Raw genomic sequence first — 144,179 nt, forward strand, 5'->3', positions numbered from 1 at the left:
AGCAGCAAACTGGAAAGAGGAAGTGTTAACATGAGGAACATCTAGTGAGATATGATGAGCAGCAAACTGGAAGGAGGAAGTGTTAACATGAGGAACATCTAGTGAGATATGATGAGCAGCAAACTGGAAGGAGGAAGTGTTAACATGAGGAAGATCTAGTGAGATATGGTGAGCAGCAAACTGGAAGGAGGAAGTATTAACATGAGGAACATCTAGTGAGATATGGTGAGCAGCAAACTGGAAGGAGGAAGTGTTAACATGAGGAAGATCTAGTGAGATATGATGAGCAGCAAAGTGTTAACATGAGGAACATCTAGTGAGATATGGTGAGCAGCAAACTGGAAGGAGGAAGTGTGCTCTTATTGCTCGATCTCTCAGTGCAGCCTTTGACACTGTTGTCGACCATTCCATTCTTCTGAGTCGGCTTGAGAATCATGTTGGCATTCAGGGTCACGCACTTGCTTGGTTTAAATCTTATTTAACTGATAGAACACACTGCATGGTCTATAATGATTTAACATCTGAGACCCTCACAGTGCAATGCGGTGTCCCACAAGGCTCTATTCTGCGCCCTTTGCTATTTTCCATTTATATCATCTCGAGGCTTGCTATTAAAAAGTGGATGTCGCAAAACGCTCTACTCCTTAAAGCAGATAAAACTGAGATGTTAGTTGGCCCCCCCAAACCACAGGGCCTGTTTGAGGACATCTCCCTCAACTTTGATACTTGTCATGTATCTCAGAGCTCCACCAAAACCTTGGAGTCATTTTCTATTCATCCCTCTCATTTAATGCACATATTAGAAATGTCACCAAAATTGCCTTCTTCCATCTTCGTAATATCGCAAAAGATTTGCCCTATTTTAACTCTGGCTGATGCTGAAACCCTAATTCATGCATTTGTCTCATCACGTCTAGACTACTGTAACAGGCTTTTTTCAGGCCTACCTAATTCAAGCATAAAAAATCTTCAACTTGTGCAAAATGCGGCTGCACGGATACTAACTAAAACTAGAAAATGTTATCATATCACACCAGTCTTGTCCGCCCTACACTGGCTTCCTATTCAAACCCGATCTGACTTTAAAGTGCTACTCCTCACTTACAACATTTTAAATGGGCTCCCACCGCTCTATCTATCCGATCTCATCTCTCGATACTCGCCCGCTCGTGCTCTGCGCTCACAAAATGCGGGGCTTCTATCGATTCCTAGGGTTAAAAAAAATCTGCTGGCCACAGAGCCTGTTGTCTACCGCGCTACCTACCTGTGGAATAAATTACCCGCGTTGTCAGGGGCCCCTGCTCCTCGCTTAAGACCCATCTTTTCTCTCTCCCTCAACCTACCCTGATCTCACCTGGTCAGGGACTGACCCTTAGTTGAATCTGTCTAGTTTAGTTATATGTCTGTTATCTGCTCCCATGTCTGCTTTTGTGCAGAATCTTTTAACCCCTGTCCCTGTCTCTCTGAGTGTATATATCGATATAGACATTCCAATGACCTTCTACCTCATACTGGACATGAGCACCACCGCCTTCTTCCCCAGAGCCATCACCACCCTGAACTCTAACATGCACTAATAATTCACCTTTCCCCCTCCTCCCACACTGTGCAACATCCTGATGTGCGATATCCACAGTGCAATACCCGCCCACTACCGTCTGACACTGTGATTGTTACAATCTAATCTTCTGTCTGACCTGCAGCGTCAAACCATACCTGCTCTGCCTCAACCTATTCTGAGTGGTTCTCCTGCCCCCCCCCCCCCCCCCCCCCCCCCCGGGGCATATGGCCCTGAGCCACGTCTTGTAGCTCATCCTGTATACAAACGCTTGCAGTTCTTAGTTCCATTTACTACTTCATTTCACAATTATCTTATATACTTTGATTCTATTGTCATCATGTATGCAATATGCTTATAATAATAATAATAATAATAATATTACGGCTAGGTGGTGCAGTGGGCAAGACGCTCACCACCAATGCAGGAGACGCTGGGTTCGAGCCCAGCTCTCCGCATTGCTATCAGCTTGGCTGGTCGTTCATACTAACACAATTGGCAGTGTTAGGGGGTGGGAAGCTGATGGGTGGGGATGGGACGTTGTGGACAGCGACTGCTACAGGTCGGTTTGTGCGCCTGCGCAGCAGAATCAGGAAGCGACGGGGGCGGCGTGCCCTCCAAACGCAGACCCCCGACGCTGAGAGATCGCGCTGTGCAGGTGAAAAGATGCGACTGCTGCTTCCTCGAGTACCGGAGGGGACACGTGATGCAAGGCTTCGTCCACATTGCAGCCGGCTTGTGGGAGGCATGGCCTAACAGCGTTCGCGACAAGGGAGGGTAGAATTGGATGATACGAAATTGGGATGGGAGAAAAATTTAAAATGGGAGAAAAAGTAGATAAAAAAAAGTTATAATTATAATAATAATAAATTCAATTTGTACCGCACTTTACATTTGTGAAAATCTCAAAGTGCTACAGGAGATAAAGATAAAAAGTTAAATGAATAAAAACAATTAAAATGAATAGAACAACCAATGAAATGGAAGAACATAAAAATAAAATAAAATAAAATAATAATAATAATAATAATAATAATAATAATTATAATAATAATAATAATAATAATAATAATAATAATAATAATAATGAATAGAAGTAAAATGAAAAGTAAAAGAATAATTCAGGCAAATGCCTTGTTAAAAATAAATGTTTTTAGGCCCCTTTTAAAAATCTCGACGGACTGTGGTGCTCTCAGATGGTCGGGAGGTCATTCCACAGCCGAGGAGCAGCTGAGCAGAAGGCCCGGTCGCCCATGGTGCAGAGGTGTGTCCTGTGTATGGGTTGGAGTGTGTTTGAGTGTCCAGAGCGGAGGGAGCGGGTGGAGGTCGGGGGAGCGATAAGCTCTTTTAGATAGGAGGGGGCGTTGCTGTGGATGCACTGATGGGTGAGGAGGGAGACCTTGTATTCAACCCTGGAGGAGACAGGGAGCCAGTGTAGGGAATGGAGTATGGGTGTGATGTGATCATATTTCCGCACTCTCATCAGGATCCTAGCAGCACAGTTCTGGATGTGTTGGAGCTTCTGGATGCTCTTGCTAGGGATCCCGATGAGCAGTGCGTTGCAGTAGTCAAGCCTTGAGGAGACGAAGGCATGAACTAGCTTTTCCGCATTTGGCAGGGTGAGTGTGGGACGGAGTCTTGCTATGTTTCTAAGGTGGAAGAATGAGGTTTTGCACAGGTGCTTAATGTGGGAGTCAAATGTCAGGTGGGGGTCCATTTTTATGCCCAGGTTCGTTATTACAGGTGAGAGGGGGAGGTTCTGGCTGGAAAAGGTGATGCTGGTTATTGGGGATGATTTGGTTTGGTGTGGGGTGCCGATTAAAATGGCTTCTGTTTTGGCGCTGTTTAGTTGTAGGAAATTGTGACTCATCCACGCCTTTATATCCTCAAGGCAGGTGGTCAGTGTGGATGAAGGTGATGATGGTGGCGACGGTAGGGGGGCAGAGGGAAGTGGGGCAGTCCTGAGGTAGAGTTGGGTGTCATCAGCGTAGCAGTGGAAGGATATCCCATGACGGCTGATGACACGACCAAGGGGGGAGCATATATAGAGTGAAGAGGGTGGGGCCGAGGACGGAACCTTGGGGGACGCCGCAGGTGACTGGCTCTGTCCGGGAATTTGCACCCCCCCCCCCCCCCCCCCCCAAGGAGACGCGCTCAGTTCTGTCTGTGAGGTAGGAGTTGAACCACTGTAGTGCAGAGTCGGAGAGTCCTATGGAGGAGTGAAGACGGTCCAAGAGGATGGTGTGGTCGACCGTGTCGAAGGCTGCTGACAAGTCCAGGAGGATGAGGAGGCAGGGGGAACCACCGTCAGCAGCCATCAGAAGGTCATTAGTGACCCTGACAAGCGCTGTTTCCGTGCTGTGGGCTGAGTGGAACCCTGACTGAAATTTCTCATATAAGTTATTGTGTTTATACATGCTTATTACATGTATTTATTGCTCCAATTCCGCCCACTACAAACATGGGAACTCTCTAACCCCTGTCCCCATCTCCCTATCTCTTGTCTCGTAGTGTTGGCCAAGGTGGTGGATGTCTCTGGGTGATGGCCAAGATTGCAGTGACTGTTCTGACCCCACATTGGTTATGTGCACGATCATGGATCAGCTTCATAGTCTTCTGTCCGACCCACGTCTAAACCATGCCTGTTCTAGTTCATTGCTGGGTTAAGTACTTCTATTCTATTCACATAAATGCTTACTACGTGTATCTATTGCTATATCCGCCCACCACACACGCAAACAGTCTAATGCCTGTCCCTGTGAGTAGATGTCTCGTGGTGATGACCAAGGTGGTGGATGCCCCAGTAGTCCAAATGGATCAGAACGGAATACATTCTCATGTGCAACCGGAATATGATTGATATTTTGAGCTCTGAGCCTCGACATTTTAGCCTTCATCCTATTTTCCACTAGCACTCGTCTACCTATGCTTTCTCTTTTGTTCCCCCCTTGAACGGCCCTTCTAAGGTTTCTCTCCTTCACACTGCCTGCAGTGCTTTTTTCCTATTGCTAGGTTTTTTGGTGAGTTTTTCCTTACCTTCGCTGGGGTCTGTCTGGGAGTGTTGTTGTGGATTTCATAATGTTTTTTTTTTGTTTTTGATTTATTGTGATGTTTCTTCTGGACCTGTTTAAGTCCAGCCCATGGGGACATTAACATGTTTGCAGGCTTTACAAATAAATTTGATTAAGTGTTAACATGAGGAACATCTAGTGAGATATGACCCATCTCAACTCCCCTGTCCCTTAATGCTGAAAGCGCCCTTTTAGAAAGTATTTAATGTATGTGTGATGTGTATACAGTATATATATATAATAAAATCTTAGGTGCAGGAGTGCCCTTTTGTTGTTTGAGTCCCAAAAACATTCTCTCCTGAGAATTAAAAAATGTAGCGTCGCTAAATTTGTTGCAAACCCATCTTTGACTCAGAACACAGACACAACAACAAAAACACAAATGGCAAGTTTTTATTTAGACATCATTTTTTTTATTGGAAATATTTACTGACAAATGTTAAATAATGCTCCTTGCCACTCCTAGACAGGTGTGGAGGATTAACTGTACAGTCAGATTTCACAGTATTTCTTACAGTATTTACAACCTCCCATCTCCGCCGGCCTTCCCACGGCGCCCCCTTCAGGAACGGACGACAACAACATGACACAGCGTTCACGTCTGCTCATTGGCAGCGCGCGTACGCTTTCAAAGACGGGTCCGCCCCTAACGACGGGCCCCCCGCCCCCCCTTAATGAGGTTTGGACATTTTCTCCCCTAGTTTCAAATCAAAGCATGTACAAAAAAGTAAATAGAGGCGTAGAAAGAGGGAAGGAAGAAAGTTTATATGTTCAGTGTTTCAAGTTAAGTCCGTTTAGTACATTCACACCAAAACAATTAATTAATCAAATGAACTGCAATGCAAACATTATGAATCACGTTGGTGCTTTTATAGAGTAGAAAACAAAAAGAAATATGCCAGAGAAATGCAACGCATAACCCTAACCCTAACATTATGAATAATTTTGGTGCTTTATAGAGTAGAAAACAATAAGAAATACGCCAGAGAAATGCAACGCCAGATTCACTCAATAAATACCCCGTTCAAAGCAAAGAAAAATAATGAAACAAAACAAAACACTAAACAAGAGATTGAAACTTCCACAGCCAGCATAGGATGTTCACAGGGCCTATCTGGAATAATAATGATCAAATAAAAATGTCACACTAGTGCACGCTCAAGTCAAGTTACATTTTGTTTTTGTTAAAAACTTTTTTCCAGAACTTCGTCGAATGTCTCATGCAATTCTTTCTTCAGCGACCTTCAGTTCCAAGGGCGTCAAACAAAATGCTTACTTTGCATACTAATTAAAGCAATGTGCTTTTATATATTGACCCATTCTAAATTTAGCTCTCGCCTTCTGTCAGGGCCCCATCAGAATTTGGCTAGGAGTAGAATCCAATCTGGAACAAACCCGCATTTCTGACAGGATGCTTTTAGTGGATATTTATTTTCCTGCCTCCAAATCTGAAATTTAGGGTGAATTCCAATCTAGTAATTTACCTCAAATTAATCTCAAACCCGCCCTGTTTTCTTCATCCTCCAATCTATTGCACCCCTCAGATTACGATTGGAGGATCAAGAAAATAGGGCGGGGCCTGAGATAGGTCAATACAACCTCTACTGTAGGTAGTGCCTTGTTGGATACTCCCGGAGTACAAGGTTCTGGACGTCCAGCGCAAAGGACAGCTTTTAGGATTGTGCTTCAAGAAGCGAGCCAATTCATTTGGTCTTTACCTGCAAATCTAATATCACAGGTTATTACATCACCAGCTAGTAGCAGGCAGATCCAATATCACAGGTTATTACATCACCAGCTAGTAGCAGGCAGATCCAATATCACAGGTTATTACATCACCAGCTAGTAGCAGGCAGATCCAATATCACAGGTTATTACATCACCAGCTAGTAGCAGGCAGATCCAATATCACAGGTTATTACATCACCAGCTAGTAGCAGGCAGATCCAATATCACAGGTTATTACATCACCAGCTAGTAGCAGGCAGATCCAATATCACAGGTTATTACATCACCAGCTGCCGAGATGAAGTGTCTCAAGTGCCCGATCTTGCTTAAAATGTCATTAAAGTACTAATCGACCACAGGAAACATTTACATATTGTACGTTATGTTATAACCATAAGTAATATATTGACATATTTATGAAAATGTACAATGTGTACAAATAAGTACATATATTACACATTCAAAACATTTACCTGGGGCGCTCGGATGTGAGGCAAGTGCCTTTACCTCAAAACTACAGAGACACACTTTTCTGATAGCCTCACCCAAACCCTTAACCACACTGTTACCTTAATCTAACTGTAACCTTAATCCAAACCCTAACCTTAACTTTATATCTTAACCATAACCGTTAAACAACAAATCATCATCATAGTATTACTGTCTTTGTATCAGGGTGGGTGTCTTAGTCTAGTGGTGAGAGCTGTGTTTGTATCAGGGTGGGTGTCTTAGTCTAGTGGTGAGAGCTGTGTTAGTATCAGGGTGGGTGTCTTAGTCTAGTGGTGAGAGCTGTGTTTGTATCAGGGTGGGTGTCTTAGTCTAGTGGTGAGAGCTGTGTTTGTATCAGGGTGGGTGTCTTAGTCTAGTGGTGAGAGCCGTGTTTGTATCAGGGTGGAGGTCTTAGTCTAGTGGTGAGAGCCGTGTTTGTATCAGGGTGGGTGTCTTAGTCTAGTGGTGAGAGCTGTGTTTGTATCAGGGTGGGTGTCTTAGTCTAGTGGTGAGAGCTGTGTTTGTATCAGGGTGGGTGGGTGTCTTAGTCTAGTGGTGAGAGCGCTCATCCCCGCCCACAATCATTGTTGGTTCGACTCCCAATCACTGTTTGTTTTGGACTTTTGCAGATACGAAATGTAAATATATTACTTATACAAGACGTAAATATACTACTTATGGCTATAACATAACATGCCATATTTTTTTCTTCCTGTGGTCGATTAGTACTATTTATTCATAGTACTATTTATGTCTTCTGATGAGACCGTGTTGCAAGACAACTTGGGTGGTGGCTACTTTGCACACAACCAAAACTAGGAGTGCTTTGTTGCATTCACCAATCATTGCAGGGGTTCCCAACCTAATCCTAACCTAACCCCCCCGCCCCCCCCCCCCGGAAAATACATGTGACCCCAACATTTATATAATCTAACATTTCTGTCTCTACTAATATCTGAAATGTAACTGAGTGCAAAAAAAACAATATAGGCATATAGGCAAGCTGAATGGATTTCACAGTGGCTTCTGTGCAAAAGATTGTTGACGGTTGTTTATCTATTAAAGGTTTTTGTCTAAATGGCAACCAAATATTAGTCGTTTTAGTTTGTTTAGGATATATCAAAAGGGACCCCCCCCCCCCCCAGCAAGACGGGTTAATGACATGAGATGTCAGGAGGGGAAAGCCACCACTCGGGTCGACAGGAACGTTTGTGGGAAGTGCAGCTAAGGGGCCCTGGAATAAGGATTGTGTTCACGTTATATACATCTATAACGTATATAATTATTATTATGAACATCTATAATAAATTAAAGTTCTTCATTGCACCCATTTGGCCTTTCTGTTCACATTCAGTAGCTCTGATCATCGCTGCAAATAACAAGTTCCTGGGGATGTAGACCAACATGTACAAAATACAGTCTGGCTGAACTGGACCTTAAGCCAACTGTCTCCAGGTCCTCTTTCCGGGTCTACAACACCGCCCGCCTCTGGCCGTCCTGCTATGCTGAATGATTGATGGGTCACTCCTGGTGAATTATTTAGCCTAGTTAGTAACAGGAGACCAACAACACACAGAGGACAGAGGGGTCAGAGCTCAGTGCTGCCCTCTGCTGGGTCTCCAAGGGGATAACTACACTGTCACAATAATTATAAGGTGAGGGGGGAAAAAAACAAGAAAAACATTATTCCATTGCTGGAGCCTAGTCTGTGCACACAGCCCCTACGATATGAAGACTTGTAACTCAAGAGTGGTTAATGAAGTAAGTACAATGCCAGGCCTAGCTGATCAATTATTCTGCCAAGCCTGTGCTTGTTGCATTGATCAGAGGCCCATCTGGCTGAGTCAGGGGCCAGAGTTCTGGGAAAAAGTGGCCTGTAACAATAGGCAGCCGGTAATGATCACAGAACAAAAGCACAACCTTGAGGAACTGATCCCAGACCTCCTCGGACCAGAGGTACAGTGTGATTATGTAAAAGGTCTCAGTCTTGGTTGAGGGTTTAGGGGGTGGGGGAGACATTAGGTGGAGGAACAGGCGCTGATGAAACCACAGTCTGAGGGAGGGGAGGAGGAGATGAGGAGGAGGGGATGAGGGGAGGAGGAGGTAGAGGAGGAGGGAAGGTGGAGATGAAAGGAGGTGGAGGAGGAGGAGGGGGTGAAGGAGGAGAAGAGGAGGTGGAGGGGATGTGGAGAGGAGGGGAGGTGGAGGAGGGGAGGTGGTGAAGGAGGAGAGGAGGAGGAGGGGAGGAGGTGAAGGAGGAGAGGAGGAGGAGGGGAGGTGGTGGAGGAGGAGATGAGGAGGAGGAGGGGGGGGGGGGCAGAGGTTGTGATTTTCCAACTGCGAGGAACGGAAAGTTTAACAGAGCGATTCGATGGAACCATAAAAGCCAAGAGGGTGGAAAACGGCTTAAAAGGAGATGACAGAGGCACACAGACACACAGAGAGAGACACACACACAGAGACACACACAGAGACACACACAAAGAGACACACACACAAAGAGACACACACACAGACATTTGTAGTCATCTAGGTTTGATCTCCTTTCCTCAATATCACCCGTTATTATCACCACCACAACACTTAGAAGCAGCCCTGGCTGTGAAGGCTCTTCACCGAGCCACTCTGAAGAGCTGGAGCCCAGGTTTCAACTTGACAACATAAACATTCCAAAATGGACAAAAGTTCACTTAATAGACACAGGTCCAAGCTGTTCCCTAGCAACAGTTACAGTAAAACAGTCTATAGTTGTTAAGAGCCATAAACATTGTACTCTCTGAATGGCAACAGTACACAGGAGTCAGCAAAAAAAAAGCTCCCGTTTTGATTTTCAAAATCAGGGATGCACCGATATCACTTTTTAACCACCGGTTAGGAGTCCTTTTGCTTCCAGTATCTGCCAATAGAGTGTATAAGACAGTATAGACTTAGACCATTCGTTTGGGGTCACTGGACAAAAATGATTGAAATATTAATATTCAGATGGATCCATTCTCCCTTCAGACATATCTAACCATCTTAAAATCAATTTATTTAAATTTATAAAATGTTATTAATCAAGTGGTTTTTCAAGACCGATACCCTATCTTAACTTGGTATCAGCTACGTTATTCAAACCCTATCTTAACCCCCGTTATTCAATACCCTATCTTAACCCCCGTTATTCAATACCCTATCTTAACCTGGTATCAGCTACGTTATTCAAACCACATCTTAACCCCCGTTATTCAAACCACATCTTAACCCCCGTTATTCAAACCACATCTTAACCCCCGTTATTCAAACCACATCTTAACCCCCGTTATTCAAACCCTATCTTAACCCCCGTTATTCAATACCCTATCTTAACTTGGTATCAGCCCCGTTATTCAATACCCTATCTTAACCCCCATTATTCAATACCCTATCTTAACCCCCATTATTCAATACCCTATCTTAACCTGGTATCAGCCCCGTTATTCAATACCCTATCTTAACCTGGTATCAGCCCAATATCCACTGCCAGTATCAGTGCATCCCGTTTCCAATGCCAGTCTTGAGGAGGCTGTGGGGCCAGTATTGGAACCATGTCATAGGAGAGGCTCCAGCCACTATTGGCTCAACTACCAGGGCCTAGCCTCAGGCTGCAGTCACTACAGCCAGTCACGACTAACTCTAACCCACGCTGCAGTCACTACAGCCAGTCACGACTAACTCTAACCCACGCTGCAGTCACTACAGCCAGTCACGACTAACTCTAACCCACGCTGCAGTCACTACAGCCAGTCACGACTAACTCTAACCCACGCTGCAGTCACTACAGCCAGACTAGTGGTTCAGCTGCCCACAAAGGGAATGCATTACGCTGGGTCAATCGATTTGTCACAAAATAAATACAGATGAATCAACACACACACACACACATTCATATGTGCACTCACAAACACAGCACTCATGGCAGTTTTGGAAATCCTGATGAGCTAGCGTTGTGAGATGGAGGAGTATTAAGAGGAACGAAACAGTAACTAACCCTAATGAAACAGTAACACGCTTGTTGTAAAAAAGGGGACTGGGTTTGGAAAACATGTAGAGGTCCATCCAAACTCTGCCCCCCGAAAGTATTCAGTATCCCCATCCCGTAGGAAGCCCCACTGTAGAACCCCTAAAAGTATTCCCACCCGCTGCCCCCCCCCCCCCCAAGCCCTTCAACTGAAAGTGTATCTGGTCCTGTGGTCATTAGCTAATGGAGCTCTCCTCTCCTCTCACTCTGGGATCTGCAGGGCCATCAGGGCAGGCTTGGTCTTGAAGTACTGGTTGAAACGTAGCACAGCGTACCTATGGGGAGAACAAGAGGGACAAGAGAGAAAACTTGTTGTAATAACAATAATAATACAACGGATTTATATAGCGCTTTTCCGAATGCTCAAAGACCCTTTACAAAACAAACAATACATGGGGGACCCTGATGTAAACGAGACGATAGTCTTTCTCTGGTCTGCATCCCCTTAACAATTGTGTGTATTGAGCCGTACTGTATTGTACCCATTCTGCAATCTGTTAATACAATTTTCAATCAATACAATAGCATTTTTAGTAAGGTACAGTCTCTCTACAGTTTTAGTAGAGAGAAAATAAAAAAGGTGAGAGCGGAAGGAGTTCATGGGTTGAAAGCCAGGGTAAAAAGGTGGGTTTTGAGGGCTTTTTTGAATGATGAAAGAGTGTCTGCATGACGGATATGGTTGGGAAGGGCGTTCCAGAGGGTGGGGGCAGCTGCAGCGAAGGCCCTGTCGCCCCCCCCAGGTCAGGAGTTTAGTCCTGATGGGTTGGAGGAGGTTAGCATCTACGGACCTGAGGCGGCCGGTAGGCGTGTGGTGGAGAAGGAGGTCAGAGAGGTAGGAGGGGGCCAGGTTGTTGAGGGTAGGTGTGGTGGAGGAGGAGGTCAGAGAGGGAGGAGGGGGCCAGGTTGTTGAGGGTAGGTGTGGTGGAGGAGGAGGTCAGAGAGGGAGGAGGGGGCCAGGTTGTTGAGGGCTTTGAAGGTGATGATGAGTAGAATTTTTTTTTACCGAATCCTGTACATGATGGGGAGCCAGTGGAGATCGTGGAGGATGGGGGTGGTGTGGTGTCATTGGAGAATGTCATTGGTGATTTTTTTTTTTTATAATTTTTTTGCATTTTTACAGATTTTCTTGGTCACGCAGGACCGACAGAGGAGAGGGCGAACGGGAGGAGAGGTGGGGAGGACATGCGACAAATAACGTCGGGTGCTGGGATCAAACCCGCGTAGGTGCGCGAGGCACTATGGTATGCGCCACGAGGGCGCCCCTTTGGTGACCTTTAATAGAGAGGTTTCTGTACCGTGTTTGGTGCAAAAGCCGGATTCGGAAGGGTTCGTAAAGGTTATTGGATTCAAGGTGGGATGTTAACTGAGTGGCAACCGCTTTAAAAAAAAAAAAATGCCAGAAAGGGGAGGTTGGAGAGATGGGGCGGAAGTTGTTGAGGGTGTCAGGGTGGTAGCGAGCAAAACAATAGAGCAGACAGGCTACACATCTATAAGAAAACCTTTTATATTATACTGTGGAGAACTAACGGCTGCAGAACTCAAGAACTATTAGGAATGTCTGACTCTTAACCACCAAAACATACACAGTCTCTAACGTATGACGTATATCATGCCAGTTAGGGTACCTTGTGTATACCGTTTTACTCACTCTTACTCATAGTATATATTCGTATATGTGTGTGGATGAGCCAGATGAATTGTGTGCTGAATAATGAGAGCGTCCAGCTGTTCAGTTTTACACACAGAGCGACAGGGAGAGTAGCTCAGTCCTCCCTCCCCGGGTCTGTTTCCTCTCTACAGTATGTGTGGCCCGGGGGGGGGGGGGCTAGGACGCCTCTTTTGCCTTTCATGTGCGGCGGGGGGGGGGTCACTTAGTGTTATGGGAACTCATATTGAAAGGGGGGGGCGATATATGTGGGGGTTTTGGGCCTTGAGTTTCAGTCTTTCATCATAGCGTGTTGGAACACCGACAGAGACGGGGCCAACCCATGACTTATGTAATACTACTGCACAGAACCCAGATATGTCTATACTACTATACTTATACTACTATCCATCATGCTAATTATGTCTACATACTACTATATCTATACTAATACCTATAATGCTAATATGTCTATACTACTACCTATCATGCTAGTATGTCTATACTACTATGCACTCAGAGCGTAACACTCAAGTTTGTTACTATTTGACAAAAAATCGTACTGACCCTTAGCTGCCAGGGATGTATAGATGTGGATGTATTTGGATAAAAGCACTAACATTAACCCTAATGACTAAATGTGAATGTAATGTAAATGCACGCGCACACACACACAGAGATGCACGTGTAAACACACAAACTCCCTCACTTACCCGAGGAAGTCAAAGTCGATGGAGGAGTACTTGGCCTGGATTAGCGCCCAGAAGCCCCAGAAAAAATGAGAAGCCTTGAGACACAAATGAAAGATAACAGAGTTAGACTAAATAGAACAAGGACATAGTGTGTGTGAGTGAGATAGTGTTGCAACTTGCCAGTGATGTTTCCCATGACTAATAAAACTCATGACAACACTGGTATTACCGGCGCCACCAGAATTTAAATTAGCTCAATATTTGAATGCTACTTTGAACTTTAACACTATGTGCTACATTGATCCACTGTGCGTGTTGTTGACATTAGGTTATCTTGAGTGTAATACCTTCCGTCACTTTTCTATCTGTTCATTGACAGATAGAGCTTTTTTGCACTTGCGCAGCAATTTAAATTCTCACGTGTTCCATACAAGCTCTCGCCAGACGCACCAAGCTCCCGGTAGCCCCGCAAAAAACGACTTGAATACAATAACATTTATTATATTTAATATTATTAAGAATGTGACAAACACAGTCAAGTTTAACATCGAAAAACTTCAGGCAGATCAGACCTTGCCTGCCAGTTAATGCTGAAAGGATGTTTCTGCATTCAATGATTTTCTCACACATCGAGTACTGTTTTATCAACTGGTCTCTATCATATGTCACTACTCTTACACCAATAGAATTACTCTACAAAAAAGCCATACAAGTATTTGATAGGAAACAAATTTAATTTCATCACTGTAATGTTTTGGAAAAATATAACATGCTAAGTTTAGAGAATTTCCAAGTTTTCAAATATACTTGTTTCATGTATAAGGTTCTGCATGGACTTGCCCCTCCCCCATTGAATGAGTTCATCCAACAGAAAGCAGACACTGGCATTACCACCAGGGCCATCAGTAGAGGGGACTGTAAGGTGCCTTTTCTGTATACTACCTTTGCAAAAACTGTGTTCTCTGTAAAAGGTGGTAACTACTGGAATAGCCTACCAGTTGTGATTAGAGGGTATCCGTGTTCAAGACCCATCTTAAACGGCATCTTAAGGCAAACCAGAACTGTGATCATTTTTAATCTGATTTAGTTTATGTAAGTTGTTTCTTGCTTTTATTATTGATTGTCACAATGCTTTTACCTTATACAGAAAAAAGCATTTCAGAAAAAGTATTCTGTATTTTACTATGACAACTATTAAAGAAACTTGAAACTTAAGCAGGCAAATTATTTGAAAGATTTTTGCTGTCTCCTGCTTAGGGACTACTGGTGTAAATGAGCATTTCTGCTACAATCCGGCATGTTTACATTTTGTATTTTTTGTGCTTGATGTTCATTAACATGTGCTGTCCCTAGGGCTGACCTTCGAATTTTTTTTGGCAATCGAAGCTTCGGGGCCGAGCTTCGATTTTAATTCGAAGCTTCGAATTAAAATTATAATTTTTCTTTTTTTAAATTTTTTTTTTTTTTTATCTTATGTTGTGGGACTTGTACAGCACTTTGGTAAACTTTGTTGTTTTTAAATGTACTCTATAAATAAAGTGGATTGGATTAATGAATTAAGTAGCCCCTTTCGTGACTGTGACACAGCCAACACGGCTGTGTGATTTAATTCAAGGTGGATCGCTGTTGTCGTTTGAACAACTTCAGATTTCATGGGAACTACCAATCCCCCAAATCAAGAATGTTTAAGATGAATGAAGTAAGATTTTGATTATTTGAAATATGGCCTGTGTAGACTAAACTATGCACAGAATTATGTCAGTCTACAAGGTCCGGCAATGTAGACCTTGTAGACTCCACTACAGACCAATTATCAGTGAATGTTCATGCATTTTTAAGAAGGGCTACTTCCACAAAAAAACAAAGAACTCACCAAAACATCTCAGTAGCACCGTATCTAAATGTTCTATTTCATATATGGAGATTCATATTTATTTATGTATTGCATGCATTTCTACATTTTATTTCCTATTTTGTTTATTCATCCCAGTATCTTTCTTTCTTATGTGTGGAATTCTACAAGGCATTTACATTCACATTTACATTTAGTCATTTAGCTGACGCTTTTATCCAAAGCGACTTATAAGTTCTGTACGACCGGTCATCAGGAAGGATACAACTCTATCAGCTGAGTAACAATATTCATCAAAGTGTTGCGTGTTACAGTGTAGGTTAGTTTATTAGGACAAGTGCATGACAGTAAGGTTAGTTAGGGTTAGATTTATTTTATTTTATTTCAGATAATGGTTGAAGAAGTGCGTCTTTAGTCGACAGCGAAAGATTGGACGGGATTCGGCTGTCCTAACTGGGGTGGGTAGTTCATTCCACCATTGTGGGGCAAGGACTGAGAATAGGCGTGTAGGTGGTGTATATGTGTTTGAGGATGATATCCTTCAAACAGGCAATAGTGATGATATAATTTGGGCAGTGCTGAGCTGGGTTACTTTCCTCCAGTGTATTTGTCCCCCGGCCCCACCCAATGGCCCAATTAATTTTTTTTTCTTTTTTTTTAAACTTCGATTTTTTTTTAATGTTCGAAGCTTGTGCCATCGAACGAAGCTTCGAAGTATTTAAGACAGCCCTAGCTGTCCCTATCAAATAAATGATCAATCACAATCAATAATACATATTAAAAATCTATATCTTCCTTTTTAATAAAATAGGCTCAGGAATCAGGGTCGTTAAATATTTTACAATATTTTTGCTAATGAAGTGAAACATTTATCATCATCAACTATCCAGTTAAATTTTTTTTTGATCCACTTTTTCTCCCATTTTCTATATTTTTCTCCCATCCCAATTTCGTATCATCCAATTCAACCCTCCCCTGTCACGAACGCTGTTTCTTGCCTCCCACAAGCCGGCTGCAATGTGGACTAAGTCATACATAGCACAAGTCCCCTCCGGTACTTGAGGTAACAGCAGTCGCATCTTTTCACCTGCGCAGCTCGATCTCTCAGTGGCGAGGAGTAACGCGTGGGAGGCTCACGCTGCCCCCGACACTCCCTGATTCTACTGCGCAGGCGCACCAACCGACCTGTAGGAGTCGCTGTCCACAATGCCCGATCCCCACCCATCAGTTTCCCACCCCCTAATATGGCCAATGTGTATTAGTACGGACGACCAGCTAAACTGAAGGCAAATGTGGAGCGCTGGGCTCGAACAGGCGAGCCCAGCGTCTCCAGATTTTGTGGCGAGCGCCTTGCCCACTACGCCACGTAGCCGCCCTAACTATCCAGTTAATTTTTATAGTGTAACGCTACTTCAAATCATTGAACGTACAGAGAGAGGGGAAGAGAGACGGGCTCATCCCCGAACGAGATTCATTGGGCACTAGTAAGATTATACGTTGCGCATGTTATGACTTTGAACGTCTGCCATTTCCACCGCAAACAACAATACGATGCGTCGCTCATGAATATGCAAATTGACTAAATGTCATCGTCGATTACGTCTACATGGTCGTGACAGCCCTAACTCTGAGTAACAGTGGTATCACTACTACCACGGCGAGCCTAGTGTGTGTGTGTGTGTGAGAGCATGTTTATGTTTATTAGGATCCCCATTAGTCATCATCAACGTGTTGACTATTCTTCCTGGGGTCCTCACAGATATACACATACAAATATGAAACATTCAGTGTAAATCAGTCATATATATATCACATACATAATCAATAGAAAATAAAACAAAAGGTCATAGGTGAATCCATTTCACGATACCTTTAAAAAAAAACACACACACACAAAGTAAACACAAGAAGTTTGGATAACATGGCTGCAGCTACACTCATGCATGACATATATTGATTTCCTTCCGGATTATGGCTCCTTTAAGTTTCTTTTTGAAACGGTCCTTGTTTTCCGTCCGTAATGATATGTAACGGGATCCTATTCCAATATGTTACGGCTCTATACATTGCAGTTTTCTTTAGAGCGTTGGTTCTAGGCAGAGGTAGGGTAAAGAGACTACTTGAAGCATGTCTGGTATTATGGTCATGTATCGCGCCAAGTATCGATATTTAATTATTCATAATTTTTTTTTTTTTTTTTTTGTATAAGGAAGTTGCATTGTTCATTTCAATACCTGTAATAGTACAGTAGTTCACACACACACACGTGCATTCAGTTAAGTTGGAATATGACTGTAATACAAACAGTTCAGTTTGTCAGGTACATGCAACACAGATTACAGTGTTTTTTTTATTTTTTATTTATCCTTTATTTATCCAGGAATGTCCCATTGAGATACAAGATCTCTTCTTCCAGGGAGTCCTGACCTGCTTGAGAAAATACCATGTTCTGCAATAAAAATGATTGAAGTGAGATGAACAGACTGAACTTTATTTTATTAGATAAAACATGTTGACAAAGTTTTACTTTGCAGTTGAAAAAAGGTAATAAATAAAATGTGATCAACATTTTTCTTTTGCAATACTCAGCGCATCGCGATATATTTAGTATCGCGATACTACCATATCGTGACGCAAGTATCGCGATAGTATCGTATGGTGGTCTCTGCTGCGATTCCCACCCCTATTCCTCACCAGGGAGAACTTGTTGACCTGGACGTAGAGCGTCTCCAGCTCGCGCTCGCTGACCTCCTCCGTGTTCTTGGTGAGCAGCTTGTAGGCCGGCAGGTAAACCCGGAGCCACTCCATCTGCATCTCGCGGCTCGGGTACAGGCCGTAGTCCAGCTCGCTCATCCCTGCAGCGACACACACGGCATGAGAGGCGGCTCTGTGTCCACGTAAAGCAACCCTGGTAGCCCACCATCTGATTTTGTTTCACCTTTATTTCCCCCAGGCAAGTCATTTTAAGAGAAAATTCTTATTTACAATGGCAGCCTGGCTAGCGACAAGAGCCACTTGAGGGAAGGGGAGTGTGGGCTAGAAGATAAAAACATGTTAAAAGCATAAAATATATCAATAATAACTACGCTAAACATTCAGCACAGGAAAACACAATCTTCTAAGATCGACCATCGATTCACAAATACCGTAATTCCTCTAATAGTGACCCGGGCTTGTATTTGCTTAAACTGTAGCGGGTACCAGGCTTGTATTAGGAGGAGGCCTGTATAAGAGAGAGGCCTATATTTCTAATTTTCAAACAGATCATAATGAATAAATCAACATTTTGTGTCAGTTTGAACCCAGTAAAATGTACTGGGTTCATTTATTGAAACCAAGTACTGGTCATTTCAACGTTTTCAAAGTGAAATCAAGTAACTTTACCGTAGCAGCTCAGTATGCAGCTCAGTATATTAGTAACCCGGCTTGTATTAGGAGGCCGGCTTATAATTGCTTAGCTCAAGAGCGCACCCGGCCATTAATAGAGACCCGGCTTGTAATTGAATACCGGTCACTATTAGAGGAATTACGGTATATCTACTGTAGTATCTAATCTATCAAATACCATATCTAGTATCTAATCTATCAAATAACACACCTAGTAGGGGTGTAACGGTACACAAAAACCACGGTTGTGTACGTACCTCGGTTCATTTCGGTACAGTGGGGGGAAAGTTTGCAAGAATGTGGCTTTCCATGTTCCACTCGGGGGTGACGCAGTAGTGTGCAGTTACTGTTAAGTAGGGCTGTCAACCAATATTCTATATTCAAATGAATAATCGGAAAAATATATATATATAAAAAAATAAGTTCAATTGTAAAATTTATATTAGATTGTAAAAAAAATATATAAAAAAACAGCCCCCGGCTGTCTTCCTCTCAACTTCTCTGAATGCGCTGCATGGCAGATTGGAGACCCACGGGCCACGACGTCACTTTCATTGAGCTGAAGAACGTGCCAGTAGTAACAACAGCTACAACCACAACAACCATGGCATGATGGCAGATCATTCAGAACCCAACTCGGTCGTAAAGACAGTGATTTGCACTCTGAGCGATCTAAAAGCCCCGGTTGTTAATACTAATATTTTGATCAACTTGTGGAACCTCGAGACAAAGTTGTAAACTACAGCTGCAGGGTTCCCACGCTTGCCTTGAAAACATTTTCCATGCTACCTCCTGATTTTCCAGGTACCATATTAAGTGATGATCTATAGGCCCCTGAAGCTTTCCGCCCCCATCCGCGCCCCCCTCCCCTCACACACACAACCCCCTAGGACACCTGACTACTTACTTGATTTAAAAGATGTGCCAGTCAAGCCTATATTGTAAATGCTTAGAGATTATGTCTTATTGATAATATCAATGCATGAAATAATGCAACAAGCTGTAGATCAGTGGTCCCCAAACTACGGCCCGCGGGCCTGATCCGGCCTGCCTCCACATTTGGCCCCGCCCCCTAGAGCCCCGGCGCTTTAAAAAAATGAATAAAAATAAAGATTTTTTTTGTTTAAGATGGCAGCATCCCCATTGTCGGTGCTGAATGTTGGTTAGTGTTTGATATTTCTTTTTGGTTTTTAGTACTTTTAAACATCCATTTTTAGTAAGTAGTAGTTTTCATTTGATCCTATACATTTTTCATTCACCGATTTGTGGACTTTTTTTTAGTGTCCTGAAAAGCGCCTTATAAAAAAAAATGCATTATTATTATTATTATTATTATTATTATTATTATTATTATTATTATTATTATTATTATTATTATTATTATTATTATTATCATCCAGGAGGGAAAGACACTTTGGATAGTAGGGACTGCATCTCTGCCTGTCCTGGCCAGGAAACACTTTGCAACTGTGATCTCCTCTGGCAGTAGTCATGGATATTGTAATGTGTGGCGAGGGGTTGCAGCAATTCCACTGAGAGAAACTGGTCTGAGGCTGGATAACATGTATGCCTGTATGCCTCTCATACGTTGTTCTCCAACTCATGAGAACCTGCTCTCAAGCTCTTGCAGCATTCTGTCGAATATTCTGTCGAGGACTGGATAGAACAGTCTCTGTCTCAGCTGATCTCCTGAGCTGAGGTCTGAGCTTGTGCCACAAGATGACTCAACTACATACTCGTCCATCCTTTTCTGCTTCCCCCTTTGGCTGGTAGTATGTTCCTCAATCCAAAGGCCATTACATAGGGCCTTTGTCCTGTCATACATGTCCACTGCCATCTCTGAGGTGCGATAACCTTTGAGTGTGTCCTGCACTGTGCTTTTAAATAGTACAGAGCTAGAGCTCTCCTCCGTCATCCTCTACTCTCTTATCCTCCTCTTCTTCGCCCCTCTTCTCTTCCTCCTCCCTCTTTCCTTCTGTGCCTTCCTGGTCCCTCCCCCTCTCCACTCCTCTTCCTCCTCTCTACAGTCTGAAGATCTGAATGGTCATGATCAATGATTTTTCAAAAATGTCTCACCCCAAATGTTCCTATTATTAGTATCATTTATTTAACGAAAAAAATGAAAAATCACAAAATAGTTAAAAGTAGAACAAGACTAGACTGGTCATGTCAACTAGTATAGAAGTAATGTCACAGCCTAATGTGAAAATGTATTGGTAGTTAGCTATCAATGCAAGCTAGCCAACACTAGCTAGTTAGTTAGCAAGCTGAATGTTGGCTAGCAAGATTGTACTGCATGTGTAATGAATCCAAATTCAAAACAAACTCCCCTAAATGTGGTGAATAACACGGTTTTAGGAAAAGTCAATGAGTGAAATAGTACATATGGGGATCAAACATAGTTCTAGTATTTTAAAAGCAAGGTAAAAATTACCTCAACAATTCTAGTGTAAGCTGCTAGCTAGCAAGATTGCACTGCTTACTAACTAACGTTGATACACCCAGATTTACCACACAGTTAAAACACAGCTACTTGCATAAGAAGTTTCACTGTAGATGTCAAGGCTCCTGTGTTGGCTGGGAAATGCATGTATTTGACCGTTCTATTGAGATCGCGAGTAACGGTTCTCGGTTATTATTCCAGAAGTCCACCAATCCGAAACTATACTTTTAAAGTCCATATCACCAGGTTGCCTGCATCAATTCCAACATCCAATATACCAGATATGATGCCAAGAGCATGCTCTAAAAGCTGTTCACATGTAAAGGGTTTTTATAAACTCATCTTAATTATGTGCTCAATAGTTTCATTTGATTACTATTTTACACATCATCCAATAACATTTTCCAGGACAACTGTTTCAATTTCCATGTAAGTGTTCACTTTTGCTCAGTTTCCATGACTTTTCCATACTGGAAAATGAAAAAAAATTATTCCATGTTTTCCAGGTACCGTGGGAACCCTGAGCTGGCCTTGGGGATGGGTTGGGTACCGTTCACATTTGATACCTTTTTTCTGTACTTTAGTCTCAAAATCTACCTACCTCAGTTGTAAAAAAAATATCCAAACTTCAAATGATTTATTATCATTATTATTTATTTAGAACAATTTGTTAATATATATATAACACACATATCCTTAAATAAAAAATAATGTTTTACAAAATAACAAGTATAAAACAATTAAACAAACCACTCCAGTAGCAGCAATGAACTATTCTGCTGAACTAAAAAGGTACACGTCATCTATATATTTAAATAAATATACCTGAAGATGTCGATGCCTCAGTGTCGTTGTCTGCATCTAGCTTTGTAAAGTTGTGACCGTTTTTGGCTTACCATCGCCCCGACTGCTTTGTTGTTGTTGAATCAAGTCAAATCCTAGGTAAGAGTGTATTGTGCATGTGAACGTTGACGTGAACGTGCGGCACACTTCATAGGTTTCGTGGTAAACTAATGAATTAGAACTTTGAATTAAGTTCCACACACAAAAAAAAAGTTCTGCACGTGTGTTCCGTTAGTGCAGGGGTGCCCAACCTTTTTTGAACCAAGATCTACTTTTTAATTTGCCACCTAGCCAAGAGCTAACAGCCCAAATTTGACCTACTCTCGGCTAGTATTAGTAGTAATAGTAGATTAATAATACCCATTCAATATGCACATGACAGAAAATATTATATGGCATATAATATTTTCTGTCATGTGCATATTGAATGGGTGGGTATATAATATAATATGATATTTTATACATCATTGTAACGGTGTAGTGTAGGAATTACAAGAATGACAAGAATGTTAATGAAATGAATGAATATTATCAAACAGAATTGTTTCTGTATACACATTTATAAACGATCAAGGCATATTTAGCCATTTTTTATGCTTTCACATTCGCTTTTCAAGAATAAACAAAAACAAGACTTAATGGGAAGGGTGTGCTTGTACATTTGAACATAGTTCCATGATACGTGGCTGCGTTGTGCTGAGAAAGAGGCGCAGATCCGCTTCTACTCTCAGGTGAGATCTGTATTTATTTTGTATTAATGTCAGAGCCGAGAATCCCGCTTCACAGAGGTATGTTGACGCAAACGGGACAAGCTTTCTCAGCGCAGCATTACACAGCACTGGGTAGTCGTTCCGGACTGATATCCAGAACTTTGCGAGGGCCTGTCCAGTGAACTTGACTTTCAGTAGCTCGTCACACGAAAGATCGATCAACGCCACCTGCTCAGACAGAGGGAGGCCTGTTGCGAGAGTCATGTGCAATGAACGGATCTTGGATCCAGTTGTTCAAATTGTCCGTGCTCTTTCTTTCGTTGAAATAATTCCGAAATTGATCAATGAGCCCTTCTGTGTGGCTACAGATGATGGACTTCAAATCATTAAATACGGGCTCTGCTTACGTTTTCAGCACAGTTTTCTCTGCTCTAAAACCGTAGTTGCGAGTGACTGTCCAGGTTAAATTAATCAAATCAGCTTTATATGCTTGGCCCAGATGATATACCTGCGCAGGGCTGTCTGTCACGCACGCTCGCGCTGCACGTCGCGGCACTCTGCGCTCCTCTGACTCACAAAAGACCAGATGTGGCCTCAGTGATTAACCCTGCGCAGGATGTATGATGTGTGTTGAAATACTGTGCCTCCATTGATGCAGGGGCGAGACGTGGCAAATACACACAGCAGGGGCGAGACGTGGCAGATACACACAGCAGGGGCGAGACGTGGCAGATACACACAGCAGGGGCGAGACGTGGCAAATACACACAGCAGGGGCGAGACGTGGCAGATACACACAGCAGGGGCGAGACGTGGCAAATACACACAGCAGGGGCGAGACGTGGCAGATACACACAGCAGGGGCGAGACGTGGCAGATACACACAGCAGGGGCGAGACGTGGCAGATACACACAGCAGGGGCGAGACGTGGCAGATACACACAGCGGCCAGCAGGGGCGAGACGTGGCAAATACACACAGCGGCCAGGTGGGCGAGACGTGGCAGATACACACAGCGGCCAGGTGGGCGAGACGTGGCAAATACACACAGCGGCCAGGTGGGCGAGACGTGGCAAATACACACAGCGGCCAGGTGGGCGAGACGTGGCAAATACACACAGCGGCCAGGTGGGCGAGACGTGGCAGATACACACAGCGGCCAGGTGGGCGAGACGTGGCAAATACACACAGCGGCCAGGTGGGCGAGACGTGGCAAATACACACAGCGGCCAGGTGGGGGAGACGTGGCAGATACACACAGCGGCCAGGTGGGCGAGACGTGGCAGATACACACAGCGGCCAGGTGGGGGAGACGTGGCAGATACACACAGCGGCCAGGTGGGCGAGACGTGGCAGATACACACAGCGGCCAGGTGGAAAACTCCATCCGAGTTGGGCTCGCAGATTTTCGCTTGATCTTTTTTCTTTTCTTTTTTTTGCCAATGCGCCTACCTAAATAATTAGGGATGCACCGATATGAAAATTTGCCACCGATACCGATTGTTCAACTAACACAATCGGCCGATACCGATACCGATTCCGATATTTGTGGCAACAATTTTTTTTTTAAATATCTTTTAAATATTTTTTAAATATTTTTTTTTGTAATATTTTTTTTATGAAACTACTGTATATTTGTGTTACAAATTGTGCTCACCGATATGAACATAGGCCTCTTTACTTACTTAAAAAAAGGAAACATCAAGAAATAGCACTATCTCTCTCCCAGTATGTTCTGCAGGGCTGCACCTAGATACTAGTTCTATTGTCTATTGTCTCAACCAATGAAATTTTGATTGACAGTCGATTCTGCCAATTACGTCACACACCGCTTACACCCGCCTCTGCTGTTACCACCAATCGGCAAGCGGTATACATTTTTTACTTCGGCTTTTGTCCGCCATTGATTTTGAGTTGACGAGAGCTTTTCAACAACAACAACAATGGCGGCGCGGCTGACGTTTAGCTTTTAGCTCCGCAGGATGACTTAAATGAGGCATAATGATTTTACTGCAACTAATGTTATAATAAAACAAAGCCTTTCTATACATGTGTCTGATTGAAAACGTTATTAACAGATTGCAGAATGGGTAAAACTCAGGGCTCTGTGAGCAACGGAAGGAACTGAGCTAGTATGAACGCTTGCTACGTTCGGGTAAATAATATGCTGATGTTATTGAACGTGTAACACTAACTATATAACGTTAATGCCACAAAACGAATGCCTTGTTAAAGTTAAAGTAACTTTGATGCAGTAGCTTGTGTGTGTGTGTGTGTGTGTGTGTGTGTGTGTGTGGGGGGGGGACTGGGGACGGCGTTGTGCAGGTTGCGAGTGAACTTTTTTTTGTCTTGACGCTACACAAATTGATGGATATTTATCGGCTACTGCCATCGGCACATTCGAGCTTATCAGCCGATAGGCCGATTGCAGTCAACAAGGCAAATACCGATACCCGACCGATACATCGGTGCACCCCTATAAATAATCTCATGGTCTACTTGAAACCAGCGCGCAATCTACCGGTCAATCGAGGTCGACTGGTTGGGCACCACTGCGATAGTGGTTAAAGTAACGTTGCATTCGTTCTGTACACAACGCGTACTAAATCGAAGGTCCATTTCGGTACGAATATGTGTACCGTTACACCCCTAATATCTAGTATCCAATCTATCAAATACCATATCTAATATCTAATCTATCAAATACCATATCTAGTATCTAATATATCAAATTGCCTAGATAAATCGAGAATCGATTTTTTAAATCGAATCATGACCCCAAGAATCAAAATCAAATGGTGAGAGTCTCACCCCTACATACCTGCAAATTCATTGAAGTGGTTTCCAATGTCAAAGGCCTGGTAGTTGTAGCTGGAGTACTCGTAGTCTATGAAACGGACATGACCTGGAGGTAACGAGAGGAGAAGGACAAGATATCAGACATGTGGAACAGGTTAGGGTTAGAGGTCCAATGTCAAAGGCCGGGTAGTTGTAGCTGGAGTACTCGTAGTGGTTTTGTTATGATGCCCCTGTAGCTCATGGAATGAACTCCAACAGTCCTTAGACAGGCCTGTACATTGCGACATATATGTCGCACGTGCGACACTGACGTCAGTCTGTGCGATGAATGAATTGACTTCAGTAGCACTGGTGCGATGGCCCGTGGAGCAAGCAAAAAAAAATAAAGTGTGACGGTAAATTGAATGGACCACAGCGCCACGCTATCCACTTGGTACTTGTAGTCTCGTGCGATTAAAAACAATGTCCCGTCTCGCGTAGAGTCCATAATCAAACACCAAATCCCATAATCCCTAGCGAACAATATCCCCGCGACTAAGTTGCGAGCTCAATGTACACTGACTGGGTGACTTCGACAAGATGAAGCGCTTTTTTAAGGTATTAAATCCAACAAAAGAAGTACAAGATCAAAACCCCAAACGAGCCCGAGAGGGACCACCGTTAATAGAAACGAGACAAAAGGAGAAGATTAACAAGATGTACAGATATAACGCAGAGTGGGAAAATGATTTTCCGTGGATATTTTTTAATGAGGAAGCACAGCTATTATTATTCTGTCACTGGTGCCGGGAGACTCCGGAAAAGATCCGATCAGAGAATCCCTTGACTCGCGGGTAACAATATCCTAAAAAGGGATAACATTAATAAACACAATACGTCCCATCGACACATTCTTGCCCGGGATGCCTTCAACGCTAAACAAACTCCTGAGCGCGGGCCGGTGTTCTGCAAAATCCTACTCCCGCACCCTCTTGCACTCGCTGAGTAAACAGACGACCAGAGCGGATGATGCTGATCTCCGTGAGGTAAAGTTTAAGATGAATGTGGCATATTGCATCGCCAAGGAAGAAATGCTGTTCACTAAATTTAAGCCGCTAATTTTACTCTGTAAAAAGAACTCCATCGTATGGCTACTTAAATTCCCCTCCGGGATCAATAAAGTATTAATTATCTATCAATCAATCTATCTATCTATCTAATAACGAGACAATATGCAAATAAGGTAATAATAATAATAATTCATTTTATTTATAAAGCCCTTTTCATTCATGCAGAGTTCCTTGTACTTAGTTCTGATTAATGCAATAGTGTGTGTGTGTGTGTGTGTGTGTGTGTGTGTGTGTGTGTGTGTGTGGATCTGAAAAAGTGGCCAGCAGACATGATGCTGGAACTGTGACACGTGTGCAGTGCACACACACACACACACACGCACGCACACACACACACACGAATAATAATAATAATAATAATAATAATAATAATAATAATAATAATAATAATAATAATAATAATAATAATAATACATTTATTTATTTGGTTCCACAAATATGTACAGGTGTTTGTATGCATTATATCTATTTGTTATGTTGGTTTCTAGGTGTTTCTAGGTTGGTTTCTAGCTTTCCCTGTAATCTGAGTCCACACCAGCGCTGCCTGGTCTCGGACTGCTTCATATCGGTTATATGGTTATGTCCTTGTTCTTTTTGTTTTACATTATGGGCAAATAAAGAAAGAATTTGTCTAAAAGCATTTCTTGTTAAAGTTTGGATTTTGTGTGCCCTGTATGCAAGATTCATGTCCCTTGCCAGTCACATACCTATTTAAGTAATGAACTGCACTACTTGTGGTTGTTTTTAGAGATTTTAGAGACGTTTTATACTCGTGCTACAAGATTTTGGCCTGTGCTACAAAACTATCAACCTCTGTAGCACCAGTGCTATGTGCAAAAAAAGTTAACGTACAGCCCTGCCTTAGAGCTAGAGATTCTCCCCTCTGTTGCAGAGTTTAAAACCTTGATCTCCAACCTTTGTCGATCAAGTTGTACATGTTTTAATTGATTTGTTATCCTTGCTCTTTGCCTCATGTTGTTGTCTTATTGTTAAATGATATGATGTGTGAATGTATGACTTATCTTTTTTTGCTTATTGTACACTTGACGTGACTGTAAATGAGGGAAACCTCAGTTGCCTCTCGAGTATAAATAAAGGTTTGAAAATAAATTAAACATGCAATAGTCAACAGGACAGAGGTAGACCGGGTACCTGGTGACATTTCTGTGCAGTTTTGTTTAGCTTAATTATTTGTGAAAATTGAAAAGGCCCATCGCTACTTTGAATCTCAAGTTGCACATTATGCTAATTCTCCATATTCTACAGTAGATAGCATGAATGTATTTTTCGTTGCGGAAACAAACCGTCGGGTTCAAAAGAACAAAATGAGACATTTGCAGAGAATACGAAGCTCTGCATTGGCTTGCACCGGCTCGCTAACCGGACTAGTGGGATGCTCCGCACCAGCTCCCATGTGTGGTCATCTAGTGGTTCAGAGGTCCAGTTAGGGTACCGTGTGGTCATCTAGTGGTTCAGAGGTCCAGTTAGAGTACCGTGTGGTCATCTAGTGGTTCAGAGGTCCAGTTAGAGTACCGTGTGGTCATCTAGTGGTTCAGAGGTCCAGTTAGAGTACCGTGTGGTCATCTAGTGGTTCAGAGGTCCAGTTAGAGTACCGTGTGGTCATCTAGTGGGTCAGTGGTCCAGTTAGGGCACCTTGTGGTCATCTAGTGGGTCAGTGGTCCAGTTAGGGCACCTTGTGGTGATGTGTGGTCATCTAGTGGGTCAGTGGTCCAGTTAGGGCACCTTGTGGTGATGTGTGGTCATCTAGTGGGTCAGTGGTCCAGTTAGGGTACCTTGTGGCCATGTGTGGTCATCTAGTGGGTCAGTGGTCCAGTTAGGGTACCTTGTGGCCATGTGTGGTCATCTAGTGGGTCAGTGGTCCAGTTAGGGCACCTTGTGGTGATGTGTGGTCATCTAGTGGGTCAGTGGTCCAGTTAGGGTACCTTGTGGCCATGTGTGGTCATCTAGTGGGTCAGTGGTCCAGTTAGGGCACCTTGTGGTGATGTGTGGTCATCTAGTGGGTCAGTGGTCCAGTTAGGATACCTTGTGGTGATGTGTGGTCATCTAGTGGGTCAGTGGTCCAGTTAGGGTACCTTGTGGTGATGTGTGGTCATCTAGTGGGTCAGTGGTCCAGTTAGGGTACCTTGTGGTGATGTGTGGTCATCTAGTGGGTCAGTGGTCCAGTTAGGGTACCTTGTGGCCATGTGTGGTCATCTAGTGGGTCAGTGGTCCAGTTAGGGCACCTTGTGGTGATGTGTGGTCATCTAGTGGGTCAGTGGTCCAGTTAGGGCACCTTGTGGTGATGTGTGGTCATCTAGTGGGTCAGTGGTCCAGTTAGGGCACCTTGTGGCCATGTGTGGTCATCTAGTGGGTCAGTGGTCCAGTTAGGGCACCTTGTGGTGATGTGTGGTCATCTAGTGGGTCAGTGGTCCAGTTAGGGCACCTTGTGGCCATGTGTGGTCATCTAGTGGGTCAGTGGTCCAGTTAGGGCACCTTGTGGTGATGTGTGGTCATCTAGTGGGTCAGTGGTCCAGTTAGGGTACCTTGTGGCCATGTGTGGTCATCTAGTGGGTCAGTGGTCCAGTTAGGGCACCTTGTGGTGATGTGTGGTCATCTAGTGGGTCAGTGGTCCAGTTAGGGTACCTTGTGGCCATGTGTGGTCATCTAGTGGTTCAGAGGTCCAGTTAGGGTACCGTGTGGTCATCTAGTGGTTCAGAGGTCCAGTTAGGGTACCGTGTGGTCATCTAGTGGTTCAGAGGTCCAGTTAGAGTACCGTGTGGTCATCTAGTGGTTCAGAGGTCCAGTTAGAGTACCGTGTGGTCATCTAGTGGTTCAGAGGTCCAGTTAGAGTACCGTGTGGTCATCTAGTGGTTCAGAGGTCCAGTTAGAGTACCGTGTGGTCATCTAGTGGGTCAGTGGTCCAGTTAGGGCACCTTGTGGTCATCTAGTGGGTCAGTGGTCCAGTTAGGGCACCTTGTGGTGATGTGTGGTCATCTAGTGGGTCAGTGGTCCAGTTAGGGCACCTTGTGGTGATGTGTGGTCATCTAGTGGGTCAGTGGTCCAGTTAGGGTACCTTGTGGCCATGTGTGGTCATCTAGTGGGTCAGTGGTCCAGTTAGGGTACCTTGTGGCCATGTGTGGTCATCTAGTGGGTCAGTGGTCCAGTTAGGGTACCTTGTGGCCATGTGTGGTCATCTAGTGGGTCAGTGGTCCAGTTAGGGCACCTTGTGGTGATGTGTGGTCATCTAGTGGGTCAGTGGTCCAGTTAGGGTACCTTGTGGCCATGTGTGGTCATCTAGTGGGTCAGTGGTCCAGTTAGGGCACCTTGTGGTGATGTGTGGTCATCTAGTGGGTCAGTGGTCCAGTTAGGGTACCTTGTGGTGATGTGTGGTCATCTAGTGGGTCAGTGGTCCAGTTAGGGCACCTTGTGGTGATGTGTGGTCATCTAGTGGGTCAGTGGTCCAGTTAGGGTACCTTGTGGTGATGTGTGGTCATCTAGTGGGTCAGTGGTCCAGTTAGGGTACCTTGTGGTGATGTGTGGTCATCTAGTGGGTCAGTGGTCCAGTTAGGGTACCTTGTGGCCATGTGTGGTCATCTAGTGGGTCAGTGGTCCAGTTAGGGCACCTTGTGGTGATGTGTGGTCATCTAGTGGGTCAGTGGTCCAGTTAGGGTACCTTGTGGCCATGTGTGGTCATCTAGTGGGTCAGTGGTCCAGTTAGGGCACCTTGTGGTGATGTGTGGTCATCTAGTGGGTCAGTGGTCCAGTTAGGGTACCTTGTGGCCATGTGTGGTCATCTAGTGGGTCAGTGGTCCAGTTAGGGTACCTTGTGGTGATGTGTGGTCATCTAGTGGGTCAGTAGTCCAGTTAGGGTACCTTGTGGTGATGTGTGGTCATCTAGTGGGTCAGTGGTCCAGTTAGGGTACCTTGTGGTGATGTGTGGTCATCTAGTGGGTCAGTGGTCCAGTTAGGGTACCTTGTGGTGATGTGTGGTCATCTAGTGGGTCAGTGGTCCAGTTAGGGTACCTTGTGGTGATGTGTGGTCATCTAGTGGGTCAGTGGTCCAGTTAGGGTACCTTGTGGTGATGTGTGGTCATCTAGTGGGTCAGTGGTCCAGTTAGGGTACCTTGTGGCCATGTGTGGTCATCTAGTGGGTCAGTGGTCCAGTTAGGGTACCTTGTGGTGATGTGTGGTCATCTAGTGGGTCAGTGGTCCAGTTAGGGTACCTTGTGGTCAACCCACGCAAACAAGGGGAGAACACTCCACACAAAAAGGCCCCCTGCTGGTAGTTGAACCTATTGTCCTATTAATGTCCCTCTCTGCATCTCATCCAAATAGCATTGTTACACACATGAATCATCAACAGGTGATTTTCATTCAAGCTGCACAATAGATTATGTAGTTGTCAGACCACTTCAAACGCATCAGATCCTTCACTATGATTGACGTCATCACTGTCCCAGCATTCTGGCTCAGAGTCCTTTTCATTTATATTATAGAGATCATCCTCCACACGTTCCAATGCTTGTTGAACATTATAGCTCTATAGCCATTTTATTATAAAACCAGGGATAAAGCGTCTCTCTCTATCCCCCGTCATGCGCAAAGGAGCACGTGTCAGTCTGACGGACCAATCTGCGGAGCGTACTGGGGTAAAGAGGAACGATAGGAATTTTCCCATTGGTTCTCCCAGCCCACGTGACCATTTCTAGCATTTCCATTGGCTATAGGCTAAAAGCTCAGTGACAGATGTAGAAATAGATTGATAGATACAGCGGATTTGATGCAGATGCATTTGGAAGAGAAAACAACCATACTTCCGCACACTGCCAGCCGGCTTGTGGGCAACGGAGAGATACACTCTGAGCTCATCTGAACCGATTCAGATACAATTTAAAGCAAGTCTTTATCACAAACGGTTCCAAAGATATTTTATGTTTTTGCAAAATATGTCTAGTAGGGGTGTAACGGTACACAAAAACCACGGTTCGGTACGTACCTCTGGTTTGAAGTCACGGTTGGGTACAGGTTTTCGGTACAGTGGGGGAAAGTTTGGCTTTCCATGTTCCACTCAGGGGTGATGTAGTGTGCAGTAACTAATTCTACTTGTAGGGCTGTCAACGAATATTCTATATTGAAATGAATAATTAGGCCTGCCGCGATAAGCAATAAATCGATTAATTGCCGCGATAATTAAAATGAATGCAATGATTTTGACGGGCGCGATTAATTGCTATTTGCGCGTTTGTTTTAATGAGGCGGACCCAGTGCCCCTTGTCAGTCACTGTCCGTGTTGGGAGGCGGGCCGCTGGCTTTACTACAGAGCACAGCACAGGAGCTCCGTGGGGCTAACGTTACCCCTCATTGTGTCTATTCTACTAGCATTAACGTTACTCATACAAACAGAGTAAACACAGTTTTCAATCAATCAATCAATAACAACATTAACGAGACCCTCGTTGTGTCTATTCTGCTAACGCTAACGTTACCTCTCATTGTGTCTATTCTACAAGCGTTAACGTTAGCTAGGCTGTCTATGCTAACGTTAACGAGCATTAGGCTAACAAGCTGTAACGTTACCAGTCGCGTCTATTTGCTAACGTTAGCATTAGGTAATAACCGGTTTAAAATGGATGGTGATTACCTCACGTTGTGTCTATTCTACTAGCATTAACGTTACTCATACAAACAATCAATAGCGAGTTATATTGATCACGCTATGTACGATAGCCATGCTAAAACGCTAGCACAACATTAGCACCTAACCTAACAACAAGCCTTAACAAGTCAGCGATCTTTTTGCGAGACTAAACTCTCCGCTCGGTGGCAAATTGTGTTGATGTCGGTTTTGTTTAATCAATAAATGAGGCAGAATACACAGTGACTGTATCCTTTGTTTATTGCACTTGTGCCTGCTGCAAACATAATGATTATGAAATCCTAGAGACGCGTCTCTATTCAGTGGTCTGCAGTGTTTCACGTGACTTTTCTGGTACCCAAAAAGTACCTGATAATCACAACAATACTTCCGGTCCGGTCGGTGGGCTTCAAAATAAAAGTCTTAAACACCGGAAAAGACGGAGCGGTGGGCTTCAAAATAAAAGTTTTGGGAAATAAATTTCTCCAAAAAAAAGAATTCTCTAACCGGTCGCAATAATATCGCTTATCGCGATATTTTCGGGGGCAATTAATCGCCCAGCAAAATGTGTTATCGTGGCAGGCCTATGAATAATCGACTTGTAAAAAAATATATATATATTATATTAGATTGTGAAATAAACAGCCCCCGGTGGGCGGTCGTTAGTGGTTAGAACATACCGTTGTATTCGTTCGGTACACAGCCGTACTGAACCCAAGGTCCAGCACTGAAACGGTTCGGTACGGAGACGTGTACCTTTACACCCCTAATGTCTAGTGTTGTGTGGGGGGGCACGACACTCAGCTTTAGAGGGTTAAGGTTTTCAAGACCCCACGGGACCCTGCTTGTTAACTCAAAGGCTGGAGCCTCGCCCGGCCCAGACGCCCACCTTCTTTGCCGTTGCGGATGATGTTCTTGCAGAGCAGGTCGTTGTGGCAGAGCACCACGGGGGAGCCCAGCGTGGAGAGGTGCTCCTTCATCCACGCCATCTCCTGCTCCAGGACCGCCCGGCTGGGGACCTCCTGCTGGATCCTGGAGGGAGGGAGGGAGGGAGGGGAGGGAGGGAGGGAGGGAGGGAGGGAGGGAGGGAGGGAGGGAGGGAGGGAGGGAGGGATAGAAATAAATACTTTAATCATCCCGAGGGAAATTTGGCACTACAAATCGCTCACAGTAAACATTTAGGTAGACAAAACAAATCACGAATAAGAATAACAAAAAAATGCCTAAGAATAAGGAATAAAATAAGCCTAAGAATAACAGAATAATAATAAACTACAGTCCGGGATTCACATTTCACATTCCCTCTGTTATGTATGTACAATCTAATGTAAAATAAGAGAGAGATCATCCGTGAGTCTGAAAGGAGCAGCTGTCAGTGTGCCAAGCAGCCTGTCAGAAAGCAGAGGCCCTCTGCAGATATAAAATAAAATATACAGTAAAAAAATACAGAGATCTACATTAAGTGTACAGTAAGTGTAATTTGACAATGTTGTTTTAAATGTAAGAGTCCAGGAAGATGGTTCTGTCACTCTGTGCTCAATGAGGCACAGAGATGCATTGTAAAGTCTGATGGCTGTCGGAATGAAGGACTTCCTGTGCCGTTCAGTGCTGCATTTATTATTATTATTAGTCTAGCACTGAAAATGCTCCTCCTGTCAGCCAAGTCTGTGTATCGTGGGTGGGAGGGGTTTATTGTCCACGATGGCCTGGAGCTTAGCAAGGCTAAGGAGAGGGAGTGTGAGAAGGAGGGGATGACTCGTGTGGGAGGAGTGGGGTTGGTTCTGCTCTCGGCTGTGAAGGTGTGGTACTACAGAGTAGGGCCGGGGCGATTCATTGAGTTTCAATATTTTTTTTTCTCACTTTTTTTCTCCCCGTTTTCTATTTTCTCCCATCCCAATTTCGTATTTCCAATTCTCCCCTCCCCTGTCTTGAACGTTGCTAGACTATGCCTCCCACTGGTCGGCTGTAGTGAGGATAGAAGCCTTGCATCATGTGTCCCCTCCGGTATACGAGGAGGCAGCCTGTCGCATCTTTTCACCGCAGCAGCTCGAACTCTGTGGCGAGGAGGCTCACGCTGCCCCCGATACTTCCTGTTTCCGCTGCACCGGCGTCACCCAACCGACCTGTAGGAGCCGCTGTCCACAACGTCCAATCCCCACCCACCGGCTTCCCCACCCTCTAACACTGCCAATTGTGTTAGTATGACGACCGGTCAAGCCGGTAGCAACGCAGAGCGCTGGGCTCGATACCAGCATTTCCCGCGTTAGTGGCGAGCGCCTTGCCCACTGCGCCACTCAGCCGCCCTATTGAGTTTCAATTTCAATTAAAAATGTTGGGTTCCCACGATCATGAAGACAAGATCATTGCATGCCGTGTTGCTCTCAGTTGGTCTTCACAGTGCTGTGATTCGCCCCCCAAACAGCAGCTTCAACTCGTGTTGAGAGGGAGGAGGGAGCCCAAAATGTAAATAATTGACCACAGGAAAAAAGGTACATAATTTACATTATGTTATAGCCATAAGTAATATATTTACGTGTTGGATAAGTAATATATTTACATTTCGTATGGGCAAAAGTCCAAAACAAATGCTGTGACCGGGAGTCGAAACAACAATGATTGTGGTTGCGGGTGAGTGTAGAGCCATATGGAATCCGCGATCACGGAATTGAGCAATAAAAATGGAATCAACTATTAAATTTTTTTTTCCTTTTTTTTTTTTTTTATGTTGTGGGACTTGTACAGCACTTTGTTCAACATTGTCAGTGCTGTAAAGTTTAAACCTTTTTAAATCTTAGACAAACAAAACATTTCATATGGCTCTAGGTGAGTGCTCTCACCACTAGAGTAAGTACTCACCCACCCTGATACAAACACAGCTCTCACCACTAGACTAAGACAACCACCCTGATACAAACACAGCTCTCACCACTAGACTAAGACACCCACCCTGATACAAACACAGCTCTCACCACTAGACTAAGACACCCACCCTGATACAAACACAGCTCTCACCACTAGACTAAGACACCCACCCTGATACAAACACAGCTCTCACCACTAGACTAAGACACCCACCCTGATACAAACACAGCTCTCACCACTAGACTAAGACCTCCACCCTGATACAAACACAGCTCTCACCACTAGACTAAGACCTCCACCCTGATACAAACACAGCTCTCACCACTAGACTAAGACACCCACCCTGATACAAACACAGCTCTCACCACTAGACTAAGACACCCACCCTGATACAAACACAGCTCTCACCACTAGACTAAGACACCCACCCTGATACAAACACAGCTCTCACCACTAGACTAAGACCTCCACCCTGATACAAACACAGCTCTCACCACTACTAGACTAAGACACCCACCCTGATACAAACACAGCTCTCACCACTAGACTAAGACACCCACCCTGATACAAACACAGCTCTCACCACTAGACTAAGACCTCCACCCTGATACAAACACAGCTCTCACCACTAGACTAAGACACCCACCCTGATACAAACACAGCTCTCACCACTAGACTAAGACAACCACCCTGATACAAACACAGCTCTCACCACTAGACTAAGACACCCACCCTGATACAAACACAGCTCTCACCACTAGACTAAGACACCCACCCTGATACAAACACAGCTCTCAGTCATCACTAGACTTACGGCACGGGCACACTGCTGACGAATGAACACGGACGGACGGGCGGCTGCCTCTTCACTTCCGCTCCCATGTTAACGGACGATAGTAGGCACACTGGCCGCAAGCGGGAGCGCGCCTCGCAAGCGGCTCCCGAGCGGCTCCCGAGCGGCAAGCTATTTTCGCTTCAATCCTATTCGAGGCGGCGTGGGAGGCGTGCGCCACGCGTATTGTCGCTGTCCCAATGTAAATGTGCCTTCCTCGGTGCGCTTCCGCGCGCTCAAGTCGTAGGTCCAGTGTGCCTGACCAGGCGCGCAATCTCACGAGGGAGCCGCGCGTGAAATTCATTCGTTAGCAGTGTGCCCGTGCCGTAAGACACCCACCCTGATACAAACACAGCTCTCACCACTAGACTAAGACACCCACCCTGATACAAACACAGCTCTCACCACTAGACTAAGACACCCACCCTGATACAAACACAGCTCTCACCACTAGACTAAGACAAAGACCTCCACCCTGATACAAACACAGCTCTCACCACTAGACTAAGACACCCACCCTGATACAAACACAGCTCTCACCACTAGACTAAGACACCCACCCTGATACAAACACAGCTCTCACCACTAGACTAAGACAAAGACCTCCACCCTGATACAAACACAGCTCTCACCACTAGACTAAGACACCCACCCTGATACAAACACAGCTCTCACCACTAGACTAAGACACCCACCCTGATACAAACACAGCTCTCACCACTAGACTAAGACACCCACCCTGATACAAACACAGCTCTCACCACTAGACTAATACACCCACCCTGATACAAACGCAGCTCTCACCACTAGACTAAGACCTCCACCCTGATACAAACACAGCTCTCACCACTAGACTAATACACCCACTCTGATACAAACACAGCTCTCACCACTAGACTAAGACACCCACCCTGATACTAACACAGCTCTCACCACTAGACTAAGACACCCACCCTGATACTAACACAGCTCTCACCACTAGACAAAGACCTCCACCCTGATACAAACACAGCTCTCACCACTAGACTAATACACCCACTCTGATACTAACACAGCTCTCACCACTAGACTAAGACACCCACTCTGATACAAACACAGCTCTCACCACTAGACTAAGACACCCACCCTGATACAAACACAGCTCTCACTAAGACACCCACCCACCCTGATGCAAACACAGCTCTCACCACTAGACTAAGACACCCACCCACCCACTCTGATACAAATACAGCTCTCACCACTAGACTAAGACACCCACCCACCCACTCTGATACAAACACAGCTCTCACCACTAGACTAAGACAACCACCCACCCTGATACAAACACAGCTCTCACCACTAGACTAAGACACCCACCCTGATACAAACGCACCTCTCACCACTAGACTAAGACAATTAGTCGTAATTATACTTATCCTTATACTGACCTGTGTGTGTGAACGTTGCAGAACGTTTCAATGCTGGTCTGGAAGCATTGAAATAGTCTCCGAGAGTTGGGGGGGGGGGGTTGTATCACCCAGTCTTGCTACAGTCAGCTATTTCAGATCATACACTCGTGACCAAGATTATGTCTCCCTCTGTTGTCACAACTATTCTCTGTAAATATGGAGTTGGACTTGATATGGGGGCGACAGTGGCTCGGGAGGTAGAGCAGTCGTCTGGTAATCCGGAGGTTCCCGGTTCGATTCCCGCTCTTCCTGGGTAGCGTGTCGAAGTGTCCTTGAGCAAGACACTTAACCCCGTTTGCTCCCGATGAGCAGGTCGGCACCTTGCATGGTTGCCTCCGCCGTCGGTGTGTGAACGGGTAAAATGTGAGGAACAAATTGTGACGCGCTTTGGATAAAAGCTGCTATATAAATGCAGCCATTTGCCATTATGATATAGTGAAGGGACCAGCTTTGAATTCTTTTTTTATATTTGTTATTTGTTATTGGGCAAAGGAAACAGCCTTTGGCTTGTTTTGGCATCAGCAGAAGGTAGAATAGGCAGCGCTCCAATGAAAGGAGGAAGATATGAGGTGCGAGGAGAAATTGACATACAAACGCATGCTCCGTAAGTAGGGAAACACAGATATCGGGGGTGGGGGGAACAAATCGATACAGCAATATATATTGATATTTTATGTGCCGATATTATATAAATGGTAAATGGTGCATTTATATATCTCTTTTTTATCCAATTTTGTTCCTCACATTCACTCACACATTCACAGACCGATGGCGGAGGCAACCATGCAAGGTGCCAACCTGCTCATTCGGGGCAATTAGGGGTTAAGTGTCTTGCTCAAGGACACACTGCCTGGGGGGAGCGGGAATCGAACTGGGAACCTTCCGATTACCAGACGACCGTTCTACCTCCTGAGCCACTGTCGTACACAATATATCAATACAGTGACACCAAAGTATCAATATAATGTGGCGGCTGTCACTTGTACGTTGATCGAGACATCCGTGCAATACAACAACCTCCCCACCTTTGTTTCCCGTCTCAAAACACATCTGTTATATTCTGCATATTCACCTTCATTTTAAGTTTATTATAACTTCTCCCCTATGTGTAACTCTGTAATATAATATTGTGTTTTTACTGTGTGTAATTGTATTTGTTTTTAACCCTGTGCGGCGACCTTGGGTGCTCAGAAAGGCGCCTTTAAATAAAATGCATTATTATTATTATTATTATTACCGTCTCATCCTTCTTGCACTCCCACAATTTTTACATTTACATTTAGTCATTTAGCTCAGACGCTTTTATCCAAAGCGACTTACAAGTTCTGTACGACAAGACAGCAAGAAGGGTACAACTCTATCAGCTGAGTAACAATGTGCATCAAAGTGTTGAGTGCTACAGTGTAGGTTAGTTTATTAGGACAAGTGCACGACAGTAAGGTTAGTTATAAAACATTTATAAAAAATTTAAAAAATAAAAACAGGCCTAAGCCCACCTTGAACAGATTCCATACCACCGTGGGGTCTCTGGTGATTCCTCTAACAGATTCCATACCAGGCTAGTACATGGAGTCAGGAACATTTCCCTAATCCTAAAACTTGATACCACCAAGAAACATTGTGTAACATGAGAAATCAAAAGCAAAGAGACTAGATTTTCAGCATTTTAGACAGAAAATGGATTATATATCTCAATATTTTTTGTCCAGTGACCCCAAACTAATGGTCTATGTCTGTACTGTTCAGTAAAGCGAATGCATCAGTATTCAGTGTAACATACGTCACTTTAGCACTCAGCTTCAGTATTCAGTGTAACAGACGTCACTTTAGCACTCAGCTTCAGTATTCAGTGTAACATGCGTCACTTTAGCACTCAGCTTCAGTATTCAGTGTAACATGCGTCACTTTATCACTCAGCTTCAGTATTCAGTGTAACAGACGTCACTTTAGCACTCAGCTTCAGTATTCAGTGTAACATGCGTCACTTTAGCACTCAGCTTCAGTATTCAGTGTAACATGAGTCACTTTAGCACTCAGCTTCAGTATTCAGTGTAACAGACGTCACTTTAGCACTCAGCTTCAGTATTCAGTGTAACAGACGTCACTTTAGCACTCAGCTTCAGTATTCAGTGTAACAGACGTCACTTTAGCACTCAGCTTCAGTATTCAGTGTAACAGACGTCACTTTAGCACTCAGCTTCAGTATTCAGTGTAACAGACGTCACTTTAGCACTCAGCTTCAGTATTCAGTGTAACATGCGTCACTTTAGCACTCAGCTTCAGTATTCAGTGTAACATGCGTCACTTTAGCACTCAGCTTCAGTATTCAGTGTAACATGCGTCACTTTAGCACTCAGCTTCAGTATTCAGTGTAACATGCGTCACTTTAGCACTCAGCTTCAGTATTCAGTGTAACATGCGTCACTTTAGCACTCAGCTTCAGTATTCAGTGTAACATGAGTCACTTTAGCACTCAGCTTCAGTATTCAGTGTAACATGCGTCACTTTAGCACTCAGCTTCAGTATTCAGTGTAACATGCGTCACTTTAGCACTCAGCTTCAGTATTCAGTGTAACATGCGTCACTTTAGCACTCAGCTTCAGTATTCAGTGTAACATGCGTCACTTTAGCACTCAGCTTCAGTATTCAGTGTAACATGAGTCACTTTAGCACTCAGCTTCAGTATTCAGTGTAACAGACGTCACTTTAGCACTCAGCTTCAGTATTCAGTGTAACAGACGTCACTTTAGCACTCAGCTTCAGTATTCAGTGTAACAGACGTCACTTTAGCACTCAGCTTCAGTATTCAGTGTAACATGCGTCACTTTAGCACTCAGCTTCAGTATTCAGTGTAACAGACGTCACTTTAGCACTCAGCTTCAGTATTCAGTGTAACATGCGTCACTTTAGCACTCAGCTTCAGTATTCAGTGTAACAGACGTCACTTTAGCACTCAGCTTCAGTATTCAGTGTAACAGACGTCACTTTAGCACTCAGCTTCAGTATTCAGTGTAACAGACGTCACTTTAGCACTCAGCTTCAGTATTCAGTGTAACATGCGTCACTTTAGCACTCAGCTTCAGTATTCAGTGTAACAGACGTCACTTTAGCACTCAGCTTCAGTATTCAGTGTAACATGCGTCACTTTAGCACTCAGCTTCAGTATTCAGTGTAACAGACGTCACTTTAGCACTCAGCTTCAGTATTCAGTGTAACATGCGTCACTTTAGCACTCAGCTTCAGTATTCAGTGTAACAGACGTCACTTTAGCACTCAGCTTCAGTATTCAGTGTAACATGCGTCACTTTAGCACTCAGCTTCAGTATTCAGTGTAACAGACGTCACTTTAGCACTCAGCTTCAGTATTCAGTGTAACAGACGTCACTTTAGCACTCAGCTTCAGTATTCAGTGTAACAGACGTCACTTTAGCACTCAGCTTCAGTATTCAGTGTAACAGACGTCACTTTAGCACTCAGCTTCAGTATTCAGTGTAACAGACGTCACTTTAGCACTCAGCTTCAGTATTCAGTGTAACATGCGTCACTTTAGCACTCAGCTTCAGTATTCAGTGTAACAGACGTCACTTTAGCACTCAGCTTCAGTATTCAGTGTAACATACTATACTTTAGCACTCAGCTTCAGTATTCAGTGTAACAGACGTCACTTTAGCACTCAGCTTCAGTATTCAGTGTAACAGACGTCACTTTAGCACTCAGCTTCAGTATTCAGTGTAACATGCGTCACTTTAGCACTCAGCTTCAGTATTCAGTGTAACATGCGTCACTTTAGCACTCAGCTTCAGTATTCAGTGTAACATGCGTCACTTTAGCACTCAGCTTCAGTATTCAGTGTAACATGCGTCACTTTAGCACTCAGCTTCAGTATTCAGTGTAACATACTATACTTTAGCACTCAGCTTCAGTATTCAGTGTAACAGACGTCACTTTAGCACTCAGCTTCAGTATTCAGTGTAACATGCGTCACTTTAGCACTCAGCTTCAGTATTCAGTGTAACAGACGTCACTTTAGCACTCAGCTTCAGTATTCAGTGTAACATGCGTCACTTTAGCACTCAGCTTCAGTATTCAGTGTAACAGACGTCACTTTAGCACTCAGCTTCAGTATTCAGTGTAACATGCGTCACTTTAGCACTCAGCTTCAGTATTCAGTGTAACAGACGTCACTTTAGCACTCAGCTTCAGTATTCAGTGTAACATGAGTCACTTTAGCACTCAGCTTCAGTATTCAGTGTAACAGACGTCACTTTAGCACTCAGCTTCAGTATTCAGTGTAACATGCGTCACTTTAGCACTCAGCTTCAGTATTCAGTGTAACAGACGTCACTTTAGCACTCAGCTTCAGTATTCAGTGTAACATGAGTCACTTTAGCACTCAGCTTCAGTATTCAGTGTAACAGACGTCACTTTAGCACTCAGCTTCAGTATCTGCAGTGAAAAAGCAGTATCTATCCTAGTAGAGAAGGAGAGAGTCACTGAGTCTCTCGGTCAATGGGCAGTGGGGAAAGGGTTAAACCCCAGGAGGTGAGGAGGGTGAGTGTCTCTCAACCAATCAGACTGGGCGGATAAACAGAGACCCTTCTCCTGAGGTAATGGGCTTACGGGGCTAATCCAAAGTCTGCCTGGTGGGAGGGAGGGGGAGAGAGAGAGAGAAGAGGAGAGGAGAGAAGAGACAGGGTTCCCACTCTTTTTGAGAAATCAATTTCCAGGACATTTCCAGTAGTTGTCTGGATTTCTTTTTGACAGTTTGACAATCCAGGACAGCAATTGGTCATGTAATTTACTTTAGTATATTTCCCCAGGTTTTCCATGACTGGACATCTAGTCTCTGAATTTTCCAGATGAGTGTGAACCCCAAGAGAGGATGAGAGAGACAGAGAGAGTAGGATAGAGAGGGGGGGAGAGGAGAGAGAAAGAGAAGTGGATGAGAAGAGAGACAGATAGAGGAGGATGAAGAGAGAGAGAGAGGGCGACTCCAGACGCCCTCCCTGGTAACTCTGTTTCTTCATCGACCTCAGTTTCAGCTCAGTGCCTGTTTGTATTGAAGCTCCTGGTGGTTAGGACATGTAGTCAACGACACGGGGTGTCTAGTCAGGAGACGGGAGGCAGGAACGTCCTTTGAGGAGTTTTATTATCAATTATGGTAGATACAGAGATGCACTCGTTACTATTCTGCTATTTCCCATTAACATGGTGGGAGTGTGTGGTTCTAAATGGACATCAATGTTACATTATTCAGTCTATACTGTTGCTACAAGTAACATAAACCTCACGAGTGGGACTAACAATGGGGATAAACAGTGCTTTACATAATACTAATTACAGGGATAAACCGTGCTAAACAGGTACTAAATACTATAATCAACAACATAGATTATACTCAATAGGCTAGGGCTAGGTTATCACTATACACATACTGGTAAATTTTTCCTAAACAGCTGGTAGAATTATAACTATGAATCGCCAACAATAACTAAGCATCCTCATTATACACATATTTAACACTTGCTTGTGGTCATGGACGCACACAAACTGAGGAAAACAACTCAAGCCCAATGTAATATAAGCCGACTGACTGACCCCTGACATGTTCTCAACAAAAGGGGGTGTGTTGCCTAGTATCGAGTTACATCCCACTGTCCTTATTTATACCCATTCCTTGGGCCTTTTGCACACTGTTTCCTCTTACCTAGTGAACTAGCTCTTCATCAACCTCAGTTTCAGCTCAGTTCCTGTTTCTTCTTACCTACTGAACTTATGCCACATCAATGTGGAACGCCCTACCCACAGCCGTAATATTTTTTTGAATCCCTACCCATCTTGAAAACCGCTCTCAAAGAGCACCTATGGGAGGCTGCAATTTAAAACTGGCCCCCGTAAATGTCCGAACGCCCTCCCACCCCCTCCTAATGTACATTTCCCTCCCCCTCGTATGTATATATTTACTGTTAGTATCTCTGTTTAACAGTACTGTATATTTGCATATCGTTTTAGTCACAAGTGTAACAGTACTGTATGTCATAAATGTCATGATTAGATTAGATTTGTATATCTGTATATCTGTATGTTGTGTATGTCATAAATGTCATTATGAAATTAAAATGGGGGACCCTGATGTAAACAAGACGAAAGTCTTTCTCTGGTCTGCATCCCCTTAACAATTGTGTGTATTGAGTTGTACTGTACTGTACCCATTCCGCCAGTGATGTACCTGAACGCGTTCAATGAACGATCGTTCATGAACGCGTTCGTATTTTGGGCGAACGTGAACGTACTGTATATCCGCTAAATGAACGTAATTGAGAATGCGTTCATTCTCAGCGCTGTACAACGGCGTTCAAAAGTGCGTTCATTCTCAGCACTCTATTATAACGTGCCAGATTTCATATGCCTTTCAGTACAGTTAAAACACACCATAAACAGGCTTCAAAATAATGCGGAAAACCACCCAATCTGGCAACGCGCCTGTCACCCCCTGGCTACGTCATCAGACTCCTCACAACAAACAGTGGAATCGGCGAGCAGAAGCCGAGAGCTGCAGCAGCACTCGCTCAGAGTCAGACACTCCTCTACGACGTATGAGCATTTAAAAGAGTTTAACGTTAAAGTCAGTACTGACTCAGACGGAAAAAATCGAACGTTTGTCTGTAAACTTTGTCCACCCGGTTTGAAGAAGCAAGTCCGTACATCGACGACGTCGACAGCAAACCTTAAACGGCACATTGAGAATAAGCAAACGTCCTGTTTTTGTTTTCATAATAAAGACAATTCAAGCAACGTTTTTCCTCATGTTTTTGAAAATATACTGTAGAGATAAAAGCTGCAGCTGCTACTAGTGTGGACTGAATGGGCGGCAGCAAAGCGTTATGGAAATGCCAGTATTCCGATTGCGGTCTGTGGTTCAATAATCTTTTACAAATAATAGCTTGCAGCAACGTATTGAAAAAAGAACTAACAAAATGGACCGTTCAATATCTCCTTTATGTTCGAAATGTCAAACTGATCTGGGTACCTACTATCACTACTTTTGGGAATGTAAGTGTTTATCCAGGTTCTGGGGCCAAGTGGCACGTGAGTTAAGCAACATTTTCAAGGTGAAAATAAAGAAGGATCCGGGAGCTTTCTTACTGGGACTCCAATCAAAGGAAATTCATTTGACACCCTTACAATTCAAACTATTTGATAAACTTCTACTTTCAGCCCGGAAATGCATTCTGATAAACTGGATTAAGGATAAGCCTCCATCTATACAAATGTGATATAGAGAGATCTTCGGTGTGCTACCCCATGAAAGACTCTGTGCAATGCATAGAGGCAACGACGCTTCCTTTCAGGAGGTGTGGGCCCCACTATTAGACTATTTTCCTGCTGAAATTTCTCAGATCCTTCTAAAGGCCCAATGCCCCATTGTATGGACAGACCCCTAGGATAGAAAAAAATAAATATATGTATGTCTACATGTGAATGGCCTCGAGGCAAGTGCAATACTGTACAGTGCCTGTCTTGGTTAGCTTTCCTTTTTGCTTGTTTTTCTTTTTGTTTGGTTTTTGCTTGCTTATTGTGTGTATGATGGCATAGATGAACTGGAGGAACCCCCCCCCCCCCCCCCCCCTTGTCCCAATGTGTGTTTTTGTAATGTAAGTAACTGTACGTGAAAAATCTTAAAAAAAAAAAACAATTAAAAAAAAATAAAAAAAATAACTATAAACTATAAATTAGTTCATTTTTGAAACCATGAACTTTTGGTCAACATTTTTTATTATGAACTATGAACTGAACTAGTTAATTAAAAAAAAATTGAACTGTGAACTGAACTAGTTCATTTAGAAAGTGAACTTTCCCAACACTGCATTCTGCAATCTGTTAATTAAAGTTTTCAATCAATCAATTCAATCAAACTAGCTCTCCATCAACCTCAGTTTCAGCTTCGTGCACGTTTCTTCTTACTATGATTAGGATAAATGCTATTGGATCACAATATCTTTTATTAATCGTTTTTTCCCCAATATAAATGTACACTTTGATGCGATTGTCTTTATTTTTCTTTTGTAAGAAAGTCATGGTTCGACTTTCATTTAAGTGCATTATCATGACATCCAACTTTCATCACAAATATACTTCAACGTAGAAGTGTTATGGAAATATAATTGATCCACATCTGTACAACTTTGAAACACAGATGACCTCCCATTCCTGACGTAGACCGGTGTAACCTGGTGTTGAATAAAACAATGGATGACCTCCCATTCCTGACGTAGACCTGTGTAACCTGGTGTTGAATAAAACAATGGATGACCTCCCATTCCTAACGTAGACCTGTGTAACCTGGTGTTGAATAAAACAATGGATGACCTCCCATTCCTAACGTAGACCTGTGTAACCTGGTGTTGAATAAAACACGGATGACCTCCCATTCCTAACGTAGACCTGCGTAACCCGGTGTTGAATGAATGGCCAGTCTGTAAATTATTTGGTCACATTGTACTGTTTGTATATGGGAATGATTTAAGTACTAATAAGTCACTGATTCCCATACATGACATTTCTCCCTCGGAAAGGGGAGCAGTTCTTTGATGACGCAAGTCGACATCAGCTATTGGCTTCCCTCTGTTCCGTCTTACACTGGTGTTTAACCAGTGCCCAGACCCGTCTGCGTTACTGGGGAGGAGAGCAGAGTGACCATGGAAACTGAGGCATTCAAACATCTGTTGGCCTGCTGCATACCTCAGCCTCCATAATCCAAGTCTACTGGTTACAGTTATAGAACTCCATGCTGTACTTAACCCAATGGCCATTTTAGAATAAAGATAATAGCCAGTCTGGCGGCTAGCCAGGTTGTGAAAAGAGGCGTCTTGGAGAACCATGGGAGGCCAGTTGGACTGTTTGCCCTCCTCCCCTACGGGAGGCGCTACAACAGGAACCTCCGCTCCAAGTCAGGGGGGCGAGAGTGGCTCAGGAGGTAGACCGGTCTTCTGGTTATCAGAAGATTATCGGTTAGATTCCGGCTCCTCCCGGCAGCATGTCGAAGTGTCCTTGAGCAAGGCACTTAATAACCCCTAATTGCTCCTGATGAGCAGGGTGGCTCCATGCAGGGTCGCCTCCGCCGTTCGGTGTGTGAATGTGAGGCATAAGTTGTAAAGCGCTTTGGATAAAATCACTATATGATACTGTAAATGCAGTCCATTTACCATTCAAAGTCAAGCAGACTCAGGAACAGCTTCTTTCCCTCAGCTGTCATCTCCCTGAACTCTGTACCAAGATGACAGCAGACTCAGGAACAGCTTCTTTCCCTCAGCTGTCATCTCCCTGAACTCTGTACCAAGATGACAGCAGACTCAGGAACAGCTTCTTTCCCTCAGCGGTGATCTCCCTGAACCAAGATGACAGCCCTGAACTCCATTGCCTATACCCTAGGCTGTTACCCATACTGTATGAACTTTGAACTCAGTTGCCTATACTAAATGTATACCTACCTACTGCTTTCACTGTAATCAATAATCATAATTAGGGTTGGGCACCGAGAACCGGTTCTAATAGGAACCGGTTCCTAACTTCCGGTTCTGGAACTGTATCAAGTCAACTGACAATGTGAATAGTATGAAAAAAATTAAAGATAAAGATAAAAAAAAAAAAAAAACTCCTGCGAAATAAGCTGTGACCTGTTTTGACCTGCACCTCAAAGAATCGGAATCGAGAATCGTTTAGAACAGGAATTGAAATGGAATCGGAACCGGAATCGTTCAAATCCAAACGATGCCCAACCCTAATCATAATAATAACTATCTACCTCGTACTACACTCTACGGTACACAAAAACCACGGTACGCTACGTACCTCGGTTTTGAAGTCAAGGTTCGGTACGGGTTTTCGGTACAGTGGGAGGAAGTTTGGCTTTCCATGTTCCACTCAGGGGTGATGTAGTGTGCAGTAACTAATTGTACTTGTAGGGCTGTCAACGAATATTCTATATTGAAATTAATAATCGACTTGTAAATTTTTTTTTTTTTTTAAATATTATAATTATATTAGATTGTGAAAATAACAGCCCCCGATAGGCGGTCGTTAGTAGTTAACATACCGCTGTATTCGTTCGGTACACTACACAGCCGTTCGGTATGGTACGGTACACACTGAAACGGTTCGGTACGGATACATGTACCTTTACACCCCTACACTCTACCCATAGGCGGCGCGTATATAAGGCCAGGGGAGGCTATGCCGACCCAGTCTGCACATTATTATAGGCAGCCTAGGCTACGATATTGTGTGTGTGTGGGCTGCTGCAGCCCGGTGGTGACAATACGCAAGGGTCGGCCAACCAAGGTGTCAATGGCAGTAGGTGTGGTGGCCGTTTAACATTCCAGACTGCAGGCAGTAACCAATCACGCCGCATCATCAAACTAACCGGTGGCGTCTATTAGAATCCTAACGCTAATTTCCATTAAGGACAAGTACATTTAGCAAATCAGCCCTCTCCGTGAGAGCTGCCAAGACCTGGAACTCCATTCCAAGTTACATGCCGCCTGGGCATAACACTGGATCACCTGAGGCCAAGGGCTTGCTCTACGAGGGCATGATGAGACTGAGTCAGAGTTAATCAAACCGTGGAAACTTTTTAGAGCTACTATTTGTACATTGTTTTCAAAGCATGATGAGATCCAAATTACGGAAAATGTTTCCTTCATTGCCGTCGGCACCGCAACTTGTGAACGGCCTTTCCCAATGAGGCGCATCCGAAACTTTTGTTGCATTAAGGTAAGACAATGGTTACCGACCGTAATTCCTCTAATTGTAACCGGGTCTCAAATACAAACCGGGTCTCTATTAATGGCCGGGTGCGCTCTTGAGCTAAGCAATTATAAGCCGACCTCCTAATACAAGCCGGGTTACTAATATACTGAGCTGCATACTGAGCTAGTTACTTGATTTCACTTTGAAAACGTTGAAATGACCAGTGACCACCTGTAATTGCACTGTTTACTATTTCATACAGTACTTGGTTTCAATAAATGAACCCAGTACATTTTACTGGGTTCAAACTGACACAAAATGTTGATTTATTCATTATGATCCGTTTAAAAATTTGAAATATAGGCCTCCCTCTTATACAGGCCTCCTCCTAATACAAGCCTGGTACCCGCTACAGTTGAAACAAATACAAGCCGGGGTTACTATTAGAGGAATTACGGTAATCATATTGGATGCCTTCATTTGAACAATTAATTTGCACTATATGAAATGAGTGGGGCTCGCTGTAGTAGCCTAGTAGACGTGGGTGTGTGTATTGTATGACATCAGAACCTGGACAGCACCGTTTGCGTGCAAGCAAAAAAGAAAAAGGGAAAATTTTGCGCGCTCCGCACGACTCCCATCCCATCTATAGCCTACCCTAATGTCCAGCTCACCCGCCGCCTATGACTCTACCCATATAACTCTGTACATACATATGATTAGTACCATTACTCAGTAGTACTAATTTATATATATTTATACCCAGTTTAATCACGTGTACATTGTATATTACTATTGCACTTTACCGTTACATTTGCACTCTGGTTGGATGCCAAGCTTCTTTTCGTTGTGCTGTACTTGTGCTGTATGATGACAATACATTATTTGAATCTAATCTAATCAGTGCCAAATGGGAAACTACAGAATGTGTGACTGAAAGAACTGTAAACTATTAGGGGGTAAGTTCAGTCTATCATGTCAGACTGAACCTCTATGTTCTATATAGTGAGTCCATCATGTCAGACTCCTATACAGAACATAGAGGTTCAGTCTATCATGTCAAATCAAATCAAATTTATTTGTAAGGCCCGACAACACACGTTAATGTCCCCATGGGCGGGACACGTCTTCTTTAAACAAGTCAAGAAGAAACCTCACAATAAATCAAGAACAAAAACACCATGAAGTGTGTGGAGGAGAGAAACCTTAGAAGGGCCGTTCAAGGGGGGGGGGGGGGGGGGGTGGGATCTCCCTTCTCAGATGTCGGTGATAGTAGTGTTGCAATAAAACAGGCGAGACAGTTGGTAAGCATCATGTCAGACTCTATACAGGGAGGTGTAGTGGTTACGTCATTGCCGTTTTTCGTGTTCCACCCTCTGTCCAACGCAATGCATTTCCCCATTGCCCATTTCTAAATTGTCTCGTTTAAAACAAATAAAGCATTAACATTTGCATGGTGTACCTTTCTGTGCTTATTCATCCACAATCTATAGCTCAACATGAAAATATTGTTACAATAGCCGATCATCCATTTTCCCAATGATGAATCCCTATACGGGGGCCAGTGACGTCAGACTACACCTCCCTATGCAGAACATAGGCCAGTATCGGACATCATCTTCCACAGAGATGGTTGTACATCGGTCCACGTGTCAAACATCTCAGGCAAATGACATGGTGTTTACTTAACTATTTGCATTGTTATCATCACTTTGCGTGCAAAGAGCTAATATCTCACCTGGCGTTGGAGGCTTGCTCCGTGAACTCTGTGGCCACCAGAGAGAAGTATTTACGCATCTTGATCCACAGGTTGGGTTTGGCGATGCAGCCGTTGTGCGCGTGGATGGCGTGGATGCGAGCCATCTCTCTGGCGATCATTCTGGGAGAGGAGAGGTTTATTTATGTGTATTTATTTTCAAGGTTCCGATGAAATGTTTCGACTCGCTTGTCCTCCTGACCTCCTGCTGTACACCAGAGGAAGTAACTGGAGGACGGGTGGAGTCAGACAGAATGTACTTTGAAAAGAATTTGCCTTTTTCACCACCTGCTTCTTGTAATTAGCCTTTTTCACCGCCCGCCTCGTGTAATTAGCCTTTTTCACTGCTCGCCTCGTGTAATTAGCCTTTTTCACCGCCTGCCTCTTGTAATTAGCCTTTTTCACCGCCTGTTTCTTGTAGAGATCAGACAGACAGAGTGTCAAGCTGGGACTTGTGACCTTGCTGTAAATTAGAGCTGACCCCAATACTTCCAAGCTTCAATGGCTGCCATGCTAATCAATGCCAAAATCAATGTTGTTTATTAACGTTATTTTATTTATTATTTCTTTTCTCCCTCTTGGGTAGTAAGAGAGTTTTATTTGAAATGTTATGATATTGTAAGAAAGGGGCGGGACTAGATAAGCTGTGCTTCCTTCTTGCCTCTTCTCCAACTCATCCTTTTTTTTCTATGGATGAAGACGGACTCATTTGTTTATGTTTACATTTTGTCTTTACTGTGATTTGTATGCGTGTTGTGTTTGAGATAAATAAAGATCAAATCAAATAATTGTAATTAGGGATGTCCGATATTATCGGCCTACCGATATTATCGGCCGATATCGGCATTCAAATGTGATATCGGTTGATATCGGTATCGGAAATTAAGAGTTGGACAATATCGGTATAGGTAAAAAAGCCAATATCGAGCATCCCTAATTGTAATGCTTAGTTTTCTTAACTGTTTGCCTACATCAGCATAAGAAATAGCTTTTTAGCATAATAGCAGCAGAGCGGGGTTGGGGTATTGGTCCTGGGGGGTCCAGTGGTCCTGGGTTGGGGGGGTGGGAGTGGGGGAGGAAATGTCTAATGTATTTTGTGGTGTTTGTGTTTTTATTTTTACTCTGTATTTATTATTATTTTTGTTATCATTATTGTAGTTAATATATATTTTTTTATCTACTTTTTCTCCCCCTTTTTTCTGTATTTTTCTCCCGTCCTAATTTAGTCGTTATGCCAATTCCCTTCCTGGTCGTTGCGTGCATTTTTCCCCCCACTTGCCAGCCTAGGGAGGGTTGATAGATACCATCACATGTCTCCTCCGATACATGTGGAGTCAGCCAGCCGCTTCTTTTCACCCGACAGCGAGGACTCTCACTGGGGGAGCGTAACACGTGGGAGGCTCAGACTACCTCACCCCAGTTCCCTTCCTCGCTGAGCAGGCGCCCCGACCGACCTGTAGGAGTCGCTGTTTACAACGACCAGGATACATACCCACCGGCTTCTCACCCGCCAACACTGCCAATTGTGTTAGTATGGACGACCAACCAAGCCGGAGGTACCGCTGACAGCTGGATTCGATACCAGTGTCTCTGCGGTGGTAGGCAGGCGCTTAGTCCGCTGCGCTACCCAGCCGCCCTATTGTAGTTAATATTATAATTATTAAAGTATTGTCTTGTGGTGTTTTATGTATTACTATATTATTGTATTGTGTTTTGTTGTGAAAAAAAAATAAAAAAAGATTTGATCAAAAACAAAAATAAATTGCTTTTAGAACATTCATTTTGAAAATCAGTTATTCTCAGACAAAGACATTGAGTCATGAGTATGACCTAGATTCAACTCTTTTAATCTTGTGTATTTTGGATGTATTACCACTGATCTTGTTGTTTTCTTTACCTATCTTCTTTTGATGTTAGTGAAGCTCGTTATGGTATGAAATGTGTTCTGTAAATAAAGTTTGACTGACTGATTTACCTTATTGGTAAGCTGCCTCCTTATACTACATCCTTATTGGAATGTAATTTTGAAATGTATGGAACCTGTTCTAGTGACTGGCTGGTCCTTAACACATTGCCCGCCATAGGTTATGCCCATCAATATACCCAGTCTGCCACCACTGTAAGCCTATGGAGATGTTTACCTTCTTTGCAGGGCTATAACTTTTTTAATTTTATTGCTATATTGACATTACTATGGCCCATTCAACATCGATTATCTATCGTTCAGGATGTGGGAACGTTATACTTTTTCATTCATACATTGTTGTGTTAATACCTTCTAGAATATAAGTACCGGTATGTTTTTAATCTTTTCTGCTGTAATTCCAAAAACGCTAGTTATAGGCCCAAACGCATATATAGATTATCGATTGCCGTTTCTTTCCCATACACGCTATATTAAAAAATTCAAATGTATATGATCGGTATACATTATGCTTCATCATGCGTGGAGGAAAGGGGGGGGGGTCATTTATAATTCCTTGATCATCAGTAACTGCTTTATGTAGTATGGGTGGATATATTGATCAGATTGTTTGCAAACAAGGAAATGCACAATCGGGTTGAAAATAATGTTATATTCCTCTTACCGTGGGACTGGCGGTAAAAGATCCCAATTATACGACGCCGATCGCCTAGGTCCATTTCCGGTTTGTATGGCGCAATAAACGCCGAAATCATATAGATTATTAAGTTTAGAAAGCGATCCATATGTACATAGTGTCTGTCGGGAGTCCTGTAACGAGATGTGACTGCCGGAGGAGTTTCCTCGATGGACCGATGGCACTTCCTGTTTTGCGAGTGTAACTCGCCCAACCATCCACCAGGCGGCGGTATTGAGCCGTCGTTGCAGTCACATCTGGGGTCCAGCTGCAGCACCGGGGGTGGGTGGATGAATTATGAATGCCATGGCGAAAGAATTTAATATTGATCTCAAAAACGCTGTACAGCGATCCTGGCAGATAACGCATGGCGGGCAATAACGCTGTACAGCGATATTGTCGTCCAATGTGTTAAGGTCCCCCTGAGTTTGCTCGTAACAGGGTGAATCTTTCACTATGATGCCCCTTTAGCTCATGGAATGAACTCCAACCGTCCTTAAAGCTTGAGATTCTCTCTGTTGCAGAGTATAAAACTTTGATCTCCAACCTTTGTCAATCAAGTTGTACGTGTTTTAATTTGAGTTATCCTTGCTTTTTGCCTCGTCTTGTTGTCTTCTTGTTATGATTTTATATGCATTTTTTTTGCTTATTTCTGTATGTACACTCAGTCGCCTTAAATAAAGATTTGAAATGAAAAAAAAAATTATCATGTTCATTACTTCATTCTAATGCTCCAATATCTAATTATGCACAACGCCTCGAGTCTCTTCCATTCAGATCCGTTGTGCATACTTCTGCTTGTTAGAAGCGGTGTGCTTTTTAATCTTCCATGGCATATGTAATTACGCTGGCTTTTGTTTACATGGGCATATCCTGCATCAACCGCAGCTATCATTTATTGACATTCTTTTATTTGGTCCCTGTGTCCTAGGGTGGCTTTAGTCAAACAGTCAGTTCCGTGAAAGAAGGTCATAATGTGAAGAATTAATAATAAAAGGTTTTGAATTCAGCAACGTAATCGTCCTAAAGCCCTCCTCTCTTCCTCTACCATAGGGGTTCACAACTTGTTTTTTTCCACAGGTGAAAATGTTGCTTTTGTTGTTGGTTACCGATTTATAATTAAGATAAGAAGATATTCCTATATTGATCCACTTAGGGAACTTCGGGCATCATAGCAGCAGGGGGGAGGGGGGGGGGGGGTACAGGTAATAGTAGAAAGACATACATATACAAGGAAAAAATGTGGTCTGAATATAAAAATATGAGGAAAATAAACCGTGTAAACAAAGATGCAGATGAGGGCAGAGAAGGTGTGTTTTCTAGCCAGGCCGCATGGCTTCCACAGTGACATCTATGCAGTCAGAAAGCTGTTGGCAGTGCAGTCAAAAATAATATAGATTTTTCCAAGGTAGCCTGTGATCATCCTCTCAGGGGACACCAGTTGGGATCCTGAACATTGGGCAAAGTCGCTCTACCGTATGGTTCCCTCTCACCTGAGCAAGGAAGGGTCCCTGACGTCCTGAGTCCCCAAGGCGTCTCCCTGTATGAACTCATAACAGATGCCATTCTGAAAGGTGCAGTAGAGGCGAGGGGCGCAGCCGTTAGCGTGAAGCACCTAGAATTAGAGCACACACAGAATTAGAATTAAGACATGTTTGACTTATATATATATATATATAAACAAATATTGTAGACATGGATACAAATACGTCCACCAAATGTGCTTGTTTGTGAGTTGTTGCAGAAAGCTGGACGTTGGAAGCTGTGGAGCATGGATAGTAAACGTTCAAACAGTGGTTCGTGTTTTTGCGCATTTCCAAATTGTGCCAACGTAGCGTTCATAGACTATTGATACAGACATGCCGTTCCATGAGCAGAGAGACCTGCACTACTCTCGTCCAGCTCATGGTTTATTGTACCATCATACAGCAAGGGTTCCATTGAAGTCTTATCATAAAGAAGCTCTATATGGCTTGATTGGCTTCCAGCTCATGGTTTATTGTACCATCATACAGCAAGGGTTCCATTGAAGTCTTATCATAAAGAAGCTCTATATGGCTTGATTGGCTTCCAGCTCATGGTTTATTGTACCATCATACAGTAAGGGCTCCATTGAAGTCTTATCATAAAGAAGCTCTATATGGCTTCCAGCTCATGGTTTATTGTACCATCATACAGTAAGGGCTCCATTGAAGTCTTATCATAAAGAAGCTCTATATGGCTTCCAGCTCATGGTTTATTGTACCATCATACAGTAAGGGCTCCATTGAAGTCTTATCATAAAGAAGCTCTATATGGCTTCCAGCTCATGGTTTATTGTACCATCATCATAATAATAATAATAAATTGTATTTGTATTGCACTTCACTAGGATCCCAAAGTGCTACAGGGTTAAAACAGTTAAAAAATAAAATAATTAATAAAAATAATTTGTAAATAGAACATAGTTAAAAACATAGTATAAACAGAAAATTAAAGACAACAGCACAAGAAAGAAATAATATCACATGGGAAAAAAACATATTAAGGTTAGGGTTGTTAGCTCATGGTTTTATTACCTGAAAGCTTTTGAGCTCGTTGTCTCGGTCCACAATCAGCTCCGTCTTGTTCCCGTACACCCGGACCAGGACCACGTCCTCTGGACTGTCCTCCACGTAGCAGCCCACCAGCTTATTGGTGGTCCCGTCGGTGAACAGCTGGAGAAGAGGAAGGGAGGAGGCAAGAGAAAGAGACGTGGGCACTTTAGTAGACGTTTTGGGACGACACGGTGATAAGGAGTATCAAACCCTCGACTTCGCTACAGACTAAGCAGCACGTGGCAAAAGTAACAGTGGTTCTCAATCTTTTTGGGGAATATAATTTTCAGCTGTCAATTATGATTATTTTCCATTTATCATGGGTATCTATGAAATTCTCAGCCATTAATGTTTCTATTCTTGCTCAGTTTGTTGGGTAAATGGTAAATGGACTGCAAAAGTATTTCTATTCTATTCTATTTATATAGCGCTTTTAAAATGTTCCTCACATTTGACCCATGCGCTCACTCACACATTGACATGCAAGGTGCCAACCTGTTCATCGGGAGCAGTTAGGGGTAGGGGTGGGCAATATGACGATATTAAATAAATATCGGGTACAGTTCATTAACACATTGGCGCCCGACCACGAGTTTATACGTGCTTCGAATCCATGCGTTGTGGACAGAATCACGGATAAAGCCGTGGCAAGTTGTTATTGCTTTTATTCCATTTTAATAACCTGTTCAAGGTCGCCGACCGGCACTGCAGATCTACCCTATTCTGTGAAATCAGGGGATTTATCATCAGCCAATGGACATATCGATCTACCAGATGGCGATCAATAACGGGGAAATGCTCGGGGGCATCAGCCCCGACCACGGTAAGATCCCCTTCACGTAAATTACAGCCCCATCGGACACGGTTCCGATAGCCATCCAGGCGAACGGCCTATGTGGCTAGTTATACGAACACTGTTATTGGTAATCAATAATAATAAACAACGTCCCCCGCCCCCCCCCTTTCATGCATACATGCTTTGGGACAGTCCCGATCATATGCAGTTTTAGTTATTTCTGTAGCATCTGTAAAACGGAAATGCCATTGGATATATAACGTTAGCAGCTATTAGCCATTTATCTAGCTTTCCAGAAAATATACTAGCCCAAATCCGGTATAAAGCTTATATTCACGGCGCTATAAAATGACAACCTATTGATGAATTTTCTTTTTCTTTAAGCCATTTTGAAGGGACGGTTTATGAACTCAATTGACAATGAGAATGGACAGATAGCAATACTATAAAGTATAGATTTAGCTGTATAAAAACCCACACGTTTGTTTACATTCCCCGGTCCTCTTGCCACTAATTAGACTAAGCCCAGTGGTCGCGAAAGTGTTAACGATACACTTTTTAAACATATCGTGGACATCGTGATGTTTTGCACAAAACCTCACGTCAGTTTCTAAGCCGCTGCGGCTGAGATGAGACTTACTTTGGCGCAGCACTTTCCTCTCTCCCTCACACACACACACACACTCGCCCAATTTACATCACGTACACACGCCCAGAGACAGAGAGGCGGTAACTAAGTTAGCCGCTAACTAAGCTAAGCTAACTAACGTTAGCCGCTAAACCTGGAAATGCTCACAGGGGAGTGATCCACGACACCAGTTCCATAAGGGGGGGGTGGGGGGGTTATATTGACGAGGCTTGACAGAGGTTTATATAATCATCATATTGGTGACTGTATCCATCAAAGGGTTAAATCAAGCATTTTTAAGTGCTTTAGAGGAAATGTCAAAATATAGCAATATATATATCGTGTATCGTGATATCGATATCATTTAGAGGCCATATCGCCCAGCCCTAGTTAGGGGTTCAGTAAGATGCATTCTAAAAATAGATTTCCCTAAACAATTACTCGAGCACTGCTGGAGTAATCCATGGGAGTACTGGATCGGGGAGAACATTACTTGTGCCCATCCCTATGGTATACCAGAGGACACCACCTCTGACCCACAGTAGATTCGGGTACCAAAGACCAACATTCTTGCCACCCATTTTTGTCAATATCAGTGTTCTTACTAGATAGATACTGGACAGTTCGGGTTAGGTACTGGACAGTTAGGGTTAGGTACTGGACAGTTAGGTACTGGACAGTTAGGGTTAGGTACTGGACAGTTGGGGTTAGGTACTGGACAGTTAGGGTTAGGTACTGGACAGTTAGGTACTGGACAGTTAGAGTTAGGTACTGGACAGTTCGGGTTAGGTACTGGACAGTTAGGGTTAGGTACTGGACAGTTAGGTACTGGACAGTTAGGGTTAGGTACTGGACAGTTGGGGTTAGGTACTGGACAGTTAGGGTTAGGTACTGGACAGTTAGGTACTGGACAGTTAGAGTTAGGTACTGGACAGTTAGGGTTAGGTACTGGACAGTTAGGGTTAGGTACTGGACAGTTAGGTACTGGACAGTTAGGGTTAGGTACTGGACAGTTAGGGTTAGGTACTGGACAGTTAGGTACTGGACAGTTAGGGTTAGGTACTGGACAGTTAGGTACTGGACAGTTAGGGTTAGGTACTGGACAGTTAGGGTTAGGTACTGGACAGTTAGGGTTAGGTACTGGACAGTTAGGGTTAGGTACTGGACAGTTAGGGTTAGGTACTGGACAGTTAGGTACTGGACAGTTAGGGTTAGGTACTGGACAGTTAGGGTTAGGTACTGGACAGTTAGGGTTAGGTACTGGACAGTTAGGGTTAGGTACTGGACAGTTAGGGTTAGGTACTGGACAGTTAGGTACTGGATACTGGACACAGCCGAGCAGCAGCAGAGCCCACTGAGCACGACAATAACAACATACACACTAGCCTCCCACTCAGGCATAACTGGCATTCCATACGTGGTTGACCACAAAGATGGGCACACGGCACCCTGTTATGACCGTACGTACACAAGCACACGCATGCCTTTGGTACCAACCGACTGATCCCCGCCTACGCACCAAACAATACGGCGCTAAGACCGCGATCAATACGTGGACAGACAGCGATAAGCTCCGACACGAGACCAGAGGTAAACAATCACACGTATAGACTACCTATAATGTATTGTCATCGTGCAGCACGAGTACAGACCAGAGGTAAACATTTACACGTATAGACTACCTATAATGTATTGTCATTGTGCAGCACGAGTACAGACGAGAGGTAAACGACTACCTATAATGTATTGTCATTGTGCAGCACGAGTACAGACCAGAGGTAAACATTTACACGTATAGACTACCTATAATGTATTGTCATCGTGCAGCACGAGTACAGACCAGAGGTAAACATTTACACGTATAGACTACCTATAATGTATTGTCATTGTGCAGCACGAGTACAGACGAGAGGTAAACGACTACCTATAATGTATTGTCATCGTGCAGCACGAGTACAGGCGAGAGGTAAACGACTACCTATAATGTATTGTCATCGTGCAGCACGAGTACAGGCGAGAGGTAAACGACTACCTATAATGTATTGTCATCGTGCAGCACGAGTACAGACCAGAGGTAAACGACTACCTATAATGTATTGTCATCGTGCAGCACGAGTACAGGCGAGAGGTAAACGACTACCTATAATGTATTGTCATCGTGCAGCACGAGTACAGGCGAGAGGTAAACGACTACCTATAATGTATTGTCATCGTGCAGCACGAGTACAGACCAGAGGTAAACGACTACCTATAATGTATTGTCATCGTGCAGCACGAGTACAGGCGAGAGGTAAACGACTACCTATAATGTATTGTCATTCACACGTAAAGAGGTTTGTCATCCAACCAGAGTGCAAATAACAGTAAAGTGCAATAGTAATATACAATGTACAGGTGATTAAACTGGGTATAAAATATATAAATTAGTACTACTGAGTAATAGTGCTATATATAATAATATATAAATATTTATTCTTACCGAATATATATATATATATATATATATATATATATACGGTAGGGCTGGGTGATTCTTGCTAAAATGTAAATCACGATTTCTCTCTAAGAATTGAGATCACGATTCTCTCACGATTCTTATTTCTTCAATAAAATCATTTAACCTGTTCCACCCCAGGTGAAAATCTGCATAAAATGTATACCTAGGTAAATGGAATATTGCTCCACTTCTACAAGGGCTATTTGCATATTCTTGGTATCTAGGAACATCTATGGACCTCAATGAATGTATTCTCAGTGTCAGAAATATTGTGTCTATTACTAGGCTTGCTTAAATTCTGATGAAACAAAGGAAAATATGAATTATGATTTTTCTTTTCATCTTTGACAGTGAATAAAACCATGATAATAATGACCAAACTTAAAAAACTGCCACTGAGCTCATTCAGTACCCTCTTGAGATCATGTGTACAAAAGATCTAAGGAAATTAATAAAGGGAAGATGATCAAATTGAAGGTTTTGTATATACAGTACTGAATTCTCCCATCCGGACCAATGCAATTTGAAATATTATTATAGAATATAGAATATATGCTTATACATTACCTTATTATAGCCAATTCGCACATTTATATATATATACATATAGTATCTTTCAAATGGCCGAGTTCAATTTGGATATAGTATCACCAGGCGTGCATAATAACATATACTGATATTTAATGTAATCGACTGTACTTTTTTATTTCTCCCACAGTGTAATCATTTTGTAACTAATTTCAGATCTAATTATTCCTACATGATTACAATAGTGTGGAGAAACTGACTGCGTTTCAATATTTGTCAAAAACGTTACCTTTTGTAGCTTATTATCGCGAATCATAACAATTATTGATATGATTCATTCAGAACGCTGAACTTTGAAACACCATATTGGACCACAGGAAGTGTAGAACGGAGAAATTCTGACACTGAACGATAGCCAGCGATCTCCTCTTCAAAATGGCCGCAAAAAGATTCCAATTCCCATGGTTCAACATTTCCATTTCCGCTTCCGGGTCAAAACACGAGTGGAAAATAAAAACTTAAAATGATATAAATGCACTTTTTTTTTTTTTCTTTTTTTTTAAGTCTTTTTCCCCCTCCATTTTCCTCCGATTTTCTCCCATCCCAATGTTAGTCGTATGCCAATTCCCAGTCCCTTCCTGGTCGCTGCGCACTTACCCCCCACAGTCAGATCATCTGGGAGAGTGGAGGCTACCACGTGCTTCCTCCGACACACGTCCAGCCAATCACCGCTTCTTTTCACCTGGCAGCGCGGATTCTCATCGAGAGGGCGTAGCGCAGGGCTATTCAACTGGCGGCCCGCGGGCCAGATCCGGCCCGCGGGATGATTCTGACCGGCCCGCCAAAGATTACATGATAATAAAAAAAAATAAAAAAAAATAAAAAAAATATGTTTTTTTTTAATATTTTTTTTATTTTTATTTTTACTTTTTTCTTTTCATGTCAACGTTAACACGCACAGTTTAGCCAAAAGTCACTCAATTAATGACAGATTTCATTGATAAATTGAGGGAAAACTTTGCAAGTCGATTTGATGAATTTGACATGTCCAGAGAATTGATGCATTTTGTGAGCAACCCATTTGCTAATGTAGCTGCTATTTCCACAAAAGGACAAGAGTTCCTTGCATCACTTCACATTGATGAAGGTCTCCTGCAACTTGAAATAATTGACATGCAAGCATCATCTGCTCTGAAGCAGGCACTTGAGAATGAATCCACCACAACATTTTGGATAAAGTGTATTCATGTCAAGACATTCCGCAAAATAAAAACGCTGGCAATATCTGTGCTAACAATGTTTGGCTCAACATACACCTGTGAATCCAGTTTCTCTCACATGAATGCCATTAACTCTTTCAGTGCCACGCCTGGTTTTCCATTTTACCGCTTGAATGCCACCATCCGCGCCAATGTTAACGTTAATATCGCCTAATCTATGTTTTAGATTATGGCTATGTGTCTAATCTGCCCATCGCATTATCAAAGACTATTTTCCATACAGTGCTGTGAAGGCAGATTGTTTTTTTATCGCGTCGTTGCCGTTTCAGAGCAGTTAGAAAAGCCCCCGTTTTGATATAAAAAACAGCTCATTCTGGAGCATTCTATGAAAATCGTCTTTTAGTAGAATATTCCACAACGTTGATATTCGTCGGCCTTTTTATGAATCGTTTTCAAATAAACGCTAGATGATCAATATTATACGTGCACGCACGCACATTACGGCCGCGCGCGGATAATCGCCTCGTTGATTTCCTCTCGGAGTTTTACATTGAAACCGAAAGAAGACATTTCACAAAACAGCTTATAACTTCATCAAGCTTACTCTGATTATCCTACCACTGATAACATAGAGTCCTTACCTGACATCAGATGGTATCCAACTGGTATATTCCAATTCCTGATCACCATTCGAAAAAATCGATACGTGTATGGATCCAACGCGACACAGTGGATCTCCATGATCCGCGGGGATCTGAGGCTCCAGAATGAACTCTAGTAACCCCGGCTGGATCAGTGAACTGGAAAATGTGGAGTACCGGATTTTTTTCCCCATTCATTTTCATTGAGTCCATTCCAAAATCACTTATGTCATCTGGGAGACGACAGGGGGCGCTTTTTTCCACAGTGATCACCGGCGCAGCTCGGCAATACTCGGGTAGGCTCGGGTGATGCAATAATTTTTCAGATCGCAAAAAAAAAAAATAAAAAAAAAATTCGAGAAATCTCGTGAGTGGCTAGCAACCACCTATAAAAAAACACAAGAAATCTCGTGAGTGGCACTGAAAGAGTTAAAACAAGCAACCGTGCCCCTTGACAAATGAGCATTTGCATCACTGTTTGCGGGTAGCCCTCACTTCCTATGAACCCTCTTTCTCTGCCATTGCCCAGTCAAATAAGTGCAATCGCTCTCATTAGATGTGTGTATGCAGGGGCGTAGCTGGGGGGGGGGGGGGTAGCTTAGGATGATTCCAAGGGCTGGGGGGGGGGCCCAACTTTTTTTTTTTTTTTTTTTTTTTTTTTTTTACTAGACATCACTCACGTATTATTGATGCTCTCATTGATACTATGTTTGTTTCTGAAGTGTGTGTGTGTGTGTGTGTGTGTGTGTGTGTGTGTGTGTGTGTGTGTGTGTGTGTGTGTGTGTGTATATAGAGAGAGAGGGGGGGCTTTGGTAGACTATTGCATTGGTCCATTCATTGAAGATGAACGCAATGCGACATCCTTTACTAGGCTCACCCACCAACAGTGCAGGTGCTGAACTGCTGATCCGAATGTATAGGTAAAAACCATATTATGCGTTTTCATCAATAAAAAAATTGCCAAACAAAATTCCGCTCGCGCGCTTACGCACGCTCACATTCACTGGGGGCCTACAAATAAATTCTTTCATGGGGCCCAGAATCTGGAGCTACACCCCTGTGTGTATGTAGGCTAGGCCTGTCTGCCCCCCACCCCCCTGATGTTTGAGAGTTAAGAGTGGACAATAAGTGCTAATAAGATGCTGTGATTTGCTGTTGTTGCACAGACATGAAGCACTTTTTCATAAGCTCAGCTGCACTATAAATGTGTTTTTTTGTTCAAGTGTTGATGTTAGAATGTTCAGATGCACATCATGCACTTTTTTGTTTTTTATTTTATTTTTATATTGAAATGTTGAAGAGGAGATGTTGCAGTTGTTGCACAGTCATAAATGAAGCACTTTCTGCAGGAGATGTTGCAGATGTGGCACATAAATGAAGCACTTTTTTTTGAAAAGTATACTACTTTTGCAATGTAGTTAAATAAAAGTTGTGAAAATGTGGTTGCGTGTTGTGTCAAGTGTACATATATTCATAGCACGGGGAGGCGCCGTGGCAGTCCGGCCCCTGGCCCCTTGGGTTTCTGACAATGTGGCCCCCTGAACAATTTAGTTGAATAGCCCTGGCGTAGCGTGTGGGAGGACCACACTATCCCCCTCGAGTCCTATCCGCGCTTAGCAGGCGCCCCGACCGAACTGTAGGAGTCGTTGTTTACAACGACCCGGACCCACCCCGCCAGCTTCTCCCACCCTCTAATACAGCCAATTGTATTAGTGCAGACGGCCAGCCAAGCTGGTGAAAACCCCGGAGCTGTGAGCTGGATTCGAACAGGCGAATCCAGCTCACAGCTCCGGGGCTGGTGACGAACGCAATCTCCGCTCGGCCACCTAACCGCCCTGATATAAATGCACTTTTAACCTATTGCTAAACTATTGCCAACCTAACGTTTTACATTCTACATGTATTTGTGACATAGTAGTGATAATAATACTTGAAAACGTTTGATTTTAAAAACGTTAATTTATTGCATCACTCGTAAAAATATTAATATATGATAATAATGTCAAAAGGGGTCGGTACCGTCCCCGTGGGGTGGAACAGACGTTTTTTTTTTTATAAAAGATTTAATACTTTTTTTTTTATAAAAAAAAAATCGTCATAACTTAGAAATAGATATAGATGTATATATGCTCCCTTTAATGTATACATTAATGGTGAGAATGACAACGACATCACGGTTGTCAATGGACAAGGGTCTAAGTTCTCTGTCGTTGGGTTTGACTCCATCAAAGCAGGTCTTGGCAGAGCTGCTCTGTTCTGTCCCACGCATGAGAGCCGAGGGGAGACTGTTGCTGTTGGCAGGTGTTTCCAGGTGTTTTGGAAGTGGACGGTATGTATATTACAGTGAAACTATTCCTGTCCAGGTCTTGGCAGCTAGGGTTACGGTTAGAGCCTGTGTGTGAGGTCAGGATGAACCAGGTGGCTCAGATCGTCAGGTGATTGTTTCAACAGTGCTGCCCTTTTGCTCTTTGGTTACACTGACTCACTTTGACTCTTGCCGTACTTGTTAACGTGTTGTTCTGTTTTTCCTTTGTCTATCCGTTGATTTTATTTAATTTTTCTGTTTATTTTATACTTTTCTTTGTACTTAGCTTAGCTATGTGAAGCACTTTGGTTGACAAGCGTCATGTTTAAACGTGCTATACAAATAAATTTGATTGATTGATTGATTGACTGCTCAACCTTTCCTGTTCCCATGAAGAACAACTAGGTGACGTGGCCAAAATAACATAATCACAATTATGTAGAATCACAATGTAAATGACCACAAATTGTCAAGATGCTTATTATTATTATTATTAGTAAGCTTTCATTTTCATTGGTCAATGATTATCAACATTTTCTTTATTGTTTTATAATGTTTTACGTTACTGTTCTATTTAGAAACCGTGTGTTTAATATCATCTCAGTTGCAGCGTATGCACTTTCCGTTAGTGTCCACATGGGGGCAGAGCTCGTCTTTTCGACAGTATAAAGGTTCGTCACGAACTCCTGTTTGTTCTCACGAGACTTGGAACAAAGCATGAAGTAATTAGAGAACAACGGAGCTAACATACAGCAAACTTTTGAGAGTACCATCGCTCCTACTAAAGAAATGAACACCCCTTGGTAAAGCGGAATAAGGTATGTCAAACACTAAATGTGTACATTATTATTGCTGAATATGCCCATAGATTTCTTTGTGTTGCAGAAATAAGGTACAGCACTGACTGATTTGTTTCAAATGCTAAACACTGGTTGCTGAACATGCAACGTTGTTTCTCTATTCTGTAAATGTTCTTTGTTCCAAAAGATAAATTCCTGTTTGATATTGCTAAGTTAGAATGTTTGAATAATTCATACAAGCTTTATTGTAATTTTGTGCACTATATAATTAATGGCTTATAAATGTTATTTTTATGTTTTGATTATTATAGTTTTCACGCTGCCACGAAGGTACTAAAGTGCTACAGAGCTCAATGCTCAATCCTATGCAAAAGAAGACAAATAAAAAGCATCTGTATGAAACTAAACCGCATCATTATTACTAAACCAAGCCGGGGGGGGGCGGTTACAGTGAAAACGTAACCCTGAAGAGTGAAAACGTACTCACCAATGAGGGGAAAAACAACTCTGAAGAGGACAAATCTATTCTGAAGAGGAAAAAACAAACCTAACAATTTAAAAAACCTTCACTTATGTGTGGAAACTCCTCTACGTCTGATCAATCCTGTGCCGTCTGTCATCCATTCCAGCAAGTCCACAAGTGGAACACTTGATGCTCAGCTATTTCCTGACATTTTAGATTTGTGCAACCAAACACAATGTCAGTCCATTCAGAAGAAGCTAGCAACCCCATAGAGACGGAACAGAACAGGACAGGGCACTCACAAAATAACACTAACAGAGAAAGGAAAAGAGAAGCGTGAGCTGGATAACAGGAAAACCCTTAGGCTTACCACACCTGGAAGAAGATAGCAAGGGAAAATAGAGGAAAACTGAAAACCTGCTGTCCAACAGAAGAACTTGATCAAATAAAACAAGACATTCAAACAAGTCGTGACCTAGTATGCAGTCTGTATGAGTCAATTCTACGCAACCAGGCCACAACTCCAGAGATTGCAGATAAAAATGGACGCCTGTATCCAGCTGACGACAGAGACTCAATATATATATATTTTAATGAACGACTTGAGAGTGAGAATAGCACTGAATAAAGAAGAGTACGGGTCTGTCTAGGGTCACACAAATACAGAAACGATCATCTCTGGGCTATCAAAGGAGTCAAGCAAAAGGATGGAAGGTGAACTCGCAGCTAAAGTGGAACAGGTGATGGCCATCCAAGAAATACAGGCTCAGCGAACAAGTCTCCTCAAACTAGAGGGGGAAGACGCAGCCATGCTCTGGGTAAAAGATAACTTCCCATTTATTGGCTGTTCGTTTATAATATATATTGCTTCATGCATCAGGCTTCTCGAGTAGGGTCCAGCTGCAGACCCGGAGACGATGGGCCATGTTACTGTTGACTATTTACTTCCTTATGTGACGTCACTTCAAATACGGCTACCAAGACGTTCAAAAAGCAAAAGAGTCGAGTCGAGTAGGTAGTGGTACCATGCAGTGGGAAAGCGGCATAAGAGAAGACTTCATAATGTTTCATGCAATTAAAAAGTTTATATATATATATTTAGTACACATGATTTGTGAAAGGTGATCGATACCGGTACCCAACGGTACCTTTTTTCTGTACTTTATTCTCAAAATGTAATCTGCCTACCTCAGTTGAAAAAAAAGAAATTCCAAACTTCAAATAATTTATTATCATTATTTTATTTAGAACAATTTCTTAATATATATATATATATATATATATAATATTGCAGCGAGCTTTGTCTGCATCTAGCTTTGTAAAGTGTAGCGTTTTCGGCTTGCCAGTGCCCCGACTGCTTTGTTGTTGAATCAAGTACAATCCTAAGTAAGCGCGTATTGTGCGCGTGAACGTTGACGTGAGGCACACTTCATAGGTTTCGTTTAGCGGTAAACGAAACTGCGACGTCATCGGACAAAAAAAAAAAAGTACTGACATGAGTCAGTGGGTACCCTTGATCAGCAGTATTAGAGCTCTATACTCCGACTATAGCTCTATAGTACAGGGGCGACAGTACTGACATGAGTCAGTGGGTACCCTTGATCAGCAGTATTAGAGCTCTATACTCCGACTATAGCTCTATAGTACAGGGGCGACAGTACTGACATGAGTCAGTGGGTACCCTTGATCAGCAGTATTAGAGCTCTATACTCCGACTATAGCTCTATAGTACAGGGGCGACAGTACTGACATGAGTCAGTGGGTACCCTTGATCAGCAGTATTAGAGCTCTATACTCCGACTATAGCTCTATAGTACAGGGGCGACAGTACTGACATGAGTCAGTGGGTACCCTTGATCAGCAGTATTAGAGCTCTATACTCCGACTATAGCTCTATAGTACAGGGGCGACAGTGGCTCGGGAGGTAGAGCAGTCGTCTGGCAATCCGGAGGTTCCCGGTTCGATTGCCGCTCCTCCCGGGCAGCGTGTCGATGTGTCCTTGAGCAAGACACTTAACCCCTAATTGCTCCCGATGAGCAGGTTGGCACCTTGCATGGTTGCCTCCACCGTTGGTGTGTGAATGTGTGAGTGAATGTGTGTCTGAATGGGTCAAATGTGAGGAACACATTTTAAAGCGCTTTGGATAAAAGCGCTATAAAAAAAAAAGCAGCCATCTATATCAGCACTAGTATCAGAGCTCCATTAGTATCAGCACTAGTCAAGTCAAGTCAAGTCAGTTTTATTTATATAGCACATTTCCAGGCAGCGGCAGCTGGCACCAAAGTGCTTCACAAGCAAGTTGATAAAAACAAAATAATGTGATGCAAGGTATAAGATTAAAAACATAATAAAGCAATGAAAGTAGAGATGTTCCGATACCATTTTTTCCTTTCCGATCCGATTCCGATACCTAAGCTTTGGGTATCGGCCGATACCGATACTTATCCGATACCAGTGCATACATTAAAAAAATAAAAAAATATTATATAAATTATAAAACGTTTTTTTTTTTAATACAGCTACTGTTTTATATATACTGTTTTTTTTAGTAATAACTATAAAGTAATGGTATTTATTCAACAACAGGTGATTGTATAGATTAGTATTAGTATCAGTAATTGAAAACTATCTCAATGAGTTCACCCACGGAAAGGTTGTTGGCACATTAGTTCCACACGGACATTATTCGTTGCTGCACTTGCTTCCACAAGAAGGCTCCGTTTAGTACCAGAGGCTCTGTTGTTGTGATTTTTGCACAATAAATATTCAACATTCTCTTTTGAGACTCCGCCTCAGACTCTTATCATTTGGCACTAAAATCGAAACATTGTCGCCGATATGGCTGTCCGCAACATGTCATTAATTGTGTACGCGACGTGCAATTGTGCAATGACAACGTTACCGTGAGCTAGGTTAGCTAGCATGAGCTATCGCTATATGGAAAGACTGTAACGTTACTGCCGGTGACATTGTGATTTAACTTGGAATACTCCTTTGCCAACTTGCTGTACTTTGCTTGCAGATCTGCAGTCATTATTGCTGGAGTATGAATAGCCCCAACTTTAGCCAAGGTAACGTCAAAGCTAGCTTTCGGTTAGCTGTTCAATGCTAATAACACCAGCCACCAAGCGAACTCATCAGAGCTCCCCGTCAACAGCGCTGTCGGGACAATGGCATTTTAAGAAAGTATCTGCTCTGCTGTTAATGGCAATTGACACTTTAATTCACGGTCGATTAAGCACACGTTTGTTTTATAATGCTCACCCAGCGAAGTATGAGTATATAAAGTATCTACAGAGCCCAACGTCCGCAGTGTTGTTGATAAATTACGTCATATGGTATCGGAGCGCAACATTAGAGGGTACTCGCCGATACCGATACCAGCATTTTAGGCAGTATCGGCGGCATTTCCGATACTGGTATCGGTATCGGAACAACTCTAAATGAAAGCAATAAAAACTGGTAGGACACAGTAAACAAAGAGGATAGAAGGGCCAGGGGTCTAGTGGTGATTAAGTAGGGGGGAAGGCCAAGGAGAAAAGGTAGGTTTTCAAGAGTGATTTAAAAGCCTGCGCGGTCTGGGTGGTCCGTACGCTGAGGGGGAGGCTGTTCCACAATCTAGGCGCTGCGGTGGAGAAAGCTCTGTCTCCCCTAGTCTTGAGCCTGGTTCTGGGCACCACCAATAGTATCAGAGCTCTATTAGTATCAGCACTAGTATCAGAGCTCTATTAGTATCAGCACTAGTATCAGAGCTCTATTCGTATCGGCACTAGTATCAGAGCTCTATTAGTATCAGCACTAGTATCAGAGCTCTATTAGTATCAGCACTAGTATCAGAGCTCTATTCGTATCAGCACTAGTATCAGAGCTCTATTCGTATCAGCACTAGTATCAGAGCTCTATTAGTATCAGCACTAGTATCAGAGCTCTATTAGTATCAGCACTAGTATCAGAGCTCTATTCATATCAGCACTAGTATCAGAGCTCTATTCGTATCAGCACTAGTATCAGAGCTCTATTAGTATCAGCAGTATCAGAGCTCTTAGTATCAGCAGTATCAGAGCTCTATTAGTATCAGCAGTAGTGGTGTAACATCGCAATGCATCGATCCTAAGGTGACAATTCAACTGCATAGATTTGAAAATGTTAAGAATCGATTAGAATCACAATTTTAATGTGTGCAGTGTTATGTTATTCTCATTTCCGTTACAGCCAACACAACGACATACACTACTGCATCAACGTTATGATTAACAAAGGCATTCATTTTGTGGCATTAACGTTACATATATATTACTATTGATAAATCTAGGTGTCATTAGACTAGAATATGTTAAATTAACTTACTGTCTCGGAAAAGTCTTGAGTAGAGGAATTGCGGACTTTCCGGAAGTAAAAAAGCAAATAAGCGCTTCCCGATTGGTGGTAAGAACAGCAGAGGTGGGTGCAAGCGGTGTGGCGTAATTGGCAGAATCGACTGTCAATCAATGGTGTACCTGACATGCAAACTCATAAACAATGTTTCTGTACTGGAGCGGAGGTGTACAGTATTTCAATAGGCAACCCTGAAAGGATAATTTTTCTAGAAGAGCAACACTAGCCAAAACATAAGCATTTGTATGCAGAAAAAAGGCACAAGCTAAAGTTAAGTGACTGTTACTTTTGTAGCAGTAGTTCAATGTCACTGCCTTTTTTGTTAGACCTAGTTGTTGGCTACAACCTTGCCACAGTAGGCATTAATCACTTAATACATCAAATGTCTGAAATCTCAAATCTGGCACTTTTTGGGAATAAAATATCTGAAACTTAAAGCTTGGTGTATTGTTTTTATTGACCTAGAGTCCATTCATGCTGAGTGAATCAGTTCCCCCAGCCACATTTGTGTATTCAAAATTTTTGGGGGAATTAACTGATGGAAAATGTATCGAATCGCATAGAATCGTGGTCAAATGAAGAGATTTCATGATGCATTGAATCGTTGCCTGAAGAATCGTAATCGTCGAAGTGGGGTAAAATATTTAATCAGCAGTATCAGAGCTCCATTAGTATCAGCAGTATCAGAGCGCTTATGGCAAAAGTTATGAATTGGAATGGAATGAGAATTGCACAAGAATGTCACCATCTTTATATTACTATATCAAGTATATATTAGAATATATTTTGCTATATATTGTATTGCCCATTACATACTTGCATATTTTCTTGTTGGAACTGTACATAGCCATTTCGTTATTTATATTTTATATAGTGTAATATCGCATACTGCATATCCTGTTATCTGCACACTTTGTTCGAATTGTAATAGTATTAGTCATCTTGCTGTTATTTTAGTTTATTCTATGCTTATTTAATTTTATATTATATTGGATGCTGCTACGGTCAAGGAACCACAACACAGTGAATATCATTATTTTTGGCTGTAAAAGGTACCGAATGATGTGACAATAAAAGGAATCTGAATCTGAACATATCTTTATCCATATCTTTATATCCCTTACCTACTCTTACTAGTTACGCTGTTGGCCAGTATGACTTACTACCATAGTGTCTTTGTACCTGTTTCACTGTACGTATTAATACTACAACTCTGTACATACATCTGATTAGCACTATTACTCAGTAGTACTAATTAGGGGTGGGACGATACATCGATCCAGATCGATATATCGATCTATTATCAATAATCAAATAGGATCGATGCAACGTATAAAGATCGATTCATATTGCGATACTCTTATTTTGAAAATCCTGCGATTCGTATCCGCCCTAACATCGTTCCCAGCTTTATTTATATCCGCCCGCGCCCAGTAGTGTGAAACTCTGTGTAGACATTACAGCAGAACAGCGCTAAGCTAAGCAGCTAACCGTGAGAGAACAGGAGAGAGGAGAGGGGAAGGAGAAGGGGCGGGGGCAGTCTACCTTTCTGTGGGGGACTGGGGGAGGGGCATTCTGTGTGTGTGTGTTACTGAGGATGGACAGATAATGTTGATATTTAATTTAAACATGAATACATAATAAATATAAGAAAAACTAACCAAAAACGGTGAACAGGAAGTCTATTTGTATTAAAAACAATAGATTGTTTTTCATTTAAATGTCTGGAAGAGCTAAAAAATAAAAAACGTCAATTGATATTTCCGTAGCCTTTTTTTTGTTGATCTAAATGTGACTGATTGTGTTAAATGGGCACATAATATCGTCTCATATCGATCGCAGGCACCTGAATCGAATTGTATCGTATCGTGGCAGACTTTGTGATATCGGCAAATATCGTATCGTTGTCCAAAGAATCGATATCGTATTGTATCGTGATGAAACTGGTGATTCCCACCCCTAGTACTAATTGATATGTCATACGCAGTTTAATCACCTGTACATGTGTTGTTTCAAAAATAAACTTAAAGGAGCCATAATCCGGAAGGAAATCAATATATGTCATGCATGAGTGCAGCTGCAGCCATGTTATCCAAACTTCTTGTTTACTTTATGTTTTTTTTTAAAGGTATGGTGAAATGGATTCACCTATGACCTTTTGTTTTATTTTCTATTTATTATGGATGTGATATATGACTGAATGTTTCATATTTGTATGTATATCTGAGGAAGAATAGTCATCAACACGTGGATGATGACTAATGGGGATCCTAATAAACATAAACATAAACATTGTATATTGCTGATTGATTGATTGAATTGATTGATTGATTGAAAACTTTATTAACAGATTGCAGAATGGGTACAGTACAGTACAGCTCAATACATACAATTGTTAAGGGGATGCAGACCAGAGAAAGACTTTCGTCTTGTTTACATCAGGGTCCCCCATTTTCAATTCATCGTAACATATATGACATACATGACATACAGATAGACAGTACTGCTACATCTATACATTTATGACATACCAGATTTGCAATTACAGTACTGTTTGTGAAAGAAAAAAAGAAAAAGAAAGAGTATATACATTAGACGTAGAAACTGTACATTGGATTGGGTAGGTGGGGGTGGGGGGGGACTGTACATTGGAGGTGGTTGGGTGGGTGGGGGGGGGGGGGGGGGGGGGGTTGGGTAGGAGTGGGGGGGGGGGGGGGTTGGGTAGGAGTGGGGGGGGGGGGTTGGGTAGGAGGGGTGGGTGGGGGACACTGTACAACTGTACAAACAAAACTGTACATTGGATTATTGACAAGACCATACTTGGTAATTTACTGTACATTGGAGGGGGTTGTGTTCGGACATTTACAGGGGCCAGTTTCGAGTTGCAGTCTCCCTTAGGTGTTTTTGAGAGTGTTTTTGAAAGTGGGTAGTGATTCACATTCCTTTACAGCTGTGGGTAGGGCGTTCCACATTGATGTGGCATAATTGCGAAACGTGTTTAGTCCCTTGTTTGAGCTGAAGCTGTTGCCCAATACTGTTACATTTGCACTCTGGTTGGATGCTAAACTTATTTTTGTTGTACTGTACTTGTGTTGTATGACAATACATTTTAATCTAATCTAAATGCAGGAAACTACATTTTAACCGGTGACAGCCGAAGACATCATAATCACCCACACAGATAGCCTTGCTCGCTCGATAAGGACATCCTTTCCATCTCGTGAAATAACCACCCTCTCCTCTACTCTTCTCTCACTCCTCTCCCCCAGTGCTCTGCTCTGTGTGTGTGTGTGCGTGTGTGTGAGTGTGTGTGTGTGTGTGTGTGTGTGTGTGTGTGTGTGTGTGTACAGCTGTACTGGACTATACACGTCTATGTGTTGTGACAAAAGCAGCCGGTGGGACAAAACCTATTTGGGAGGATTCCATTGAGAAAAGCCCCATTGGTCTGGATGGTGGAGAAAGAGGTAAACACAGTCACGTTGTCGGGGGTGGGGGGGGGGGGGGGGGTGGGGCTGCTCGAGGTGGGCGGGGCATGGGGGGGCCTCTCTAGAGATTAGCCAGAGGGATGTAAACATGCCACGTGCACGTTCCAACACCCCGAAGCCCACACTGACTGATGATGACGCAGCAGCGGAGGGAGAGCGGCTGATATCACTGAATTATGGTACAGGGTGGCCTGATAAAGGTTTGGCCTGATGACCATGATGAGACATGATGAGTCACCTGATCCTCTTAGCTGGAATCAATTATGCATTTCCCTTTCTGCGGCGGGACAGCGACCCAAAGCACAGCTGGCCTGACTCAACATCACACAGACACACCAGTAGAAGTCTATGGGAGTGGGTGGTGGTGATGTGGACACAGACTCAAAAGGTGTACAGGTCAGTTGGGCAAGCAGGAGCAGCATTTCCGATGTGAGCAGAGCGTGCTACATACTGTTCGTGGAGAGACAGGGGAGGTCAAGTTGTCTGGTGGTTAGAATACACCCATATTCACCCGAAAACTACCATCTACCAACTACAGACTGCCCTCACAAGTACCTCTATTTAGCTGAATCTTGCAAGAGCTCAGGGTCGATGCATCGGGCCAATAAGCCTGGGGGGATAGTGCTTGTGACTATAAAGCAATATCTTATATTATTCCTGTAAAAAGTAGTTAGTTCCCTTCCCAATAATAAAGACATTTTAACAAGTGAGGAAAACCGTGTCACATGAACTCTTTGTCTCTTTAATTGTTGACCCTCGTTCTTCTCCTATAGGCCCCTCGTCACCTCGAACTCAGGTGTGCAGAAGCTCTATGTTAACGGTTTGGGTTAGAACTCAGGTGTGCAGAAGCTCTATGTTAACGGTTTGGGTTAGAACTCAGGTGTGCAGAAGCTCTATGTTAATTAAAGGTTAGAGTTAGAACTCAGGTGTGCAGAAGCTCTATGTTAGAGTTAGAACTCAGGTGTGCAGAAGCTCTATGTTAACGGTTTGGGTTAGAACTCAGGTGTGCAGAAGCTCTATGTTAATTAAATGTTAGAGTTAGAACTCAGGTGTGCAGAATGTCTTTCTCTGGTCTGCATCCCCTTAACACATTAACTGCCACGCTTATATCCATCGATGTTTGATCTCTGCCAGCACTGTAAGTCTATGGGGATGTTCACCTTCTTTGCAGGGCTATAACTTTTTAAATTGTATTGCTAAATTGACATTACTATGGCCCATTCAACATCGATTATCTATCGTTCAGGATGTAGGAACGTTTTACTTTTTCATTCACACGAAAATACCGTCTAGAGTATAAATATGTTTTTATCGTTTTCTGCAGTATTTCCTAGAACGTGAGATATAGACATAAATGCATATATTAGATTATCAAATGCTGTTTGATACCGATGCACGCTATATTAAAAATGTCAACTGTACATGGTCCTAAACGTTATGACTGATCATGCGCGGGTGAACGGAGGGGGGGGGGGGGGGGGTCGTTTATAATTCCGTGATCGACGTTAAATTATTTATGTAGTATGGGTGATATATAGATCAGAGCAGTTTGTATCGATAATGATAAACACTCACGCTGAAACTCACGGCATCCTCCTCTTAGCGTTGGGCGATGATACTGGAGCAAACAGATCCCAGTTATGTGATGGGGATCGAGGCGATCTATTTCCGGTTTGTATAATACGAATACACGCCCAAACCATGTTGTTTATTGAGTTATGGCAACGATCCATATCCACGGTGTGTGTGTATTGAGTCCCGCGACGATATACGAGTGGCCGGACGGAATAGGGAGACGCACCGGGATCACAAGAGATCCACTTCCGGTTGCAACTCGCCGATCAGCCACCCGGTGGCAGTATTGAAGCGTTGCAGAGTTGTGCTGGCTCAGACAGCATCAGACCAGCCTCCGTGATGGAAATATGAAATATGATCAGAATAACGTCGTACGCCGTGATCTGGCAGAATTCGCATGAACTTGAAACACGTCGTAAGCCGTTTCCGGCGGAGAAAGGGTTAACAATTGTGTGTATTGAGCCGTACTATATTGTACCCATTCTGCAATCTGTTAAATAATTCATTCTGTTATTTTTTCTTGATACACTTTTTCTCCCCATTTTTCTATTTGTCTCCCATCCTATCCCGTATTTCCAATTTCTCCCCTCCCCTGTCTTGAACGTTGCTAGACTATGCCTCCCACTAGTCGGCTGTAGTGAGGATAGAAGCCTTGCATCACGTGTCCCCTCCGGTACACGAGGAGGCAGCCTGTTGCATCTTTTCACCGCAGCAGCTGGAACTCTGTGGCGAGGAGTAACGCGCGGGAGGCTCACGCTGCCCCCGCTACTTCCTGTTTCCGCCGCACCCGCGTCACCCAACCGACCTGTAGGAGTCGCTGTCCACAACGTCCAATCCCCACCCACCCTCTAACACTGCCAATTGTGTTAGTATGACGGCCGGCCAAGCCGGTAGCAACGCAGAGAGCTGGGCTCGATACCAGCATCTCCTGCGTTAGTGGCGAGCGCCTTGCCCACTGTGCCACTCAGCCGCCCCATTCATTCTATGTTAAAGGTTTGAGGCAAGCCTAGCCTCTGTCAACAAAACTGAAGTATGCTAATGGTGGTGGTAGGGTAGCTACCATTGGCTAATATTGTAGGCTATTTTCTCAACTAAACAAGCAACTACAAAGGAAACTATAAAAGGAGGAAGGGTCATGGGTGGCTACGTGGTGTAGTGGGCAAGGCGCTCGCCACGAATGCGGAGACGCTGAGCCCAGCGCTCCACATTGCTTTCAGTTTAGCTGGTCGTCCGTACTAATACACATTGGCCGTATTAGGGGGTGGGAAACTGATGGGTGGGGATCGGGCGTTGTGGACAGCGACTCCTACAGGTCGGTTGGTGCGCCTGCGCAGTAGAATCAGGAAGTGTCGGGGGCAGCGTGAGCCTCCGACGTGTTACTCCTCGCCACTGAGAGATCGAGCTGCGCAGGTGAAAAGATGCAACTGCTGTTACCTCAAGTACCGGAGGGGACTTGTGCTATGTATGACTTAGTCCACATTGCAGCCGGCTTGTGGGAGGCAAGAAACAGCGTTCGTGACAGGGGAGGGTTGAATTGGATGATACGAAATTGGGATGGGAGAAAAATATAGAAAAATGGGAGAAAAAGTGGATAAAAAGAAAAGGAGGAAGGGTCATCATGTCAGAATACCAGCGCTCTATGTTCTGCTTGGTGCCAGAGTTTGGTGCCAGTTCTATTGAAGCCTGTATTAAAATTCTAAACAAGCTATCCGAGGAAATAATACATCATCAACCAATATATAAAACGGTAGCTAGTTAGTTAACAATGAAACAAACCGCAGATGATTCTGACACCCGAGGTAATAACCTGTTTAAATAACCCCATTCAGCTCAATTTTACAATGTTACAGTGATGTGATGACCCTTCCTTCTTTTATAGTTTCCTTGGCTACAACTGGGAAGTGAATAACTAAGCAGAGAGACATACATTATAGAAAAGAAGCAACCAACTGACAAGTCAAGGGAGAGCAATCTATATCTTATTTGTTTCAACCAGCCAGAGAAACAGTGTCTTTTGGCTCTGTACTAGAGCTGGCTAACGTAACATCCATCAAGTTTATCAATGGAGCTCTGAGCAGCACGTCACTGCCAGCTGGCCACTGCTGTTGACCAAGATGCCGGCGTGACTGGATGGTTGCTCATGTTCCTGCGAATAATAAGTGTACCAAACTAATGTTACCGTTACACATAGTATACACTGTTCGAACAATGAACTGTATATATATGTATGTACTGTATATATATTCTCTCCCCACCGTATGTAATTTTTTTCCTATGGGTAACAGTACTGTATATTTGCATATTGTATATGTCACAAATGTAACAGTACTATATAACCTGTATGTCCCTATGCCATAAAGGTCATGATGTCATGTATGTCGTGTATGTGATAAATGTCACGATGAATTGAAAATGGGGGACCCTGATGTAAACAAGACGAAAGTCTTTCTCTGGTCTGCATTCCCTTAACAATTGTGTGTATTGAGCCGTACTGTATTGTACCCATTCTGCAATCTGTTAAATAAAGTTTTCATTCATTCAACTCAGAGAGCACATTTCTATATTGTCACGAGTCGTTGGCAAAATGGGAGGGTTCAATGGTAAGCATTAGTGTCCAGTTAGGGCTCCAGTATGCAAGCATGTAACGGCAACCATTCAAATAGAATAATGTCCATTCAAACTATAATAACGTTGTCTGGCATTATCATGCATTTGGAACGGTCTAATCAACTAAACCTAGCTACGAATAGGAGAGTTGGGCCTAAATAATTAGTAGTTAGCATGATCAAACGTCTGAATTTAGAAATGTAAACAACAACGTTCTCATTCTATGATTCTGAACAATAGATGCTATTTCTAATCTGCCAGCTGTTCTATATTGCCAACAAGATTGTCTACATTCCATTCGTACACATACATCTGAAATAAGCAAGGAAAGTGCTTGAAAATGTTTATCTTCCAAGTTTAATTTCAACAAGTTCAAGTGCAACTACATAATGAACCATAATAATAAAAATTATGATGATAATCATACACTTAGTTGTTAGCTTCAAAATGGTACCAAATATGAGGTACTTTGAAATACCCAGTAACTAGTAATCTATCACAAACCAATGCAAGTTCATGGATTTCCTAAATGGACCAGAGGATCCCAGAGCGTTAATGAATGTTAGCTAGCTTAGTTACTAGTAACACAGGGCCTTCTGCCGTCAGCTAGCTAACCGTTCAAGTGTGTCTTCTTGGTGATGATGATGCTACAGAGATGGATGTCAGAATTAGCCCGGCAGCAGCACGGACAGGCTAACGGTACCTTGGTTACTAACCATAAGACGGTACCTTGGTTAACCATAACGGTACATTGGGCTAACCATAACCCTAACAGTACCATGGATAACCATAGCCCTCTCCTAGCCCCTTTCGTGACTGTGATGCACCGAGTGAATCCAGTCACTTGCTCCTCAATAGGAAACCAACCTATGTTGACCACGAAGGACTGGTTCTGACCCGAACCGTTCGTTATACAAGTATCACAGAGACATTTCAAAGGTACTCACAGTTGCACGGGGGTTTCGGACAGAGATACGGCATGGATTGAAAACTCCGCGTTGCTAATAAACATTTTAAATATGTCTTATAAACTGGTCAAAACGGCGTTATCTCCGGCGTCGGCTGCCTGGTGCGCATGCGCTGTGATCACAGCGCATGCGCATCATGCACCCAACGCCGGAAATAGCGCAGCGTTATAGCAGTTTATAAAGAAATATTTAAAATGTTTATTAGCAACGCGGAGCTTTCAAACCATCGCGTATCTCTGTCCGAAACCCTCGTGCAACTGTGAGTACCTTTGGAATGTCTCTGTGATACTTGTATAACGAACGGTTCGGGTCAGAACCAGTCCTTCGTGGGCAACATAGGTTGGTTTCCTATTGAGGAGCAAGTGACTGTGGCGCTATGGGTGGCTAACCCGAACCCCGTCCCGGTACCTTGGTCTTGACGCGCTCCGGGCTCCACGCCGGCCGCAGTTCCTTGATCAGCTGCATCGCTCCGTCCGTCACGTTATGTTCGTCCACGAAAATGGGGATTTTGGGGATGAACGGCGAGCCGACAGGTACATGTATTTCTGTCTCCATGGTACTGTCTTTATCTTCCTCTGTGTCTTCTTCTTCTTCTTATTGTAATATAACTGGACACGGTGCGCATGTAACGGAGCTGCTCTAGAGAGAGAAAAGCCTGATTAGGCAGCAGGGTGGTGAACTAACTGTAGCTGCCGCTCCTCCTCCTGTCTGTCTGTGTGTTTTCTCTCCGAGGAGCCGGTGGACGGTTTCCTCTTACTTGGCCCCGCCCTCCTGGAATCATCCGATTGTCCTTTGGCGGAGTAGGGTATATCTGCAGAGCCACAGAGCCCAACGTCTGGGCGGGGCTTCGTGGCGTGGACGTGGCTTGGGGCGGGGCTTCGTGGCGTGGACGTGGCTTGTGGCATGGACATGGCTTTGCACTACTGCGCATGCGGATGGGGGGGGGGGGGGGGGGGGCGAGTACCGGATCGCGTACACAACCGAACACGCCCCCCCCCATGGTTTTCCGAGTTTGTCCGAGTGGATTGATTGATTGAAAACTTTATTAACATATTGCAGAATGGGTACAATAATACAGTACGGCTCAATACACACAATTGTTAAGGGGATGCTGCAGACCAGAGAAAGACTTTCGTCTTGTTTACATCAGGGCCAACCATTTTCAATTCATAGTGACATTTATGTATATGCACAACATACATGACATCATGACCTTTATGGCATAGGGACATACATGACATACAGGTATATAGTACTGTTACATTTGTGACATATATGGTATGCAAATATACAGTACTGTTACTAGAACCCACCTCACCCCTGCACACTTTGCCAACCTAGGATGGCTTAGAGTAGACGACAGAGTACAGCAACTTGCAATGGGCCTGGTCTACAAGATACACTACACGACCAAGGTACCCATGTACATGTCAAAATACTTCCCAAAGGTCAGTGAATACTACGATCACAACACCAGAGGGAGCTCCACAAATCATGTAAAACCCAGATTCGGCTCAAACAAGGGACTAAACACGTTTCGCAATTATGCCACAACAATGTGGAACGCCCTACCCAAAGCTGTAAAGGAATGTGAATCACTACCCACCTTCAAAAACACTCTCAAAGAACACCTACGGGAGACTGCAATTCAAAACTGGCCCCTACAAATGTCCTAACCCAGTTGTACAATAAAGACCAAGCATGGCTTTGTCAGTATTCCAATGTACCCAACCCCCCCCCCCCCCCCCCCTCCAATGTACAGCCCCACCCAACCCCACCCCACCTACCCAACCTCCTCCAATGTACAGTTTCTATGTCAAATGTAGGTCAGTATTCCAATGTACAGTGTCCCCCCCCCTACCCAACCCCCCCCCCCCCCCCAACACCCCCAATGTACAGCCCCACCCCACCTACCCAACCTCCCCCAATGCACAGTTTCTATGTCAAATGTATATACACTCTTTTTCTGGATTTTTTTAGTATCACAAACAGTACTGTATTTGAAAATCTGGTATGTCATAAATGTATAGATGTAGCAGTACTGTCTATCTGTATGTCGTGTGTGTCATATGATGAATTGAAAATGGAGGACCCTGATGAAAACAAGACGAAAGTCTTTCTCAGGTCTGCATCCTCTTAACAATTGTATGTATTGAGCTGTACTGTACTGTACCCATTCTGCAATCTGTTAATAAACTTTTCTGACAGAGAGTATATACATATGATGGGTGTGAGGTTTTTGTCCTTTGCTCACTTACTCGCTCTGTTCCTTTAAGCCTACTCGCTCTTTTCCATTTGTTTTCTGTTAATCAATTCATTCCCCTATTCACACGCTTCTTCCCAGAGACGTCGTTGATTGGTTCTCCCCCGTCCACACGCTTATCAATCACATCCCTCAGCTGTCACTGCTTGTCAATTAAGCATTCCCGTATTATTTATACCCCGTTTCCCCATTCAAGTTTTGTTGGATCGTTTTGATATTTCAGTTGCATTCGCCGTTCCTGCTGCCTGCTGTTGTTTCCCTGTGCTTTGCCTCCAGGATATTCAAGAAGCATTCCTCTTGGACACCCTTTCTCCGAGGCGACGCGCTCGCTCCATTCTGTTCCAACGCTCTTTACGCACAACGCCTGGGTGAGTTTTTTATGACTGTCTTTGATCCAATTCCGTTTTTCGTGTGTTTATATAACACTGAAGATTTCCAGCTTTTTATCAGACAGTCACTCACCCAGCGTTTAGCCTTTTTTGGATTGTTTCATTGGGATAATATTTTGGCCTAACATCTCCCACTGTGTGTTTACACACCGAAGATATTATCACATTGGATTTGTATTTTGGGACTTCGCTCACAGTGTTTATTTTGCACCGAAGATATCTATCACTTGGGATTGTGTTTGGAACGTTACTCACAGTGTGTATTTACACCGAAGATTCAGTCACTTGGATAACTCTGTTTTCGGGTACAAGTCACCTCTCCTGTTCACCTGCTCTGTTCCACCTGCACTCTGAGTTAACTCGCTCCCTCTCTCTCTCTCGGTCCCGCAACCACCTCGGAGATTCTGCAGAGAGAAGTCTGCAGAGCGGCTCTGACTACCATTCATCCTTGCTTGTATTCCAGTCTTTGTTTGAACTCTTCCAGTTCTGTGCTGTTTATTTAGTCTTAATAAACAAGCCCTTGTTTTTGGCAACTCTGAATCCTACTCTCTTGTGTCGTTGCGTTTGGGGTCGGTGTCAAACCATAACATTACGATCCAACCAAAATGACGACCCCAGCCGACACAGAGAGGGTCAGAACCGCACTTGCTATTCAAGTCGAGTTGACCAAGGATCACAGCCACCAACTAGAGAGGGCTGCGGCTGCGGTGCAGGATCTCAGGGAACAGGTCCTGCCTATTCAAGGGTCACTGGCCGCTCTGGCGGGACAACAATCTGGTATTCTCGTTCAGCTTCACTCGCTGAGCGACACCGTTAATGCTTTACTTCCCTCACATCCTTCAGGAGCATTCCCCGCAGCCCCAGCAGATCCCGCACCTCGGGAACCCCGTCTCTCCGTCCCACGGCTGTTCGACGGCAATCCCGAGGAGTGTGCCACATTCATCATGCAATGTGAGTTGGTTTTCCGTCATCAACCAAGCCGTTTTACTGCTAGAGGGTCCCAAGTGGCCTATATGACGAACTTGCTTTCAGGCCATGCTGCCCAGTGGGTCACTTCCTCCTGGGCAATGGATGCAGATTTTGTTTTCTCCTATCCAGACTTCGTGGCGGAGCTCCGCAGAGTGTTCCACCATCCAGCCCGAGGTCTGGACCCTGGAGCCCGGTTGGGGACCTTCCGACAGGGGAGCGGCAGGGTAATTGACTACGTCCTGGAGTTTCGACTGGCGGCGGTGGAGAGTGGATGGAACGACCCTGCACTTCGCCTAACCTTCTTGAGGGGGCTCAGTGACGCAGTCCGGGACCAGCTCGCTACCCGGGAGGTGCCCGACTCCCTCGAGGACCTGTTTAGCCTCGTCATCCGCATCGACGGACGCCTCCAGGAGAGAAGGCGTGAGAGGACCCGACTGTTACCTCCTGAGGTACCCCGGATTCCCCGGACGCATGACGTCACTCCTGGACGCCCTGTCCTCAACACAACTGGTGGTAGCGGGTCCTCCCGTTCAGTTCGCGAGGAGGAACCCATGCAGCTGGGCCGCTCTCATCTGAGCCAGGCGGAGCGTGAGGCAAGGCTCAGGTCCGGTCTCTGCCTCTACTGCGGAAGGGAGGGACACCGAATCGCCGACTGCCCCACCCGGCCAAAAGATCAGGCTCGCCGAGACCCCGGGAAATCCTGGTGAGCCGTTTTTCCCATTCCCAGAGCCGCGCACCACCTGACCATCTGATGAGCGTCACCCTGGCCTGGGGGGACCAACGAGCCACGGTGGAGGCCCTCATCGACTCTGGGGCAGACGAGAATTTCCTCGACTTCGAGTTTGCTACCCGAGCCAACATTCCACTTGAGGACCTTGTGAGGCCCTTGGAGATCTTTTCGTTGGACCAACACCGCCTGGCCGACATCTCTCAACGCACCGGCCCAGTCGTGCTGACCATCGCTGGGAACCACGTCGAGAGAATCCAGTTCCTCATCACCCAATCCCCCCTTGTCCCGGTGGTCCTGGGTAGGCTCTGGCTCGCGCTGCACGAGCCCCACATCGCCTGGTCCTCCGGTACCATCAAGGGCTGGAGCTCCTCCTGTCACGCCCTGTGTCTGCAGGCGGCGTCCTGTCCCCCGCCCCGGAGGCCCGCTGGTGAGTCGCCTCCGGACCTCTCGTCCATACCTCCCGAGTACCACGACCTCTTGGAGGTTTTCAGTAAATCCAGGGCTCAGGCCCTTCCACCTCACCGCCCCTATGACTGCGCCATCGACCTCCGCCAAGGGGCTCCCCTTCCCGGCAGCCGCCTCTACAGTCTGACCGTTCCGGAGAAGAAGGCGATGGATCTCTACATCTCTGAGTCATTGGAAGCAGGACTCATTCGGCCTTCCTCCTCCCCGGTGGCGGCCGGTTTCTTCTTTGTTGGTAAGAAGGATGGGGACCTGCGACCCTGCATCGACTATCGCCAGCTCAACGAGATCACCAGGACCGCGCTGCTCCGGACATCTGAGCGCGCCTGTCGTGGTGCCGACCGGCGCCGGGTTCCTGCGCCGACTTACCTCCCTGGGCAGAGGGTGTGGCTCTCCGCAAAGGACCTCCCGCTTCGGTCCTCGGCCAAGAAGCTCAACCCCCGTTTCGTCGGACCTTTCGAGGTCTTGAAGGTACTCAGTCCGGCGGCCCTATGCCTGAAACTTCCTGCGTCCATGCATATTCACCCCGTGTTCCATGTCTCCCGGGTTAAGCCTGTCTCCCTCAGTCCCCTTATGCCTCCAGCTCCTGATCCTCCGCCTCCCGTGTTGGTGGATGGTCACCCCCAGTGGCAGGTCCGCCGGTTGATGGGCGTTCGTCGGCGGGGCCGGGGGTTCCAATACCTGGTGGACTGGGAGGGTTACGGCCCTGAGGAGCGTAGCTGGGTCTCCCGGCAGCTCATCGTGGATCCCGGCTTGATCACTGACTTCCATCGTGCCCATCCTGACGAGCCGGGTCGGCCTGGTCGCCGGGTGGCTCCCGTGGAGGGGGGGGTACTGTGAGGTTTTTGTCCTTTGCTCACTTACTCGCTCTGTTCCTTTAAGCCTACTCGCTCTTTTCCATTTGTTTTCTGTTAATCAATTCATTCCCCTATTCACACGCTTCTTCCCAGAGACGTCGTTGATTGGTTCTCCCCCGTCCACACGCTTATCAATCACATCCCTCAGCTGTCACTGCTTGTCAATTAAGCATTCCCGTATTATTTATACCCCGTTTCCCCATTCAAGTTTTGTTGGATCGTTTTGATATTTCAGTTGCATTCGCCGTTCCTGCTGCCTGCTGTTGTTTCCCTGTGCTTTGCCTCCAGGATATTCAAGAAGCATTCCTCTTGGACACCCTTTCTCCGAGGCGACGCGCTCGCTCCATTCTGTTCCAACGCTCTTTACGCACAACGCCTGGGTGAGTTTTTTATGACTGTCTTTGATCCAATTCCGTTTTTCGTGTGTTTATATAACACTGAAGATTTCCAGCTTTTTATCAGACAGTCACTCACCCAGCGTTTAGCCTTTTTTGGATTGTTTCATTGGGATAATATTTTGGCCTAACATCTCCCACTGTGTGTTTACACACCGAAGATATTATCACATTGGATTTGTATTTTGGGACTTCGCTCACAGTGTTTATTTTGCACCGAAGATATCTATCACTTGGGATTGTGTTTGGAACGTTACTCACAGTGTGTATTTACACCGAAGATTCAGTCACTTGGATAACTCTGTTTTCGGGTACAAGTCACCTCTCCTGTTCACCTGCTCTGTTCCACCTGCACTCTGAGTTAACTCGCTCCCTCTCTCTCTCTCGGTCCCGCAACCACCTCGGAGATTCTGCCGAGAGAAGTCTGCAGAGCGGCTCTGACGTCAGCGTCTGCTTCCCCTGACTACCATCCCGGGAGAAGCTGCAGAGCAGCAACATTCATCCTTGCTTGTATTCCAGTCTTTGTTTGAACTCTTCCAGTTCTGTGCTGTTTATTTAGTCTTAATAAACAAGCCCTTGTTTTTGGCAACTCTGAATCCTACTCTCTTGTGTCGTTGCGTTTGGGGTCGGTGTCAAACCATAACAATGGGGAGGAGACTGTACATTAGGAGGGGGTGGGTGGGTGGGAGAGAAATATACATACGGTGTGAATGAATGAATGAATGAATGAATGAATGAATGAATGAATGAATGAATGAATGAATGAATGAATGAATGAGAACTTTATTTAACAGATTGCAGAATGGGTACAATACAGTACGGCTCAATACACACAATTGTTAAGGGGATGCAGACCTGAGAAAGACGTTTGTCTTGTTTCCATCAGGGTCCCCCATTTTCAATTCATATAGACATTTATGACATACACAACATACATGACATTTATGGTGGGGAGAGAATATACGGTGGGAAGGAGACTGTCATATTGTCTGTCATGAAGCCGCCTGTTTGATTTATTGATTGAAACACTTTATTAACATATTGCAGAATGGGTACAGTAAGTAGGTTACGGCTCAATACACACAATTGTTAAGGGGATGCAGACCAGAGAAAGACTTTTGTCTTGTTTATATCAGGGTCCCCCATTTTCAATTCATCATACATTTATGACATACACGGCATACAGATATACAGTACTGTTACATCCAAGATATACAAGATGTACTGTTTGATGATGATGATGATGAATAGTTTATTTTCTGTCTTTGTTTACAGATAAATAAAAAGCACACGTGTGTGGACTTTCAAAAGGAAAAGAAAAAAGAGAAAAATCACAAATGTACATATTCAAAGTAAGCTCACACACAAAATCCAAACTCAATGACCGAAAAAAGGAATAGGCTGAAGCACATGCTTATTTTTGCCTATCCTTTACAATTCTTAAAAACTAAATATACTTTAATATAAGAAAGAAAAACTTGGGGAGCTCCAGTAGCTCACTGCGTACCTCGAACGCTATTTCGGCGTCGGGGACAACCGTGCGCGTCACGGATCTGGGGTAGCGAGTTCGACTCCCGGACTAGCCGTATTTTCTCAGAGTGTCTTTCCCCGATCTATACCCCCATTCAACCTGTTTCTGTCGGTCATGCTTGACCAGAAAAAAGCGATAAACGCTAAAAGAACCAACTGACTGGTCAAAGTTTAAAAAAAAAAGAAAGAAAAACTTAAAATATGCTGCAAGATATAAATGTTTTTCCTTTTCCTTTAAGAGAAAAAAAGAGAGACAAAATAAATGTTTGATGTTTTACACAACTTCAACCCGTCACTCTGTTTAACTATGTTTAAGAGACAGAGTTTCTAAAAGAGAATATACATTTGAGGGGGTTGGGTGGGGGGTACTCCCGAAATAATAGTTTTTTGCAAGATATTACTTACTTTTCACTGGGGGAAAAGTTGAACTGCTCAAGAGAAATATAGTTTGGTTAAGTAAAGTTACTTAGGAATCGGCAATATAATACAAATGTACAAAACACATACAGGGGCGGCTGCCTGATTATGGCGATTTGTGCATCGCCCTCCCTGCCACAGGTGATTTTTTAATAATGATGATGTATGATAATAATAATAATAATAATAATAATAATAATAATAATAATAATAATAATAATAATAATAATAATAATAATAATAATAATAATAATAATAATAATAATAATAATAATAATAATAATAATAATAATAATAATAATAATAATAATAATAATAATAATAAAAAAAAAAAAAAAAAAAAAAAAAAAAACCTGCCTCTGAATATCATAGTCCAATCAGCCGCAGCATCTACTTTTGTTCTGGAATGAATCTCAGAATCACTGTCTGACACTCCATGGGTGATTTGTCTCTGGCTGCCGATCGCCCCTCAGTCCTTTTTTTTTCATCGGTCATGCCTCCGAGAAGGGGAGATGGAACAAAAGCTCAGAGGGGACTGGGAGGCTGTGTACAGAACACCAGTGTGGAGGGTGCCTTGCTGATGGGATCCCCCAAAGTGGACAGACTGAACCTCATTAGTGTACTTGCAGCCATAATTCTCACTGAAGTCAACATGAATAAGGCATTCATTGTCCGCAAGTTTTTCCCTCAGCTCCCTGTACGCCCAGTATTGCCACCGGATGTTGCTGAAATCTTGCCATCCGATCTTGGAACTGGTCTACTGCTTTATCCTCTGTCAGCATCATCTCTTTTTTTACTGTCACAACAGACATTCTTTAATGACCTCAGTAGATCACTGAGTGAGACCAATAGGATCTGTTGTCACAGGCCTAACCAAAGGAACATTAGTGAATTGGTACTCTCCACAAACACCATCTGGCACAATCCTTCACATTGGGATTGCAGATGATGGTATCTGCCATCTTCTCTACATCCACCCTGTTAGGGACATATACATAGCTATTGCAAAGTGTTAATAACACATTGATTGATTGATTGATTGATTTAAAAGTGTATTAACAGATTGCAGAATGGGTACAGTACAGTACAGCTCAATACATACAATTGTTAAGAGGATGCAGACCTGAGAAAGACTTTCGTCTTGTTTCCATCAGGGTCCCCCATTTTCAATTCATCATATGACACACACAACATACAGATAGACAGTACTGCTACGTCTATACATTTATGACATACCAGATTTGCAAATACAGTACTGTTTGTGATACTAAAAAAATCCAGAAAAAGAGTGTATATACATTTGACATAGAAACTGTGCATTGGAGGAGGTAGGGTAGGTGGGGTGGGGCTGTACATTGGGGGGGGGGGTTGGGTAGGAGGGGGACACTGTACATTGGAATACTGACATACATTTGACATAGAAACTGTACATTGGAGGAGGTTGGGTAGGTGGGGTGGGGGTGGGTGGGCTGTACATTGGAGGTGGGGGGGGGGGGGGGGGGGGGGTTGGGTAGGGGGGGGGTCGGGGGGGCACTGTACATTGGAATACTGACAAAGCCATGCTTGGTCTTTATTGTACAACTGGGTTAGGACATTTGTAGGGGCCAGTTTCGAATTGCAGTCTCCTGTAGGTGTTCTTTGAGAGTGTTTTTGAAGGTGGGTAGTGATTCACATTCCTTTACAGCTTTGGGTAGGGCGTTCCACATTGATGTGGCATAATTGCGAAACGTGTTTAGTCCCTTGTTTGAGCCGAATCTGGGTTTTACATGATTTGTGGAGCTCCCTCTGGTGTTGTGATCGTGGTATTCACTGACCTTTGGGAAGTATTTTGACATGTACATGGATACCTTGGTCGTGTAGTGTATCTTGTAGACACAGACAGAGATAGGTAGAAAGACAGACAGAGACAAACAGAGAAAGACAGACGGACAGAGACAAATGATTATCTAACCCTCAATTCTGTCGGAAAAGAGTTATTGAGTAACAACCGATGAGGTACTCAAAAAACTGAGCGCCCTCCAACCTAACAAGGCCACTGGCCATGACAACATCCCCTCCAAATTCCTCAGAGACGCAGTAGCCGCCATCACCCCAGTCATCACACACATAATAAACCTCTCCATAAAACAGGGACACGTCCCCAAGGACTTCAAAATTGCAAGAGTGACCCCTCTGCACAAAAAGGGCAGCAAATTAGACCCAGGCAACTACCGCCCTGTTTCTATTCTTACCTCCATCTCGAAAGTCATGGAGAAAATAGTCTACGAACAGGTCGAAAAGTACCTGGCGGAAAAAAACCTAATCTACGAATTCCAATCTGGCTTCAGAACATCCCACTCCACTGACACATGCCTTCTCTATTTGAACGACCACATCAAACAAGAGGTGGACGCGGGCAAATACTGCGGCATGGTCATGCTGGACCTACAAAAAGCCTTCGACACTGTCAATCACTCCATTCTGATTGTCAAGCTAAAAGCAATTGGTTTTGATAGTTTATCAGTGAGCTGGATACAATCCTACCTGGAGGGGAGAGAACAGATGGTGGAGGTAAACGGTACTCTATCCCCCCCCCCCTCACAGTGAGCTGTGGTGTTCCACAAGGAAGCATACTAGGACCGCTACTGTTCCTAATTTATGCAAATGACATGTCGTCAGCTTGTGACTGCAACTTGTTCCTGTTTGCGGACGACTCAGCCCTGCTGGTCTCTGACAAGAACAAGTTTGCAGGTTGAAAAAACCCTCAGCTCGGAACTAGGCAAAATCTGCATATGGCTCGCTGATAACAAACTATCATTACGCATGGGCAAAACAGAGTCCATTCTCTTCGGTTCAAATAACAAACTCAGCATGACCGACGGCTTCTCAGTTACAGTGGGTGACAATATTGTCACAAGGAAAGATGAAATTACCTACCTGGGTTCCATCCTAGAGGCAAATCTTTCCTGTGACAAAATGGCATCCAATGTAATAAAAAAAGTCAACCAACGAACTAGATTCTTGTACCGGATCTCCTCTCTGGTAAACAAGAATACCCTGAAGACTCTGGCAGGAGCACTCATTCAAGGGTACTACGACTATGCTTGAACCTCATGGTACCAAAGCACCTCAAAGGCACTAAAAACAAGATTACAAAGTATCACAAAACAAACTAGTCAGACTACTACTTGACCTTACCCCTAGAACCCACCTCACCCCTGCACACTTTGACAACCTAGGATGGCTTAGAGTAGACGACAGAGTACAGCAACTTGCAATGGGCCTGGTCTACAAGATACACTATACGACTAAGGTACCCATGTACATGTCAAAATACTTCCCAAAGGTCAGTGAATACCACGACCACAACACCAGAGGAAGCTCAACAAATCATGTTAAACCCAGATTCGGCTCAAACAAGGGACTAAACACGTTTAGCAATTATGCCACATCAATGTGGAACGCCCTACCCAAAGCTGTAAAGGAATGTGAATCCCTACCCACATTCAAAACCGCTCTTAAAGAGCACCTACGGGAGGCTGCCATTCGAAACTGGCCACCATAAATGTCCAAACCCCCCACCCCCTCCTAATAGACAGTCCCCACCGCATCTCTCCCTGCCGTATATGTATATTTCTCTCCCACCCACCCAGTCCCTCCTAATGTACAGTCCCCTCCCCATCATATGTATATACTCTGTCAGGAGTAACAGTACTGTATATTTGAATACCGAATATGTCACAAATGTATCAGTACTAAATACCTATATGTCCCTATGTCATAAATGTCATGTATGTTGAGTATGTCATAAATGTCAATATGAAATGAAAATGGGGGACCCTGATGTAAACAAGACAAACGTCTTTCTCTGGTCTGCATCCCCTTAACAATTGTGTGTATTGAGCCATACTGTATTGTACCCATTCTGCAATCTGTTAAATACATTTTTCATTCATTCGTTCATTCATTCATTCGTTCATTCATTCATTCATTCATTCATTCATTCATTCATTCATTCATTCATTCATTCATTCATTCATTCATTCATTCATTCATTCATTCATTCATTCATTCAGTCAATATTTTTATCTGTTCTTGGTTATGGAGATGTAATTTATCGTCATGCTTCAGCTTCCACGCTGAAACCCTTGGACTCTGTGTACCACTCAGGAGTAGTTTTTTATATCTGTATGTCGTGTATGTCATAAATGTTATTATGATGAATTGAAAATGGGGGACCCTGATGTAAACAAGACAAAAGTCTTACTCTGGTCTGCATCCCCTTAACAATAATTGTGTCTATTGAGCTGTACTGTATTGTACCCATTCTGCAATCTGTTAATAAAATGTTCAATCAATCAATCAAAAACTCTGCACTTAGATTTATTACTGGAGATAGGTATGATACATACCATTGTATCCTTTACAGCAGACCTGGGCAATTACGGCCCACGGGCCACTTCCGGCCTTTTGGGCATCCGTGTCCGGCCCGCGGTAAATTTTTACAATGGGAGATAATGAATATTGAGCAGAATTAAGTTCAAGTTATCATTGGTTTGGCCCTCCAACACAGTTCAGGTTTCTCATGTGGCCCCTTGTAAAGGTTAATTGCCCACCCCTGCGTTTACAGTAAGGTTGGTTGGCCATCCCTGAGCTCGGCGAGACCATTGGCTCTCGTACATTTTCAAGGCGTTGACCGGCAAACAGCCACCGTATATATAGCTGCCCTGTTGGACAGGAATGCTCCAGCCCATCAAACACAATCTAGTAACTGCATGGATCACACTTAAAAGTTCCACAGACTAGTACAGGAGTCGGCAGGACAGCATTCTCTTATGCAGCCCCAAAATCCTGGAATGACAGACAATCAAAGTTAAAGTTGGAAGTTCTTCCTTCCTTTACGGAATTTAAATGTCTGATTTCATTTCTTGTCAACATTGTCATAAGATGAGTGGTGCACCTGAGGAAGCGACAGCGAAACGCGTTGTGCAAACAATAAATAAGCAAAAACGAGTCCTGTGGAGTGTGCGGTCCCTTCTTTCCTTGGAAGGTTTTCTCCTTTTAGTTTATTTATCTCTCTTGCGCTGACCTGCACCTCCAGTCGGGGTCCAACCAGATGTGCACGAGTCCTATCTAGTTTAATATATATTTATTTATGGATATATATTTAATAGTATTTGTATATCGTTTGATATCCCTTGTATATTCCTTGTACATATACACTGAATATCCCTTTAGTCTACTAACAGCCCATAATAGTTTCATTCTCTCATTGGACAAGAACCTGGCGCCAGCAGCCAAGCCCCTTGGTTCAAGTTCAATCGTGCCGACGAACATGTCGTTACTAGCCCGGTTCCGCGTAGGAATACGTCTGGCGAAATACGAATGGTACTATTTGTTCACAGCGCATATATATATGGCGCAAGTAAAGTAGAACTTCCCTTAGCCCTTAGTTCTTTACCCTCCAACCTAGTGGCAAGACGTTAAGCCTCACCCACGATACACGTGTGGTGCAGTATGGTCAACTTGGCCTCAGAATGGCATTGAGACATCGTGTGGATTAATAGTTGAATTGTCATAGTTTGGCACTATACCGTCGAGTGGGACGTATTTCTATTAAGTTAATAATAGTTTATTATGTATGGTGCATCGTTCGGTTAGAGTTATACAGTGAGTAGTACCCCCATCGTTTCCTCGCGTTATCTAGAGTCTTAACCAGGCTGGGCAGACCACGTGTGGTGCTTTCATCCGAGGAGTTCTGGGCTAGGACGAGTGGACCTGCACATTGGATTACCTTACCCGGACGACGGCGAGCCCTACACGGCTTGGATTATCTACTTGCTTTGGGTGCTTTGATTTATGCCATGGATAACAGCCAACACTGGTGAGTGTTGGAACTACCCCCCGAGAGGAGTCCAGGTGAGACGGCGCTCTACCCCGAGTGAGGTCGCCTCACGTCTCTTCGTTGTGGACCGGCAGCTACCGTCTACAAGAGGGCCCAACTGTATTCATCTGTGGACCAAGGTTCTGTGGGCACCGTGTTCAGCACTCTGAATTCTCCCAAGAAATCGTTGGCCAGATGGGATATCGCCAGCGGCTCTCCTAACCCCCCCCCCCCCCCCTACTGACTTACAACCAGCGGGACCCCCTTTAGTGTATCCAGCTATAATCATTAAGTACCATCGCTATAGTTCCCTAAAGAACCAGGTTGTATACTTGCTTCCTGCGTAACCAGAGATTGGACATTCAATGTTGATTTGCCTACGAATACTCATTTGCCTTACAAGTGCATTCAAATCATAAATGTCATTAAGTGAACGTTGTATATACCCTTTGCTATATATTAAATATTCGACTTATACATTTGTGTGGACTTGGTTTCATGGTGGGAAAGTGTTCATCATATCTATATCATGTACTGTGTGGCCAGTAGTTAAAGTACATAAAGCGGTAGTGGTTTAATGATACCATACTTATCAATACAGTCAGGGAATTGTACCCCTCAGTTACAATGAGTATAAATAAAGTTTTCAATAAATATAGCAAAAACATTGGGAAAAGGTGAGAAAGTGATAAATGTCATGAGAAGTTTGTCTGGTTGCGACTATAGGGGACAGACAGGGGGACTATGATATTGTCGATATACCAGGCAATGATAAGATCAAGCTTTGGCTATGATATTGATACACCAGGCAATGATAAGATCAAGCGTTGGCTATGATATTGATATACCAGGCAATGATAAGATCAAACGTTGGCTATGATATTGATACACCAGGCAATGATAAGATCAAGCTTTGGCTATGATATTGATATACCAGGCAATGATAAGATCAAGCTTTGGCTATGATATTGATACACCAGGCAATGATAAGATCAAGCTTTGGCTATGATATTGATACACCAGGCAATGATAAGATCAAGCTTTGACTATGATATTGATACACCAGGCAATGATAAGATCAAGCTTTGACTATGATATTGATATACCAGGCAATGATTAGATCATACAAACAGGCTCTGAAGGTTCTGGACCAGAAATCTATCCGTCACCACCACTGCAATATCCTGGACAAGCATGCCCTCTTGAGCTGGGACAACATCATCCAACTAACCCAGTGCTTCTCAAACTTTTTCTGTCAGGCCCCCCTTTGGCGGACCAAAATATTTTGGGCCCCCCCCCCCCCCTCGCCCCAACAAAATAGTCATGAAATGGGCCATGTTTAAATTTATTGAAATAACACCAATATCGTGACCTTTCAAATTGACAACACCTTCCCTCGTGAGAGCCACCTTGCCTCGCTGTGAAACAGCACTGCAGAATGGTCAGCTCCCATCTCCTCACACAGCGCAGAGAACAGACGCGCTTTCAGGGGTCGGGTTTTGATGAAATTTACCACGTTTATAACTTCTGTCAAAACCTCATTCAGCTCAGGGCTAAGCTGTCTTGACGCTGGCGCCTCTCTATGAATTTACAGTGCGTCCATTGCGCGTTTGGCAAGACCCCCTTGATGAGCGCCTATAGCCCCCTCCTTTTCCCTGCCATGGCCTGCGCACCGTCAGAGCAAAAGCCCACACAGTTCTCCCATTTCAGTCCATGTTCTGTCAGGTAACTGTCAATAATTTTGAAGAGCTCATCAGCTGTCGCTCTGTTTTTGACATATTTGCAAAACAGCAGATCTTCACTCAGTGACTGGGAATTTACAAAGCGAACATAGGAAATAAGCAAACAGTCTTTATTGCTGTCAGTCTTTGACAAGGCAACACGCATGTCATCCTCAAGGCTCAACTTGGCCCTATATTTTGTTTTCAGAGCTGTCATGGATGAAAAGCCAGCTTCACACAGATATGTGGTGCTGAATGGTATCAACACCTTAACTGCTGCATCATGAGATACTTGGTACTCAACACCACACTCTGAAACTAGCTCTCCAGGTGGTATCAGATGAGATTTCAATGAGTTCTTCCAAGAGTTTGGATGGAGTGTGTCAGGTAGCTTTGTCTCAATGTTGTCTGTAAAGTTATTTTTTATCCAGAGTAACTTGGTGATTCTTTTCTGTGTTTTATTAAATAATGATTTTCAGATTTTGAGAAATGGTCAAACTTATCAAAATATGGTATTTTCATGGAGAACAGTGCAGCTGCAACAGATAGCACCTTAGTGATAATTTTCTGTAAAAAAAAAAAAAAAGAAAAGAAAATCATTTTTATTTTTTATTTTTTTTAATAAATCTCAAGGCCCCCCCTGTCATGCCTCTGCGCCCCACCTGGGGGGCGCGCCCCCCACTTTGAGAAACACTGAACTAACCGATGCCAGTCTGGTCTTCAAAATCCTCCATGCTCTACTCTAGCCCCACCCCCACTTTCCGTTGTTTTCACCCCCAGCAGCAGGTTCACCAGAACTGTTGTACCGGGTGGCGTGAATATTTTCCCTAACGGAGTTGCACTTCCGCGTTTGGTTTGCGCGATCTGATTGGCCACTGACGTTTCTGGTCATGTGACATCTGCGCCAATCGTGTGACGCCTGTTTCTGCGCCTATTTCCGCCTCTAACAGCCTGCAAACTACCTAACACCTAGTTCTAGCTTAGGCGACTCTTTCGAAGTTGGTTAAGGTTTGGAATCAGGGCTGGTGTTCTATCGCCCTGCTCTAAGACAAACTCTAACCTTAACCAACTTCGTAAGCTTAACCGGTGATAGAAACAGGCGTCACACGATTGGCGCAGATGTCACATGACCAGCCCAGAAACGTCAGTGGCCAATCAGATCGCGCAAACCGAACGCGGAAGTGCAACTCCGTTAGGGAAAATATTCACGCTACCGGGTGACTTGGCTGTTCCATTAAGGAGAAGTACATTTAGCCAATCAGCCCTCTCCGTGAGAGCTGCCAAGACCTGGAACTCCATTCCAAGTTACATCCGCAATATAGAAACACACAGATCATTCAAACACACTTTCAAAACATGGTTAATAAATAACCACACATGTGAACACAACAGCCCTGCAGAACTCTAACCCCATATGCTTGCCTGTACCTAATATGTAGAATTATTGTTTGTTTGTACATTGTCTGTACATGTCTGATGTAAATATTTTGACCTGTTTTTAACCTGTTCTTAACGACCTGTATGCCATATATGTTATGCTTTCTTTTTAGCGGCTTTTTAACACCAGGCCCAGGGACAACAGTTGAAAATTAGCTTTGGCTAACACTGTCTCACACATTTACTTTATGTTCATTAATGTGTGCTGTCCCTGTTCAAATAAAGTTTAAACTGAAACTGAAACCGAAGTTTTGTTTGCGGTTCTGCTGCTAAGTCGTCACTCGACAAATTGGATGTTCTCCAGGCCCTGAGACTCTGCTGTCAGGCTTTTAGAATTAATTGATTGCTGTTTAACTTGTCCGTTTCCAGTCCTTTCGATTAGCCCCACCGTTCATTGTAAACAATGATGCATGTAATTATATTAACGTTACTGTGCACTGTTGTTGTAGCCACCGGTTAATTCGCGATTTGTTATTGGTTTGTCATGACAAACCAATTACATAATCCAACATATGTGTAAAGAAACAACATATTCCAGTTAACGGTATATTTTTTTAATGATTCGTTACGGCGAAATCAATACTTCCATTTGTATAAATTGCGTTAAGCGGAGTTTAGTACTCCTGCCTCCCGCCGGCCAGCCGTGTATAGGTGTAACAGACTGACAGCCAATGAAATGGGTGCATTTGTCACGCTGTCCAAGGAGCTGAACTGCTCTCGTGCAGCCGTGTTCGAATCCCGGTCGGGGCAAAAGCCTGTCATACATTATCAAAGATAAACAGCTATGTTGAATCAATAAACATGAATATCACTAAATAAACATGAATATTGCACAGATTTAGATTATAATAGTAAAGCTATTATAATAGTTCAATGGTTGTGATGGCAAAGTTTGCGTCAGGTTCCTTACTGTATATTTGCATATCGTATGTCACAAATGTAACAGTACTATATACCTGTATGTCATGTATGTCCCTGTCATAAATGTCACTATGAATTGAAAATGGCAGACCCTGATGTAAACAAGACAAATGTCTTTCTCTGCTCTGCATCCCCTTAAACATTTTGTGTATTGAGCCGTACTGTATTGTACCCATTCTGCAATCTGTTAAATAAAGTTTTCATTCATTAATTCTGTCCCCGTCTCTCCTTGTTGCACATATTTAGATTATCATTAGATTGTAGCGGCAGAGGTTGTCAACTTAAATCATGTTTCTTAATTTATGCACAGGACTGTGTGTGGATGACCACAGGCCTGTGGTCCCCAACACCTCTGGGGTCAAACACCATCTCCTCAGTCTTCTTAACATTTAAAACCAGACAGTTATTGTCGCACCAGTTTACAAACCACTGGATTTCCAAATAATAGTCAGCTAGGTCACTGTCATTCTTAATTAGAGCTAAAATGGCAGCGTCATCAGGAAATGTTCATATCATATCTGGTGAATTACCTAGCTCATGGAAGTCGGCCATGGTTCTCCCCTTGTTAAAGGGCGGAGACCCCTCTGACCTAAATAATTATCGCCCTATTTCCAGATTGTCTGTAATGGCCAAAGTCTTTGAATCTCTTGTAAACAAACTGAAAGAGTTTCTAGCTGACCATAATATTCTTAACAAGTCTCAGTCAGGCTTCAGATCCATAGTACTTCAGCGACTATGCTAGTCTCAAATGACATAATTGAAGCACTAGACAAGAAAAAACACTGTGCAGCATTGTTTGTTGATCTGTCTAAAGCGTTTGACTCTGTGGATCACGCATTACTGCAGAGGCTTGGCTGCATATAGGTCTTGGTAAAACGGCTTTGAGCTGGTTTAAAAACTATCTATCTGAAAGAACTGTGTCTCAGTAATAATAATAATAATAACTTTATTTGTATAGCACCTTTCATACAGGGGATTGCAGTTCAAAGTGCTTTACATCAGTAAGAAATAAAACATAAAATCAGTGTAAAACAAGCAGCAAGAGCAAAGCATAAAGTGGGATAAAATAATGCAGATATATTAATCAATTCATATCAGAACCTCACGTTCCAATATGCTTCTGTAATCTGTTACAAAACATGATAAGGTTATAGTATGCACCCAGCAGATAGTGGGGCGTAAAGATAAAAGTAGAAATAAGTCAAATGAGCAGACATATAAAATCACAGTTTTTCACATTAGGATCTAACATCCTTTAGGGCCACCTTGTTTATGGTTTGATTCAGTTTTAGTAGAATGTAAAATACATGAATGATGAAATGAGCACATAAAGTGCAGACATACTATAAAATCCTCTGATATATAAAATAAAGGAGAATAAAGACATCCCTCCAGGCCTCCAACTCCCTCTGAAAAAACTCTGTCTCAACAAAGTCCTGGAATGGCATCCTGGGATTGGTGAGTCCTTCTGCTGCATAAGTCTGGAAGACCTTAGTGGAGCAGTAGAAGTACAGTATCTCACCGCTCCAGTCTGATAAAAAAAAAAGTTAATGGTGGAGCCATCTCTGAGGAACCGGGACTTTGGCTGACCACAGGCGAGGCAGTTGTGTGTCCTCTTGGGGAGCCGCTGTTGTTGTTGCTGCTGCTTCTCCAGCATCTCACTGAATGAATGAATGAAAACTTTATTTAACAGATTGCAGAATGGGTACAATACAGTACGGCTCAATACACACAATTGTTAAGGGGATGCAGACCAGAGAAAGACGTTTGTCTTGTTTACATCAGGGTCCCCTATTTTCAATTCATAGTGACATTTATGACACACACAACATACATGACATCATGACATTTATGACATAGGGACATACATGACATACAGGTATATAGTACTGTTACATTTGTGACATATACGATATGCAAATATACAGTACTGTTACCCATAGATCCTAACTATTATAATAGTTCAATGGTTGTGATGGCAAAGTTTGCGTCAGGTTCCTTACTGTATATTTGCATATCGTATGTCACAAATGTAACAGTACTATTGTTTCTGGCTTAAAGGCCAACCTTCATGTTGTATTTTTGTTCAATAAACAATGTGGACTAAACCTTCAACAATACACAGAAGGTTAACCCTTTCACTGCCACACGACAGCCGGTTAACCCTGTAAACCTTCTAGTCCCAAAACATTCTGTGACTAATTCAGTGCAGATTGTAATGTATTGTCATCATGCAGCACAAGTACAGTACAACTAAAAGAGGTTTGGCATCCAACCAGAGTGACTATGTAGCAGTAACGTGAAATAGTAATATACACTGTACAGGTGGTTAAACTGGGTATAACATATATAAATTAGTACTATGAGTACTACATGTATGTACAGAGTTGTAGTATTAATATGTACAGTGATACAGGTATAAAGACACTATGGTATAAGTCATACTGGCCAGCAGTGTAACTAGTAAGAGTAGGTAAGAGATATGTACAGATTTAGATATAGTATTAATATGTACAGTGATACAGGTATAAAGACACTATGGTATAAGTCATACTGGCCAGCAGTGTAACTAGTAAGAGTAGGTAAGAGATATGTACAGATTTAGATATAGTATTAATATGTACAGTGATACAGGTATAAAGACACTATGGTAGTAAGTCATACTGGCCAGCAGTGTAACTAGTAAGAGTAGGTAAGAGATATGTACAGATTTAGATATAGTATTAATATGTACAGTGATACAGGTATAAAGACACTATGGTAGTAAGTCATTCTGACCAGCAGTGTAACTAGTAAGAGTAGGTAAGAGATATGTACAGATATATATATAATTATATACCAATGATGTAAACTACCCATAATTGATCAGTAGGGTTTAACCTGGAGGTTGGGCTTTAAACATCTAGCCCAGGGACTACAACTGAAAACTAGCAACCCTGCTAATGTTGGCATATTTACAGTTTTTAATTTGTATTCATTTATAAATGTATAACTGTTGATTGATATGCACTGTCCCTGATCAAATAAACGGAGTAAAAAATAAAAGTATAGCAGATAGATAGTGAGATAGATAGATAGGACACAATGTATTATCGTTATTATAGATCTGCTGTGCAGAAACAAAACACGACTCAGTCAGCTTCACCGAGTACATCCAACTGTTGAAACTGCCAACACAAACCCTTAACCTATTGCTAAACAAACGTATTGTTGAAAATATACAATATGACTGCTGTTGTGACATTGTTGGGATCTTATACTGTAGTTTACATTTGAGAAAAAACGAACTCAGTCACTCGGTAAATCAATTCAATTGGAGTCTCTTTAAACAGTGGCAACACAAACCCAATAACCTATTGGTAAACAAACGTATTGTTGAAAATATACAATATGACTGCTGTTGTGACAGTGTTTAGGAATCGGATCTTATTTAGTAGTTTAAACTCACCTTCAAACGTTAACAGGTTTAAAAAAAAAAACGCGACTTTCTCCAGCAGCTGCAAAACGGATATCTTCTTCTGTTCTTCTTCTCCTAAATGTGGATACAGCGGCGCAGCATCCACAAACTCGCAACAGCGCCACTAATGGCCAAAATAATACATGGTTTTGTAAACAGGGAGTGGATGGTGGTTAAGGGAATGGATCGCTGTTAAGACACGAGTGAATGGACGTTAAGGCCAACTACTCCAGGGTCCCGCAGCCGAGGGGCGTCTATACTTTCCGTAGCCGCATTTCTGCAGACCCCTCTCTGATTGGTTGAGCGAAGCCCCATCTCTGATTGGTTGAGCAAAGCCCCTCTCTGAGCACAGACCATCGCTATGTTTCCCAACAGGAGTAACCTCGTTCCCAGCTTTATCTCGAGAGATAAAGCCTGGTAAAGCACTACGGCCGAAAGTGGGAATCAGGTAGGAAGTCCCGCCCCTGAAATCACGACACGGTGCTCATGAAAATGTATCCCCCCCAGAAACAACCTCGTTATCGCCTCCCTCGACAGGCTGACAGACCTGCTTGTTGTTTGTTTCGCTGGGGACTATAAACGGATCAGGGGGTGCCCGGAAACCGGAAAGCCTGTAGCCGGTATTTCTGTATTTCCGATTCACATTTTAGGAGGCATAGCTTTACCAGCCTACAACAGGAGTAAAGTCTGGAACTGTGTCGTAGCAGCGTCTATACTTTCTGTAGCCGCATTTCTGCAGACCCCTCTCTGATTGGTTGAGCGAAGCCCCTCTCTGATTGGTTGAACGAAGCCCCTCTCTGAGCACAGACCATCGCTATGTATAGACGCTGCTACGACACAGTTCCAGACTGCAATGTTCCAGGCTGCAATTAAAACTTTGAATCTGAGAGTGCTCCTCTCCTCTTCCTGCTTTCTTCTAACTGTCTAGTTAGGCATTAACTGTGTTAATCTAAATCTTACATTGTAACTGTCTAGTTAAGGCATTAACTGGGTTAATCTAAATGTTAGGTATTGTCACACCAGGATTAGTTGGTATGATGAAACACATGTTATTATATGTTTGATTGAAATGTTGTGTCTTACTAATAATAACTAATTCCTTGGTCAATAGAAGTCTCTGTGATACTTTCTGAATATGATGTTCCCTCAATGTACAGTTTCTGACAGCTGGGCTGTGTTGTCACGCGAAATAACGTTATACGCATAACGTTTATCTGGTAGTAAATTTATTTTTATCTTCTTGATATGATAACATTACGCTCGGCTTTTGCCGTGTGACGAGCTAAACCAATCAAAGAGGGGCTTCGCTCAACCAATCAGAGAGGGGCTTCGCTCAACCAATCAGAGAGGGGTCTGCAGAAATGTGGCTACGGAAAGTATAGACGCGGCTGGGGGGTGAAAGGAAATTCTATCACGGGCCTCCTCCTATAATGTAACCTAAATTCTTTTAGTTGAATGAAGCGGTGAGACACAAGTTGAGTCTGGAGTCAGATGGCTGCAAGGTTTTTTATCTCAAAGTACACGGAGAACACAAGAAGGATAAATCTCAATCCGGACCACCTGCTTGAATTCATACAACCGCAGAATGGCCCTTGACGACAGACAACGACACACTTTTATACAGTAGCACATAGACACACCTCTTTCCTGACTTGATGATTGATAGTTGTCGCGTCATAGTTTGAGGACAAAGAACTTTAGGCGGGAACAGGAGTAGAAGGGGGGCCGGTTTCAGTATGGGCTTTCCAGTAAGGGTGGGGGCTGAACGATAAGTGTTCTCTTGGGTCCCCCACATTTGGACGGTGTGTACATGGTTGTGTATGCTTTTTGAATCAGTGTGTACGAGACTTGGGGTCATGTCCTCACTCTAGTAATTTGTCTTTAACTATGACACTTTGTGATACTTAAGCAAGGCAGTCCATAAATTTATGCTGTCCATAAATCCTATGTGTGTTTATCTGTGTGTATGTTTGTGTGTAAGTGTGTGTGAAACTACTTTCTATCAGTGTATATGTACATTTGTGCGTGCATGTGAGCCGGCCAGTCGTCAGACGCAAGCAGCAAGTATGTTTGTGCTCGTGAGTGCATGTGTGGGTCTGTGTGGGGAGAGGGGTCCGGAGTCAAAAGGTCGGCAGGTCGGCAGGTCAAACCAAGCTGTGTGTAAAACAGACTTGGCCAGACAGCCTTGGCCTGGCCTGCAGAGTAAGTAGGTCAAACCAAAATGCGGGAGAGGAGAGAACAAACTCATCGAATGGGATATTAATTGATGGTTGATATCCTTTCAGGGGCTTGTCGCGGCTCATGCGCATGCGCGCGCTCGGCCAATCAGAGCAACGCGGAAACACAACTGCGTTGCGGAAAGCATACACTCGCTTCACAAAAAAAAATTTCCCCACAGCAGTCCGAACACTAAACACCCTGGCCCGCCCCCCTTTGAACAGACGGGCAAGCATCCGAACTGACTGGCACTGTTACATGTGACTGTCCTGTATGTATTATATTATTGTGGGGATTGGGAGATGGGAGGGGGAGTTTGATGTCTGATGTTTCATGTTGATGTCCCAGTGCTTTTAACAAACTGTACCGCAAACAATTACCAGTACCACCAACCATCGTTGTGTGGCATTAAAGTATCTTGTACAACACACTTGTGTCAGCCGTGTTTTGGCAATCAAATAAGCATGTGGTCAATCACATTACTGTTGTGTGAGTCTCTCTCTCTATCTATCTATCTATCTATCTATCTATCTATCTATCTATCTATCTATCTATCTATCTATCTATCTATCTATCTATCTATCTATCTATCTATCTATCTATCTATCTATCTATCTATCTATCTATCTATCTATCTATCTATCTATCTATCTATCTATCTATCTATCTATCTATCTATCTATCTATCTATCTATCTATCTATCTATCTATCTATCTATCTATCTATCTATCTATCTATCTATCTATCTATCTATCTATCTATCTATCTATCTATCTATCTATCTATCTATCTATCTATCTATCTATCTATCTATCTATCTATCTATCTATCTATCTATCTATCTATCTATCTATCTATCTATCTATCTATCTATCTATCTATCTATCTATCTATCTATCTATCTATCTATCTATCTATCTATCTATCTATCTATCTATCTATCTATCTAAAATCAAATAAAAGGATAATAAATACAAATGCAAATTAACTCTTCAAATATAGAAATGTCCATTCTAAACGTACATTTCATGGCTCTAATTTCCCCCCTCTCTCGCATGCAGTTCCTCTCTCTAGCCACGCGGTGGCGACATCTGACTACATGCTCATACTCTGCCCTTACATTGTGTATTTCTCTGTAAATTAGAAAAGAAAGATCATCACCTATCCCCAGGACGCCTATAATTGCTTAATAACAGCGGAGCAGTGCTGCCGTTGCTTCCGCGTTTTCCCTGATTGGCTGCGACACGCCCCGTGGCAGGCGCGGCAACCGCAGAGCGGAGCGGCAGAGCTTGCGGAATTATGTAACCGCCTAATCCGCCATTATTTTCATTCAGCGCTCAGCTCACCTGGCAAAGCAGAGGTCCTGCGGTCTGTTGTTGACGAGTTCGAATCCCATGACATTTTTTTTTTAACATGATTTTTTTTTTACAGTAACGTGTATTCTTTCGCCGGTTAAGGTTAGGCATGGTTAAGGTTAAGGTTAGGCATTGTTTCGGAGTTGGTTAAGGTTAGAACGGTTAAGTTTAGGCGCTGTTAAGGAGCTGGTTAAGGTTAGAGTTTGTCTTAGAGAATGGCAATATTCTTTCTATGGTTAAGGTTAGGCATGGTTAAGGTTAAGGTTAAGGTTAGGCATTGTTTCGGAGTTGGTTAAGGTTAGAACGGTTAAGTTTAGGCGCTGTTAAGGAGCTGGTTAAGGTTAGAGTTTGTCTTAGAGACAGCCTATTTCCGCACTGCCGCTCTCCCGCGTTGCCGCGGTCACATGGTCAAATTGTCACATTCTTGCACTGCTGCGCTGTTAAAAAGCAACACGCCCCCAGGACACACACACACACACACACACACACACACACACACACACACACACACACACACACACACACACACACACACACACACACACACACACACACACACACACACACACACACACACACACACACACACACACACACACACACACACACACACACACACACACACACACACACACACACACACACACACAATACACTACCAAAAGGTCACTTTAAAAAACAGATATGTATATTTGTATATTATTGTATATATTACTCATTGCCTTTATTCTTAAGCTTAGCATTGTATTTTATTCTTATTACTTTTTTATCATGTCTTTTATTTTATCATCTATTCTATTATTAGTATTTTTGCACAATCGAGGCGGGCATGGCCACCTACATTTCACTGCATGTCTCGTGTATGTATGTGACAAATAAAACTATTTTTTTTAATCCACTTTTTCGCCTCCTGTTTTTCTGTATTTTCCTCCCATCCCAATTGAGTCGTTATGCCAATTTCCCCCTCCCCTTCCTGGTCGTTGCGCGTATGTGCCCCCCCACTGGTCGGTCTAGGGAGCCCTGAAGTCTATCACATGCTTCCTCCGATACATAGGAGACAGCCAGCAGCCTCTTTTCACCTGACAGCACGGACTCTCATTGGTGAAGTGTAATGCGTGGGAGGTCACACCTTCACCATTTCCCTCCCTCGCTATGAAGGCGCCCTGACCGACCTGTAGGAGTTGCTGTTTACAACGACCAGATTACCACCCACCGGCTTCCCTCCCGCTGACACCGCCAATTGTGTCAGTATGACGGAGGCACCGCTGACAGCCGGATTCGATACCAGTGTCTCTTGCGGTGGTGACGAGTGCTTAGTCCGCTGCGCCACCCAGCCACCCCCCAAATAAAACTCTTGAATCTTGAAATCTTGAGATACAGACTCAGCGAGCACAGCCTAGCCGTCGAGACATAGAACGCTAACTGTGTTTATATGAAGCCATTTGTTACAGTAGCAGAGAAAAGGTTCTAGTGGAAGAATATGTGCATTGTTAATTATAGGCTCTAGTCAATAACAGCTCAGGGATGGCACTGTCTAGTACCGTTCTATAATTAAAATATATTCAATTAACTGTAAATTACATCTCTTCTGCTCTGCACTACCACAATTTCGCCACCGGAGTGCGCTAGAGAGGGAGAAGAAGAGAAGAGATGTTTTGTATTATTTGGTAACAAGCTGGTAGGTGCATAGATATACAGACAACCTCCCCTTCAACACATGCACGCACGCACGCACACACACACACACACACACACACACACACACACACACACACACACACACACACACACACACACACACACACACACACACACACACACACACACACACACACACACACACACACACACACACACACACACACACACACACACACACACACACACACACACACACACACACACACACACACACACACACACACACACACACACACACACACACTGGTGCAGTCTCTCAATGACATGTCTATGGTGTCCATCTGTCCTATCTATAACCGTCTCTCTCTGTTTGTCTGTCTGTCTCTCTCCAACCAGCCCCTTCTCTTTCTCTCTCTCTCTGTCTGTCACACACACACACACACACACACACACACACACACACACACACACACACACACACACACACACACACACACACACACACACACACACACACACACACACACACACACACACACACACACACACACACACACACACAATCCCCCTGCATGCATGTTATTTCTTGCCACCTTTCATTCATTAACCTTGGCTGAGCGGCTTGGTGCGCAGAGAGAGAGAGGGAGATCCTTGACTAGGTACAGACTCAGCGAGCACAGCCTAGCCATCAAGAAAGGCCGTCATAGGCAGACCTGGCTCCCAAGAGAAGACAGACTGTGCCCCCACTGCACACGAGGAGAGGTGGAAACCGAGCTCCACTTCTTAACGACCTGCCAACCAGTGGCGAATATTCATGGAAGCCAAGCTTCCCCAAAAATATGAACAGTAAAAAAATATATATATTATATATATATATATATATATATATATATATATATATATATATATATATATATATATATATATATATATATATATATATATATATATATTATTTTTATATACCGTACATAGTATTTTTTTATATACATAGTATACAGTGGAGGTTTTATATACATAGTATACAGTGGAGGTTTTATATACATAGTAGTATACACTGGAGGTTTTATATACATAGTATACAGTGGTTATATACATAGTATACAGTGGAGGTTTTATATACATAGTATACACTGGAGGTTTTATACAGTGGAGGTTTTATATACATAGTATACACTGGGGGTTTTATACAGTGGAGGTTTTATATACATAGTATACACTGGACTGGAGGTTTTATATACATAGTATACACTGGGGGTTTTATACAGTGGAGGTTTTATATACATAGTATACACTGGACTGGAGGTTTTATATACATGGTATACAGTGGAGGTTTTATACAGTGGAGGTTTTATATACATAGTATACACTGGACTGGAGGTTTTATACAGTGGAGGTTTTATATACATGGTATACAGTGGAGGTTTTATATACATAGTATACACTGGACTGGAGGTTTTATACAGTGGAGGTTTTATATACATGGTATACACTGGACTGGAGGTTTTATACAGTGGAGGTTTTATATACATGGTATACACTGGACTGGAGGTTTTATATTCATGGTATACAGTGGAGGTTTTATACAGTGGAGGTTTTATATACATGGTAATGGTATACAGTGGAGGTGCAACAGCAGGGAGAGGAGAGAGGAGGGACGTCGTGCATCAACGGTCATGTGCCAGATTATAAGATGTTTGGAAAGTCATAAATGGTCGTCTTCATCTAAAGGAGTACAGAATTAAGGAACTAGGAACTGATTCGATCTGAAAAGTCAGTGTAGTAAGTAAGGTTACACATCAGCTCCCTCTGGTGGTAAGCCAGTCCATCCATCCACACTCCTACAACACCCTCCAAACTGGTCCAGCAGCTGAGAGAAAGCGTATCTCTCCTGGAGCTGGACTTTACTAAGTTTAGAGAGATGACTCTCAAAATTGGCCAGGCTGACTGAGTTCTGCACCATTCAGCAGCTGAGAGAGGAGCTCCATCATCTAAAGCAGTGGTTCTCAACTGGTCTAGCCTCAGGACCCACATTTTTCCTCAGGCATTAAGTCGCGACCCAATTTTTTTTACCACTTTGATTTATTTCACAAAAAGATTGTGCATTAATACACAATCCTTCATGCATTGTTAAAAACATGAAATAACCAAAACAAAAGTGCAACAAAAGTGCAACTAGGGCTAAAATATATATGCTTCTTAGCAGACGCGTTTTATCCATAGCAACATACAGTACATGAGTGCATCGATTTTCAGTATATGTAGCCCCATGGGATCGAACCCACAACCTCAGTCAGCATTGTTAGTACCATGCTCTGTACCAAGTGAGTACAGAGAACTACAGAAGGCAGATGTATCTTGAATTACAGGCATATATGCTTTTTAAACAAGTTTAAACTGGTGATGCTCATCATGATTCAATAACCTAAATTGAACATATGAAATATGAAATAAAAAGGTAGACTTTTATTATATTAAATAAAAAAAGGCAGACGTATCTTGAATTACAGGCATATATGCCTTTTAAACTGGTGATGCTCATCAAGTTTCAAGAATCTAAATTGAACTGTAGCAGAGATTACCCTATCAGGGGATACAGAACAGCATTGTATTATGAAGAATGTTAATTTTTGATGGTTTCATGCTTTCATGTGCTAGCACTTCACTGCACACAGCACACTGAGGTTTTGGTCCCTCTCTTTTGTCCTCAATGTAAGAAAAGAAAACCCTGGTTCCGGGTCGAGGCGTACGGCGCCGTGATATAGGGCGCTGTTTATTTCTGATCCACACTGTCCGGTCATTATTTGGCGGAGGGACACCATGTTTTTGTGACCATATTAGGAAGACCGGCCACCACACGCACAGCAAGTATCAGTTCGCAGCTCTGAGCGGAAGTCCATAAAAGCCTCCGTCGACGGCAGGTCGAGTTTTTTGGTAGATTTTCCAGAGCGTTCAGTCAAAGAATACATTTCTCCGGGGAATCAGCGTCAGTGTGTGTTTGTTCGAAACGACCGTGTAAGTACTGTTTATACTAATTTCGTAATTTGTTGGACTTATTATAGCATTCGTTAACGTTTATGACCGTCTATAGTGTTTGTGAGATGTTTTTCCATAGATTCTGGTCATATTTTCCACTCAAAAAGCTTGTTTTCAAAAGTAGCGCTGTGTACTGATATTTTCACCCAGGCTGTGGTGCGTTAGCTGCTGAGCTAACGCATGGCTAACATGAACACAGTTGACGTATTTATTTAGCAAATGCAGTGTTTTCAAATAGCCACATTGCTGTATTTAGTGTATTCATTAGTGGGTCATATTCGTATATGTAACATATTTCATTTTATCAACCTATAATTGACGACAAGCCCTAGCTGCTGGACGCTAGCTTCCATGCTAGCGTTGGCTAACAACATGAGCTGAGAGCCAGGAAGAGCCAGGAAGACCCATGCTACTGATCTACCCAGGAAAGATGCTTCTAGAGCGGCATAGAGTATGGAGGAAGACAAGGCTCTATGAAGAGAATGGGGTAAGTTTGAAGAAATTTTTTAACACACACATGAAAGTTTTATAATTACCATCACAATATGTAAAAAAAAATGTTTTTAATCTAATCTAGTTTCATTAATTAATTAATAACTTTTGAACAATAGATGCTATTTATAATCTGTCAGCTGTTCTATATTGCCAACAAGATTGTCTACATTCCATTCATTACACATAAATCTGATATAAGCAAGGAAAGTTTAATTTAATTAATTTGTACCTTCCAAGTTTAATTTCAACAAGTTCAAGTGCAACTACATATGAACCATAATAATAAAAATTGTGATGATAATCATACACTTATTTTATATCATTGGAAAGCCCTAGTTGTTAGCTTCAAAATGGCACCAAATATGAGGTACTTTGGAATACCCAGTAACTAATAATCTATCACAAACCAATGCAATATCATGTTCAGGGATTTCCTATTTGCGTTTTGCCATGTTTACAAATGTTCGAATCAATGAGCGCTAACTGATGTGACGGCGTTAGTGTTACTGTCATGACAACGCTGGCAGCAAACGGCTACTACACGAGTGCACACGCGCTGTGTCATGGGAAACGTATGTCCTTCAAAATAAAAGTGCAGCATCAAAAAAAGAAATGTTTCAGGGAGCTCACACGGACCAAGGAGCTAGAGCAGGACTACAACACCCTACGTGCCCAGATGAAAGCCATGCAGGAAGATACAGGCAGTCGAGAGAGGCTTCTACGCAGAGAGATAGAGGAGGTAAAGATGCAACGGCAGGAAGAAAGACTACATACATCTCCCCCAGCCATAAGCAGTCCTCTGCTCTAACACCCACCACTCCCCCTACTGCTAAACCAGAATCTACCTCTCTTCCCCTGACCCCACTCACTCCTCCCAGTCTGACACCCACTGACATGCCTTCTGACTCAGACCCCCTTCCAGCTGCCCAACCCGAGCCACAGCCCCAGTCCACCCCAGCCCGAAGCCCAGGTGGTCCTCCTCATGGATTCCAATGGCAAACACCTGGACACAGCACTCCTCTTCCCTGGCCTCAAGGTGACAGCCAAGCGCTGTCGGAACACAGGCCACGCCATGCAGCTGCTCAGACAGGACACTCTAGGGAGCCCGCAGTACATGGTGGTGCACACAGGCACTAATGACCTCCACTATCTACGCCGTGGGACTGCTGAAGCAGTGACCAAGGTGGCTGAGAGGGCCTCCAGGGAGTTCCCAGACACCAGAGTGGTCGTCTCCACACTCCTCCCCAGGATAGACACCCCGTGCAGCAGAGAAACTTGATTTCTATCGGCATAGTGTGGCCACAGGATGACCTCCTAAAACTGCTGGAATGCATGAAAGTGGCCCTTCCCCAGAAGGACCTGACCAAGTACAAGACGTCGGAGTCCCACCTGGACTGGGAGAAGGTGGCCTTCAATTCTTACAACATGAATGACCACAAGGTGGCGAGATACAACGTAAGGAGGTCAGTAATTGAGGCAAAACGGCGCTACAGGGATACAATTTTACTTCAGTATGAACAGGCTGACTCTAGAGGTAGGTGGCAGGGCCTCAGAACGATGACAGATTACAAAGGCACCTCCCTCAAGCTGAACAGTGACATCCAACTGGCAAATGATCTCAATACCTTCTATGCAAGGTTTGAGGCTGTGAATAACAACACCAGCCTACAAACCACCGCAATGGAGGGGGGGGGGGGGGGCACTGCCGATGGAGACTCAGTGTTCAGGTTAACAGAACATGAGGTGAGGAGGACCTTTAAGAAAGTGTATATCAGGAAGGCAGCAGGACCGGACGGTATCCCCGGCCGCGTCCTAAAAGTCTGTGCCGACCAACTGGCCCCGGTATTCACTGACATATTTAACTTGTCCTTAGAACAGGCTGTCATCCCCACCTGTCTGAAGAAGTCCACCATTATCCCTGTACCCAAAAAATCCAAGCCTGCTTGCCTCAACGACTACCGCCCTGTAGCTCTCACCTCCATAGTCATGAAGTGCTTTGAGAAGCTAGTAATGGGCTACATCTGTTCCTCCCTCCCAACACCCTGGACCCCCTGCAATTTGCATACCGCCCCAACAGGTCCACGGAGGACGCCATAGCCCATGTGCTGCACACAGCAGCATCACACCTGGACGCCTGATTGCTTTTACCAACGCGTTCGTGTTTACGCGTCTCTGATTGGCCAGGTCATGTGACATGTATGCCCAATCGTGGGACCGCAAGTTTCTACACTGGTTAAGCTTAGGCACTCTTTCGAAGTTGGTTAAGGTTAGAGTTTGTCTTAGAGCATGGCGATAGAACGCCTGCCCTGATTCCAAACTCTAACCATAACCAACTTCGAAAGAGTCGCCTAAGCTTAACCAGTGATAAACTAGGCGTTAGGTAGTTTGCAGGCTGTTCGACCCGGAAATAGGCGCAGAACTTGCCGTCCCACGATTGGCGCACATGTCACATTGCCTGGCCAATCAGAGCGCAAAACGGGAACCCGGAAACACGAACGCGTTGGTAAAAGCATAGACGCCACCTGGACAAGAGGCAGGGGAACTATGTGAGAATGCTATTCATCGACTACAGCTCAGCATTCAACACCATAGTCCCCTCCAAACTCATAGCCAAGCTCAGGGACCTGGGCTTGAACTATGACCTCTGCCAGTGGGTCTTGGACTTCATGACGGGCAGACCCCAGGTGGTGAGAGCAGGCAACTGCACCTCCTCATCCATCACTCTCAACATAGGGGCCCCCCAGGGCTGTGTTCTGAGTCCCCTCCTCTACTCCCTGTACACACATGACTGTGTGGCACAGCGGAACAACAACTTAATCATCAAATTAGCTGACGACACAGTAGTGGTGGGCCTGATCTCTGCAAACGACAAGAGGGCCTATCTGGAAGAGGTAAAGGTTCTAGCGGGATGGTGTCAAGAGAACAGCCTCTCCCTGAACGTCAGCAAAACAAAGGAGATGATTGTGGACTTTAGGAGGTCGGGGGTCAAGGACTACAGCCCCCTCAGCATCGACGGAGCACCGGTTGAGAGAGTGAACAGTTTTAAGTACCTCGGAGTCCACATATCCGAGGACTTGACATGGACCACACACATTGACAGTGTTATCAAGAAGGCGCAACAACGCCTCTACTTCCTCAGGCGCCTAAGGAAGTTCAAAGTGAGTCAGAAGATCATCAAGAACTTCTACTCATGCACAATAGAGAGCATCCTGACTGGTAACATCACCTCCTGGTTTGGGAATAGCACTGCACAAGACCGTAGCAGACTACAGAGAGTGGCCCGTTCAGCCGAACGCACAATTGGAGGGGGGTTTATGCTTCTTTGGGGTTGTTTAATTCCAGTGATAATGGTTACATACAGGTCAATACCTTGCTCGTGATGTACACACAGCTACCTGCTTTCACGTATCTTCCACGGCAACAACCTAACTTCCGGTGCCACCTCCTATCTCTCCCGGGGGGAAACACAACCCCAGCTAACAGTGACTCACAAAACCCCAGAACATTACACTATCCCCCCCCCCCTTCTGAGCTCTCACCCCGAGAGACACATCAACAACATAGCACATTCAATCACAATAACATTTTCCAACATTTTTTTTTTCATTGTTATTCTTTTTTCTTTTACACAAAGTCCTTGAAACGACCTGGCGGCAGCCTCCGCCTTTGCGGATGCGTTGTCCCTGCCCGAAGGACTGAATCGACCTGCTGCTGCTGCGGAACAGGAACCGTCCGGGCAGTGCCTTGTCTGTCCCGCACAGGGGACATAGTCTGTGATTCTGAGGGACCCCCAGTATGGGAAGAGGGGAAACCGCCTGCTGGTGGATCACAGGGCACTCCCCTCGAACAGCGTGTACATCTGACCCCAGTGGTGGTCGGAACACTGTCTCTAGGTGAGGCCGCTGGGAGGGCTGGGACTTGAAGTGGGAGACAATCCCCTCTGTACGGGGCCAGTCTGTCTCTGTGAAGCGCAACTTTCCTCCCCCTGAGCGGCAGTTGTACCCTATATACCACCTCCCCCAACCCTCTCTAGCACCCTACATGGCCCTTGACAGTGACAGTCTAGTTTAGGGCACCGCCCCCTCTTCCTCCGAGGGCTATACACCCAGACCAGTTCCCTGGCCTGGAAGTGCCTCCCCTAAGCCCGCACATCGTAGTTCCTTTTTTGTCTCATGCCCGCCTTTTCCAGCTGACCCCGGGCAAAGTTGTGGGCAGACTCCATTCGATCCTGGAGTCTCCTGGCATACTCCCTCCCTGGGGGAACGGGGGGAGTGTCAGGGGGCTTGCCAAACGCCACCTCCGTCGGCGTCCGGAGCTCCCGGCCCAGCATGAGCAGTGCTGGTGTGCAGGAGTGGACTCTTGGACAGCGGATCGGTATGCCATGAGAACAAGCGGAAGGTGCATGTCCCAGTCTTGCTGGTGCTCTGCTGTGAGAATGGCTAGCTGCTTGCCCAGAGTCCTATTGAACCTCTCCACTAACCCGTCACTTTGTGGGTGCAGAGCAGTGGTTCGGGTCTTCTTTGTGCCTAGCTGCTCGCACATGGTGGCAAAGACATGTGACTAAAAATGTCTCCCTTGATCGCTGTGGAGGGTTTCCGCTGCGCCGAACCGACTGAACATGCCCTCCACCAGCGCATCAACCACAGTCTTGGCCTCCTGATCCGGCAACGCATATGCCTCCAGCCATTTTGTGAAATAGTCCATGGCCTTTGTCAGTGTATGGGAACGGCCCCATAACATCCACCGCCACTCTCTCCATGGGGGCTCCCACCCCCAGCTGTTGGAGCAGTGCGTGGGACTGATCAGGTGGGCCCTTGTATGCTGCGCAGAGGTTGCAGCGGCGACAGAAATCCTCTACGTCCCTTTTTATCCGTCCCCAGTAGAACCCCTGACGGAGGCGGCGGAGAGTCTTTGTAATGCCAAAGTGCCCCACCCCCACGGTGCCATGGGAACCTTTTAACACAGTCTCTCATTGCTTTGGGGACCACCACCCGCCACCTGTTCTCTCCCGTAACCGGCTCCCTCCACGCTCTCTGTAGAACCCCATCCCACACCCGCAGAGCTGCAAAGTCTGCCCACAGTCCCTTTGTAGCAGTGGTGCCCCCTGCCACCTCCCCCCAGGGTGGCCTCAGACCTGACTCTACCCATTGCAAAACAGGTTTTAAATCAGGGTCCTGCTCTTGCTGCGTTCACCACTCCGCTTCTCCGATCACCTGCAGCTCCCTGCAGACCGGCCCGCCGCCCTCATGCTCGGGGCATATTGTTACCTCCTCCCGGAGCTCTCTCTCTCTTGCCTCCCTTCTCACAGTATCGACACCCCTCCGGAGCACAGGGCCGTCGCGACAGGGCGCCAGCGTTGGTGTGTCGGATGCCGGCCCTGTGCTCAACGGTGAAGTTGAAGTCTGCCAGCCTCTCCGGCTCTCGAAAGGACGTCAGCCACTGGAGAGCTGAGTGGTCAGTTCTGATGGTAAACGGCAGGCCACAGAGGTAGTACCTGAAGTGTTTAACTGCCTCAACGACAGCCAGAAGCTCCCGGCGGGTGATGCAGTAGTTCCCCTCCGCTTTGTTGAATGTGTGGCTGAAGTAAGCCACCGCTCTTTCTCCTTCCGGCCCCACCTGAGACAGCACGGCCCCCATGCCCACGTTGCTGGCATCCGTATCCAGGACAAACGGCAGGGAGGGGTCTGGGGGTCGGAGCACAGGTGCTTCTGTTAGTCCTTTTTTTAGGAGGTCAAATGCCTGCTGACACTCAGGCGTCCAGGTGAAGTCAGCGCCTTTCTCTTTCAGTCGAAATAGGGGCTCAGCGATGCAGGAGAACCCCCTCACAAACCTCCTGTAGTATGAGGCGAGCCCCACAAAGCTCTCGAGCTGCTCTTTGTCTGCGGGGGTGGGCCACTCTTTGACCACCCTTATCTTCCCCTCCTGCGTGCTGATGCCCTCTCCCATCAGTTTGTGTCCCAAGAACTCCACTTCTCTCCTCATGAAGTGGCACTTGACGGGGTGAAGTTTCAGTCCTGCCTCGGCTATCCTCCCCAGGACCCGTCTCAGCGTCTGAAGGCCCGCCTGGAAGGAGCTGCCGTGGGCCAGTATGTCGTCCAGGTACACAACGCACTCCTCCGAGGGAATGCCAGCCAACACGCTCTCCATTAGCCTTTCAAACGTGGCTGGGGCGTTACACAGCCCGAAGCTGAGGACACGGAATTGCCACAGCCCCCTCGGTGTGCAGAAGGCTGTCTTAGGTTTAGACTCTGGGTCGAGGGGCACCTGCCAGTAGCCAGTACGTAAGTATAGTGAGGAGAAACAGGACGAACCAGCCACTGTGTCCAGCACCTCATCGACATGGGGCATCGGGTAAGAGTCTTTCTTTGTCACGCAGAATCTCATTTTGGAGGTGTTTTTCTTCTTTACCATCACCACTCCCGAAGCCCAGGGACTGGCAGAGGGCTCTATGATGCCCGCACGCTGCATCTCATCAATGGTGCACTCTGCAGCTTCTCTGTATGCCATGGGAAGGCGGCGGGCTGGTGATCTGATAGGCCGGGTGTCCCCTGTATCTATTTGGTGATGCACCAAGTGCGTGCGGCCAATTTCAGCATCTGTCAGTGCAAAAATGTCCTTGAACTCATTTAGCAACTGCCACAGCTCCTCTCGCTGTTCCGGCTCCAAGTGGCCACAGTTGCGTTCCCATATCCCCCTCACAACCGCTAGCCTGTCAGCCTCTTCTTCCATGTTAGGCTGCGCCAGGGGGAGGGGGGCCCTGGGTGTAAATGGGGCTGCTGATGGGAACAGGGGCGTACTGCCAGCAGGTGAGGGGGGCTGCCTGTCAGGGGCAAGGGGTATGGGGGGGTGAGCGTTCAGCCGTCGAGTAGGCAGGGGAATATCTCAGGCGGGTATTCCGGGAGCGGGAGCTACCGTGACTGTCCAGGGGGCTTGCAGAGTGAGACTGTATCTCTGCTGCCCTCACCGCCAGTGGCACTGACCTTGGGGGAAGTGGGGGGAATATCATCTTAACAGTGGGGCCCCCAGGGAAGCTCAATGTGTTCTCCCCCAGGTCCAGCAGGCATCGAGCGAACTTCAAGAAGTCTAGCCCCAATATGCAGGGGTCCTGCACCTCTGCCACCCACACCCGGAACTCCACCGACAGGCCCCCCACTGTTATGACCACCTTTCCCTTCCCCAACATGGGGGCTAGCTCACCCGTCACTGTCCTCAGCTGCACCGACGTCTGCTCCAGCTGTGTCCCCACCGGGACCACGTCGGGCCTCACCAGCGTCGCAGTCGAACCCGTGTCCACCAGGGCCGAACACGGCGCCCCAGCCAGGGTGACGGGGACATAACAAAAATTGCCTGCATGCGTCCAGCCCACTACCATGATTGACTCAGTGTCAACGTCTGCTTCTGTGGCTCCCTCCGCCGGAGGCAGAGCAGCATGGGACATGGCGCCAGGGATCCGCTCCGCCCCATCTACACGGACCCCCTGCCGTTTCCCTGCCTCTCCGGGCGATTGCGGCAGTCCCTGAGGCGATGGCCGGGTTAGCCACACCCCCAGCAGCGCATGGGCCCCAGTGAACGAGCCACACCTCCTTGTGGTTGCAATGTCACGGCACGAACCAGCTCCGTCATCCGCTCCATCATCGCGCCCACCCACTCCGGCTCCCTGGAGCCGCTCTCCACTGCAACCCTCACCGTGGGAGGGGCCTCCCTCATGCCCTCCTGTGTGGTCTCACCCCTCAGGTCTTCTCTCTCCAGCGCCAGCTCCATGGCCCCCTGCAGCGTGCTCGGGTGCCTCAGCTGAACCCGCTCATGCAGGTCTCGTGGCTCGATGGCGCAGACAAACTGATCTCTGGCGTACTCACTCAACACCGCGGGGGGCATGTGGCCGTATGCTCGTCTCGTGAGTGTCTCATTGTCAGTTGCCAGTGCACGAAGGGACTCACCGGGCCGTCTGTGCCGGTGGCATAGCTCTGCGACCACGATGCTTTTATTGTCACATCGACCGAAACACCTCTGTAGCGCCCCACCACAGCTCCATAGTCTCTCAGCTCTTCCGGGCCCAGCTCACTCAAGCATGCCAGGGCATCATCCGTGAGGGACAAAACGAGACGTGCAGTCTTTTTTTTATTGTCCATAGGCCAGCCATTCAGTTCGGCTGCCAGCTCAAATTGCATAAAAAACTCCTCCAAACTGCCTTTACCAGAATATTTCAGCGCCTGGTCTGCTCTCCAGCCGCCATGTGCACCTCCACATTGTGCCACGCTCTGCATGTCATCCCTACCGGATGCCGCCGGGTGGGGTACCGGCACCGCCATCACGTGACCGTCACTCTCCTGTCCTCCGAGATTGCCAACCCCGACTTCGGCAACGACCTGCCATCTTTCCAAGTCTGGAAGTCCACTTGACAGACCTTCATCCTCCCTCTCCTGTTTAATCTCGCGGCATGGCTCTTCTTTTGCCGTCATTGTTAAGCTAACGTGACGTAGCTAGCCAGCAATAGCGGAGCTCTCCACGGCGCAAAGTGCGTGTAAGTCCGAGTTCACTTCAGACACCAAATGTAGCGTTCAGTCATACCGTCATTGTTAGGAAGAATGAGGAGGGGTTTATGCGTCTTTGGGGTTGTTTAATTCCAGTGATAATGGTTACATACAGGTCAATACCTCGCTCGTGATGTACACACAGCTACCTGCTTTCACGTATCTTCCACGACAACAACCTAACTTCCGGTGCCACCTCCTATCTCTCCCGGGGGGAAACACAGCCCCAGCTAACAGTGACATACAAAACCCCAGAACATTACAGTACTGTCCAAAATACAAGATTTTACTTCGATCTGCTCAGTTGAAGTGGAAAAAAGGGTGAAAAATGGCATTGAAACAAAGATTGAAGTCTTGTTTTGATGGAAAAGGACTTTCAATTGAATCGGTTCTTTAATTAAAAAGGTTGGGTACATTACATTGACATCGATTGATAGATATAGAGTGTTAATTTATACCGATATTTGTATAAAACATGATCTCTAATGACCTGCATTTGTACAACACAGATACCAACCTTGACCACCATAGAACCGGTTACAACTACCGCCATTCTCCGGCCAGGCGTGGCGTCGAAAACAGCTTTGGGATTTTGGCTGCCAGGTGGAGGATCCTAGAGCAACCTCTGGAGTTCAGACCAGACAAGGCTGTGCATGTCGTGAAAGCATGCATTGCTCTGTACAACTTCCTGGCATAGACGGATGCTGCCAATGAACCCAATGCCAGGTACATCCCACCAAACTGCAGGAGTATTTTTAAGTTTAAAAAGATGTTTAAAAACAGGGTTCTAGAATCGTATAGTCAAATTTAACCTAGAATCTGTTTTCTCTACCATGTAACTCGGGTATTGCAGATTAAGTATTGATTTTCCTATGTTGGCTTAACACATTGACGGCCACGGGGATTAGACGGGCCCCACTCTAGACGACCAGCATAATGTAAACAGACTTGGGGCTGTTTGTAGAGCTAAATCTATACTTTTTGTATTACTATCTGTCCATTCTCATTGTCAATTGAGATCATAAACCGTCCCTTCAAAATGGATTAAAGAAATACCTTTTTTATCAATACGTTCTCATTTTATAGCGCCGTGAATATAAGCGTTATACGGCATTTGGTCTAGTATATTTCCTGGAAGGCGAGATAAAGGGCTAATAGCTACTAACGTTATATCCAATGGCATTTCCGTTATACAAAAGCTACAGTTAAAACTCAAACTGCATATGATCGGTATAATAATAATTTAGGACCTGCTCAGAGGTCATCATTCGGCACGCATGCGATGCATGAATGCGATTCGTATCTGCGATTAACCCATCCCATCGTCCTTCCCCCCCAAGGGTAGCCGGGAGCAGACAGGCGTCAACGTGAGCCGCGCCAGGGGACCAATCCAAGTGCTCCTGTCCGTCTTCGTCAAGGACGCCACAGCGTTAGCGATCTATTGTTGTTGTGCATGTTTTTCCATTGGGTTTATCTTATCGGGGGGGGGAACCCTTGCGAGCACGGGGAGAACATGCAAACTCCACACAGAAAGGCCTGGGAGATACCCCACCTGGGTAACTGGCATCATGGAAACCTGGTCCCCAAGCGGGAATCGAACCCTGGACCTTCTTGCTGTGAGGCGACAGTGTTAACCACTACACCACCGTGCCGCTATTAGATCCTCAAGCATGTATGCATGAAAGGGGGGGGGGGGCGGGGGACATAGTTTCTGATTATTGATTACCAATAACCGTGTTCGTCTAAGTAGCCACATACGCTGGTCGGCCGGTTGAGTATCATAGCAAGCTCTGATCAGCATGTAATTTACGTGAAAAAGATCTTACCGGTTGGATCCCCCGAGCATTTCCCCGTTATCGTTATCATTATTGGCTGATGATAAATCCCCTTATTGCATAGTGAAATCCACAATCCAAAACGTATTCCGTGCAACAGACAATAGCTATCGCTTCAGGTGAGTAGAAAACTACATTAGAGATAAAAAATTAAAAAAGACAACTTCGGCCACAGGGAACACTGCATTATCGCGATAGCGCCCCTAAGAGGATCTGGCCGGTAATGCACTTTCTCGAATTCAAAGAGTAGGGTACATCTGCAGTGCAGCTCGGCGACCTTGAATAGGTTATTAAAATGGAATAAAAGCCAAAACAACTTGCCACGGATATATCCGTCCTTCAGTCCATTAAGCATGGATTCGAAACACGTATATCCATGGTCGGGCGTGTTCTTTTCCGGAACAGTTTTTGTTGATTGTTTTATTTTGCAAACTTTAACTTTTTTTGTTCTTTTCAGGATCAGTTTTTGTTGATTGTTTTGTTTTGCAAACTTTAACTTTTTTAATTTGTTTTTTAATTAGGGGTAGGTTGTTCTATAAGCCATTTGGCTTCAAACCTATAATTTCCGCTTGTTTATTTGTAAACATTTAGAAAAATTATGTTTATTGTTTATTTATTTGTAAACATTCTAAATAAATAATTCATTCATTCATTCATCCCACCAAACTTCACTGACTCCCTATCTGCTGGTGAGCCTCAACCAGGGGAGTGGAGAAGACCGGTCGCAGGTGACAGAAACCTGCTCGCAACAGGGCACCAGAGCCACGCGTGCTGCCTTTGCGGTCCAGAATGATCTGATGGCATTCTTCCAGTCCCGACAGGGACTTGTGCCATGGCAGGATGCGACAGTCAGGAGAGGCCTATTGCACTGAACAATAAGCGCTTGTAAGCACGTACAATGTCAGGAGTATCTTCTTTCATGTTCAGATGTATGATTTGGTTTGTTGTAAGTGTTGTAATGTGTTTAGGTCGGTCGGTAGGTCGCGGGTTGAGTGCACAAACCTGCTCTATTAAACACACCTCAGGAACAGAACACATGACCAATCAGAATAAATAATTACTACACAGCTAAAACAAAACTACATCACCTATTGGAAAACAAAAACAAAAGCACAGAGCAAAATGGAGTGCTATCTGGCTCTAAATCGACAGTACACCATAGCAGACTATTTGAGCATGGTGACTGATCAACAACTAAAAAGAACCTTGACAAAATACAGACTGAGTGAGCATGGGGAGGCACAGGAAAACCTGGCTTCCTGCAGAGCAAAGGCTGTGCTGTCATTGCATCCTCAATGAGCCTGAAACAGAGATACACTTCCTCACCCAATATGAAAAATATAAATATCTTAGAGAAACACATTTAAATTTTTTTTTTTTTTTATTAATAACAAAAGGTTTTCTTAAACGATCAGAGACAGAAAAACGACCAGTCCTACTAGGGGAGGACTCAACTAGCTGTGAGCTATCAGCAGTCTACAGTATGTTGCTGTCTGCCATAAACGGAGGGACAGTGAGTGACAGTCACCTGACACACGTTTATGCTGTAATATTTTATGTTTTGATGATATTTTATGTTGATATTTTTATGTACTTTGACATTGATATCTGTTTTGTTATACATTCCCTGCCATTGGTTATATCCATCAATATAGCCAGTCTGCCACCACTGTAAGCCTATGGAGATGTTTACCTTCTTTGCAGGGCTATAACTTTTTAAATTGTATTGCTAAATTGACATTACGATTATCTATCGTTCAGGATGTAGGATTATACTTTTTCATTCATACATTCATACAGAAATACCTTCTAGAATATAAGTATGTTTTTATCGTTTTCTGCAGTAATTCCTAGAACGTGAGTTATAGGCCTAAACGCATATATAGATTATCGATTGCCGTTTATTCCCTAGACACGCTATATTAAAAAATTCAACTGTATATGATCGTATACGTATGCTTCATCATGCATGGAGGAAAGGGGGGGGGGTCGTTTATAATTCCCCGATCATCAGTAAATGCTTTATGTAGTATGGGTTGATTTATTGATCAGATGGTTTGCAGTGAAATTAATAAACAATTGGGCTGAAAATAACGTTATATTCCTCTTACCGTGCGTCAAAGAGACTGGCGGTGAAATATCCCAAGTATAGGACGTCGATCGCCTAGGTCCATTTCCGGTTTGTATGTCGCAATAAACGCCGAAATCATATAGATTATTAAGTTTATAAAGCGATCCATTATGTACATTGTCTCTGTCGGGAGCCTTGCAACAATGTCTGACGGCCGGATGAATTTAATCGACGCACAGCAGTCACTTCCTGTTGTTCCGAGTGTAACTCGCCCGACCATCCACCAGGCGGCGGTATTGAGCCGTCGTTGCCTTCACTTTTAGGGTCCAGCTGCAGCGTCAGAGGTGTATATATGAATTATGAATGCCATGGCGAAAAAATGAAATATTGATCTCAATTACGCTGTACAGCGAGATCTGGCGGTCAAAGCATGGCGGGCAATAGCGCTTTACAGCGTGGATGGCGGTGGATGTGTTAATGTTAATATTAATCATTTGCTTAGGCAACATGTACAAGTTACGTCATGCCAATAAAGTCATTTGAATTGAATTGAGAGAGAGAGAGAGTGAAAGAGTATACATGTATGTAGATGTAGAAAAGTGTGGTTCGTGTGGGGTAATGGGCACATAAGCCTGGGAAAGAGATGGGGTTCCCCTAACAAACACCTAATTGTTTACTTTGAAATGTGGAACAGGTGTTATACGTTTAGTCTGGAAGGGGTGGTTCACGTGGGGGGGGATAGGCACATAAGCGCGGGAAAGAGGTGGGAAGAGGAGACATAAAGCTATACATATGTGAGAAGATGATACATTTTGTATCGGAAGGTGTGGTTCACGTGGGGGGATGGGCACATAAGCGCGGGAACACCATCAGAACACTGATCTCTCCACACATGAACACACACACCACACATCCTGCACTCTCGCACGCACGCACGCACGCACGCACGCACGCACGCACGCACGCACGCACGCACGCACGCACGCACGCACGCACGCACGCACGCACGCACGCACGCACGCACGCACGCACGCACGCACACACACACACACACACACACACACACACACACACACACACACACACACACACACACACACACACACACACACACACACACACACACACACACACACACACACACACACACACACACACACACACACACACACACACACACACACACACACACACACACACACACACACACTTTATTGGAAGAGGAGGCACCTAATTGTTCAGTCTGAAAGGGGTTCACGTGAGGTGGAGTGTGTGTGTGTGTCAGTGGCGGCTGCTGACCACATTTTTTGGTGAATCAAAACATCATTTTAAAACATCCCCCACTGTGTGTGTCAGTGGTGGCTGGTGAGTAAAAAAATTTGGAACCAAAAAACATCCCATGGCCAGACGTGGTGGATCAATTTCCGGGAGAGGCAACACCATCGCCTCACGATCCGGATCCCGGACACCATTGACCGTGGGAGGGCAGCCTGCTCCAAGAGGGGGCCTATTGAAGACTATTTTCAGCTCCTCTCTCTGTGTATATAGAAAGAAATCTGAAGCATAGACAGACAGACGGTCAGTCCAGAGTCAGAGCTCAGTCAGGGACAGCACAGCAGACAGACAAGGTATTTTCAGCTCCTCACCACCACCTTGGAGGAACACAGGCTGAGGGAGAAACCCTGTCACATTTATAACTGTGACGAGACGGGGTTTCAGCTGGACTCCAACCGGAGGAAGGTCGTCGTGCCCTGCAGGCCCAGGGAACACATCACGGTCCTGGCCTGCCTCAATGCGGCTGGGGAGGACGTCCCCCCTTTTATTATTCATAAGGGGGGCTACCCGGGAGGGCCCTACAATAAGGAGGGAGTCCCCAATGCCCTCTACGGGAAGTCGCCAGTGGGGTACATTGCCTCTGAACTATTCAGGAAGTGGTCACCAACCTGTGTGAGGCCTTCAGGGAGAGAAGCCAGGGAGCTCCAGCTGATTCTGAGGTGCTCTGCAGTCTGCACAGAGAAGAACTCAAGCTCTTCTGTCTGGATGACCTCCAGCTCATCTGTGTGGTGTGTCAGTCCTCCAGAAAACACAAGAGCCACAACTGCTGCTACATAGAGGAAGCTTCAGAGGATCACAAGAAGAAGCTCCAGGCTCCACTGAAGACCTTACGTGACAAGCTACAGGCCTTTAAAGAAATCAAACAAACATGCGTCCGCACAGCAGAACACTTAAAGGTCCAGGCCCTGCACACAGAGAAGCAGATTGAGAAGGAGTTTAAGAAGCTTCTCCAGTTTCTCCATGAGGAAAAGGAGGCCAGGGTAGCTGCACTGAAGGAGGAAGAGGAGCAGAAGAGCCAGACGATGAAGGAGAAGATGGAGGGGCTGGACAGAGAGATGTCAACCCTTTCAGACACAATCAGAGCCATAGAGCAGGAGCTGAACGCTGAACATGTCTCCTTCCTGCAGAAATACAAGACCACACTGAAAAGAGCTCAGTGCAACCTGCCTCATCCACAGCTGGTGTCAGGAGCGCTGATAGACGAGGCCAAACACCTGGGCAACCTGACCTTCAGAGTCTGGGAGAAGATGAAGGAGAGGGTCAAGTTCACTCCTGTCACTCTGGACCCAAACACTGCAGCACCCTGGCTCTCTATATCTGATGATCTGACCAGTGTGAGATGCACAGACACAAAGCAGCAGCTCCCTGACAACCCAGAGAGGAACATGGTGTATAACGATGTTCTGGGTTCTGAGAGCTTCAGCTCAGGGAAACACAGCTGGGAGGTGGAGGTGGGAGACAGCAGGTTAGTTTAATTACTGTAATTGAATTATCACCCATTTGTAATTAACAATATTCTTTCATTCAGCTGATACATTTCTTCATTTAATGTTGCAGGTCCATAGGGCTGACCTTGGATTTTTTTTTGGAATTCAAAGCTTCGGGGCCGAGATTCGATTTTAATTTGAAGCTTCGAAATAAAAATAAAAATAAAAAATCTTTTTTCTTTCTTTTTAATGTTGTGGGACTTGTACAGCACTTTGTTCAACTTTGTCAGTGCTGTAAAGTTTAAACCTTTTTAAATCTTAGACAAACTAAACACTTTGCTTCCATGAAATATTGTAAGCCGTCATTTGAGGCTTTATAAAAGCAGCACAATGAACACAAATCTGTCAGTGCCGAGTCCGACCTCATCTTAAATAACAAACAGCAGTGCTTGTTGTAATTAACAAAGAGAGAGGTAGAGTTGATTTTGCACACAAAAAATATATATATATATATAATTTTTTTATTAAATTTTTTTTTTTTACATAATCAAATTTTATTTTCATATTCAAATCCCATGCCCATCGAACGAAGCTTCGAAGCTTCGAAGTATTTAAGACAGCCCTACAGGTCCAGTGACCCTCTTCAGCCTGGCCCAGTGTATTTGTTGGTGCCGAGAAAGTGTGGAGTGTTCGGTGTTTGCTGCGAGGGAGTACCCCAGCAGGTAAACTACCTAATTGATGAGGCCCACTGCAGCAGCAAAGGTAGTGATGGTGAGATGAAGCTTCATGAAGCATTGAGGCTTTCCATCCCATAGTGCAGGGCTATTCAACTAAATTGTTCAGGGGGCCACATTGTCAGAAACCCAAGGGGCCAAAAAAAACAAAAAAACACATTTATAGTGCAGCTGAGCTTATGAAAAAGTGCTTCATGTCTGTGCAACAACAGCAAATCACAGCATCTTATTAGCACTTATTGTCCACTCTTAACTCTCAAACATCAGGGGGGTGGGGGGCAGACAGGCCTAGCCTACATACACACATCTAATGAGAGCGATTGCACTTCTTTGACTGGGCAATGGCAGAGAAAGAGGGTTTATAGGAAGTGAGGGCTACCCGCAAACAGTGATGCAAATGCTCATTTGTCAAGGAGGCACGTTGCTTGTTTTAATGGCATTCATGTGAGAGAAACTGGATTCACAGGTGTATGTTGAGCCAAACATTGTTAGCACAGATATTGCCAGCGTTTTTATTTTGGGGAATGTGTTGACATGAACACTTCATCCAAAATGTTGTGGTGGATTCATTCTCAAGTGCCTGCTTCAGAGCAGATGATGCTTGCATGTCAATTATTTCAAGTTGCAGGAGACCTTCATCAATGTGAAGTGATGCAAGGAACTCTTGTCCTTTTGTGGAAATAGCAGCTACATTGGCAAATGGGTTGCTCACAAAATGCATCAATTCTCTGGACATGTCAAATTCATCAAATCGACTTGCAAAGTTTTCCCTCAATTTATCAATGAAATCTGTCATTAATTGAGTGACTTTTGGCTCAATTGTGCGTGTTAACGTTGACATGAAAAGAAAAAAGTAAAAAAAAAAAAAAAAAAAAAAAAAAATTATTATCATGTAATCTTTGGCGGGCCGGTCAGAATCATCCCGCGGGCCGGATCTGGCCCGCGGGCCGCCAGTTGAATAGCCCTGCCATAGTGCCACACATGTGTTGAAGCTTCATGGTGGTTCATTTGCTCTACTGTGCCATCAAGTGGACAATAAATGTAGAACAGGCAGAGTGATTATAATGATACCATGGCGTTGGTGTGTGAAGCTTTGATGTGTTGATGTGATGATGATGCCAATAAACAAATAATATTGTGTCTGTTTTTCTAACAGAGTGATGGCAGGGACAGAGGAGAACGTGCTTGTGTTACTATAACATTCTATTCTTTGGGCGGCTATGTGGTGCAGTGGGCAAGGCGCTCACCGCGAATACTGGAGACTGGGCTCGAACAGGTTCGCCTCCCTGTTCGAGCCCAGCGCTCCACATTGCTTTCAGTTTAGCTGGTTGTCCGCACTAATACACATTGGCAGTATTAGGGGGAGGGAAACTGATGGGTGGGGATCTGGCGTTGTGGACAGCGACTCCTACAGGTCGGTTGGTGCGCCTGCGCAGTAGAATCAGGAAGCGACGGGGGCGGGGCCCCTCCAAAGCCCAGACCCCTGACGCTGAAAGATCGAGCCGCGCAGGTGGAAAGATGTGACTGCTGTTACCTCGAGTATCGGAGGGGACTCGTGCTATGTATGACTTAGTCCACATTGCAGCCGGCTTGTGGGAGGCAAGAAACAGCGTTCAAAGACAGGGGAGGGTTGAATTGGATGATACGAAAATTGGGATGGGAGAAAAATAGAAAATGGGAGAAAAAGTGGATAAAAAAAAACATTCTATTCTTTAATATAGTGTGTTTTTCTGACAGCATGATAGCAGGGACAGAGGAGAAAGTGCTTGCTTCATTTTTATTCAGAAAAAGCAACACAAAATCGACATGCCGTCCTGCATTTGGATCATACAGATGTGATCAGATTAGGCACAGCAAGTTGGACATTACAGCAAGTTTATATGTAACAGAGCTGATATCGTCACCTTTTTGCGTTGTTTAACTTCGATGCCCCGAGGGAGTTTAGAACCCGGGTCTGGGCGACAGCACAACCAAGTGGTGAATTCACACTTAATGACGTGTACGTGTGTCTTTTTAAGTGGAGTGAGTTTAACTCGCAGTACCGCTACTCGCCAGTCACTTCACAGCGCTTGAAGTCCGTCGTGACTGACAGTGCCTCGCGGTACCATCTGACATCTGTTACATATATACGTTAGGATTATTAGGATACACATTTATTTGTCTTTCCCAGTACTCCAGGGTATTCTCCATTGCAAAGAAACTCGTAATGAATTCCTATGTCGACACAAATGTGAAGGGATAGGAAATGTCCCTGTAACTGAGGGGTTACAAAACCCTGACTGTATTAAAGATTGTGATAGATTAAACCACTACTACATATTATTATTATTATTATTATTATTATTATTATTATTATTATTATTATTATTATTATTATTATTATTATTATTATTATTATTATTATTATTATTATTATTATTACTTGCCAGACAGTACAGTTAATTATGGCAGACACTCAAATAGACGGCACGGTGACAAAGAGATATCATTTACAGTATTTTATTATTATGCAGAAGATACAACTGATAATTACTGGGTCGCTCTTTTATGGCGAATGATATTAGAAAGTCAGAGAGTAGCAAAGTCAATGGGAATGAATAATTCCTAGGCTAGGTATACTAGACCAGACGCCGCCTGGCGTGAGATGGCAATATAGGGGGGCAAACGAGGGTACAGCTGGAGACTGGTGATATCCTCCCACAGAGTTGTAAGCTCCAGAGGAATGAAGAATGTACGGATACTCAGGCTAGTCACTTGAAGAAAAGGGGTTCTCATACGGATCCGGTCTTTATAATCCAAGTGCTCAGTAGCAAGGTAATAGCTGTAATCCAATGCCCGATAGCAATGATGATAGCCAGCCAGCTTCGTCCCCGAAGCTAGCCCGATGTAGAATCTTCAGGGTAGTTAAATTCCAAGATGGCAGCATCCCAATTGTCTGTGCTAATTGTTTGTTAATGTTTGGTCTTTTTTGTTGGTTTTTAGTACTTTTTGTTGGTTTTTAATACTTTTAAATATCCATTTTAAGTAAGTAAGTAGTAGTCTTAATTTCTTTAATCGCAAGTTGTGGATACTACAATGCTGTATGCGTGGCAGCCAGGCACTAATTGATCTTCAGCCAGCTGGCTCCGACAGGCTACACCCAGGCTTCTGGAGCAACCTACCAACACCAGGCCCAGGCTACTGGAGTACTAGCTCTAGGCTCCACTGGACTCCGACAGGCTACACCCAGGCTTTTGGAGCAACCTACCAACACCAGGCCCAGGCTACTGGAGCTACTAGCTGCTAGCCCTAGGCTCCACTGGACTCCGACAGGCTACACCCAGGCTTCTGGAGCAACCTACCAACACCAGGCCCAGGCTACTGGAGCTACTAGCTGCTAGCCCTAGGCTCCACTGGACATCTCCATTCTCCAGCAGCCTTCCAGCCTGCAACCACCTACCAGCCACCACTACCAGGCCAGCCCCAGGATACCAACTATCAGCCACCACCACCAGGCCAGCCCCAGGATACCAGCTACCACCACCAGGAGTGGATTGGACTTTCTTCCACGCAAGTTGACATGTTCTCCCCACTTATCTTGCTCTTGCTAACTGTCCTGTATCCAAAGGAAGTGCATGAGAACTGTGGAAATGTTTATGTGCCTCTACAAATTTCCCTTCCACAAAAAGGCACAGACTGGGAATTTATCTCCAATAGTTCGCAATCGTATTGCTTTTTACAAAATGCCAATGATTGTATCTTGCCCCATCTTATTAACTTATTCTGTCCTTTTGACTGGCTGCTGCAGTACTGTCATTTTAGACAAAAGGCTCAAAATGCTAAATCTGATTCTACACGTAGGCCGATGAAATTGAAAAAATGCTTTCTGATCCTTTTGCTTTTACTCTCGGGTAATGTTCACCCTAACCCTGGCCCTGGTGTCAAGAGCCTGAATACTCCCAGTGATTTTAAAGACAGATCTGGACTTGGTATTATTCACCTTAATGTTAGAAGTCTACTTCCTAAACTGGACCAAGTTAAAATATGGGCAAACTCCACAGATGCGGATATTCTTATTTTGTCAGAGACCTGGCTCAAAAAGTCCATTACTAACAAAGTCATTTCAATCAAGGGTTACAATGTGTTTCGATGTGATCGGCCCAGGAAAGGTGGGGGCCTTGCTATATACATTAAAACCAGATTTCAAGTCACCCTCCTCTCTTCTGTATCCCTCAGTAAACAATTTGAATTGCTCGCTCTGAAGTTAGAACTTCTTAAGGGTCAGTTCATGACGCTGGTTGGCTGTTACAGACCTCCCTCAGCAAGTAGTGATGCTCTAACATCTCTGAACAACATCTTATCTACCCTGGAGTGTAATGAGATTCTTCTCACTGGAGACCTAAACTGGGATTGGTTGTCTTCTGCCTCAGATAGTTTTAAAACCATCTGTGATTCTTTTAACTTGACGCAACTAATTGATAGCCCAACCAGACCAAATCCTAAATGCCCAGATAAATCTTCCCTTCTTGATTTATTTTTAACAAATGCTCCACACAAATTTTCTGAAATTGGTGTTTTTGCTAATGACCTGAGTGACCATTGTGTCATCGCCACAGTCAGGCATGGTAAGCTCCCGAAAACAAGACCAAGGATTGTACAGAAACGGGATCTTAAGCACTTTTGTGAACAAGCTTTTCATCAGGATTTATGGCAGTTTGACTGGTCCAGAATCTCCCTAATTAATGATGTGGAGTTAGCCTGGAAATCATTCTATGACACTTTTCTTAACATCATAGACAAACATGCGCCAGTCCGCAAATTTAGAGTGAAAGGCCGTGACAATCCCTGGTTTTCCCCTGAGCTGTCCAATCTGTTGAGAGAAAGGGATGTAGCCTGGTCTAAGGCCAGGAGCTCCAAGTCGGACACCGACTGGCTGACATTTAGACATCTCAGAAACCAGTTTACTTCCCGTATTCAGAAGGCTAAATCTGAGTACTACTTGGCTAAAACTACCTGTAACCTAAAGGACCCCAAAAAAATTTGGAAGGTTATTAAGACCACTTATGGGAGTGACATCACAAATGAATTGCCACTCAGCATAGAAACTGAGTCCTGTACTGTGACTGATAAATTAACCATTCTTAATTCTTTTAACAAACATTTTATTTCATCAGGATCCTTGTTTGAGTCACTACAGCCATCAGACTCTGAACAGCAGGGGCCCCTTATGTCACCCCCCTCAAACTCAGAAACTGAACCCTTCAATTTATCTCCTTTTGAGGTGGTTGAGGTCCATAGGGCCCTAAAGAAGCTCAACTCCGACAAATCTGCAGGTCCGGATAAGTTGGAGCCTCATTTTCTCAAGGCAGCTGCTGATTTTATTGCAGAACCTTTAACTTACATTTTTAATCTCACCATCGAAAGCAATGAGATTCCATTAGTCTGGAAATCAGCCCACGTCCTCCCCCTGTTGAAAGGGGGTGTTCCCTCATCCCTTAACAATTACAGACCAATCTCAAAGTTGTGTGTTTTAGCCAAAGTCCTTGAAAAACTAATAAGTGAGCAGCTAAAAGATTTCTTAGACTCACATGGCCTGCTTTCCAAGAACCAGTCAGGTTTCAGAAAGAAGCATAGCACGATCACTGCTACTCTTAAAGTAGTCAATGATGTCATTGAATCACTGGATTCCAATAAATACTGTGCAGCTCTGTTCCTAGACTTATCCAAAGCCTTTGATACGGTTGACCATGCCATTTTATCGAAGTGTCTACATAAAATTGGTTTATCTAGACAGGCTGTAGAGTGGTTTTCAAATTACCTGACGGATAGATCACAGTGTGTACAGTCTGCTGGTTTATCATCATCTTTCCTCCCTGTACTTAAGGGTGTACCACAAGGTTCCGTACTGGGACCTCTACTCTTCTCCATATATGTAAATGATCTTTGTATCAACCTGTCTAATGCTGCTTACCATTTCTATGCTGATGACACAGTAATTTATTGCTCATCTCCCAGTGTTGTGCAAACGATGGAGTTCTTGCAATCTGCCTTTGACATTGTTCAGTCACATCTTACCCAGCTTAAGCTAGTGTTAAATGCTGGCAAATCAAAGTTTATGCTCTTCTCAAATGGGAAGAGACTCCCAGCTGATCTTCCCACACTTGTTACTGCTGGAGGGACTGACATCGAAAGGGTTGCTTCCTACAAATATCTAGGCATTACAGTGGACGAGAACCTTACGTTTAAATCTCACATAGACAAACTTGTGTCAAAGCTGAAGCTTAAACTCGGCTTCTTTTTCAGAAACAGGTCCTGTTTTTCACTTAAAGTGAGAAGTCACCTGATCTCGACCACCTTCTTACCACTACTCGATTATGGTGACTTACTCTATATGTATGCACCTGATCAGTACCTTAGAAAGCTTGATACTGTGTACCATTCTGCCTTACGCTTTGTCACGGGATGTGGAAATCGAGTGCACCATTGCACCCTATATACCATTGCAAGTTATCCATCTCTACAAATACGGCGATTTTCTCGATGGCTCTCTCTGGTGCACAAAGCTCTGCTTAAACTGGTTCCCTCGTACCTAAGTGTGCTTCTGTGCACAAAGCAATATAAGTATGCCCTTCGTTCTCAAGCTGTTCTAACACTGGAAGTTCCCCATATGAGAACTGAATTGGGAAAAAGGGCTTTTAAATATGCTGCTCCTTCATCTTGGAACAAGATACAGGAGGACCTAAAATTACCAGGACTGGTCACCCTCGGAGAATTCAAAGCCATTTTAAAATCCTACGAACTCAGTTCCCTTGGTCAGTGCAACTGTGTTTGATCATTTGCCTGTTTGATAACTTGCCTGAAATTGGAGCTTGATGTAAATGTTTTATCTGTATTTTATTGTGATGTTCTTTATGTTGAAACTTTCTGCTGCCTTGCTTGGCCAGATCGCTCTTGAAAAAGAGATTTTAATCTCAATGATGCTTATCTGGTTAAATAAAGGATTTGATTGATTGATTGATTGATAAATCCAAACGACAGTGGTATTAACGATGCTCTTCTCCACGGTACTACGTTTCCACAAGTCACTATAATCCACCAATAATGGTTCTACAATATCGCAGCGGTAGGTTCCAATGCGCACATGTCCAATAGTTCTGCTACTAGGCCCACCTTGTGTTCGGATACTAATTACTTTAAGTCCACACACACTTGCTAAGGTTCACGCTAGTTACTAAACGAACAAACTGCTTGTTAATGCTGCACACCGAACGAACTGCTGTAATACGATTCACACTAAATGACGACTCTTTACTTCACATTAAGTTAGGTCGAACTTGACTCTGCTACTATACGCTAGGTTCAACTACTGCTGTTGCATTACTTCGGACGAACTCTAAGGACGAACTGCATTAGATTCACACTTTCACTTGTTCACTTCGCACTACTGCTGCTGCACCTTCCACAATATATATACGTAGAGGGCTTTCTAGGGCGCAACCGAATCTCTTGTCTGAAATCAATGCGCTGCCCAAGGGCATGTCTCGACTTGTCCGAACTCGTCTTTGAACTTGTCTGAGGGGCGCGATTGTTGGCGCCGTGGGTGTCAAGGGCGCTGTCCAATGAGGAAAGCGAATAATGCTATGATTCAAACGGAGGCTTAAAGGGATATAGCTTATATATATAAATAATATACAAGTTATATAAATAATAAAACGTATATTCTCAGTGTTAATCTGGCCCTTCACAACAGTCCCATTTCCTGAATCAGTGGCCGCGGAGTTTCAAGTTTCAAGTTTCTTTAATAGTTGTCATACAGAAGTACAGAATACTTTAATACAAAATGCTTCTTACTGTTACGCTCCAGAGACTGTGCTAGACAAGATAAGTATGAAATAAAATAGTATAGCATGTAAAATAGAAGTAAAAATAGAGGTCACAGTGTTCAGTATAGACATATGTACAATGTTCGATGCAGAATAGAAGTAACTGAGTTACCATACAATATACAATATACTATGCAATGTACTAATATACAATACTATATAGTGCAAAGCAGAAATGGGATGAGGTACAATTTAGGTACAATTTACAGTAAGGTGTACGAGTTGTAGTGCAAATCCTTTACCAATAAATATAAAGTGTGAAGTGTGTTTAGGTGATCTAAAGTGTGGAGAGTGGGTGCTGCAGTGTGTTGTTTGTTTAAGTGAGTGTGTGCGTGTGGGTGTGTGTGCTGTGTGCATTTGATGGTTGTTGCATAGTGTTTATTGTTCGTTGAGCAGCCTGATGGCCTGGGGATAGAAGCTTCTTCTGAGTCTTTCTGTGCTCGCCTTAAGACTCCGGTATCGCTTGCCTGACCGCAGCAGTTCAAAGAGGCAGTTGTTCGGGTGGCTGGAGTCCTTGATGATTCTCTTCGCCTTACCCCTGCACCGCTTGTTGTAAATGTTCTGGAGGGTGGGAAGCCCCCCTCCAATTGTGTGTTCGGCTGAACGTGTCACTCTTTGTAGTCTGCTACGGTCTTGTGCAGTGCTATTCCCAAACCAGGAGGTGATGTTGCCAGTCAGGATGCTCTCTATTGTACATGAGTAGAAGTTCTTAAGGATCTTCTGACTGACTTGGAACTTCCTTAGGCGCCTGAGGAAGTAGAGGCGTTGTCGTGCCTTCTTCACCACACTGTCAATGTGTGTGGTCCATGTCAAGTCCTCGGATATGTGGGCTCCGAGGTACTTGAAACTGTTCACTCTCTCGACCGGTGCCCCGTCGATGCTGAGGGGGCTGTAGTCCTTGACCCCCGACCTCCTGAAGTCCACAATCATCTCTTTTGTTTTGCTGACGTTCAGGGAGAGGCAGTTCTCCTGACACCACTGTGACAGATTCTCTACCTCTTCCAGGTAGGCCCTCTCGTCGTTGGCAGAGATCAGGCCCACCACTACTGTGTCATCAGCAAATTTGATGATTGTGTTGTTGTTCCGCTGTGCCACGCAGTCATGTGTGTACAGGGAGTAGAGGAGGGGGATCAGAACACAGCCCTGGGGGGCCCCTATGTTGAGGGTGATGGATGAGGAGGTGCAGTTGCCTGCTCTTACCACCTGGGGTCTGCCAGTCAGGAAGTCCAAGACCCACTGGCAGAGGTCATAGTTCAAGCCCAGGTCCCTGAGCTTGGCTATGAGTTTGGAGGGTACTAGGCTTCGGACGTCATCAGTACGTCACCTGGCTGATACACGCCTCGATACACGCTCCACAGAAAATAATCCTGGATTACTCGACACACGCATCGACGCCTCGCTTCAAACGTCACATCACTAAGCAAGGACATTTATTGTACATTTACAGGGGCCAGTTTCGAATAGCAGTCTCTCGTAGGTACTCTTTGAGAGTGGTTTTGGAAGTGGGTAGTGATTCACATTCCTTTACAGCTGTGGGTAGGGCGTTCCACATTGATGTGGCATAATTGCTAAACGTGTTTTGTCCTAACCCAACCCCCTCCAATGTACAGTAAATGTCCTAACCCAATCATACACAAGACCCTCTTCTTGGGACCAAGTAAGGTTTCGTCGATAATCCAATGTACAGATCCTGTCCTCTTGTCGTGTGGCCACAGCTTTTGTAAAGCCTGTCTGCAGGAATTCTGGAGAGATAGAGAAGACAAGAACTGTCCACTGTGTAGGAAAATCTCTTCAATTTTAAATCCTCCTCGTAACTTGGCCTTGAAGAACCTGTGTGAGGCCTTCAGGGAGAGAAGCCAGGGAGCTCCAGCAGGTTCTGAGGTGCTCTGCAGTCACTGTCTGCACAGAGAAGAACTCAAGCTCTTCTGTCTGGATGACCTCCAGCCAATCTGTGTGGTGTGTCAGTCCTCCAGAAAACACAAGGGCCACAACTGCTGCTACATAGAGGAAGCTTCGGACAAGGTATGGCAAAATCATTATTATATTAATTTATTCAATCTTTAATTATACTCAATAAATACACAGAGTAATTATACTAATTTACAGTGTTGTCACGTTAATGAATACAGAAACATTAGACAATCAGAACAATTAGATGGGATTAGATTCAGACACTGATGTTGGAGTTGATTTATTTTTGTCCACAACGTAGGAGGTGTGGGATTCAATGTCATTGTGGGATTTAACGTCAGTGTGGGAGTCAATGTCAGTGTGGGAGTCAATGTCAGTGTGGGATTCAATGTCAGCATGGAAGTCAATGTCAGTGTGGGAGTCAATATCAGCATGGGAGTCAATGTCAGTGTGGGAGTCAATGTCAGTGTAGGAGTCAATGTCAGTGTGGGAGTCAATGTCAGTGTAGGAGTCAATGTCAGTGTGGGAGTCAATGTCAGCGTGGGAGTCAATGTCAGTGTAGGAGTCCAGGGTGGCCTGGGTGGCAAACGTACTCCAGTCCGTGTGTTGAAACCGGTGCTACAGCACAGAGTCCTCAGGGGGAAGACTGGCATCTTTCAAGTGAAATGCATCATGAAATTCATGAATGAATGAATTCCATTGCAGAAGCAGCTCCAGGCTCCACTGAAGACCCTACGTGACAAGCTACAGGCCTTTAAAGAAATCAAACAAACATGCGTCCACACAGCAGAACACTAAAGGTACAAATATTCAGTGTTAATGATAAATAATTTACTGTAAGGTTGTAGCTGCACTCAACCTGCTCACAGTAAGTGCAGTGGTGGTCCCACGCGGTACCACGCCGACCCACCAGTTTTCTGAGCAGAAGTACGCGCACAGATGTGCATGCGCGTGCACTCACGCGCACACAAAAATGCATTCACAACTTTCACTCGACTCGTCATGCCAAGTACCCGGCACTTATCTATCACCTAGTCTTTGCATAAGAATAGGATACCAATAGCATAACAAAGAAAGAGAAGTGCAAGACCAAAATACAAGCCCTGTACCAATTGGTGGGGGTTTGCTTGAGCTGTGGAACCAAATGGTCCCGACTGGAAGTATGAGACATTTCGTTGTGCTTCAGAAGGAAACTGTAAACTGTAAATTACATTGTTAATTTAGTTTGTATTTACTTTTCTAGTTTAAGTTAATTCAATTAAAGAAATTGTAACAACAATATTGTATCTACAATTACATTTAAAACATTGTTTGTTTTTCAACCATATCTGTTGACAATATAATTTCTTTATATATTGAAGGCTACATCTACCTTTTTCAGCTTCTCTATTTCAAGGCAATATTACAAAAACTAAACTAAAACTAGTAATTTCCTATACAAACATGTTTCCTACTATTTATGCATAATAATCATCTGTTCTGTGCGCACGCGAGGGAACATGTATGCGCATGCACGTGGCGTCATTTAAACAGGCAGTTCTGATATTACAACTGCACCCCTGAGTAAATTACCTATTGTACATTTGTAGTCCATTGTGGAAGAGACATGATTGTTAACCCCATAATGTGCAGGTCCAGGCCCTGCACACAGAGAAGCAGATTGAGAAGGAGTTTAAGAAGCTTCTCCAGTTTCTCCATGAGGAAAAGGAGGCCAGGGTAGCTGCACTGAAGGAGGAAGAGGAGCAGAAGAGCCAGACGATGAAGGAAAAGATTGAGTTCATAGGGAATGATGCTGAGGATGTTTATAGTGTTTAACTTGATCTGGCTTTACCTCCATAGAACTACAAGACCACACTGAAAAGGTAAGTGATTTATCTCTCTTTTTGTCGCTTCTCTCTCTCTCTCTCTCTCTCTCTCTCTCTCTCTCTCTCTCTCTCTCTCTCTCTCTCTCTCTCTCTCTCTCTCTCTCTCTCTCTCTCTCTCTCTCTCTCTCTCTCTCTCTCTCTCTCTCTCTCTCATGTTAACGGGCGTCGCTGTTCACACGGGTGGGCGGGCGACTTGCGGGCGGAAAGCGAAGTTATTTTGCCCGCTTCGGTTGGAATTTGAGGCGCCACACACATTTTCACAGAAATACACTCAATATCTGAATTATTACCACACATATAGATGTTGTTCAACCAGCTAATGTGTCTGTATCTTTCCCAATACAAATAAACAGAGGTGCAGTGCTCATGGCACGCAGTACCACGCCGTTCCACCACTTTTCTGAGCAGAAGCACTCGCGTGCACACAGAAATGCGTTCACAACTTTCACTCGACTCGTCTTGCCGTGCGCCAAGTACCGGTACTCACATGTCTTTGCATAACAATAGCATAAAAGAACGAGAAGAGCAAAACCAAAATACAAGCCCTGTACTAATTGGTGGGGGTTTGCTTGAGCTGTGGAACCTCTCACTATGTGACAAATGGTCCCGACTGGAAGGATGAGACATGTCTTAAGTTGTGCTTCAGAAGGAAAACTGTCCTTCTAGTTGGGTCAAGAACCTCAATTCCGTGACCATTCTCTGGCTAAGATGTTTTGATGATTGATTTGACTTCTATGGACCTTTTATAAAAGATTTAGCCCATGTGTCCCTCCCAAAAATCCCGGCATTTTTTGTCAGAGGGCCAACTCCAAAATACCTGCTGGTGCCATCTTGAAAAATTTACTTTTGAACCAGAGCACGTAGAATCATGTATGAATACACTTTTTTGTGTAAGTCAACCATGATGATTCCGATTATGACATCAGTTTGACGTTATGACATAATTTATTCCAGAAATCCAAGATGGCCGCCACCCAGAAGAGCAAAAGTTGTACTTTTAATGTCAAAACCAATTTTACCATGGTACTGCTGTACTTTAAACAAACTACCTTCATACGGATCTCAGTAAAATAATTTATGAATGTACAGTATGACAAGATAACTAATTCTACTTCAAAATACTTTAAGTTGTAACTTGAACAGGTTAAGAATGAACCCACTTTAAACATGTGATGATCAGTCCGAATCAATCAGCATTCTGCCTCACTAGATTCTGAATCATCAGATTCCAATGAATCCCCCCTCCTCCTCTGTACATCATCATCTCCCTCCTCATCACCATCCTCCTCATTCTCTTCCTGGTTTTCTTCAGCTGGCCCTGGTGCAGGTAGATGTGTTGGGAGAGCAGGTTGTGTGTGGCGGACAGGGCGAAAGCGGCCACCCACCAGCTCCCGCCATGTCTGAGTGGCGTTCTTCATTCTCTTCCACCTTGTGGCACGGGCCTCAGCCATGGTGCTACTCTTCTGGTTGCCATAGATAACATGTCATGTGAACTCGAAGAGCTCCTCTACCACCTCCTCCTCAAGGTCAAGGCTCCCCACCACGAGAGCAGCTGTCATGCCACAGGGCTCTTTGCCACCTTGTCATACATTGACAACTTACCCTGCCATAGAAGTCTGAGTTGGCATCACAGCCTGTAATACAGTGTAGCTCCACAATAGTCTGCCATCTCCTCTGTAGTGGCTATTTGTCAACAACAACTAATAAAAACTAAAAAGCCACTGAAGCACCAGGGCAGCGAATCTCACGCAGATCAGGAAGTCCAGACAGCATTTGACAGTTTTGTGGCATTTATTGTCTGTTAATCAAAGAATACAGAAAAATTATGTTTGAAACTATATGATCTCCTGACGCTGGTAAAAACCATGTACCTTCCCTGATGCCCACTGTGCTATCAACTCTAATTACCTAAATACACCCAGCTGTGCTTCCCAATTGCCCAGAACCCCTTCAAAGTAAAAGCATTTAGCTGCGACTCATAATAACTTAAATAATATGGCGTAAACAAATTAATACTACAAAATCACATAACAAATAAATATATTAAATAAATGTAAAAATAGTTAATAGCTCCCACATCCTCATAACCAGTATAGGAGCCTAAGCACTCATGAGTTATACCTTATTTCTATTGGCTTAGTTGCCTACACTGTTAAAGTCTACATTTCAGAATACAATGGGGCTTAGCTGTATTAGGTTATTGTATTATATGAATGTTTATATGTTTATTTTTATAACCTTACATTGAAACGGCATGAGCCGTCTTATTTGTCATAATAGAACATTCTAGAACATTTGTGATGTCACAGTATGATGTCATAATCAAACATTCTAGAACATTTGTGATGTCACAGTATGATGTCATAATCAAACATTCTAGAACGTTTGTGTATCTATATATATATTCAACCATTCTCTCTGAAGATCTCATTGTGCATCTTGAAACAGTGCTGAGCAGTACTGAACAGATAGAGTAAACAACATATATTGAAGCCTGCATTTCTAGACCAGGGTACCTTGCCTACCGTTTTGCTGTGGAAAGAGCCGGCAAGTTGATTTACGGCTTTCAGGTGTGGAGTCTGCGGTGATTTTGGAGACTGGAAAAATACAGTTTTCTTACCTTGTGGTAGTGACGTGAATATTTCATGGCAGTAAACAGCCAAACACGTTTTAGTTTAGGAAAATAGCTTTAGGATCACTTCTGTAAAGAAAGACTTCGCTGTGGAAGAGAAATAAACCATTTGGATATCTTTGTTTTACACCGGAGCGGCTGTGGACCTCATTTTTCTTTATCAATGAACGTACTACTCACGAGTAAGCAACTTTAACCAGTAGAGTGGACCGTCGGCCCTCATATTAGTAAGAAAACTGTATTTTCCCAGTCTCCAAAATCCAACACAGCCAACATGGAGGACTGGGACGCTGAGAACCTCAAGCCGGAGGTGACTGCCGTCGAAAAGGCGGTGGTGCAAGATAAATGGGAAGACGAAGACAAAGAGGACGAAATAAAGAACAACTGGGACGATGAGGAGGTGAAGAAGGTGGAGGTGAAGAAACCAGCATCTGAAAAGAAAAAGCTGAGTGAGAAAATCAAAGAGAAGGAAAACCGATTAAGGAAAAAACAACAGGAACAAATACAGATTAAGGAGGAAGATCTTTGGCTTGAAGACCAATCAGCAGAGAAAATTAGAGTGCAGAAGTTGCAGGAGGAAGCAGACTTGGAGCTGGCACAAGAGGCTTTCGGTATCTCTGCTGCTGCTTCTGATTCTGCCACCCCCACCACAAATAATGTCACAGGAATCAATGCCATGTGTCCAGCCTCCAAAAATGACTTCACAGAGTTTGAAAAAATGCTGAAAGAGAAGATAGGCCAACAGTTTGAGAAGTCTGTTTATTTTTTTTATTCAGATTTCTTGGATTCCTTGTTTCGGGAGCTCTGTATTTCATTGGAAGTGGAGGATTTGAAGAAAGTCAGCACGTCCCTGTCTGTGCTACTTAGTGAAAAACAAACAAAACAAAGGGGAAAAAATTTCACAGGAATCAATGCCATGTGTCCAGCCTCCAAAAATGACTTCACAGAGTTTGAAAAAATGCTGAAAGAGAAGATAGGCCAGTTTGAGAAGTCTGTTTATTTTTTTTATTCAGATTTCTTGGATTCCTTGTTTCGGGAGCTCTGTATTTCATTGGAAGTGAAGGATTTGAAGAAAGTCAGCACTTCCCTGTCTGTGCTACTTAGTGAAAAACAAACAAAACAAAGGGAAAAAAAAGAAGGCAGCGGCCAAAGTCTCTCTCCCAAAGATGAGAGACGACATGGATTATGCAGAGTTTGATGGCGGCTATACCCAAGACTATGAGGACTTCATGTGACACTGGCTCCTCCTCCACTGCCCCCCCTCCCTCAACAACCATCAAATCAAATAAAATAAAATTTATTTATAAGGCCCAACAACACACGTTAATGTCCCCATGGGCCGTACAGGTCTTCTTTAAACAAGTCAAGAAGAAAACATAACAATAAGTCAAGAACAGAACAAGGACACCATAAGGTCCAACCAATTTAAAATAAATGCAAATAAATGAAAGAATGCAAGCACTCCCAGACATACCCCACGTGAAGGTAAGGAAAAACTCACTAAAACCTAACAATAGGTAAAAATGCTCCACAGGCAATGTGGAGGAGAGAAACCTTAGAAGGGCCATTCAAGGGGGGATCTCCCTTCTTAGATGTCGGTGATAGTAGTGTTGCAGACTAACAGTTGGTAAGCATGCACTCATGTGTGTAGTGAAACACAGATGAGTGCATGCAATAGCAACTGAACATTTTGAAAGATTTAAAGATAGAGCTGATAGCGATAGCAACTGAACATTTTGAACGATTGAAGATAGAGCTGATAGCGAATCTATTTGAGGCACAGGGGCGGCGCAGAGAGGGTCGCGTCCTCCCCGTCTTAATCACGGGACATTCAACACTCCGGTCATTGGTCAGGGACAGCCGGAGACAGGGAGATAGGGGGCGGCGCAGAGAGGGCCGCGAACTCCCCGACATCATCGCGGGACGTCCGGCTGTACCTTCTCATGCTGTCCAGTGCCATCCTGGAAAACCTGAACTATGTGTTGCCCCCTACATTCTGCTTCCAACGCCCAGAGGGACTATACCAGGGAGCATCTCACCCGCCCCTTTACGTTCATACACATGGCCTTTTCTCTGTCTCACTCAGCCTCCGACGTTAAGACGACTCACACCATTCTACCATCCGTTGGGTTAACCTGCTTCGATGAAGAATACATTTTAAATTACGTCAAAATGACAGATGCAGTTTTAAGTGTAGCGACGTAGAAACATATATGGGCTGCCTATTGCTTATTAACAGCGGAGCAGTGCTGCCGTTGCTTCCGCGTTTTCCCTGATTGGCTGCGACACGCCCCGCGGCATGCGTGGCAACCGCAGAGCGGAGCGGCAGAGCTTGCGGCATTATGTAACCGCCATAATCCGCCATAATTTTCATTCGAAGCTCAGCTCACCTGGCAGCGCAGCGGTCCTGCGGTCCTGCGGTCCGTTGTTGACAAGTTCAAATCCCATAAATTTTTTTTTTAACGTGTATTTTTTTTTTTAAGGTGTATTCTTTCGCCGGTTAAGGTTAGGCATGGTTAAGGTTAAGGTTAAGGTTAGGCATTGTTTCGGAGTTGGTTAAGGTTAGAACGGTTAAGTTTAGGCGCTGTTAAGGAGCTGGTTAAGGTTAGAGTTTGTCTTAGAGAATGGCAATATTCTTTCTATGGTTAAGGTTAAGGTTAGGCATGGTTAAGGTTAAGGTTAAGGTTAGGCATTGTTTCGGAGTTGGTTAAGGTTAGAACGGTTAAGTTTAGGCGCTGTTAAGGAGCTGGTTAAGGTTAGAGTTTGTCTTAGAGTATGGCAATATTCTTTCTATGGTTAAGGTTAAGGTTAGGCATGGTTAAGGTTAAGGTTAAGGTTAGGCATTGTTTCGGAGTTGGTTAAGGTTAGAACGGTTAAGTTTAGGCGCTGTTAAGGAGCTGGTTAAGGTTAGCGTTTGTCTTAGAGAATGGCAATAGACAGCCTATTTCCGCATTGCCGCTCTCTCGCGCTGCCACGGTCACACGGTCAAATTGTCACATTCTTGCACTCCTCCGCTGTTAAAAAGCAACACGCATATGGGCTTCTATGCCAATCTCTTCACCTGGAATGGAATGTCTGTAAATATTTACAGGTCTCTCACTTTACCTGTGGATGGGGTTTATAACAGGGAGGTATATAGTATCTATAACTACTGGTTGCCAAATACAGAAAACGATTCGGCACAATTTCATCTGTGTCCTTGGAAAGTCACATTGTTGAATCTTTTGAAAAAGTCACTAGACAAGGAGTAGTGGGAATTTTACAGGGAACAAATTAATTCACTGTAAGATGAAGGTGATTGACGAGTGTAATAAATTACGCAACTTCAAACCGTGGCCATTTTCTCTCGATACAACTCTGGAATATTATTGGAATTCTGAAGCAAAGAGGTATAAAATAGGTATTTTTTTTGTGCATGACAAAAACATTTAATTTACTAATTTGATTTATAATGCAGATTTAAGTATGGATCAGGGCAAGTTGTTCAACTTGTTAAAGGCCCACTTGCATGTTGTATTTTTGTTCAATAAACAATGTGACTAGGCCAACGGTGACTTTCATGAAGAGGGGAATTTTTTTTATCGAAATTGACCCAGTTTTAGCATTTTTATCAAACATTTTGTCGACCCAACCACAACCACCACGCACGTGGATATTTCAATCCATGGTTCATAATGTGCGTGTGTCATCTTAATGATGACGTCACAGCAGGTGCAGGGCAGCAGGGGCTCTGAGAGTCACAGGCAGGTAGTGGCAGGAAGCAGAGCCTTCTTGTTACTACTAGGCTAGCCGAGGAGCTAGTATCTGTTTCACCTAACACTATTGCTCCGTGATCATAGCCATTTATCTCTAAAGCTAACCACTATTTGTAAAAGCCACAACCACGTTACCATATTTGTAATAATGTAAATCATTGTGTCGTTGTACATATTGTGTATATAACGTTAGTAGCTAAGTTAGCTTGCTAGCTAGCCAGCATTCTCGAAACTCCTAACATGCCCCGATTTAAAATGGTTCTGTCCTCTTTGTATACCTTTGTCCTCACAAACAAAGTATTCTGCCAGGGAACTTATGGACACGACAGCAGTTATAAGGTGTTTGAGCTTGTAACGTTAACGTTAGTTAGCTATCGTGGTAGCCCGTTTCGTGACCGATTGCATCAGTCATGAAAGGGGCTACTATCGTATCAACATGCCGTGATGTGTAGCTTGCTAGCCGGCATGATGCGTGTGCAGTGCTTTGCCCCATAGGTCTGAGAAGAGGACCTGCACATTTTACTCGTTTCCGAAAGTCTTTTACATGCCCCGATTTAAAATTGGTCACGTTAGCGGGGTAACGTTAACGTTAGCCAGAGCCATGTAGCTAGCTTGGTACTATGACCCGGGACAGCCCACAGACCAGTAGCGCTGCTGTACTGAACAACAGGCTGCCTAGTGGTACATGTAGTTCTTTTTTTTACGACATTAAAAACCTTATAACTACCTTGTTTCAACCAGTTGTAGCTGGTCCATCAAAGTCTCAGACGATTAAACCCATTTGCGTCTTGTAAGGCGTCCATTTGGATCAAGGAAATAGCTTTCTGCACTCGTCAAACTCCATTGTAGTGGATCAGAAGTAAGGAAAAGTTACCCGAAGTGACGTCACGGCCCTGATAGCATCTGATAAGCTTTTTCATTTGCTCCATACATGTTATTTGTGTGTGGACATTTTGAACCCTTTCTGAGTGGAATTTCCGGCGTCAAATGGAAAAAAATAAATAATGAAATTAGATACCAATGATGTAAACTACCCATAATTGAAGAGTAGGGTTTAACCTGCAAGTGGCACTTTAAACTCGTCTCATAACCATTGCTTCTGCAGGCTTGTATCAAGTGTGATGAGGAGCCGGGGGGGCGGGGCTTCCGCCCACAGTGTCTTCCTACGGGCTATCACTCCTTTTCTAGTAACTGACTAGTTTCAAAGTGAAAAGGGCAATTGGGACAATTAAAATGTGGAAGATACCAGCATCTGCAGTGTTTTATATGGATCGAATTTAATAAATCACTGGTAGTAAGAAAACTCTGTTCCAAGAGGAAAAAGGAATCAACACAAACTACTGGAGCGCTGAAAGAAGGATAACAACAAATGTCAGAGCCTAGGAAGGTTAAAATGACACAAAAGGCCTATGAGGAAAATGTCCGTCATGCCATCAATAAGAGGAGAGGTAAGCTATGTCAGCTAACTGGTCACATGAATCAGATGAATCAATTAACTCAGGTGGTAGAGGCGCTGCTTCGCCTTCTTTACGACTGAGTCTATGTGTGTTGTCCATGTCAGGTCCTCTGAGATGTGGACCCCCAGGTACTTGAAGCTGCTCACCCTGTCCACGGTAGCCCCGTTTATCCTCAGTTTAAGTTTAAGTTTATTTGGATCCCCATTAGCCACAGCAGTGCTGCTGGGGCTATTCTTCCTGTCCCCTGCTGTGTTCTCCTAAAATCCACGATCAGCTCCTTGGTTTTACCAATGTTCAGGAGCAGGCTGTTGTCCTGGCACTAGCGTTCCAGTACCTCAACCTCCTCCCGGTAGGCCTTCTCGTCGTTGTCAGAGATCAGCCCCACCACCACTGTGTCGTCCGCAAACTTCACTATGGAGTTGGAGCTTAACTTGGCCACACAATCATGTGTGTATAGTGAATACAGCAGGGGGCTCAGGACACAGCCCTGGGGGGACCCGATACTCAGGGTGATGGTGTTAGAGGTCTGACCCCCCACCCTGACCGCCTGGGGCCTTTCACTCAGAAAGTCCAGTATCCAGGTGCTCAGAGCGGAGCTCAGACCCAGCTCGATCAGCTTGTCCACCAGTCTGGTGGGGACTATGGTGTTGAACGCTGAGCTATATTCAATGAACAACAGTCTCACATAGCTCCCCTTCTGGCAGTCTAGGTGAGAGAGGGTGCTGTGCAGTACATTTACATTTACATTTAGTCATTTAGCTGACGCTTTTATCCAAAGCGACTTACAAGTTCTGTACGACAAGCCATCAGGAAGAGCACAACTCTATCAGCTGAGTAACAATGTTCATCAAAGTGTTGAGTGCTACAGTGTAGGTTAGTTTATTAGGACAAGTGCATG

General features: G+C 44.1%; 3 protein-coding genes across 3 annotated transcripts; 2 read left to right on the forward strand and 1 right to left on the reverse strand.

Annotated features, from left to right (window-relative positions):
• Positions 1-11,024: 11,024 nt before the first annotated feature.
• etnk2 (ethanolamine kinase 2) lies at positions 11,025-78,402 on the reverse strand. Its single transcript, XM_084316290.1, has 9 exons — positions 78,119-78,402; positions 54,806-54,943; positions 53,741-53,862; positions 49,630-49,770; positions 32,890-33,032; positions 25,279-25,362; positions 17,769-17,929; positions 13,244-13,317; positions 11,025-11,160 (listed from the first exon to the last, which is right to left on the reverse strand). The coding sequence occupies exons 1-9, from the start codon at positions 78,263-78,265 to the stop codon at positions 11,088-11,090; spliced, it is 1,083 nt and encodes a 360-aa protein (XP_084172416.1). The 5' UTR covers positions 78,266-78,402; the 3' UTR covers positions 11,025-11,087.
• Positions 78,403-116,097: 37,695 nt separating this feature from the next.
• On the forward strand, positions 116,098-135,387 carry LOC311230755 (E3 ubiquitin-protein ligase TRIM35-like; the record flags this gene model as incomplete). Its single annotated transcript, XM_084317113.1, has 4 exons — positions 116,098-116,247; positions 122,232-123,103; positions 133,377-133,683; positions 135,205-135,387. The coding sequence occupies 4 exons, from the start codon at positions 116,098-116,100 to the stop codon at positions 135,385-135,387; spliced, it is 1,512 nt and encodes a 503-aa protein (XP_084173239.1).
• A 2,956-nt stretch (positions 135,388-138,343) lies between these two features.
• Positions 138,344-139,304, forward strand: LOC311230756 (eukaryotic translation initiation factor 3 subunit J-A-like; the record flags this gene model as incomplete). Its single annotated transcript, XM_084317114.1, has 2 exons — positions 138,344-138,947; positions 139,174-139,304. 2 exons carry the CDS (start codon positions 138,344-138,346, stop codon positions 139,302-139,304), a joined length of 735 nt encoding a protein of 244 aa, XP_084173240.1.
• Positions 139,305-144,179: the final 4,875 nt, after the last annotated feature.

This window comes from Notolepis coatsorum, assembly GCF_963971535.1.
Source record: "Notolepis coatsorum genome assembly, chromosome: 6".
Taxonomy (NCBI): Eukaryota; Metazoa; Chordata; class Actinopteri; order Aulopiformes; family Paralepididae; genus Notolepis; species Notolepis coatsorum.

Coding starts and splice junctions, on each gene's coding strand:
- etnk2 (XM_084316290.1), bottom strand. CDS start 78,265: ATGGAGACAGAAATACATGTACCTGTCGGCTCGCCGTTCATCCCCAAA. Junction 54,944..78,118: donor CGGAGCGCGTCAAGACCAAG/GTACCGGGACGG, acceptor CCTCTTCTCCAG/CTGTTCACCGACGGGACCAC. Junction 11,161..13,243: donor ATCGACTTTGACTTCCTCGG/GTAAGTGAGGGA, acceptor TTCTCCCCATAG/GTACGCTGTGCTACGTTTCA.